Raw genomic sequence first — 144,179 nt, 5'->3', positions numbered from 1 at the left:
GGGAACCTTCCCGCCTTCCCGGTGTGGATGGGGGGTCCTGCCCTATGGCCAGAACCTGGGGTCCAGTTGGGCAGGTCTTCTCCAGAGTGGCTGTTGCCCAGGGCTGGGACCCAGGTGCAGGCCTCTCTGGGTGTGACCCCAGGCACTCACCTCTGGTCCAGATGCAAGTTCTGGGGCAGGATGGACACTAGGGGCTGGTTTCTACATCTCTGGAAGTAGCTGGTGTCTCTGGCAGATGGGTGTGGGGGCAGGGCATGCAGGTTTTAGGGTCCACCAGAGGGTCTTGGAGAGGGGGAACCTTCTGGGTGGGGATGGGGGTTCTGCCCTATGGCCAGAACCTGGGGTCCAGTTGGGCAGGTCTTCCCCAGAGTGGCTATTGCCCAGGGCTGGGACCCAGGTGCGGGCCTTTCTGGGTGTGACCCCCGGGACTCACCTCTGGTCCAGATGGGAGCTCCGGGGCAGATGGGAGCTGGGGCTTGGTCTCTGGAAGTGGCTGGAGTCCCAGGCAGATGGGTGTGGGGGCAGGGTGTGTAGATTGCAGTATCTGCCTGCAGTCGTGGAAAAGGGGAGCCTTGCCGCAGGGCCCACCAAATAGCCAGAAACAGGGGCCAAGTTGGGCAGGTCTTTCTGGGATGGCTGGTGCCCAGGGGTGGGACCTAGGGCGGGAGCCTCTCTGACTATAACCACAGGCACTCACCTCTGGTCCAGATGGGAGTTCCAGGCAAAAAGTAAATTTCTAAAACAACCAAAACGAGACTAAAGCTTAAAGGGGAGGGAGAAAGCAGTGTAGTTATATCATAATTAATATTCTATTTAAATTTTTAAGTAAATAAACAGAAAGTAAAGTTTTATGAACTTAAAAATAATAACAATAAATATATTTTTTAAAAAAATAAAAGAAAAAGTAATCAAATACTATATCTATATAAGTGAATATATTTAGGAAAAGAGGAACAAAAGCACTAGAAAGCTGAACAAAAGAGATGAAGCCATACAATTGTCACCCACATTCAGAGGATCTACTTCAGTCTCATGCAGGCTCCCCATCTATCAGTTGAGAGTCTATAAGCTCCCACTAGCTTGGATCAGCTGTCTCTTTGGGTTTCCTCATCATGATGTTGGTCCCCCTTGTTCATATAATCCCTCTTTTTTCTCTCTTCCACTGGACTCCCGGAGCTTAGCTGGTGCTAGGTTGTTGATCTTTGCATCTGTTTCTGTCTGTAACTGGATGAAGGCTCTATGATGAGAGTTAGGGTACTCACCAATCAGATTACCAGGGTAGGCCAACTCAGAAACACTCACCACATACCCAAACCTAGAAGCAACCTAGATGCCCCTCAACCGAAGAATGGATAAAGAAAATGTTGTGTGTTTATACAATGGAGTATTACTCAGCAGTAAAAACTAATGACATCATGAAATTCACAGGCAAATGGATGGAACTAGAAAAAGTAATCCTGAGTGAGGTAACCCAAATCCAGAAAGAGAAACATGATGTGTACTCACTTATAATTGGGGATTAGATGTAAATTAAGGAAAACCATTGAAATTATTTTTATGTTATCATGTGAAATTATAAAGGATAATTATATTTACATACCTATATATCTTTTTTGTTTGTTCCTTTTGAGACAATGTCTCATGATTTGTCCCTGGTTGGCCTGCAACTCACTGTGTAGAATGGGTTGCTTCAAACTCACAGAGTGATGCCTGCCTCTGCCTCCCATGTGGTGGGATTAAAGCTGAATACCATCAAACTCAGTCCATATATCAATATAACTTTTCCTACTCAACTCCCTCATATGCTATCTTAACTTTTGCCTATGGTCTCTCTTATTGGTTCCCTTATTCTTCCCAAATAGGCCCCCATGCTGCTTTCATATCACATATTTCCCATTCCTTTCTCATTTTCTCCCCTAAATTCTCTTTTATGATCCCACCTTTCCTCATTACGGTCTTTGTGTGTGTTTGTTTACACACATTCATACATACATAAACACACAAATTACTTTTAACATAAATGGATTACATTTACTAACTAAAAGATATAGAAAAACTGAATAGATAACAAAATAAAGCCAGATAGAATGCTGGCTATAAGAAATTGGCTACAAGTTTAAGAGCACATTAGCTGAAAGACTAAAACTTCCATGTAAATGATAATCACAAAACACAATTATCTTTATGTCAAAAACTGTAACAAGGAAGATGGGATGCTTTACTATGGTAAATTGTTAGCTCACAAAAGTGAAATCACAATTAGAAGCATGTACATTTCCTATATTCACCTAAATATGCACTACACTTTTAAAGAATTGACATTAATCCCCTAACACACCAAGAATGGAAAAACAGAAACCATTTCCAAAATTTGTTTAATAATTACTCTGATAACCACACCAGGATGCTGCAAGGAAAAAAATCAGACACCAGTATTCCTAGTGAGCATGGTTATAAAATTCTTCCATAACAAAATACCAAACTAAAGTCAGTATCATAGTAAGTAATTGTGCAGCACTATAAAGAATGATATATCTCTAATGAAAGGTAAATGCAATGTTAAGTAGGAATAAAACAGATATAAAAACATTACATGGTTGTCCCAAAAAGTGAACAAAATTGTTTCACAATCTTTAGCAACCTGTTGTTATAAAATGATTGTGTATATAGCTGTGGGATATAGTTTAGGGATAAAGAGCTTTCTTAGTATGTTGGAAGCCTTGAATTCAATCACCACTGTCACAAATTAAACAAATGTGTAAGTAAATAAATATTAACTAATGAGATATAGAAAGAATGTACTTAACATGAAAATGGTCTATATGGAACAAGCTTACACACAAAGTGATACTCCACAGTGAATAAATGAAAGCTTTACACTGAAATTCTAAAGTATCATAAGGATTCCTAATTTAACCACTGTTCAACATAGTGCTGTAAGACCTAGCTAAATAAATTAGGTAATTAAAAAAAATAAAAAAGAAGAGGTAAAGTCATTACTATTTTCAGATGATGTAATCCTATATGTAATAAAAAATAAAGAGTTACACAGAAGAAAATAGTACTAATAATAAAGAATTTCAATTTTGAGAATTTTTGAACATTAAAAAACTATTTTGTTGCAATAGTAATTAAAGTTTTAGGTACTCAAACAAATAAATAAATCAATGTGACAGAATAAATTCTAAAGAACAAACTTGAATTCATATGAGAATCCAATATATGATAATAAATACATTTCAGTCAAAAAAGAAAATAGCTTATTTGATAAATGTTATGTTGATAAATGGCTTGTTATTGACATAAAAATAAACTGAGACATTGAGCCATTATTCACTGTATCATAAATTTCAGACAGATTTAAGTGAAAAATTCAACAGCTTAAATGTACTGAAAAGTTTTATTCATAATGAATAATTTGTTTCAAAGTTTTACTTAGTTTTAAAATGACAGATAAAATTATACATATTTATCATTTATAACATAATACTTCCAAGTAACTATATTTTGTGGCATGGATGAATGTAAGTAATTAATGAATTGACTTGCCTTATATAGGTATAATTTTTAGTAAGAATATATACACTCTCAGCATGTTTAATAATAAAATGCCATTGAATACTAAAATAGACAACAAAAATATTCCTGTTGCCTAACTATAAATATGACTCATTTGACCAATTTATACTCCCTTTATCACTGTCCTATGACTTTTGGCAATCAACATTCTAGTCTCAAATTCTTATATCAGTTTTGTAGATTGTACATATGAATTGTGTACCATTTTATTTCATTGTTCTTGTGGTGTGTCCATATTGTCACAAAGAACCAAGAAGCACCCATTTTATGCATGGTTAATATTCAGTTTTGTGCACAAAATCATATTTTCTGTATGAATTCATCTATTGATAAAAATTTAAGTTGATTTCCATAGCTCAGAAATTCTGATCAGTGTTATAATAAGCAAGGGAGTGCTGGTGTGTCTTCCAGTTTCTGATTTCTTATTATTTAAGTTTATCTGAAAAATTAAGACTGCTGGACCATAAAGTTGTACATTTAGTTGCTATAAATAAATGTCACACTTTTTCATAATGGCTGTATTAATTTACTGATAGTATACAAAAGCTATTCTTTCTCCATACTTACCAGAAGTTTTTGTTCTTCTTGTGAATAGCTATCCCAGCTATAATGAAGTATCATCTTACTGTGGTTTACATAGGTAAATCTCCAACAATGACGGTTATTGGGTGTTTTTATCATTTCTGTAATTTAAAAATATTCTATTTGCATGTTCTCTATATTGAGCTATTTTTCTAGCTATTGAATAACTTCCCAAATATTTTTAATATTAACTGCTTGCCAGAACTATAGTTTCTTCTATTTACTAATTCTCCCTTCGTGTTATTGTTTTCTTTGAAATGTAGAAGATTTATACTTTCATTTAATCTCATGTATGTATCATGTTATTTTTCCAGACCAATGTCATGCTTTTCTCATGTTTTGTCATGGTACTGTTAGTTCTTCATGTTATCTTTAATCCATTTGGGTTGATTTTTATGTATAATGGGAGAGTGAATATAAAAGTTCAATTTTATTTTTCTGTCTACTAACATCCATATTTTCCAATATCATTGATTTATTTATTTAGGAAGGTTATCATAAACTCTGGGCTGGTTTCACATAACCCAGTGTGGTTTTGGTTCTGTGTAACATAAGATGGCGTTAGATTGGTCAATCTTCTGTCTCCACTTGCTGAATGCATTTTAGTTTTATGCCTCCATGACCAGTTTCCAACATTTATTGAAAAAAAATCTAACATTTTACCATTTTATTATGAATGTTTTTATTGCATTATTAATTTTCTTGCCCTTAGATTTCATTTAGGCTAAATATAAAATTTAATATAATTTGGATCTCTTCTATTTCTACTTCGTTCTGGGGCAAACATTTAACTTTGCTCCCTTATTTTGTTGGATTTTTTTTTTTTTAGTATTGTATGTTTTGTGATAATTTGGAACTTTATAATGAGGGTCATCTTAAAAGAGACAATTTTAGGGCTGGGGATTTAGCTCAGTGATAGAGCGCTTGCCTAGCAAGCACAAGGCCCAGGGTTCGATCCTCAGCTCAAGAAAAAAAATGAGACAATTTTGTTCCTCATAGTGACACCTCACATAATTTGAGGTTCAAGCAACTACTGTGATATATAAAATATAATAATTTCAGTCTATGTCACACAGCTTTTATGTGTTTTATTTTCTTTTTTTCTGGCATCATTTCTCATCAGTCATTCTTACATAATTGGCCTCAAGTAACCAATTTCCAGCATGATCTGAATATATTTCCCCTCATTTATATACCACATCTTGGATTTTGTTTGCTAATGTTTCTTGACTATGAATCTTGGATCAGCATATGTACTACCAAAGTGTGAGAATTAAACACTCAAAGATGAATTATTCATCAAAGGGAAATTCAAGCTTGCCCATATAAGTTTTTGTTTTTCTTTCTGAGATGGACTTTCCTTAAAAACAGAAGAAAATAGTCCTTAGCTTCTTGTAAGAAATTTTTAAGTAAGCATTTAAGTAACTTTGTTTTGCTCTGACTTCATATTCTGTTTTTACTCAGTGTCTTAGAGTGCATTCCTGTAATTAAAAGGAAAGAGCATGTGCCTCAGGATTTGTCTCCTGGGAAATACAGGCTTAGCCCCAGTCACTGCAATTTCTTTTGGCTATTCCAGATTTATTTTGTCAGTGACTTAAATAGTTTCCATCAATAATTTCAGCTAATAAACCATGTAAAATCTATTACCATTGACAATAGAGAAATTTCTAGGTTTTCATCATTGTAAGGAGAATAGCTTCAGCATTCACCCAGTGAGAATTTTATGTGTCACTCTGTGGCATGTTTTTAGCTTTTAAGCTCTTAAGCCCAGAGAGGCATAAAATCAATGGTTAATATTATTTTAAGCAACAATTCATTGCTGCATTTACCAGTCTTTGTGGTGAAATTGTGTCCCCCAGTATATTGTGCACCCTAATAAACTTATGTGGGGTCAGAGACCAGAAGAGCCCCTAGATAGACATAGAGGCCAGAAAATGGTGACACACACAATTTTAATCCTAGCAGAGATCCATGAAGATCTCTGTGAGTTCAAAGCCACACTGGAAACAACCAGGCATGGTGACACACACCTTTAATCCCAGCACTTGAAATCTCATGTCTTGCTTGGGAAAGACACATGCCTTTAATCCAAGGAAGTGATTGCAGGAAGTAGAAAGGTATATAAGGCTTGAGGACCAGGAACTAGAAACATTTTAACATGTTAGGCTTTTAGCAGAAGTTCAGCTGAGATCCATTTGGATGAGGACTCAGAGGCTTTCAATCTGAGGAAACAAGATGAGCTGAGAAATTGGTGAGATAAGGTTGTATGTAGCTTGTTCTCTTTCTCTGATCTTTCAGCATTCACTCCAATACCTGGCTCTGGGTTTGTTTTTATTAATAAGACCTTTTAAGATTTGAGCTACAAGTCTTCTTAATTCATAGTCCATAAGAAGGTATATTATGTTGCTAAAACACAAATAAAAGTTCAAAGTTTTCAATTTTGAACTGTGCAAAATAAAATTCAAACAAATATATGTTATTAAACAATGTCCAAATTGCATGTCCTCAGAACAAAATTAGCGGCATTTTTAGATGACTGTTAAAATAACACTCCATGTCTGTCCTGGGTGCTCTATTCTTTATTACGAAAGACTTACATCCCAGCCAAAATGGCTTTGGAGAAGTGAACACCCTCCCACACAAATAATTATATGTTCAAGAATTATTGACTCATAGGAAGTCATGCTATGCTAAGCTGAAATAGTGGCTCTTCTAAGGTGTACACAAGCTAATCTCCTGAAGCTCTGAATAGCTGCTGTAGGTGGCAAAAGAGGCTCTACATATAATTAAAGAAACTTGTAGTGATTATCCTGGACTCTTCTAAAGGGTTCAATGTAATCAAGAAGGGATTTAATGGAAGAGAAATTGGAGGAACAAAGTCAGAGAAGGAAAGACAACAACAAAAGCCAGAGGTTTGGGTTATGATAATAATGGAAAACAGGCCAATGACATTTTCTAAAAGATACAAATACAAGGAAATCAATGCTTCCTTCAGAGATTGCAAAAGGAACCATCCTTGTGTACTAGGTAGTATTAGCCTATTAGACTAAGGTTACATACCTGGTCTTCTTACATGTGAGAATAAATGTGATCTGTTCAGTAATTGATTTTCCACAAAATTGTTAAGATATACAAAAAAATTAGACATGTGTGATGGCTATTCTTGGTTGTCAACTTGACTATATCTGGAAGTAACTAAAAAGCCAAGCAACTGGGCACAGTGAGTGATTTTTAGTTAATTGTATCATTTTAGTAAGTAGACCTACCTTAAATCCAGGTCACCTAGGGTCAGAAGATCCACATCAAGTCTTCTTATATCTTCTTGTGGCAGTCTATACAAAGGATATAGAATAAAAAAGGTTTTTTGTTTTGTTTTGTTTTGTTTTTTTGCCTGCTGGTGTATACTCTCACTGGCAAGTCCATATATCCCTGCTACTGAAGTATTCCTTCCTTAGAGTGTACTTCAGGATTCTGAATTATACTAAAGATCAGCTGAGATATCCAGCCTCCTGGACTAAACACCTATTAGATTCTTGGACTTTTCCTTGGGAAACAGCCATTGCTGGACTAACTTTACCAAAGCTTGTAAGCTACTCTAAAAATTCCCATTTTTGTATATATAGATTCATTCTACCAGTTCTGTTCCTCTAGAGAACCCTGACTAATAAAACATGTGAATTTTCTTCCACCCAGTGACCAGTAATGGGGAAAATGATTATTTAGAAAGAGTAATAATATACTAATACATATTTCAAGATATTACACTGGGATTTTTATATGTAATAAAGAGCTTACTTAGATATGGGGAAAGAACATTAATTCACTGTTGGTGGAAATGCAAACTGGTACAGATCTCCTGGAAAACTAGTACAGAAAATTTTCAAAAAGTTAAAAATAAATATACCATATGATCCATCTATACCACTCCTTGGCATATGCCCAAGTGACCCAATGTCCTACTCTACAATTACTTGCTTAGTAACGTTCATTTTCTATTCATGCTATTCACACTAGCTAGAAAATAAAAAAAAATATTCAAATGTCCTTCAATAGATGGATGATATAAAAATGTGGCACATATACACAATGGAATTTTATAACGTTTCAAAGAAAAATAAAATCATGAAATGTTCAGGTATATTGATGGACCCAGAAAAAAGTACATTGAGGCAAATTATTCATGTTTTTTCTCATCTGTGTTTCCTAGCTCCAAACCTTCAGATGTGAGTAGATAATCTGAGGTAGGAATAGGAAAAAAGGAGGTGCAAACATCACCAAGGGTGTATGACAAACCTCAAGGAATCATTTTATTTTATATTTACCTAAAATTATAGAAGACAGATTGAGTGTACATTATATATATATATATATATAATCATGAGGTTCATCTTGCAAGTGACAATTTTGTTCCTCATAGTGACACCTCCCATAATTTGAGGCTTATGCAACTATTGTGATATATAAAATATATAATCATTTCAGTCTGTTTTGTTTTGAGGATATGCAATTTGTCTAATAACATAAATTTGTTAGAATTTTATTTTCCACAGTTCAAAATTGAAAACTTTGAACTTTTATTCATGTTTTAGCAACACAATATATCTTCTTGGGGTCTATGAATTAAGGAGACATCTTTATTTTCAGTTCACTCAGTCCCTTGTTTCTTAATACAGCAATGAAATGTTGCTTAAAATAATATTAACCATTGATTTTATGCCTCCCTGGGGGTATCTCTTTGTTATCTCTTAGAAGCCTGTTCTTTTCTAATGAGAGACAGAAAGGGATGGATCTGGATGGGAGGGGAGATGTAAGGGAGGACAAACTATAATCAGGATATATTGTGTGAGGAAACAATGTATTTTCAATAAAAGGGTAGAAAAGTTAAGGTAACAAACAAATAAACAAAGGGAACAATACATTTGCCTTACATGAATTTATACCACTTGAGCTGACCAATGTTCTGCATAAGAGCTACAGACTATCTACCAAAAGTCACGGTAACAGAAATGAGAAACTTTTGGTAAAGTTGTTGCTTAGGGTAGTCCAAGTAGGTCCCAAAACAATATAAGCTATTGTTGTTGCCTTTGGTTGCTTCTCAAAGATTGAAAATGTTTCTATTTTTAGTGTGTGTGTGTGTGTGTGTGTGTGTGTGTGTGTGTGTGTGTGTGCCATAAAATTTAGAGGCTGTGAGGGGTAGGGTTGGGAGAAGAGGCATAGGAGGGGTTGAAGGGAAGACAGGGAAGAGGGAAAGTGATAGAATTTTATTTGAATTTTAAATTTAAATAGAATAGGGGATAATTCACAGAAGCATAGAGGGGCTGGGGACATAGTTTAGTTGTAAAATGCTCAAGCTCCTCAGTTCTGTTCTTAGAAATTCAAGAAAAACTAAACACAAGTGAAAAAGCCAACTCAGCCTTAATATTGACTTTCTAGGATATTGGTAAGGTAGTATACTTCTAATAACCATCCAAAATGTGTTGAGAATTTATTTACTGTTGGTGAGAGTTCATAAAAATGGCCAGACTGTTTACTGTAGCTAGAGTTTTTCCGGTCCTGCCTGGCCCAATGTCAAAACAAATCTCTCACCGGCCAGTCCTGCAGCCACTCAGACACAACTAAGTAAATACATAGAGACATATTTAAACTGTTTGGCCTAATGGCTCAGGCTTCTAGCTATCTAGTTCTTACACCTTAAATTAACCCATTTCTATAACTCTACACCTTGCCACATGGCTCATGGCTTACCAGTATCTTACATGTTGGTACCCATGGCTGTGGCTAGCAGAGTCTCTCTGCCTCAACCTTCCACTTCCAGAATTCTCTTTTCTGCTTGTCCCCCTATACTTCCTGCCTGGTTACTGGCCAATCAGCATTTTATTTCTACAGAGCTATATCCACAGAACTTTACAGGGATAATTTTGTAATCCCTTAGAGGGTAGGTGCATGATTGAGGAATTTGGCAGTAACCTACCTAAGCAGCATGACAAGGACTGATATTTGGTCAATGGGTTAGTCATTCTGCCATTTTCATCAATTTTCCATCCTTTTCTGCCTTACAATGGAAGTACTAGGGCTACTCTAATTAAGAGTAATTGCTGTAGCTTAATTAGATACCAGCTGAATTTTTCACAAGAAATGGGAAAATCAAAGGAAAGGGACCTCGGGGTATTTTGTGTCATCCTGCCTGTCTTTAGATGGTTGTAGTCTGGCAAAGATTGCATCATTTCTATATCTATATTTCTTGTGTCACTACTCCTAGTAAATAAATTTTCTTTCAGAATTTTAGATTGTCAGCTAGGAATGGAGCTCAGTGGTAAAGTGCTTGACTAGCCTGTAGAACACTCTTGATTTCATCATAATAACATAAGAGATAAAGGGAGAAAGCAATGGAGAAGAGAAAAAGAAAAGAGAGAGACAGAGAGAAGAGAGATTTCAGATCTTTCCTGGATTCCACCACACTGTACTAACTTCTACCCACTCTGTATATGTGGATAAGTAGGCACATATTATTCCAGTATCAACTCTAGGTGTTTCTGTATGCATTCTTCTATTCCTTAGGCTCATACATACTTTTGTAGATATCCCTTCCTTAATTTCTCATTCACTAAGTCACTTCTTCAGTGTTCTTTTGCTTCTTGGTAGAAACAACCTTGACTGACATTGTTAGGAAAACTAAAATAATTCTTACATAAGGAACAAAAATAATTATTAAGCACATAAGAAATTTTAATCTAAGTATACCAATGTACCAATGTACATTGGTAAGCCTTCTAAAACCAAGAAAAGAAATTACATTGGCATTTGTGACCATTAAAAATACATTAAGCATTGGTAATTGAGAAATAACAGAAATTGATGAAGACTATAGAAAAATGGCTCATGCCCAACATAAAGGCCAGTATTTCAGTTATACAAGATCAGTAAATTATAGAAATCTTATCCCATAGCTTGAGTGACTACCATGTTAAACATTGTATTACATTCATGAAATTTCCTGAAAGAATGGATAACTAATTATGTGGTGTTTTGATTATTTGATAATTCCCTTGATTATGTTGATCATTTTGCAATATATACATATTATATCATCAATTTATACACCAAAAATTATACAATTTTTGTTTTCTGGGGGAATATATCTCAATTAGGCCAAATATCAAAATGCATAGTTTTGACAGTACATTTAATGTGTGTATTTGTTGATATGTGTATTCTCAAAACTATGGAACAATTAACAAAATAGCAAGAACATGTATTGTTCTAAATCACATAATTCTCCAAGGAAAGCAATCCTGTAAAACTTTAGAACTCAAAAGAAAAAAGGATTGTCTCCTAGAGACAAAAGAGGGAGAAAGAAAAGAGGTTATTGCAGATGGCACCATGGCAGGTGTTTCCCCTCAAGGACAGTGATGACATTTGATTGTACATTGAGAAACAGCTTCATGTGATCCTTGGCAAGTGTACCCAGATTCCCTTTTTTTAAGTAAGTCAAGTGTCTGCATATACAATAAACAAATCCAGACTTTAAAGAGTATTTCACAGCTTAACAACCTCAGTAGTCAGGCCAAAATAAAAGTTTATCAAGTTGGTAACACTCATTCTGTGCCAAGTAGGTTTAAATACTCAGGTGTGGTCAGATATCAGAAAAGATGGAAATGAGTCAGAGTCATTAAAAGAAGAGTCTTGGCAGATGCCAAGATTCATAAGCAGAAACTAGAAAATACCTTTGATGGTTGAATATTAATCATTACATGGTTGTTCTCTGGCAGGGTTAGAAAGTACAAACAGCCAGCCTAGGGAATCAGAGCACATGGTCTGGCCATCTGTTAATAGTGTCTGAGAATATGGGTTTGTTCCATGTCTTCCTTTATTCTTCATTGAAAATTATTCCAGTGTCTATGAATGAAGCATCAAAATTATTTAATTTTAAAATGGGAAGTACAAGATCTTTTTCTCATGTTGATAAGGTATCTTGGTATTTCTTTCTTCATAACAAAGCCCTTGAATGTAGGTAAATTAATCTTTTGAGTTTTCCTGGAATTACTTTTCAGGAAAGGAGATAACTATACTGATAAATCTTACAGTAATAAAATCTGGTTCAATGAAAGACTTTATGGTTATATTTAACACATCTTCCAAATATTAAATACTACTCTTATCAAATATTATGGATTAATGACATCTGATCACATAGCCTAAGTTTTAGTAATTATACTTATAGTGTTGTGACTGTTTTTACTAAGACATGTACAATATGTCAACAAAGAGATACAATATACAGTACTAGTTATGGTCTTGAAAAATCAAAACCAAAAACCAAGAAAAAATACCCAACCAAAAATCAATACCAGGTATGAACTGTGAAATGATATAGAGTTGATACAGTTGAAATTGTGAATTAGTTTAGATCGCTTGAGTATATATTGAGGGCATTTTGTGGGAATTCAATTGGACCTTATAAAATGAAAACATTATAATATGTTAAAGATGTTGATAGATGAATATCCAAATACATAACCATAGGTAAATGTATCATCATGATGTTAAAATACAATTATAAAAATAAATATTTGTCTGTTTTTTTCTAAAAATCTATCCTCAGACTGGAGATATGGCTCATTGTTAAGGTCACTGACTGCTTTTCCAGAGGACCAGGTCTCAATTACCAGCACCCTCATGGTGGCTCAGGACCATTTATAACTCCAGCTTCAGAAGAGCTTATACCTTATTGTAGCTTCTGTGGGTACTGACTAAGTTTGTGGTGGATAGATATACATGCAGGTGAAACATTCATACTCATAAAGTAAATTTTTAAAAACATCAATTTTGTGAAAATTTTCAGCTGAATTTGGATTACTTTTTAAAAATATGATCTATTCTTCTGTGTCTTCTGTACATTTTACTACTGAAAAATGGTTTTATGTAAAATTGAATGAAAGAAAATTTATGAAAAGTTAATTTTCAGCCTTAAGTACTTAGAGATATATCACTAGAACTTCCTGGATTGTACATTTGTCTTAGTTAGGACTTCTATTGCTGTGTCAAAACACCATGGCCATAAAGCAAGTTGAGGAGGAAAGGGTTTATTCAGCTTACACTTCCACAATGTTGTTCACCACTAAAAGAAGTCAGGACAGGAACTCAAACAGGGAAGGATCCTGGAGGCAGTAGCTGATGCAGAGTGCATGGAGGGGTGCTGATTCCTGGTTTGCTTCCCTTGACTTGCTCAGTCTGCTTCCTTATAGAACCAGGACCATCAGACCAGGGATGGCACCTCCTACCATGGGCTGTGCCCTCCCCCATTGATCATTAATTGAGAAAAGGTCTTACAGCTGTATCTCGTGGAGGCATTTCCTCAGCTAAGGTTCCTTCCTCTCTGTGACTCTAGCTTGTGTCAAGTTAACACACAAAAATTAGCCTATACAGCATTCCAAATCTTTAATACCAATACAGCTCAAGATACAAAGTATACCGACTAATTCAATGACTGAGACATTGAACTCAATTGAAGTTCATATATATATATATATGAAAGAGAGAGAGAGAGAGAGAGAGAGAGAGAGAGAGAGAGAGAGAATTGAATTGTGTCTTCTTTCTAAGAAAGTTGTCTGTTCAGAAAACGTACTTGTTGCTATGACAAAGAAAGTAGAAAACAGTATAGGTAGCTATATTTAGTAAATCAAACATAAGTGTAAGGTGAGATATGTCACAATAATGTCATCTTCATTTAGTATAATGAATTAGCAAAGAGGTTATAAAATTGAGGTCAGTTAGATGGCTCAGCAGATAAAAGTTCTAGTTGCCAAGCCTGAAGGCATGAATCCAATCCCCTAGAGACCCACATGGTGGAAGGAAAGAATTATTCCTGAAACTCTGGAGGAATCTCAAGAGGCATGCTATCACACACACACACACACACACACACACACACACACACACACTAAATTAAAAATATAACAAAATGAATTATGTACTTGTGAAATGTCTATGATGAAATATCAATGAAGTTATTTTCTTCAGGTTATGAAAAATGTACTCAAACATATTTAGGGAAATATGTTAACAATAAGAAAAAAAAACACTCTTCACTCTCTCCTGAACATGAGTAAAGTAGCAATAAAGAAGAAATGAAAAGTATTGTAACATTAGAGAAAGAAGGGAAATGGAAGATAGAGAGGAGGGAGAGAAAGAAATATGTAGGACAATGGATATTCCAGTGACATGTGTTCAGTGGAAGATAAAAATAAATAAATCAAAGCTTCAGAAACTTTCAGCAAGCTGAAAAATCGAAACCTTCAGAATTAGTGGTATATACTGCCTGAAAATGAACACGCTCAACAGTTATTTCTATGGAGCTCTTTCTTTAACAAAAACCATATTGGAGAAACTGAATCAGAGAAACTTGGGGCTTAGTGATTTTAGGAATAAATACATATACAGATGCAGTTTTTGATACTTTTATTAGCATTCATTAATTGTACAAAAAGTTTCATTATGACATTTCATACATGTACTTAGTATACTTCAGTCATCTTCAATACCCTGTTTTCATATCTTGTTTTCCCTTTTGAAGGACTGCTTCCTTTCTAAGAGCTCCTTCTAAAAAAGGGAAACGATAAATATAATATGGATGTCACTTTAAAAAGAGACTCATTGAAAGTCTGCACTATAGCTGCCAAACTGACACTGTTCAGGGACATACTGAAGGATTTCTTTGTTGAAAAAAGTAATTGTTGACAAAGAAATCTATTGTATGTAGGAGGAGCAAGGCCTATGGAAGAACTAAATGAACTAAATGTGAAAGGAGTGTAGATGTGAGTGGGAGGAAAGTGGTTCTTGGTATGTTAAATACACACACACATACACACACACACACACACACACACACACACACACACACACACACACACACACACACACACACACACACACACACACATTGTTAGCAAATGAATTTACTCTCGTATTGCCTAATGGGTACCAATATAAAGAAAAGTCAAGACTAATGCTGATTTCACAGCCCAAAATTTGAACTGATTTTCCCAAGCTTGCTATTACCAATGGAAGCAGGCTTGCCAGGAATTGGGAAAGTAAAAATTATCAAACATAAAAGGGAGAAAAATTGCTTGAGGAAATTATCTGAAACTCATTGTTTTGGTCCAACTCTAGTATACTTCAAATTAATGTGGTAAAAAGAAATATAAAAGGGATATACTAATTTGTAATCTATAAGATTGTAATTTAAATACATAGATCTAAATGAAGATATAATTCACAGTATGTTAAAAAGTAAAATTATGAATGCCATCTAACAAATTGTAATATTAGAACAAGACAGAAAGAGTTTTAATATAAAAAGGTAAATGTAAACAGGATACTAAATACTAAATATCTTTATGATTACTTTTCTCAAAAAAATTTGGAAGAGATAGGAAGTGCTGAAGATGGATAAAACTAAAATCAAATATTAAACTAACATCCTCAGAAATAAAAGAGAAGTATTTTTTTAATAAAAAAGGGATAGCAAAAGCAATAAAAAATCAAATTTTATTGTATTAAAATTTGAAATACTCTCAAAAATATGTATCTAAAATAAAGATACCATTTAACAGTTGGAGCATGATGTTATTGGAATTTCAGATGAGATACTATAAAGTGATCAAAACATTGATGCTAAAAGATGAAAGCCATGTATTCATTAGGGTACAATGTCATTTAACTCCAGAGTTTCCCTATTCAGATTTTTTTCCCAATGAACTCTATTGGTTAAAGTGGGATATGGAAACCACCTACTATCACTGTTTTGGAATTCACCTATTGTTTTTAATCTAACAGTCTGCCTTTTATGAAGCTGAGTCTTCTATGTTTGGTGCATACGTGTATAATGTATCCCTCCTTATCTCTTCAGATTTATCTTCATATGAAATCAATTTTCTCATATATTAGTGTAGTTACTCCTGCTTGTTTTTGGTCCCATTGCTTGGGATACCTTTCTCCATCCTTTTACCCTAAATTGGTGTCTATTGTTGGTCATGAAGCATATTTCTTGGAGGCAGCAAAACAATGGATTCTGTTTTCTTATCCAATCTGTTAAAGTGGGTCTTTTTATTAGAAAGTTGAGAACATGTATATTGAGTTATTGAACAATACATATTAATTCCTATTTACTTGCTGTGTTTGTAGTGCTTTATCATACCTTTTTAGTTTAGGGCTCTGCATTTGCTTATTTGTTCCTTATGCCTTCATGAGCACATTTAATCTTCTCTTAAAGCCTAAATATTCCTATCAATATCCTCTGTAGAATGCTCTTAGTGATCATGAATACCTTATATACCCTTTTTGTCAAATTTTCTAAGTACACATGATAATTTTGTTTTGTATTTTGTTTTATTTGAGACAGGGTTTCTCTGTGTAGTTTTGGTGCCTGTCCTGGATCTTGCTCTGTAGACCAGGCTGGCCTTGAATTCACAGAGATCCACAGGGCTCTGCCTCTGGAGTGCTGGGATTAAAGGTGTGTACCACCACCACATGGCTCAGATGTTAGTTTTGCTGGGAATAGTACTATAGATTGGCATCTGTGATAATTCATAATTTACAGAAAATCAATCTCTTCAAACAAAAAAGAAAATGGAGTGAGTCTCAGTATGGCTATAACCCTAAATAAAGACTAAGATTTGCTGCTATGTAACATAGGATCTCTGTGAGTTCAAGGCCAGCCTGGTCTACAGAGCAAGATCCAGGACAGGCACCAAAACTACACAGAGAAACCCTGTCTCAAATAAAACAAAATACAAAACAAAAAAGAAGGTTCCTTAGGAAAGGAAGAGGAAGTTAAAAACAGTAGAAGAGAGAAGGTATGCAAAGTAGCATATGGATTACTGAAAAAGCCACAAAGGAATCAAATGACTAGCTATTGACGTATCAAAAACCTATAATACACATACTTCACTGGATAAATATACATATATAGTTTTATTGAACTTTTCTCATTTGGGCTGATAGCACTGTCTCCAAGAGCCAAAGACCATCTTTAAAAACTTAAAAACAATCAATGCCAGTCATGCATGAGAAGCATTCTTTTGATGTTTTGCTTATGCTGTCTAAGCATTCAGCCTATTCCTACTGTCCTTAGTTACCTTCAAGATGAGGAAGATAATTCTCTATTGCTAAGGACAACATGTATTTCAGAAACAGGGCCCAGAGGCCTCAGAACTAGAACTGACCTGAATGTACTCTCCTTGAGGACTGGGTTCATGGTAGCAGAAGGCACAAGGAAAGCTTCCAAAGGAGAGAAGTTCCACACTGTGATGGTGCCTATTAACTACATCAACTACCAGCATGTCATGATAATCTTACACATACCTCAGAAGTAACCATTTGCTCTTTAATTGGACTTAAAACCCATTTATAGAGATGGATACCATGCCTAGTTCTAGAAAGCTAGGTAACTATTCAGTGCTAGTAAAATCATAGTTATTAGAGGATGCTGTATAACCATTAATTTACTAAACCAGCATAATCCCTAACAATAATCTATAGGCATTTGTCCGTATACACACAGAAATTTTTAGTTCCACCCCTCATCGCAGAAATTTCTCTTTGAAGCTAACAGAGACCACTACAAAAAGACAAACAACCCATAATCCATATGCAGAATATCAAGAGCCCAGTCCCAGTGAGTACATCTATGAACACTCTTACACCTATGGCTCAGGGAACATTGCCAAAAAGTGGGCATAAATATTGTAAAAGTCAAAGTGTCAGTGAATTTGCTATGAGATTGTGTTTCCTATTAATATCAGAAGCTATACCCATAATGTCTCACCAGCATAACTTCCGAAATGTGAACTGAACAAAGAGGACACCAACAATTCTTCCAAACTGTGTGGAGAAAAACCCATAAGCTCAACCCCACACAATGAACTACAGGCTCTGAATAATCTGTGAGTTGGAGAGGTGGCACTCCACAGAGAAGAGAACACTGATTGGTTGTTCAATGCCAAATGTTCAATCCTAAAACAAACAAACAAACAAGCAAAAAACAAAACACAAGTAATGTTATATGGAATCAATGGGTTATATTTGGAAATAAGTACACATGTATACACAAATGCATATATGCATGCAATAACAATTGATGAAAAGGGAAGCCATGAATTTGAAGAAGATAGAGAAGATGTATATGAAAGGGATTGGAGGGAAAAACGGAAAGGGATAAATGTTGTAATTAAAATAACATCTCAAAGATAAAGAGAAAAGATAAGATGGAGAGTGCTCAGGAAAGACATTAACACTTACCTCTGGCCTCCACTTGTATGTATAAATAAAGGCATGCCCACCTTCTGGGAAATAGCACAATGATACACATCACACACACACACACACACACACACACACACACACACACACACACACCCCACCCCACAAATATCACCTGGTAAATTGTAATACCATGATACAACAGGTGCTGAGTAATAGTTATTCAAGGATTCTAAGGGATAAAGAATAGAGTTTTTATTCTGAACACAGATTTTTTTATTTTTACAGTTCAAAAAAAAAGCACGTTGTCAATATTCAGAGAAATTGTAATCAAATAGATGCTATTTTCCTTTATCCTTTGTAAATGAATTCATGTGTATTTTTTAAAATTTATTTGAACATAGTGCTTGGACTGGAGTAGCTATTCAATACGGTATTGGATGATTACAGCAACTTTGGGGAGTAAATTATTATGTTCATTGTGCTCAATTACTAAATTCTAGGAGACTAATACTTTTGAGAACTTCAGCATCTCAGAATTTTTATCTAATGAAAGAAAGCAATAATGCCAAAATTAAGTACTTATTCTATATTTCATTTCCATCACAAAATCTCCTTCTCTTGTATCTCCTAACAACTTTTTTTGTCAGAGTCAAATATTTCAGTTGTTAAAACTGAATCCTCTTCTGTGAACCCTACAGTATTACTGATCTCAGTTTTTGTGTTAAATTTCCAGACTTTCCTACAATAGACCATTAATTGCACATTGTTGCAATGTCAAACTATTAATGTATATACCGTCTGTTGTTCCATCATTCATTATCTATTATTTGTTTCTCAATTTATATGAGATTTTATAGCATCACATCTTGATTGTTCTTCAAAGATGAAATGGAAATATATATCTGCATATATCCCTCATAAATTGTCACAACAGATAATCAAATAATATGTGGTTTAGGAATATTATAATATGACCTATATAATTAATGGATTGTTATTTACACATTAGAAAACTATATCCTAATTTTAATATCAGTTCTTGTTTTGACATATTTTGTTTCTATCACCAAGTGAATAATACCATGTGTCCAGCCAATTGTTATGAATGTATATTAATACTCATGCTAAAGATAAGCCAGGGATGAAGAGAACATACATTTTGAAATAATTCACAGAAGTAGGAAAGAAAATTTAATTATATACATAGACAAAATTTATACATTCTTCTTGTCTCCTAGGTAATTTTTCTTTTGATGTATATATAAATCAGGGTCAGAAATTGTGGGGTTCCCCTGACTCCACTAAAGAATTAGGGCCACCATCCTCAGCAGATCTTGACTGAGGAGGGGTAGTGTGCCACCGGCCTGTCACCCAGCCTCCTGGTACCCAGAGACAATCAGATGCAGTGGGGAGACATGTCAAGTAGGAACTTGTTTATTAAACATCAGCAAACCCTTTATAAAGAACCAAGCCACTAGCCAGCTTTCCTTCTACCAATCACAACAAAGGTCACATATCCATGAGCCTCTTCCAGCATAGCACAGCATGATGATCACAAGGAGGTCATGCACCTAGTCATCTCTCTTGATCCCAAGAGCCAATCATAATTTTTGGTAAACAAGTTAGGTCCCTGCCCTGCTCACTTCTTCTCAGCACCATCTTTGGCTTTTGCAGCCTGACATGCACTCAGCATACCCATAAGAAATTAAACCTGAGTCCGACGCTGGTGGCACATGCCTTTAATCCCAGCACTCGGGAGGTAGAGCCACCAGAATCTTTGTAAGTTCAAGTCCAGCCTGATCTACAAAGTGAGATCCAGGACAGGCACCAAAGCTACACAGAGAAGCCCTGTCTTGAAAAAACAAAAATCAAAAAACAAAACAAAACAAAACAAAACAAAAAACAGAAAAAAAGAAATTAAACCTGATGACAATTTCTTATGTATACAAAAATTAGTATGAAAACTATCCATATAATTATTTACACCCTGATTGGTATGAATTATTATTCATAAGGAAAATGTCTACACAAATGAATGAGTGAATCCAATAGCTGACTCTAACAAAATACTTGAGTCATTGAGAAATTAAGAATTGTACCAAGCTTTTTTCTTTTGGGCCACCAACCAGCTCACAAATCATGACAAAGTGACATATTGTTAGTTTTGAATGTTCTGCCTTAACTTAAGTTCATTTCTGGCTAGTTCTTTTAACTTAGATTAACCTGTTTATCTTTGTCTACCATTTGCCTCAGTGCTTTTCACTGTTCTTTCTTTCTGTATATTTTACTTTCACTGCTTCTCATGTCTGCTGGCTCCAGGCTGCTTAGCTTCTTGGCCTGGGCATCTCCCTCATTCTTTCCTTCTTGTCTTATCTTGTCTTGTTTTCTCTCTCCAGAGCTTAGATTTCTCCTCCTATTTACTCTTTCTGTCTGCCAGCCCTACCTAATCTTTATCCTGCCTAGCTATTGGCCATTTAGCTCTTAATTACACCAATCAGATGCCTTACAAAGGCAAGGTGAAACAAATGCAACACATCTTTACATCATTAAACAAAGGCAGCAGAAACAAGTTTAAAACACCTTCACATAGTTAAAGTAATATTTCACAGCATAAACAAATGTAACACAACTTTGCCTAGTTAAAATAATATTCTACAACAAAGATTGACTCTAATTTCTAAGTTTTTGTTTTATAATTTAATACATACATATAATGTGTTTTGTTCACATCCATGCCATATTCCTTCTACTCCAATTCCTGCTTTATCCCCACAATGTGGTTTTTGTTCCTCCAAATCTTGAAGCACTCTTGTTTTTTCACCCACTGAGTCCACTTACTGATTCCTATACTTTCGAGGATGAAGAACCATCCACAAGAATATGGGCAACCTATCTGAAGTTACATGGTTAAAGTAAATTGAGTTTTCATTCTGTAGCAGCTATCATTTGCCAATAACTCTTTGGTTAGGAGTGGAACCTCTTGGAGCTCTCCCTTTCTGCGTTGAGATTACAGTAAAGGTGATGCTGTGTAGGTCTTGTGCATCCATTCACAGCCACTAACTATAACATTTATATTACATATTTTTTATGTTAGAGCAAGTTATAATAAATAATTCATGGGGTTGGGGATTTAACTCAGTGGTAGAGCGCTTGCCTAGCAAGCATAAGGCCCTGGGTTCGATCCTCAGCTCAAAAAAAATTTCATGGTCCTCTAAGGTTACAATGCAAGAAAACATGTTTTAAACATTCTGAGGCAGCCCATACATAGGGGCTTGTTTGTTCTCCTAGAAATGAGTAGAGCATCCATCATTTCTGCACAATTATTGCCTTAGATTTTGTATGATACATATCTCTTACTTGTAAAATACATACTTTTCCCAATACAAATACATCTTGTAAAAAATATTCTAGTTAACATGTTTATTATTCCTTAAATAATTCTAGGCAGCACACAGTGTCACTTTTCCTAGTATTGTCTTTATGTGTGACTGAAGCGGGGTTACTGTTTGATATAAGAGAACTATAGAGTAGATAATTCCTTTAGATAGTTGAGCACAGAGCCAGCACAATGAGAAATTTTTTATTGTAAGATTCATTAAAAGAGGGATGTAGTACCTTGAAATACTCTCATCCTTTCTAAGATTTAACAGTGTATTTCTAGTAAATTGCAGGTCTTCTGAATGCTAATAACATTCAGTTCTATGAAGGCTGCTTCAAAAAGAGTTTCTTGCACAAAGAACTTGTACCTAAAAGCTTTACGCAGAGATTGTTAAAATCTAGGACTTTATATTGAAGAGATTTAACTCATATAATTTACATTAATTCTGAAATCATGAATGGGAAGAAATTACAAAAAAAAATTTAATAGTGAATGATATGTTCATGCACAGCAATGAAATAATACTATATATAAAATAAATGCATACATTTTATGGGTTATTTTAAAAATAAAGTTGAAAAATTAACAATAGACATTTTTAATTGATCTTAAATATTAAAAAAGCAAACTAGACGTATGTGTATATAAAGGAATGAATGGATAATGAAACTGTATTATGTATATACAGTGCAATTTTATTCAGCTCTAAATGAAAATGAAATTTTGATATTTTCAGTTAAATGGTTGGAATTGGAAAATTTTATAATGGGTTATGTGATACAAGCCCAGAATTGTAAATACCTCATATTCTCTGGAATATGTAAAACCTAGCATTGAATTCTCACATTTGTATATTTAATTTCTAGTATATGTAGACAGCAGAAAAGTAGACAAGGGACATTGTGATGGTGGAAATTTAAAGGTGGGAGATAGTAAGTGTGGGAATTTTAGATAGTGATAGGGTAAGGTGAATGAAACAGTTTTGTTAGATGATGGTTAACATTAAACATAGGTATATAAAAAAGCTATATGGATACCTACTACTTTGTTCACTCAGACACACAGACACACACAATATGGAGAAATAGAGATGGAAAGTTAGATAGATAGATAGATAGATAGATAGATAGATAGATAGATAGATAGATAGATAGATACAGAGAGACAGATGAAGTTAGAAGTGAGATATGGATAATGCTGATCCTAAAAACCACATTCCAGTGCCATGTGGGAAACATACCAGTGAGGGGCTCAGGGAGGCCCTAGAGGCTCCCAAACAATATAAGGTCTTTCCATTTTTCCTAGTTGTCCCCAAAACTTGTTGATAAGGTTCTTTGACTGAGGATACCATATTCCTTGATTGCAAGAACCAGGGAGATCATGCTGGAACAGAGTTAGAGGATTCTCACTAATGACTACTTTTCATAGTGCTTAAAGTTGCTATTCAGGCTTCTGATGAAGAAAAGACAATAATCTTACTCACATGCAAATGCTGCAAATTGCAACACTACAAGTGGCTGTTTCAGAGGAGTAGCAGGGGGCAATTGAAGTTCAAGGTGTCAGCCCACCAGAAGGAAACTGTCTGACAGAGATGGCTCAATCTCTGAGAGGCAAGGCACAGAGACCACAGACCCCAGAATGTCCTTTGCTTCTGCTGTGTATGTTCCTTTACATATTTGTTGCTGCTATCTTTCTTTGGTATCTGCCATGGTGTGATTGGATGTGGGGAGATTCCCACTGCCTGTAATGTAGTATGTTAATCTCATGGAAACATCCCCTTCTACTGGAAATTTTTACCTGTGTATTATTATGAAGATGATTTCTTCCTAAGCTATGCTGTCTAATTAATAATAACATTGTTAGTTTATACAGAATTTGGATGAATAAAAATAAATATTAGGAAGTGTCACATAGCTAGAACATATGAGTTTCTATTGAGGAACCATATAAACTGTAGCTTAGGTTAATGATTAAGAAAAACAATTGAGTCCTAGCAGCCCAGCTAGCTTTAATTCTGTAAAACATAATGTTGGGAGATGTGTTCACAGGTTTTGGAGTGCATAACAGCAGAAAAAAAGCCTTGAAAATAACTTAAAATTAGACTAAGATGTTTTCATCAAATAGCTTTGAGGTGAAGAACCAAAGGAGATATGTAGAAGCCCACAACTGACTCGGTTTCCCAGTTTGAATCTGAAGTCTATTCTGAGTCAATAGAGTTCAAGCTTGCTTGCTCTAAGGCTGTGAGAAAGTTCTGATTATCCCACAATGTCTCCTTGAAGGGCTATGAGAAAGTCCTGATTAGCCCACAAGAAGGAACACACTATCTAGATTCAGGCTGCTGAAGCCAGCCAGAGGTACATTGAGACAGAAAATGAAACTGCCTGTTCCTTGATGCAAAGCAGGATAGATAGTGGTTGTATGCCTGTGCTGTGCATTGTTCTACCTCTGTCCTTCAAGACTGTATATAAGCTGGCTGTGAAATAAACTTGAGGATGTCCAGCATTGACCGGCAGACCTCTCCACTCTTTTCTGTCTTCTTCATTGTGTCTTCAATCTGCACTCCTCTACCCAGCTAAACAGCTGACTGTCAACAGGCCCCGACAGAGAAAATCTAAAATTATAGAAAGGCACATAGTTGAATGTGTAACTTTTTAAGGTCAGGAAACCATAATAAAGCAGCCAATTATTACTTGCTGACCATTCTTGATAGGATTGGTTGGTGACCAAAGATGATGATTAATTCTTATACCCATTTTGCACTCAATCTTTTGATATAAAAAACTATTGATGAGTGGGTATGTACCTCAAAGATATAATGTAGAGGTGATTGATTCCTTTTCATATATAAAAGTTTAGGTTTGTGATTCCTTTAGGATTCCTTATAAGATAATTAATAAAGCAATCAACCCTTTCTTTGTAACTGCAAGATGTAGCCTGCCATTAAAGTACTTGACTGAAAAGAATACTTTGTTTGCCTACATGATTAATCTATAACAAGTTGCTTGGGCATGAATGTATGTGGGTTCTTGGGATAATTTTTCACCTGTAATATATAAAATGTTTACTCATGTAAGGAATAGGGAAAACATGCTGTTTTTTATTGTTTGTTTGGTATTCATTGTAATCATTCACTTGAAAAACAGAATGCAGCAACACTGTAATTTTTATATTGCCTGAAAGGTTTTGTTGTGGTACAAAAGATGTAAGGGAAAGAATAGAGATAGAGTTAAATAGAGTTAAAATGGACTAGAAGGAAAATATCAAGAATGAGGTTTAGAAAAAAAAAAACAAGAATAAGAGAGTTAAAATGAGTTAGAAGGAGAACATCAAGAATGAGAGGGCTAGAAGTAACTAGAAGGGAAACATCAAGAATAAAGATAGAATCAGAAGAAAAACTTCAAGAATGAGAGAAGGAAATCACCAAGAAAATAAAGAATAGAAAATGCAAAAGAAGAATAAAGAAAAGGTCTGAAGGAAACCATCAAGAGAGTATGTTAGTACTTTTTTGATAGAAGTGTTATAGTACACACCAATACTGTGGATTCCTTGGCTATCTGGAGGCTGGTCTCCCAGGCAGCACTACAATATCAATGTGTCAGGGAAGCTGTGTCCACTGGAGCAATAGTGACATAACTGTCAAGGAGGTAATCAACCACTCTTTAATTGGTGTGAGATCTACTTTACAGGAGGAAATACGTACATGGCAACATGAATTCAGTCAAAATGCTCATGGACAAGGCAGTAATGGGCCCTAAGGAAGTAGTTACTATTTGTCAGCTAAATTGTCATGAAAACAAGATAACTTTTAAGTATCTGCATTTATACCCATAAGCAAATGCAGCTCTCAGCCTTTATCAGAGAAGCTTCTCTACAGTGAATCATGGTGAATACAAAAATAGATGGCTGTTCAAACTTCTCAGAAAAGTGGTCTCATTGTTCAGTACTAAAAAGGACATTTACATTACCCCCCCTGAGGCTCTGGGAACTTCACAGAACAGGGAACTAAACGATATGAACAGGATTGTAAAGGTATTGAGGTATCAAATAGAAAGGGTTGACAGTAATTATAATGTACTATATACATGTAGGTAATTGTCAAAGAATAAATTCAATAATCTTTTTAAATTAATATCTGGCATGTGATTGATGGCAATCTTAACCTTTTTTATATTGCATCGAAAATGATCTTTTACTCTGGGCTGGAGACATGGCTCAGTGGTTTAGAGCAAACACTGCCCTTCCAGAGGTCCTGAGTTCAATTCCCAGCAACCACATGGTGGCTCACAACCACTTCTAATGACATATGGTGTCCCCTTCTGGTCTGCATGGACACATGCAGGCAGAGCATTGTATACATAATAAATAAATAAATATTTTTTAAAAAGCTAATCTCGGTTATAAAAATCTCTTAATTTAATAAGTCTCTTTTACTTTTTTGAAAATATAACAATTTCTTAATATTCTAACAGCTACTACCTACTTCATTAATGAAGATATTATTATTCTTTTTCTGGTTATTTTTATATTTCAAAAATAGTAAACTACTTAGGGTTCTTCTCTTGACCCATCTTATTTCATATTTCTCTGCCTTATATGTCCTGATAACCTCTTTCCTAACGTGGAAAATATCATACTACTTCTTTAAATTTAAGTGAAATGATCATATCAGGAACTATTGCATTTTCTTTTTTAATTGTATATGTGTTCTTTTGTATCATATACCATATTTAGGAGAAATCCCATTGTTTATCAAATTCTGTTATTTTTATTTGGAAGACAACAATTACTTCAGTCATTTTTGTATACATTTTTTCCAACTAGACCCTGGAACAAATTATAGTAAAGGTCAAATCAAACCACTCACCCAGAACTTCTGTAATAATAGTGTAAGGAATTAAATATACCCTTTTCTCTAACAAAGTCATAAGTTTAACTTAAATTAATTTTAAACTCTTTATTGTCTTAAGGGTATACAATAAAAGAGAAAGCATTTCTTCAAGAAAAATGTATTAAATCTTAATAAAAATAATAATATTCTTTGGGATTTTACCAAACTCCGACTCCCTGCCCACCACTCCATGTGAGAATTTTTCATTTAGTACTATGTTATTGCCAGGTATGACCAAAAACTACTGAATCTTTCTCCAACAAGTTCCTAATCTATCTCTACAGTTTCATGGCAGGACATTGAGGCCAAAAACTTCTCTTATGCTTTTCCCCAGGCCAATTACTGTGATAGTGTTATTTAGGGAAAATATGGACAAGAAGATTGGTGTTCCTTTCCCCATCTTAAGTTCTGCTCAGAAGGCAAGAACAACAGAATATACCATTTTGTCTAGTTCACATTCTACAGAATACTTCTTATGTTAAGCTGTACCAGTTTCAATAAATTCAGGAATATTGAATTTCCACAAAACATGCTACATAGCTACTGTGGAATAACATTTGAAAACAACACGAATGGAAAGCATTATAGAAGTTAAAAAATTAGAAACAAATTGATAAATTTAAATGACTAATGACATTTGAAAAGCCACAAAGGAAATTAGAGAAAAATATTAAGATGAATAGAATAAAATATAAAAATATATGAAATACAGATAAACTAAGAAATAACCCTTTAGTAATACCATTGGTTTTTGTTAACCCTTCGATTACTATCTCCTTTTTTCCAAAGTTCTTGACCTCTACCCTATAATATCTTTGTAAATATTTTCCCTAAATATTTCTACTCCCAGGGCACCATCTTCCACTGTAAGATCACATGCTTTCTATTATCCCCTCCTCACACTCTTAAATGATATTTTATGTCATCTCATGGAGCCTTTTCTTGTTTCCCATTTATGTGCACATATAAAAAAAAATAGAAGCCAGAATCCACATATGGGAAAGAACATGTGGTGTTTATATTTCTGAGCCTGAGTTACTTTATAATATAATATTCTCCAGTTTCATCCATTTCCCAAAAAAGTTCATTTTTCTTCATAGCCAAGTAAATTTTTTTTGTATTTGTACTGTACATTTGTTGTAGATGTACGTGTCAATTAATGAAAATATGTGCTGATTCTACTTCTTATAAAAAGAACAGCAAAAAAATCACAGATGTACAACTATCTATATAAAAACATAAAAATTTTGGGGTATATGCACAGGAATGATATACCTGCAACATATGTAAGTATTATTTATAGTTTTTGAGAGATATCCATATTGATTTCTACAGCTGCTATACCAATTTAAATTCCTACCAACAGTGACTAAGCATTCTGTTTTCTCCACATTCTTACCCAGTATTTGTTTCGTTGATGCTACCACTTCTAACTACAGCTAGATGTAATCTCAAATTACTTTTAATTTGCATTTGCATGATGGCTAAGGATTATGAGCATTTTAAAATGATTATCTGTCATTTTCATTTCTTCTTTAGAAAACTATTCACTTTCTCAACCCAGTTTTTCATTAGGCGATTTCTTTTCTTGTTACAAAATTTTACAAAGTCTTTGTATATTCTACATATTAATCTCATATGGATAGTTGACAAAAGATATTTCCTATTCTATAGGATTGTTGCAGGATATTTGTTAAACTATGTTAAGATGTGTTGCCTTTGTCCAATTACATAAATATGTGTTGCATTTATTTAATTATGTAAAGATGTATTGCTGTTTTACCTTGCTTGTCTAAGGCACCTAATAGATCTAATAAAGAGCTAATTGGACAATAGTGATGGAGTAGGTATAAGCAGGATTTCCAGGCAAGGAGATTACATAGTAGGAGAAATTCAGTCTCAGAGAAAAAATAGAAAAAGAGATGCCAGGGAGATGCCAGGGAGACATCAGGGAGATAGATTCCAGGGGCCAGACAGACAGACAAGGAGAAACCAGGAAAGTAGGACATACAGAATGAAAGAAAGGTTAAAAAAAAACCAGAGGCAAAACGTAGACAAATAGAAACAGACTAGCCTAAGCTAAGGGTGAGAATTCATAATTAATAATAAGTTTCTGTGTCTTAATTTGGGAGCTTTTTGGCAGTCCAAAGAAAATAATTCTAACTACATAGGCTGATGCTTCACTGGAGTGATACTTTCATTTGCTGTACAGATATTTTTAAAAGACTGATACATATTTATACATATTAGTGTGTGGTTGGAATCCTTGGTTCCATTTTTGTGATGTATTACATATATTTACTTACATAAATTGAGGCATCTTTGCACATTTAGAACAAAGCAGATTTGACAATGGTGAATGATCCATTTCATATGTTCCTCTTTTGATCAAAAAGTATATATATATATATATATATATATATATATATATATATATATATATATATGTTCTTGAAATACTCAAGAGCTGAGGAGGAGATGAACTCACTTGGTACTCCAAGTCTTTCTTTTAATTGAAAATAGAAATTTTCCATACAATACATACTGATTCTGATTTCCCTTCCCAGCTTCTCCCAGGCTCCTCCTTCACCACCTCACCCACCCAAACCCACATGCTTTCTTCTGTTCAGTTAGCAAATAGGCACCTAAAATAAAATAAAATAAAGCCAAACAAGAACATGACAAAGCAAAGAAACAGAACAACCTGCCAAAGAAATGCACAAGAAACACATATAGACTTAGTGATACAGTCACACACAGAAGTCCCATAAAAACAAGTATTTTATTGAGCTTTATCCCATCTATATTCAACAGGGAATATTGATCTTTAATTAATTAATTTTTAATTTTTTTCTTTTTGTTGTGTCTTTATCTTGTTTTTATATTAGTGTAATGCTCATCTTGTAAAAAAATGGAAGAATTTCTTCCTTTACTACTTATGGAATATCTGTGAATAGTATTTGTATTTGTTCTTTAAAGTTTGGTTTCAATTATTCAGTGAATTCATTTACACCTGGGTACTTTCAGTTGGTGGTTATTTTTATTATTTCTATCTATATATATGCTTAAGTTATTGATTTCATCTTAGTTTAACTTTGGTAGGTTAAGGGCATAAAGAAATTCATAACTTTATTTTATATTTTTGTAGTTGCATATATGTTTTTCTATCAATTTATTTTTTTTTTGGCCAGAGCTGAGGACTGAACCCATGGCCTTGCACTTGCTAAGTGAGAGCTCTACCATTGAGCTAAATCCTCAAACCCGCATATATGGGTTTTTTTCTCCCTTTTTAAAAAATTATATTTGTGTTTTAATTTTACACATCAGGCATGGGTTCCCCCGTCCTCCCCCCTCCCACTCCCACCCCCACCCTCCCCCTCCCCTCCATTCCTATCTCCTCCAGGGCCAAGAATCCCCTGGGGATTCATTCAAACTTGGTGGATTCAGTACAGTCAGGTCCAGGCCCCTCCTCCCAGGCTGAGCAAAGTGTCCCTGTGTAAGCCCCAGGTTCCAAACAGCCAGCTCATGGAATAAGGACAGGTCCAGGTCCCACAGCCTAGATGCCTCCCAAACAGTCCAAGCCACTCAACTGTCTCACTTATCCAGAGGGCCTGATCCAGCTGGGGGCTCCACAGCCTTTGGTTCACAATTCATGTGCTTCCATTTGTCTGGCCTTTCGTCCCCATGCCTTTTCCAATCCTGGGCTCAATGATTCATGTTCCCACAGTCCCTCCTCCTTCTCTACAACTGGACACACAGAGCTCCACCTGGGGCCTGGCTGAGGATCTCTGCATCCACTTCCATCAGTCACTGGATGAGAGTTCAAGCCCGACCTTCAGGGTGTTTGGCCATCTGATCACCAGATTCAGTCAGATCAGGCTTTCTCTCGACCACTGCCAGCAGTCTACAGAGGATGCATCACTGTGGACCTCAGGGGACCTCTCCAGCACTCTGCCCACTCCTGTTCTTATGTGGTCCTCATCCATCATGGTCTACCATTCCTTGTTCTCCCTTTCTGTTCCTGATCCAGCTGGGATCTCCTGCTCCTCCAAGCCTCCCTTCCCTCAAACCTTGCCCTTCATTTCTCCCACTCTCGTCCAGGTTGTTCAAGTAGATCTCATCCATTTCTTTGTCATTGGGTGATCCCTGTGTCTTTCCTAGGATCCTGTTTTCTAGGTAGCCTTCCTGGAGTTGTGTAGCAGTCTAGTCATCTTTGTTTTACATCTAGTATCCTCCTATGAGTGAGTACATACCATGTTTGTCCTTCTGAGTCTGGGTTACCTCACTCAGGATGATTTTTTCTAGAACCATCCATTTGACTGCAAACCTCATGATGTCATTGTTTTTCTCTTCTGAGTAGTACTACATTGTGTATATGTACCATATTTTCTTTATCCATTCTTCACCTGAAGGGCATCTAGGTTGTTTCCAGGTTCTGGCTATTACAAGCAATGCTGATATGAACATAGCTGAGCAAATGCACTTGTGGTATGATTGACCATTCCTTTGGTATATGCCCAAGAGTGATACAGCTACAGCTGGGTCTTGGGAGAGAAGGATTGCCAATTTTCTAAGGAAGCACCATATTGATTTCCAAAGTGGCTGTACAAGCTTGCATTCCCACCAGCAGTGGAGGAGAGTTCCCCTTACTCCATATCCTCTCCAGCTGTCTTCTGTGTTTTTGATCTTAGCCATTCTGACAGGTGTAAGGTGGTATCTCAGAGTCATTTTGATTTGCATTTCCTGGATAATTAGGGATGTTGACCAATTCCTTAAATGTCTTTCAGCCATTTGAACTTCCTCTGTGGAGAATTCTCTGTTTAGTTCTATAGCTGGATTTATGTTGAGGTCTTTGATCCACTTGGATTTAAGTTTTGTGCATGGTGACAGATATGGATCTATTTGCAGCCTTCTACACATTGACATCCAGTTATGCCAGCACCATTTGTTGAAGATGCTTTCTTTTTTCCACTGTACATTTTTGGCTTCTTTGTCAAAATTTATATGTTCATAGCTGTACAGGTTAATGTCAGGATCTTCAATTCGATTCCATTGGTCCACATCAAGCTGGTTTTTTGTTGTTTGTTTGTTTTTTGTTTTTTGCTTCATAGTAGCTCTATAGTAGAGCTTGAGGTCGGGGATTGCAATGCCTCCAGAAGTTGTTTTATTGTACAGGATTCCTTTGCCTATCCAGCATTTTTTGTTTTTCCATATGAAGTTGAGTATTATTCTTTCCAGGTCTTTGAAGAATTGTGTTAGTAATTTGACGGGGATTGCATTGAATCTGTAGATTGCTTTTGTTAAGATCGCATTTTTACTATGTTAATCCTGCCTATCCATGAGCATGGGAGATCTTTCCATTTTCTGACATCTTCTTCAAGTTCTTTTTTCAGGAACTTAAAGTTTTTGTCATATAGGTCCTTCACATGCTTAGTTAGAGTAAACCCAAGGTATTTTATATCATTTGTGGCTATTGTAAAGGATGATGTATCTCTGATTTCTTTCTCAGCCTGTTTGTCTATTGTATATAGGAGGGCTACTGATTTTTTTTAGTTGATCTTGTATCCTGCTATGTTGCTGAAGGTTTTTATTAGCTGTATCAGTTCCTTGGTTGAATTTTTGGTGTCACTCATGTATACTATCATGTCATCTGCAAATAGGGAAAGCTTTACTTCTTCCTTTCCAATTTGTATCCCCTTAATCTCCTTATGTTGTCTTAGAGCTCTGACTAGAAATTCAAATACTATATTGAATAAGTATGGGGAGAGGGAGCAGCCTTGCCTTGTTCCTGATTTTAGTGGTATTGCTTTGAGTTTCTCTTCATTTAATTTGATGTTGGCTGCTGTCTTGCTGTAGATTGCCTTTATTATGTTTAGGTATGTTCCCTGTTTTCCTGATCTAACTTGGATTTGCCTTGTTCATGGTTTTACAATATCCTGAGGTACACCATTAAGTTGTTGCTGTTTTTTTTTATTTATTTAAGATCCTTTATATTCTTTTAAACTTAGTTGTTTATATACATGAATTATCCTCTTAAGTTTGTTTTCATTGTATTCCAGAGGCATTGGTATAAATGTGTCTTCATTTTCACTCAAAGATTTCTTCTTTCTGTATTTCTTCAGTGATCCATTTACCATTCAGTGATGTGATGCTTAATCTTCATGAGTTTTGCTGTTGGTATAAAACTGTATCCTGTTTTGGGTAAGGTAGTATACAAGAAGTTGTTGTGTCCTAATACATTATCTATTTTATTGAAAATAACATTGGCTCCTGAGAATAATATATATTCTGCAGTGTTTTGATCTCTCATACCTGTGAAGTCCATTTTATCTGAGATGGCATTTAACTACAGTGTTTCTTCATTTATTTCTTGTCAGAGTGTCTTGTCTTTTCGTAGAGCGAAATATTGGAATTATCTAAACTGGAGTAGTATGTGACTTGCTTACAACTATTAGCATTTGATTTGCAAAATCTGATCAACTTATGATTATGGAATATTTCAAATTGTAATGTCATTTTCTAAAGCATTGATTGATTGATTGATTGATTGATTGATTGATTTGTTGTTGTGGTGTGTGTGTATGTGTGTTTGTGTGTGTGCTTGTGTATGTAAAATCACACACATGGAAATTTCAAGAGAATCTATGGAAATCAATTCATCCTATCTCTACTTCCAACAATGTAGTCATAGGACTAGAACTCACACTGTCAGGGCTGGCAGCAAGGCCATTTAACATTGAGACATCTGTTATATACTCTTGAACAACTGTTCCCTTGGTCAGTATGAGTGGAAAGTATGACTTTCTTGCTAACTTATTTTGAAGTCCATTTTTGTCAGTTAGGAGAATTGGTGTGACTGGTGTTTCCTAGTTCTATTTGCTTGGGATGACCTTTTCTATCATCTTACCCAAAGGTTCTATCTATATTTGTTGTTGAGGTTTGTTTCTTAAAGGCAGCAAATAATTGGATAATTTTTAACATATTCTGTTAGTCTATGTCTTTTGATTGAAGAATTGGGACCTTCTGTATTCAGAGTTATGGAAAGTGTGTTTTAATTCCTATCATTTTGTTGATTTTGCATTTATTCATGTTTTCACAATCTATATCTGTTAAACATTGTTCTACAATATTTTATTTCACCTGAATCCTCTTTGATGGGCATATCATTTTATTCAGCCTGAAATATTCTTTCCAATATCCTCTGCAAAGCTAGATTAACAGTTAAAATTTCTTCTAGTCAACTTCCTCATGAGAAGTTTTCATTGTAAATTTATTATTACAGATAGTTTAGGTGAGTCTTTTAGTCTAGCTTGGCAGCTGTGGGCTTTCAGGACTTGAAATACTCCATCCCATGCCATTCTGGTTTTGAAAGTTTTTATTGCAAAATCAATTATTATTATGATGGGCTTTAATTTATATGTGACTTGGAATTTCTCCCTTTATGTTTTCAATATACTTACTTTATAAAAATAAAGTAATTTTACCCAACAATGTGACACTGACAGCTTCTCTGCTCCTATTCATTTGGTGTTCCATGTCTATTGTAGTAGGATATATCTCTCTTTCTTTAAACTTGGGTAACTTTCTGATGTTCCTCGGCACTTGGGAGAGGGTCATAAGTTCAAGGTTATGCGTAGTGAGCCTGAGCTACATGAGACTCTGTCTCTAAAACTAAAGAAAGAAAGACAGAGTGCTGTTTACCCCATCTTTGATGTTATAATAATAAAGTAATGCATATTGCTATGAGCTGTGACACAGCCATGACAATTTAGAAATGATAGTTCTATAAATTTTTAATCAAGGTGTTAATTTTTCTGCTAACATATTACTCATTCTACAAGGATAGTCAGCCTCTCCATAAATCCTCTACATGTTCTCCAAATTTTGTTTGAATGTTTTCTTCCTTTACTATGTCTTTTTAAAAAATTGTAAGTTCCTTGGGAGTTTCATGAAGTTTACTATGTACATAGCTCCTGAAATGATGTTCATTATGTTGTCACATCCTTACATAATATTTGCTGAGTGTGTGATTGTGAGCTCAGTCAAGGGGACTGCTGTGCTCAAGGAAAACTTCCCCAAGGAAGTCAAAGCATTTCTGAATGTTTAATTATTCTTCTAGTTTCCATGAAGATCTACCCTCTACCATAGAAATCAATTCAGCTTTCTACGTAGTGTGATATGATAGAGCTAACAGGTTTTACTCTTGTCTTCAAGGCTATGAAATACCTTTTAAAAGGTGTAGTTATCAAATAATATTTCCACTTTAATAAGTGATAGTTATTCTTCTATGTTATGCATTAATTACTTTAAAATAATTTTATGTTCATTCCTCAGTGCTTACTGTACTATGTTAAGTTGGTCTGGGGATTTTTGAACATGGTTCTCCCCCCACACATAAGGAAACAGAGGCTAAAAAAGATTAACACATTTCTTATAGTCACATTGTAAAGAACAACTGGGGCATGTGAGTGCTCATCTACTTGTCTACATAAATCACCAGTAGTCTAAGCAGTTAGCAAATATATTTGAACTATAGTTAACTTTGTGTATATCTCATTTTCTCAGATCAGAATAGATTCATTCAAAGAGTTGTATTATGCTTAGGAGCCAGCAAAACATTCTTTTTAAAGTTGACAATTTTTAAAGTCTCCTATAGTGATATTTTCTTTGTGCTGAAATGTGATTTTATTTGTTAATCAGTAAAGGTGCCTGGGGGTCAGAAATAATAGCAAGCCATTTAACAGAAGTCTAGCAGTGGTAGCACACTCCCTTAATCCAATCACATGGCAGGCAGAATCTGTGTGTTCAAGGACACAGCCAGCTTGGTGACACAGGCCTTTAATCCAAACACCAACCATAGAGACCTAGAGGTCTGTAATGTAAAGACAGGTAGTCATGAAGAAGTCATGTGGTTGGTTTTAGAACCAATGAGAAGGCAGAACAGAAAGTCAATAAAAAATAGATACACAGGAAGTAGGTCTCTTTCTCAGGGGAAGGATGGCAGTGGCTGGTAAGCTAAAGGATATTCACTTGTGCTCTGACCTCTTGGGCCTTTAACTCTTTATTTGGCTCTGTGTTTCTTATTTAATAAGACTGTTTAGAATTACATCTACATTTTGTGCCCACATGGCAAGAATTCATTAAAAACTGCCCAGCTTAGCCTGGCTCCCCAGCTCCCTGGCTCCCTGGCTCCCTGGCTCCCCAGCTCCCTGGCTCCCTGGCTCCACAGCTTGGCCCAGCTAGGCCTAGGCCCCAGGCCTGACCAACCATAGCTACAAACAGTTACCCACAGCTGGAGCTACTTGCAGCCAGATTACTGACTCAAGCAGCTCAGGCTTAAAACAGCTGGTGCTAAAAAAATCTCAGGCCTGAATCATCTCAAGCAGGAGCACGTGGCATGTGGCTTCTTGGCTTCTCTCTCTCTCTCTCTCTCTCTCTCTCTCTCTCTCTCTCTCTCTCTCTCTGGATTCCCATCTTGGATGCTAGGTAGTTGTTTTGAAACTCCCTCACATTTCTACTGTTCTACACAGACTTGATAAGTCAATTGAGATAACAGATATTTTAAAAGGAAAACGTACTAAAAAGAGAAAAAAAATTCCACATTAAAAACAAATGGGTATTATCTGTAAAATAGAAGGTAACTGGTCTTTGTTTGATAAAACTTTAGGCAGTCTGAAAATGGAACAATTACATGAGAAGATTAATGTTGATGGCATGTATAACATTATTACTTTCCTTATCATTATTTTACTATTTAAAAAGATAGTCAATTTAAGTGTCAGGATAAAAGCTTTATAAAAACCTGTTAAAATGAATTATAGAGAAATTCAGACTCAGACAGAAGAATTCAATGGTGAAATTATTTCAGGATTGGGTTATAAGGTTACAGAAAGAAAGCCTGTTTTCAAACAATCAAACTTAATTTGTCTGGTAACTGTGTAGCAACTACCTGGTCAAGTGAATGCACAAAATAATTGGACTCCAGTTGACTTACAAAGGTTTAATGAGGCAATAGTATCTTATGGCATGCATTCCCCACTTGTAAAGCAAATGTTAAAATCCTGGTCAACTTGTAGTAAGATGAATCCATAGGATTGGTGAGAGCTGGTAAATGCTGTCCTGGAACCCGTGGCCCAGTTGCAGTGGCATATGTGGTTCAGAGATGAATCTAAAAGCATAGAAAATCAATGCAGGGCTAGAGTTGCGCAAATCTCCCAGGATCAGCTTGTTGGAGAAGGTCAATATGCTGAAATACAAAAACAATGTTTATATGATAACCAAACCCTAATTCTATGTTGAATGGCAGCCTTGAATGCATGGGACAGAGTTGAGGATGTAGGAAAGAAAACTGAGTCATTTACAAAAGTTATTCAGGGCCCAAAAGAGTTTTTCATGGATTTCTTACTAAGATTGACTTCATCAGTAAATAGAATGGTCCCAGAATTTTAATTTAATAACAAATACAGGAGAATCCCAAGGGCTGGTTGTTTCTTCACTATGCTGAGAATTTAACTGCTCTTGTACCAGCTCTTCTAAAGCCTGGAATTTCTCTGTTGTTAAAGGCCATTTCTAAACCCATATAGGCTTGTCTGTTAACCATTTTCAAGGCAGAGCTGTTGGTGTCTTTGGAAGATCATTAGATGTTGTGCCCTGTTCTTGTAAAATATGGATGGCTGATGAACACTCATTAGAATAATACCTTCTAACATTTTTCTCAGAAACGTGTTAGTTTACGATTTCTTTCTGAAGTTAGAAGGATGTTAATTTGAGTATTCCATTGTTGTAACAGGTCTCGACACCATAGGTTCATAGCTATATTAGCCACATATGGTTTTAATTTTCCTCTCTGTCCTTCTGGGCCTATACATTTGAGCTGTCTTTCACTCTGTTTCACTTGAGATAATGTTCCAATCCCTAACAGCTGAACATTTACCTCCTGAAGAGGCCAAGTTCGATGCCAATGTTCTGGTGCAATTATGGTCCCATCAACACTTGTGTCTACCAGACTAGACAACAAAACATCATGTATTCTTATTGTTAGTTTTGATCTTTGTTCATTTATAGACGTTTGCCAAAAAATTTTCTTTTTGGTTTCTCGAGAATTGTCTGTTCTCTCTGTCTCAGGTGTTCCACAACCCCAAGCAGTCTGGTTTATTCCAATAGGTATTTGGTTATTTAATTGCTCTAAAGAAAATCATGGCCAGGCCTAACATCAAATTTGAAGTCTCCAGGAAGAAGATGGGGACACACAACAACAACAATTCCATGTGGACAATAATAATACCACTAAGCTGACAAACATCATCTACAGATCAGCTTTGGATTACAAACTGCTCAGAGCAATTTTGAGATGGCTGGCTGAGATGATACAGTTTCACAGACTACTTGAAAAAGGACTTGAGGTAAGCCCTGAACTTTGGCATTATGCACAGACTAGACAACAAAGAATATAGATAGCTACCTTTCCTCAAATTTGACAATTAACCCAAATTTTTTCTTTTCTGAATAAAGAAACCTTTGCCCATATCTAGCAGTAATCAATTTTAAGAATACTATGCCCACATTCCCAAAGAGGGGGTGTGGAGAAGTTGGTTTTTTGGTCTTTTAATGGGTTTGGGGTTTGGGATAATTTTCATTATTTACAAGAGTTGATTATAAGTTGTTGTTAAGGGTTTGGAAAAGGGCTAAGCAAAGAAAATTAGACTTAACATTCTTGTTTAAAAATAAATAAATAAATAAATAAATAAATAAATAAATAAATAAATAATAAAATAAATAAAAAGATATATAAAATGATAGAACATAGGGTAGATTATTGAATCTCAGAAAAATGAAGAAACATATGCGATATAGATAAAAAGATAGATTGTTGAACCTGCTTTTAAAAGACAATTACTAGTTTTAGATACTTTACATTGATTGGAATTTTATATATTGTATATAAATTATCTATATTGAGATTGATATTGTTAGAAAATGCCATGCATATATTTATAATGTTGTTCAAGATATTGTACTTATACTGTTCATTTAACAATGTTATGCTAATCCTTGAATGTTATTATTACTACTAGGATATAAAGAAATGAAAGTTAGTAGTCAGACATTACAATCGAACTTCTAGTCATATTTGGTATGATTTCAAGACCGAGCAGATATATTTTAGATAGACAGGTCATCTTCAAACCCTTAAGAAATCCACAGAATATGGCATTGAAAATATTTTAATAACTTAGAAATTTTTTTCTTTTTTAAATGACTATGAAACCTGTCAGCTCTTGGTAGCACCAATCTACTTCAGAGAAGATATGGGCATTGAAGAAACTGCATATGGAGTTAACTTTCACTGTGGCAAAAGTTATCCATTGGACAACAAAATATCCTCGAATCAACCACTAACAAACAGGACAAAATGGACAGACAGGACACAAAACAAAGGACTACCAATTCTTGCCAAGACAAGTGTGGTTGTGTCTTTAACAAAAGGCATCTTCTGAGGCCAGAACAATATGGCACCATCCCTCAAGTGGCCTTTGCAATCTGGAAAAGGTACAGAGCCCTTTTCTTCAAAGGCAGCTGAACTGGCAGTGGACCAATGGCTTCTGATGTGCAGTGGAACAACATCTGAAACAGTTATTCTTCAAATAGTAACTAAGTTGACAGAGTCTAATTTCTCAATGGTAGACTGGCATTTAATAAAAGAGTTAAAGCCACCCACAAGCCGAGAAAAATGGGATGTGGATAAGAAAGGTGTGCTGAGATGAAGCCACAGACAAGCCAAGAAGAATGGACAGCTGAATTAAAAAATATATCAACAATTCCCAGAATTTAAAATCCTTAATCATGATACGACATTAGTGGAATTCACGTGTTTCTGGTACAAGGACTACTGTCACCAAATGTGAGGTTGAACTGTTGGCCTTGTATACATCCTACTTCACTAATGAATCTGTCAGATATGCTCAGCCTTTAGGCTGAAAATAATGCCCAAACATTGCAGAGAAATCTCAGGTGACTGTCCAGGCAGCTGGCTGTTTCTGTCAACTCACAGCTTTTTTGGAAGTTGCTTGTGTGCACTTCCTGTTTTTATTGTTTTAGGTGATATTTCCTTCTTGGGTCTCTGAGGGAGTTGAAGTTTAGATAGTTAGAGTTATAGTTAAAGATGGAGTAGACATTGTTTAGGTATTTATTGCTTATATATATTATATATAGTTATTGTACTTATTGTATATAACTTTTCTTATATTTACTATAACATTTTTCCTTTTATTAAAATAGAAGGGGGAAATATGGTGATATTTTATTTGTGCTGAGTTGTGATTTTATTTGTTTGTTAATGAAGTTGCCTGGGGATCAGAGCTAAGGGCAAGCCATTTAGTCAAAGTCTGGCCGTGGTGGCACATGCCCTTAATCAGATCACATGACAGTCAGAATCTCTGTGTGTTCAAGAACACAGCCAAGTAGTGACATAAACCTTTAATCTCAGTATGAACCATAGAAACCTGGAGGTCTGTATAGACAGGCAGTGATGAGGAAGTCATGCGGTTGGGTTTAGAACCAATGAGAAGGCATAGCAGAAAAGCAATAAAAAGACAGGACACAGGAAGAAGTTCTCCCTCTCAGGGGAAGGGCAGCAGCAAGTAGTAAGATAAGGTGGTCTTAGCTCTTGGCTACTGCTTGATCTCTGGCTTTTAACTCATTATTTGGCTCTTTGTTTTTTATTTAATAACACTATTTAGAATTATATCTACAATATCTTCCTACTGAACAAGCATGTTAACATTTAATTTCAATATTTCTCAAGACTGACATATTATAAAGAACTATGTGCCACTTCTTCAATTTCATATAAAATTTTAAAGAGGGTGTGAAAGAAGTTTCTTTCCATTTCAATATTACTATTGGGCATGTACCTTTCTGTGTGTATTTCATATTTTGTAGACACTTTAAACTAGAAACAACAAGACCACTGTATATAGCTTTGGAAATGGAAATGAATATCTAAACTTAGTTCAGGCTAATATCTAATCAACTTTGGCTTTGACATTCTTTTTACATTTTTATTGAGTTATAATTACATTTCATAAAATGCACAGATCTTAAATATATACTTTGATTAGTTTTGACAAATGTCTACACCTGAATCTAATATCTTAATCAAGATATAGAGCATTACTATCATCAAAAAAAATTCTCATGTGTCCCTGTCTTGTCTGTGCCATGAACCTCCCATAGTAACTACTTTTCTGATTTCTATCTCAATATACTTATTTCTTTTATAACAGAGTTTCAATAAATGGAATCACACACTGAAGCATATTTTAAGTCTGATTTTTAAAAAGAGTATAGTGAATATATATATATATATCAGTATAGTTGTAATATAAGTAGTACTTCCCTTTTGATTATGAAGTTATTAAGCTATAATCAATGTAAGAAATTTTCAAAGTATTTCTATTGTTATTAAAACATTATGGATATTTCAAATTTTTATTTATATGCATGTATTTTATGTTTCATGGGAAGTAGTCTCAAAGAGAAATTGCTGTATGACAAGAAAATAATATGACAGTATTATACACTTGTTGGGATGTAAAATAAAATATACCTCTGTGTAAACTTGTAAGATAATTCTAGATTGAATTAATTGAGGTTGGAAGAGCCTACTCTAAATATGGGTAATGACTGAGGCTAAGGAATCAGGCATGTGAACTTCCTCTTATCTTGCAATCCCAAACCACAAGTCTCATCCACAGCTTTGTAGTAGACCATCTGCTCTGGCCTCCCCTTCCTCTCTGCCCCATGGGTCACACAGATCTTCACCCAGAGCCTTCTGCAAACATCTTGATATTTTTTTCTCATCCATCAGCTCCAGGAAGCACTCTCTGGAAAGCTGCCCACCTTGCTAACCAGGAAATCATGTAAATGATTTTCATTCTCCCTGTACCTGCCCAATCTCAATCCTAAGGTTTTATCCCCAGCTTTGTAGTAGACCACATTCTGTGGCTTCTCCTTCCACAATGCCCCTTTTCCACAGTCAATGCAAATCCATGTACACACTCAGCTTTTCTCCCTCTTGTGGACTATCTTAGCCCTCTCCTAACCCATCCTCATTACTTAGTGTCAGCAACAAATACCTAGAAAAATGTTCTACCCGGGAACCCAAGTGGTCACACCTGTCAGGACCTTAGAAGAATTCCCTTCCATGTAATCCAGGGGCAGCACATGCTTCTAAGAACAAAAAAGGGCTAAAGACCACCAAAGATAAGACCACAAATCAACGCCTACAATTACAATCTTCCTAAACACAGATGCTTATACACCTATGTAAAATCACAATGAATAACATCCAGGACGTACATCTCTAACAAAGTCCAGCAATCCTACTACAGTAGATCCTGAGAAATGCAACAAAGGTACAGTAGAGGCAGGACTTCAAAATAGCTATTAGGAATATACTCAAGGGTATTAAAGAGGATATAAATAAATACATTAATGAAATCTATAAAAACACAAATAGTAGAAAGAAATTTCAAAAAGTATTTAAAACATAGAAGTACAAACAGAATCAATAAAAAACATAAACCAAAGGAAAACAGGAAATGAAAATTTTTAGGGACTCAAACAAGAACCTTAGAGGCAAGCCTTACCACCAGAATAAGAGAGACAGAAAAGAGAATCCTAAAAACTGAAGACAAAATAGAAGAAATGGATACTTTTGTCAAAGAAAATGATAAATCTCAAAAAAAAAATCCAGACAAAATAGAAAAAAAAAATGGATACTTTGGTCAAAGAAAATGATAAATCTCACAAAAATAAAATCCAGGCACAAAATATCCAGAGAATCTGGGATACCACAAATAGAGGAATAGAGGAAGAAGAAGAAACCCAGGTCAAAGGTACAGAAATTATTTTCAACAAAATCATAGAAAAGTATTTCCCTAATCTGATGGAGGAGGGGGATATCAACATAAAAGAAGCATATAGAACCCCAAATATACTGGACCATGAAATAAGTTCTCCATGATGCATAGCAATCAAAACACTGAATGTACAGAACAAAGAAAGAATATTAAAAGCTGCCGGGAAACAAGGCCAAATAATACAAAAAGGCAGATATTTGCAATAACACCTGACTTTTCAATGGAGACTCTGAAGTTATATGGGACTAGACACATAATTCTACAAAATCTAAAAGATAACACATGACAGCCCAGACTACTATACTCTGCAAAACTTTTAATCACAATAGATGGAGGAAGAAAGACATTCCATGATAAAACCCAATTTAAACCATATATATCTACAAATCTAACCCTTCATTCTACAATGATGTCCTGCCTGTAAGAAGTGCTAGTTCAACACTATCACAAAGCTTGTGAGAGTAACCAACCAATATCTGATTGGATCTAAGGCCCACTATAGGGGATGGAAACCATGCTCTACACTGCTTGGATGGCTAAGACACCTAAGACTAGATAGTGCATGGTAAATCAAAATACTAATGTTATGCTAAGGAAACACAACAATAAAATGACATTATGCTATACTCATGGATCAGTTACTTGCTCAGCCATCATCAGAGAAGCTTCCTCCAGCCATAATTGGGAACAAATAAAAAAACTCACAGTCAAACAATGTAAAGAGAGTGATAGAACATGGAACACTCAGCCCTAAATGGGGTGTCTCCACCAAATCTGTCCTGCCAGGGATCAGGGAATCCTGCAGAAAAGGCAAAAAGAGTATAAGAGCTAGAGGGGATAACCAGAGGATGCAAAGGAAACAAGGCCTTCTAAACACAGCAGTACTAATGCACACACAAACTCATAGAGACTGTGATACATACAAAGGTCCTACACAGGTCTGGGCCAGATAGGGACCCAGCACTGAAAGAAATGATGGACACAAACCCCAGAAGCTATCTCCAATTTATAAACACTTAAAATGAAAAATTTGTTTCTCTCAACAGAGTTGTGCAGAAACTATGCCCAGCAGCAGATTACCAAAACAGAGTAACTCAATGACATCTTTGGAGGTTTTTTGCCTCATAATATCTCATAATTTTTTTTTTACCTTATATGTCCTGTGTGTACATATTATCGCTCCTAGTACTGTGTTTTTATGAAATCTCTGTGTATGAGAACGTGTGTGTTTCTGCCTCTCAATGTGTTTCTTCTGCATTTTCTTTAGCTCTTTCTCTTCTGTTGAATTTTTCTATTCTGTTTTATCTTATTTAATTATTAGTTTTTAGATGACTGTTTTGTATCCTTAGGACATAAAAAAGGGATTGCATTCAGATGGTAGTGGAGTTAGAGAGGACCATGGAGGCGTTGTGCAAAGAGAAAACATAATCAGAATAGGTTGTATGAAAAAACTATTTTCAATAAATGAAAAATAGACAAAAAGTAAATATGGATAGCATCATTCCACGGGTTGGTGTCCTGGATTAAAAGAGAATAATGTGATCTATGCACTAACATTCATCTTTCTCTCCTTCCTGACTTTGTTTGACATGTGATTAACTGTATTGTGGTCCAAATAAGCTATTTCTTAAGTTGTTGTTGTCAGGTACTTTATTATAAAATTTAGAAGAATAACATGAAGTAATATAGCAATGCATAAAGTTGTATTATTTTATACTGCCACCAGAAATGCACAAGAGATATATAAAAGCTCCTCATCTGCTCAACATTTTATATCTACCTTTGATATTTTAGTGCATGTAGTGATATTTATCTTGAATGTTCCTATTAGTGTTTTGCCTATTTTAGTCTGTGTAGTGATATTTGTCTTGAATGTTCCTAATTAGTACTGTTTTAATAAAAATATGCATATATTTTCAATTTAAGTCTTTTGGCAACATTAATATGTGTTTAAATTTATTGTTTATTTGAATAAGTTCTTCGCATAATATGGAAAAGAATATATCATCCAATACATTGGCAAAGATATGTATTGGTAGAGAGAGAATTGTATCTGAATAGTATCTATTAGTATCTATCAGTATAATTGATTTCTAGTCTATATGTGGGATATAGAAATATCTTAGCTCATACAGTTTCTGAATAATATGGTACCATTTTATTAATTTTTCCCTAAACCTTGGAAAATTTTTATTAAGGATTTTTTTTCATTCATTTAACATACCAACCACAGATTCCTCTCTTCCCTCCTCTGGTCACTCCAGCCTTCCCCCAACCCATCCCCCATTCCCTCCTCTAACAAGGTATGGCTTCCCATGGCGAGTCAGCAGGGCCTAGTAGAGACAAGTCCAAGCCGCTCCTCGAGCATCAAGGCTGTGCAAGGTGTCCCACCAGATGTAGAAAACTCAAAAACAAAACAAAACAAACAAACAAAAAACACCAACCAACCAAACAAACAAACAAAAAACAACTCATGCACCAGGAATAGATTCTGATTCCACTGCTAGGGGGCCCCTTAAGCAGATCAAGGTGTCTTGCTTATGCATAAGAGGGCCTAGTCCTGTCCCATAGAGACTCCACAGCTCTTGGTCTAAAGTTCATGAGTTCCCACTTATTTGCTTTGATTGTCTCTATAGATATTCACACTGATCTTAAAGCTCCTTACTCATAGAATCTCTCTTCTCTTTCATCAACTGGACTCCTGGAGCTCAGCCTGGTGTTTGGCTGTGGATCTCTTCATCTGTTTCCATCATTTACTGGATGAAAGCACTATGATGACAGTTAGGGTACTCACCAATATGATTACTGGGGTAGGCCAGTTCAGGCACCATTTCCACTATTGCTAGTAGTCTAAGCTTGGGTCATCCTTGTCTATTCCTGCGAACCTCCCTATCACCTAGTTTTTCTCTATCCTCATGATGTTTCCCTCTATCATAGTATCTATTTCATTGTTCTCCAACCTTTTTCCTGTTCCAGCTCAACCATCCTGTTCCCTTATGTTCTCATCATCCATCTCCTACCATCCATTGCCCCCCTTCCCCAGTTAACTTAAGGAGATATCTATTTTCCATTCCCAGGGAAATCAATGCATCCCTCTTTGAACCTTCCTTGTTATCTAGCATCTTTGGAGCTTTGGGTTGTATTCTGGTTATCCTTTGTTTTACATATAGTATCTACTTATTAGTGAGTACATACCACCTATGAACACCTAATTTTTGACAAAGAACCCAAGCCTGTACAATAGAAAAAAGAAAGCATCTTCAAAAAATGGTTCTGGCATAACTAAATGTCAACATGTAGAAGACTGCAAATAGATTCATATCTATCACCATGCACAAAACTGAAGTCCAAATGGATCAAAGACCTCAACATAAATCCAGTTACACCAAACCTAATAGAAGAGAAAGTGGGAAGTAGTCTTGAACACTTTGGCACAGGAGACCATTTCTTAATTGTAACACTAATCACACAAACACAGAGACAAACAATAAATAGGATCTCTTGAAACTGAGATACTTCTGTAAGGCAAAGGACATGGTAAATAAGACAAAATGACAGCCTACAGAATGGGAAAAGATCTTCACCAACCCCACATCTGACAGATGGCTGATCTCCAAAATATATAAAGAAATCATGAAACTAGACATCAAAATAATGAAAAATCCAATTAAAAAATACGCTACAGTGCTAAAAAGAATTCTCAACAGAAGAATCTCAAATGGCCAAAGGACATGTAAGGATTGCTCAACATCCTTAGTCATCACGGAAATGGAAATGCAAACCAAAATGACTCTGAGATACCATCTTACACCTGTCAGAATGGCTAAGAACAAAAACACTGATAACAGCCTATGTTGCAGAGGATATGGAGCAAGGAGAACACTTCTCCACTGTTGGTGGAAGTGCGAACTTGTACAGCCACTTTGGAAATAAGTATGGTGTTTTCTCAGAAAATTGGGAATCACTCTTCATGAAGACCCAGCTGTACCACTCTTGAGTATATACCCAGGGAATGTGCAATCATACCACAAGGACATATGCCCAACTATGTTCATAGCAGCATTCTTGTAATAGCCAGAACTTGGAAACAAACTAGATGTCCCTCAAATGAAGAATGAATAAAGAAATTGTGGTACATATACACAATGGAGTACTACTCAGCAATAAGGAACAATGACATCATGAAATTTGCAGGTACATGGATTGAACTAGAAAATATCATCCTTAGTGAGGTAACCCAGAATCAAAAGTAAACACATTTTTTAATAGTAATGTAGGATATCTTGAAGGAAAAGGATCTTCTTAGATATTTGTATCTACTAATGCTTCTATAGTTTCCATATATAGACCCCAAAATAAAAAAGAAGACCAGTTTAGACATTCAAATTCACTTTATTCTATGGCTGAGCTACATTACTGAAATGGTGCATAAGCACAGAATTTAGTTCATACTAAGTGTTGTCTAGTATCTCTAATTCTGAAACTGGAAATTTTTGGGGGGAAATTCAAACTTAAAAAAATTAAATTGAAAATTGATTCTTCTCTCATGCAACACATCCAATTCACAGTTTCCCTTCCTCCACTCCTCCCTGCTCCCCCACCTCTCCTCTCCCTGAGATCCACTCCAGCTCACTTCTTTCTTCAGAAAAGAGCAGGTCTCCAAGAGATGACAGTCAACCAGAAGAAAACAAAATACAGTAAGGAAAGGGAAAAGCCTCATATTGAGGCTAGACAAGGCAATCCAAGAGGATAATAGTCCTAAGAGCAGGCAAAAGATTCAAAGATATATATAGCCACTTCCAATGTTAGGTGTCCAACAGCCATAATGTATACAAGATGTAGACCCATGCATGCCCTGTGATTGGTACCTCAGTATCTGTGGGCCAATGTGAACCCTGCTTTGTTAATTCAGTGGGCCATGTTCTCCTGGTGTCCTCCATCCCTACAGTATTTCCTCTCCCTCTTTCACCAGGTTACCCAATTCCTAGGGGAGGGTCCCAATGTAGACCACCAATTCAGACTCTTTGTCTGCATAATGTCTAGCTGTGGGTCTCTGCAAATCTTGAATATATAAGAAACTGATGACAGCAGTGCTAGCAAATAACAATTCATTCTTCGCCAAATCACAGAAGGGAGGAAGCCCAAGTGTGACAATTGGGTCATAATGGGTGTTTTCTGGGCAAAGGCTAAAAACAAACCACAGTAATAATTATCCAAGCAATTTTATATCTGCAGAGGGTCACTGGGTAGGAAGCTGCTTGAATATTCTCCTACTTCCCTTGAAAGATTTTTACTTGTAATTTCCATTTTCATTGAAGAATTATGATAAGGCTACAGAATGACATTTGTTTCATTATGTGGATTTTTATTGTCCTTCAAGGCAATTCTTACAGCAACTGAGGATTAAAAAGCCACCCATCTGACAAGGCACATATTGTTCTTGACTGTGGTGACACTGTGAACAATGATCAAATAAAAATTTTCAACAACTTTCAGATAATCAGCCTGTGGGGGAAAAAAGAGTGGTATTCACCTTTTCCTAACATCTTGAAGCATCTTTTGTGATCTTCATCTTACAGCTTTCTAATTGTTTTTCTTCCAGAAATGTGTTGCAATGTTTCTTAGAAATAAAATGGCCTTGATTTTTAGAAATGAAATTTGAATAGAAGGAAAAGTAAACCTTTTGAAATAAAACAAAACAAAACAAAACAAAAACAGAGAAACACGGATTAAGTCAAGGAAATCATCTTAAGAAAATCTATTTGTACTCTCACAAAATATATTTATGAAGTGAAAAGGAGCCACACACTCACGTGTCTATTAGTTTATGTGTAGAAATGTACAATGACAGGAAGTCAAATATTGCACAGACAAAAGTCAATAGCATTGAATGGAACACATTTCCAAAGCTCCTCAAAAGAGGTAATTTATTGCCAGGTTTGCAATACAAAATATATGAGGTGATGTTATTCTCCTTTCTAAATTATTATTTTCCACTAGACTGATAAAAATAAGTATCCCAAAATATTTCCTGGGAAAGAATAAGTGAACCAATGTATTTACAATCAGAGCATGAAGAAAACAAACAAAAATGGAGATGGTCTCATCTTTAGGCGACAGGACCAATTTCAATTTTACAAATCAAAGGAGGTCTAGATCAAAATTATTTAATTATTTTAACTGTCAATACATGAAATGTATCATATATATGGAGAAACTGAGCTAGAACTGATGTGGAAGGAGTCCTTCTAAGAACTAGCTCTCAGAGTATCCAAAGGTGCTATGAAAGATGCCAAGGAAGAAAATCAATCAACAGTACTACCCAGCTATGACATCTACAAAATATAACAATGATAAGCCAGCCAAGTAATCCCCAAGGGTTCAATATTGGCAGTTATATTGTGAGTAAAACCAACATCTGTCTACTTGGATTTAAAATCAACTCAATAGGAAGGAATCCATGTCTGGTGTGGTAAACTTAGCCAACTAACTACAGCTGGTAAGATGCTTGCGGAGAACATATTACTGCCACTTTCCTCTCAAGTACAATTTCTAACTACATTCTAAATACTCATTATTATACCCACATATAAATATAGCTGTCATTCCTTATCAAAGATGCTTATTTTTCACAGCAAGTAGAAACTACTACAGAAATACACAACTGCTCAAAATTCAGAGGACATGGTTGCCAATACCAACTGGTACATCTTTAGAAGAACCCCTGCACTTAATGTTCAGGAGACATTCTTTAAAAACGAGAAGAAATATTATAAGAGCAGGAGGACCAGATCACTTGTTACAAAATTGTGTCTTTTATATATAACATGGAAGGTGCAGCCATGAAATCTTAACTATGTTTTCCTAAACAAGGCCTAAAAATGACACCACCAGTAGAAATGGCAGCATGTGCAGGAAAATTTTGCTGAGCACCCAGTAGATTTTTCTATTCCCAAATTGTCATACACATACAAGAAATACTAAAGAGTCAGGATATACATAAAGACAATTAAATTGGGAAAGAGATTGGGTAGACATGAAAAGAGTTGGCAGGAAAGAGAGATGGATACAATTTATATTAATCTAGTACTTATTCATGAATTGAATTGTCAAAAATATAAAAAAGAAACATAATTTGAATTTAGTGAAATTGTTTAATTCAATACATTTTTTAATAAATAATTTTTTTCTTTATTATTATGTGTTTTAAATTTTACACATCAGCCATGGGTTCCCCTGCCCTCCCCACTCCTGCCCCATCCCCACCTTCCTCCCAGCCCCTCCCCTCCATTCCCAGGCCCCCAGGATAAAGGCACCCCTGGGGATTCATTTAAACCTGGTGGATTCAGTACAGGCAGGTCCTGTCACCTCCTTCCAGACTGAGCAAAGTGTCCCTGTGTAAGCCCAAGGTTTCAAAGAGCCAGCTCATGCACTAAGGACAGATCCTGGACCCACAGACTGTTTGCCTCCCAAACAGATCAAGCTATTCTATGGTCTCACTTATCCAGAGGGCCTGATCCAGATGGGGGCTCCACAGCCTTTGGTTCATAATTCATGTGCTTCCACTGAAGACCACATGAGACCAGGAATATGCAGAGTGCTCAAGAGGTCCCCAGAAATCCACTATGATATATCCTCTGTAGTCTGCTGGCAATGGTCGAGAGAAAGCCTGATCTGACCCAGTCTGGTGATCAGATGGCCAAACACCCTAACAGTCGTCTTGGAACTCTCATACAATAACTGATGGAAGTGGATGCAGAGATCCTCAGCCAGGCCCCAGGTGGAGCTCCAGGTGACCAACTGTCGAGAAAGAGGAGGGTCTGCAAGAGAGTGAATTGTTGAATCCAAGATTGCAAAAAGCACGGGGACAAAAAATTCAATACATTTTAATGTATATCCTTTCTATAATATCTTTAAAATTATAGAGAAAATAAGAAGACATCAAAGCAGAGAAAGGACATTGTAGCAGTGATGAAAAAGATGTGGGCTACAGATAACATTAAGTTTTTTGGCAGTGATAGAATTTAGCAGGTGAGGAATAGTCAGTGATAATAAAAGGAGTGATTTTTAATATATCACCAACCAGATAAAATTAGCATTTGATCAGTTGAGGTTTATGTCTAGATCTTAATAATTAGTTTTGAAGAATGATAATTTAGAGCAACTTTATACAATAGACAAGCAGGTCTTTTTAAATTATTGATCTCATTGTGGTTTATATTTGATAGGTCAGATGCTTCTACTTATTCATTCATATATTTTAATTTTTCTTGGTACAATATTGGATTTTAAAGTATGCCTTTATGCTTTGATGAATTTCTTTGCTCTCAAATATGATAGTTCTATGTTCATTTCTAATATTATGAATTTGGGGATTTTTTTCTTTTGATTTATTTAGCTAAATGTTTACAAATCTTGTTTATATTTTAAAAGAACTAACTCTTAATTTCAATGATTATCTCTGCTTGTTGTTGATTTAATTTAACTAGTTTCTGTCTTGGTTTTAGTTATTTCTTTCCCTCTTCTCCTTTTGGATTTTATTTGCTTACTTTCCCAAGTCCTTAAGATAAATCACTAAGGTATTTTAGTTCTCCAAGATTCTTTGACTGTAGGCACTTAGAACTACAAATTTTCTTCTTAAGACTACTTTCAGTATATCCCATAAGACATGGATGCTATCTTTTCATTTTCACTGAATTCCAGGAATTTATTATTTCCTTTTTATTTCTTTGGAAGAGACCCTGCAAGACTGCCTAGTGCTGCTTTAAAGGATGTGCGTTGTTAGAACTGTGATACTTCCTTATGAGTTGTAGACAGGAAATTCTAAGAGGCCCATCAAATAATGCAGGAGGCTGCCATTTTTCTTTGCTGCCTGCTATATTGGATAATACGAACATATTGCTGAAGACACTACATATCTGATGATACAATTTAGACATCACAGGCTGGAAATGAGTTGGAAGCTGTTTCCCTTCTGCCTAATTTTCACAGGTCCAGAGAATACTCTGCAGGCTGATGGGAAATAAAAACACATCAATAGTCATATCTAGCCATTAACTCTTAGCCACCAGCTAAGCAGGGATTACCCACGTGTACAATGATGGCAGAGCTGTGTATTTGAGGACTGTTCAGCAGGAGGAATCTATGCTTGTGCTGTTAATCTGGCTAGCAGCCCATGGCTGAGGAGGTCATGGGCCCTAGGGTAGAATAAGATACTGTTTTGAAGCTAAACCGGCATAATCAGGTTGTCTTTTGTCATTATACCCACAAACAAATTCTGCTCTCAGCTTTAATTAGAGCCCTTCTTTATGGTGAACAGTGAGTGATCTGTGCAGACTCATAGCTGCCCAAAGCATTGAGATGGTGAGTACTGAATGACTGGACTTAAAGCAGGCATTTAGAATACACCTTCTAGGGCTCAGAAAACTGCATGGAAGAGAGTCTAGAATTATGTAAGAGCTAGAATGTAGGAGAAATGATGGCTAATTTCTGGGCACTAAACAGGCATTGTAATCATGTTACTTGCATTTGACCTGCACAGAATTGAGTCTGTCAACTCTTAAGCATGGAAAGGGGAGGGGATAATGGGGCCCTATCTCTCCCCTGCTGAAATTTTGAATACTGATCTGTTATGGGTGAGGGGGAAATTTTCCTGGATTTGTAACCCATTGATAAGCTCAGTAAGTTTCAATGGATAGTTACAAATAAATAGCTACAAGAATAGTCCTCATTAAACTCAAAGGGTTACAGAATAAAATCAATGTAGTTGGAGAGCTTGTGGGAAGAATGTGTTTGATAGAGATGGGAAAGAAGTAAGAGAGGGTTTAGTGTGATGGGAATCAGAATTCTATGTAATCTTGTATGAAATTTTCAAAGAATAAATTCAATTGATGAAAAACTAAAAACAGAATAAAGGTGCATGATGATTTTAAACACAATTTTTATGATGGGTCTGAGAGGCACACTTACATGTGGGTATAAAGGTAAGTTTTTAGAATGGAGTTAAAATTCTACTGGTTTTGGTGACTGGCAGTATTAGGTTCTCCTCTAGTATACATGACCTTACCAACTGTTGTGGAATGTTAATTTAATTATGTAAAGATATGTTACATGTGTTTATGCTGTGTTTGTTTAATTATGTAAAGATGTGTTTCTGTTTCATTTTGCCTGCTGAAGGCACCTGACTGGTCTAATAAATAGCTGAATGGCCAAGATCTAGGCAATATAGGAAAATCCAGGGCTGACAGGCAAAGAGAAGAAGGTGGAGGAATCTAGGCTCAAGAGAACAAGAGAAAAGAGGATAAGGCAGAAAGAGAAGGCCACATCTGTGGCCAGGCAGCCAGGCAGTTGCCAGTCAGACAGACATGGAAGAAGCAGGAAAAGCAGGACATACAGAATAAAAGAAAAGTAAAGAACCCCGAGGCAAAACATAGATGCATAGAAACAGGTTAAATTAAATTATAAGAGCGAGTAGGACAAGTGTAAGATAAGACTGAGCATTTGATAACTAATAATTCTCCATGTCATGATTTGAGAGCAGATTGGTGGCCCAAAAGAAAGCCTGCTACATAAAAAGAAGTTAGCCAGAAATTAGCATAAACTAAGACCAAGCACTCATAACTAATAATAAGCCTTCCTATCTTGAGAAAACCTGCTATAACAAACCAAGAGTAGTTGAATAGGCTTACAATACCAGGAATGGTTTCCTTCATATTGAATGAGTTCAAGTAGACAGTTGTTATTATCCCCAAGATTTAATTGCCACTATAATACACATGGATAACTTTCTTGATAGGCTATTGCTATACATCATAAGATTTAAAGCAAGTAATGACTGTTAGTTTTTTTTTCTGATGGGTGATGTCATTCTGTATGCTGTGAATATATGTTGCTCTGATTGGTTGGTAAATAAAACTGTTTGGCTAATGATGAGTCAGAATAAGGTTAGGCAGGATATTCTAAATGGAGAGATAAAAGAAAAGAGCAAGGAGACGCTGCTAGCTGCAGCCACAAGAAGTAAGATGCAAGGTACTGGTAAGCCACAAGCCATGTGGCAAAATTTAGATTTATAGAAATGGGTTAATTTAAGTTGTAAGAGCTAGCCAGTGAGAAGCCTGAGCCATTAGGCTATCTATATAGTTAGTAAATAATATAAGCCTCTGTGTGTTCATTTGGGTCTGAGTGGATGTGGGACCACAGGAACATGGGAGCCGCATAAAACTATTAAAAAAAAAAAAAAACAACACTTCACCTACATACAGTTGGCATCCAACAGATTGGCTTGAGTTTCCACATAAAACCTGAAAATACTTAATAAGCGATTCTAAACAGAGCTAAAAACAGGTTCCTGCTTCATGTCTCATGTGGTCAGCAAGTTAATGCAGCATTTGGGCTTGTGCTCAACATGGCAGAGTCCCACCAAAGTACACAGTGGAATCTCCAAGTCACACAGCACACTGTGTGGCAGATACACGCTGCTTTAATGGAGTCAAAGACCCACTGCTTCTGAGAGTAGATTGTACACATGGCCCAAAGTTGGAGGTGAATTACCTCTGCCATGTTGAAAAGCTAAAATGGGCTGAGTCAGCAGCGAAGGCTGCTACTTATTGTCTTAGTCATGTAGTTTAGAACTTTAATGTCTCTCCTGGACAGAAAAGTATTATAGATTATAGATTCAGAATAAGACAAATGCAGATTGGATGAAACCTAAACAGTTTACAATGTGTGTAAAACTGTACGTAAGCTTGAAAGAGAGAGAAAAATATAGACAGTTATATAAAAAATAGATAGTTTTAAAAAAGTGTATTTAGATCCACCCTGGAACTACTATCTGGACCAGAGATTGCATCCTGCCCCGTAACTCCCATCTGGACAAAAGGAGCTCCAATCTGGACAAGATAAGGAAACCCCAGGGACTTCCTGAGAATCAGAGTCCAGCCCCCAGCTCCCATCCAGCCAACACTCTTATCTGGAACAGAGCTCCCATCCAGCACAGAGATTCCATCTGGACCAGAGAGAGGTTCCCTAAATATGTCAGCTCTGTCTGGACCAAGTGCACTGATAAGACCAAGAACAAATCCACAAGGAGATGGGAAAACATCAAAGCAGAAGAACATACAACAAAATAAAGAGCAATACAGCATCACCGGAACCTAGCCTTTCTCCAACAGCTAGACCTGAACATCACAGAATGGAAGAAGCAGAAGAAAACAACCTTATAAGTAACATCATGAAGAGGCTAGAGCATTATATAGAAGAAATTTTAAAAAAGGGGGAGGAACAGACAAATAAAAAAAATGGGAAGAAGACGATAAAAAAACTAGACGAAAGGACAAATAAAGCAGAAGAAAAAAATAAGTCCCTGAGAGAAAATCATGAAAAAGCAACAAAACAGATGAGGGAAACAGTCCAAGACCAGAAGAGGGAAATAGATAAAAATGAAGAAGACACTAGCAGAAGGAATGCTGGAAACAGAAAATCTGAGTAAACAAATAGGAACTTCAGATGCAAGTATAACAAACAGAATGCAAGAGAGGGAAGTGAAGATCTCTGGTGTTGAAGATACAGTAGAAGAAATAGATTCATCAGTCAAAGAAAACATTAAAACTAACAAAGTCATGACCCAAAATGTTCAAGAAATGTGGGACACCATGAGAAGACCAAACCTACAAATAATAGGGATAGAGAAAGGAGAAGAATACCAACGCAAAGGCACAGAAAATAAATATATTTAACAAGATCATAGAAGAAAACTTTCCCAACTTAAAGAAGGAAATACCTGTGAAGATACAAGAAGCCTATAGAACACCAAACAGACTAGACCCCCCCAAAAAAGTCCCCTTGCCACATAATAATTAAACAACTAAACATACAGAATAAAGAAAGAATATTAAGGGCAGCAAAGGAAAAAGGCCAAGTGACTTACAAAGGCAAACACATCAGAATAACACCCAATTTCTCGATGGAGACTTTGAAAGCCAGAAGGACCTGGACAGATATAATGCAGACACTAAGAGACCATGGATGCCAGCCCAGACTAATATAGACAGCAAAACTTTCAATCATCATTAATGGAGTGAACAAGACCTTCAAACACAAAATCAGATTTAAACAATACTCATCCACAAACCCAGCCCTACAGAAAGCACTAGAAGGAAACTTCCAACTTAAGGAAGGCAGATACACCCATGAAAACATAGGCAATAGATAACACCACAGCAATAAACCCCAAAGAAGAGAAGTACACACACACTGCCACCAAAAAATAAAAATAACTACAGGAACGAACAATCACTGGTCTTTAATATCCCTTAATATCAATGGACTTAATTCACCTATGAAAAGACACAGACTAACAGAATGGATATGAAAACAGGACCCATCTTTCTGTGGCATACAAGAAACACACCTCAAATTCAAAGATAGACACCTCCTGAGAATAAAAGGCTGGGAAAAGACTTTCCAATCAAATGGTCTTAAGAAGCAAGCTGGTATAGCCATCCTAATATCCAGCAAAATAGACTTCAAACTAAAATCAATCAAAAGAGATGATGAAGGACATTACATACTCATAGCAGGAAAGATCCACCAAGATGAAGTCTCAATTCTAAACATTTATGCCCCAAACCCCAGGGCACACACATATGTAAAAGAAACATTACTAAAGCTTAAATCACACATAAAACCCCACACATTAATAGTGGGAGACTTCAACACCCCACTTTCACCTCTGGACAGATATGTCAAATTGAAACTTAACAGAGACATAATGGACTTAACTGATGTTATGACTCAAATGGACTTAATCGATATCTATGGAACATTCCACCCAAACAAAAAAGAATATACATTCTTCTCAGCACCCCATGGAACCTTCTCTAAAATTGACAACATGGCCACAAAACAAATCTCAACAGATACAGAACAATTGGAATAACCTCCACTGTTCTATCTGACCACTATGGTTTAAAGTTAGATGTCTACAACAACAACAACAAAAACTACAGAAAACCTACAATCTCATGGAAACTGAATAATGCTCAACTGAATCACCAATGGGTTAAGGAAGAAATAAAGAAAGAAATTAAAGACTTCCTAGAGATCAATGAAAATGAATACACCACATACTCAGACTTACGGGACATATGATTTGGCATTGTGTTGTTTGCTGCATATACATTTATGATTGTTACCTTAATATGGGAGAAATTAGGAGTGATAAATTGATGTTATAAAAAGCAATGGTTCTCAACTTGTGGATAATAAGCCCTTTGGGGGGCCACATATCAGATATCTTGCATATCAGTTATTTACATTACAGTTCATAACAGTAGAAAAAATATAGTTATGCAATAGCAATGAAATAATTTTATGGTAGGGGGTCACCACAACATGAGTAACTGTACTAAAGGACTGCAGCATTAGGAAGGTTGAGAATCACTATCATGAACGATCTACTAATAAACTTGCTTGGAATATACTAAGTTACACACAGTAAAATTCAGGTAAAGGAGCACTGTCTGTAACATAACTCAAGACTGAGTAGTATACTGATTAGACTTGTGAAAAAGTGTAGGAAGGATTACCTCACTCAGAATGATTTTTTCTAGATCCATCCATTTGCCTGCAAACCTCATGATGTCATTGTTTTTCTCTGCTGAGTAGTATTCCATTGTGTATATATACCACATTTTCTTTATCCATTCTTCAGTTGAAGGGCATCTAGGTTGTTTCTATGTTCTGGCTATTACAAACAATGCTGATATGAACATAGCTGAGCAAATGCCCTTGTGGTATGATTGAGCATTCCTTGGGTATATGCCCAAGAATGCTCCAGCTGGGTCTTGGGGGAGATTGATTCCCAATTTTCTAAGGAAGCGCCATATTGATTTCCAAAGTGGCCATATAAGATTACATTCCCATCAGCAGTGGAGGAGAGTTCCCATTGCTGCACATCCTCTCCAGCATGTACTCACTCATAGAAGGATACTAGATGTAAAACTATAGTGATATTTTATTTGTATTGAAATTTGATTTTATTTGTATGTCAATAAAGTTGCCTTGAGGTCAGAGCAAGCCAGAGCAGAAGCTGAGCAGTAGTGGGGTACACCTTTAATCCCAGCACTTGGGAGGCAGAGCTAGTTGGATCTCTGTGTGTTCAAGGATACAGCCAGCATGGCAGACACACGCCTTTAATCTCAATACCAACCATAGAAGACCTGGAGGTCTGTACAAACAGGCAGTGATGAGGAGGTCATGTGGCTGGGTTTACAACCAATGAGAAAACAGAACAGAAAGTCTTTAAATAGACAGGACACACAGAAGTAGGTCTCTTGCAGAGAGGAAGAACAGCAGAAGCAGTGAAGAGTAAGGTTTTCCGCTCTTGCTCTGACCTTGTGGTTTTTAACTCTGCAATTGGTTCTGTGTTTCTTATTTAACAAGCTGGTTACAGCTACATAAAACAAAGATGACTAGACTGCTACACAACTCCAGGAAGGCTACCTAGAAAACAGGACCCTAGGAAACACACAGGGATCACCCAATGACAGAGAAATGGATGAGTCCTACATGAACAACCTGGATGACAGTGGGAGTAATGAAGGGCAAGTTTTGAGGGAAAGAAAGCTTAGGGGAGCAGGAAATCCCAGCTGGATCAAGAACAGAAAGGGAGAACAAGGAATAACAGACCATGATAAATGATAACCACATGAGAACAGGAATAGGCAGAGTGCTGGAGAGGTCCCCAGAAATCCACAATGATACATCCTCTTTAGACTGCTGGCAATGGTCGAGAGAAAGTCTTATATGACCTGGTCTGGCGATCAGATGGCCAAACACCCTAATGGTTGTGCTGGAACTCTCATCGAATAACTGATGGAAATGGATGCAGATATCCTCTGCTGGGCCCCAGGTGGAGCTCCAGGAGTCCAATTGTTGAGAAAGAGGAGGGACTGTAAGAGTGTGAATTGTTGAGACCAAGATTGTTTAAGGTATTTTTATGTAACTCAAATAAATTGTAATTGATAACTAAGAAATACATATTAATAATTAGTCTTCTGTCCTCCCCCCTCCTGCACCCACCCCTGCCTTGCCTCCAGCCCCTCCCCTCCAATCCTATCTCCTCCAGGGCCGAGACTCCCCTGGGGATTCATTTAAACCTGGTGGATTCAGTACAGGCAGTTCCAGCCCCCCCCTTCCAGGCCATGGCTGATGTGTAAAATTAAAACACAAATATAATAAATTAAAAAAATTAAAAAGTAAAAAAAATCTTTGAACGTATCTTAAAAAATAATTAGTCTTCTATGATAATCAGACTTATTTTCATGTTAAGTTTTCTAGGTATACATAGATATAATTCAATTAGGGAGATAATCTTCAAACACTTCAAAGACCTACATAATATTGCATTTAAAATGTTTTTTAATTATATTTGTGTTTTAATTCTACATATCAGCCATGGGTTCCCCTGTCCTCCACCCTGCCCAACTTAGACTTTCCTGGACAATGAGACACATCTACTCTTGGCAGTACTGATTTACTTTAGAGAGAAAGATGGGTGTCAAAGACACTCCATATGGACTTTATCTTCTTCTTGTTAAAAAGTTCCATTTGGGCAAGAAACTGCTCTTGCCTGGAATACTTGACAAAATATTGTACTGACTGGACATGCAGGACCCATAGAAGGTGACCAATGAACTTTGCAAGGCAAAATGGCCCTTCAGGTTCCTGCTTCACAAAAGAAACTGCCAGATATTCTACAGGACACAGATAGAAATGACTAAGAGACTCTAGACCTATGGCCTGAATATGGATGCCCCATCATTACAGAGGAACTTAGGATGACTGTCCATGCAGCCAGATGTCTCTGTCATTCTACATTTTTGAAATTTGCTTACAATGGTCTTCCCATTTATTTAGTTAATCTAATATCCTTTTGGGGTCTTTGGCATAGTTGAAGACTAGATAGTCATAATTATAGTTTCCCTTGGTTATGATAAAAGATAGGTAGATATGAAACCTTAGACTTACAAATATATGATAGATAAGATATTTTCTTTAATTTTGCCAAATACAAATAGACTAGATATTATAACTATAATTCTTGCTTGTTAACTGTTTTGTTATATGTAATTTTATTATGTTAAAGTTAAAATCTTGATCTCCAAGATTGGAAAAAGCACAGGGAAAAATAGCCAAATGAATGGAAGCACATGAGTTATGAACCAAAGGCTGTGGAGCCCCCAGCTGGATCAGGCCCTCTGGATAAGTGAGACAATTGAATAGCTTGAACTGTTTGGTAGGCATCCAGGCTGTGGGACCGGGACCTGTCCTTGGTGCATGAGCTGGCTGTTTGGAACCTTGGGCTTACACAGGGACACTTTGCTCAGTCTGGAAGGAGGGACTTGACCTGCCTGTACTGAATCCACCAGGTTTAAATGAATCCCCAGAGGAGTCTTGGCCCTGGAGGAGATGGGAATGGAGGGCAGGGGATGGAGGGAAGGTGGGTTGGGGGCGGGAGTAGAGAGAACAGGGGAACCCATGGCTGATGTGTAAAATTAAAACACAAATATAATAATAATAAAAAATAGTGAAAAAAGTTAAAACCTTCTTTTTGAATAAAAAGGAAGGGAAATGATGGGTGATGTCATTTTGTATGATGTGAATATGTGTTGCTCTGATTGGTTGATAAATAAAGCTGTTTAGCCAATGGTGAGGCAGAATAAAGTTAGGCAGGACATTCTAACTAGAGGAAGAGGAAGGAGAAAGAGCAGAGGAGATGCTGCCAGCCACCACCATGAGAAGTAAGATGTAAAAATACCAGTAAGCCACAAGCCACATGGCAAAATATAGATTTATAGAAATGTGTTAATTTAAGTTAAAAGTGCTAGCTAGCAAGAAGCCTACCATGGCCATAGTTTTAAAAAGTATAGGCCTCTGTGTGTTTATTGGATCTGAGTAGTTGTGGATCGGGCAGGACACAGGAAAACTTTCAGCTACATTTTTCTCCCTTGGAAGCTTACAGTGCACCTCTGGATTCTACGAGATCTTGTCCTAGAAAGATTTAAAACTTTGTGATGTTTCAAATTCAAGCACAAAATTCCTTGCTTGGTATTACATTGCAACTGTTAAAATTCATGTATTCCATGTGCTTTTACTACCATTGTTAAAAAATACAATCTGTTTTTAAATATATATTGCATTATTTTTAATTTTTATTCATTTTACATACCAACCACAGATCCCCCTCTCATTTCTCCTCACAATGCCCTCCTCCCTCCCTCCCCCCACCTCTCATTCCCTCCTCCAACAGTGTGAGGGAACAGCTAAGCCTGGTACATTCAGTTGAGGCAGGACCAAGCCCCTCCTCAGTGCATCAAGGGTGAGCAACATGTACAAACTTAGGTAATAGAATTCAGAAAGCTAGCTCATGCACCAGGGATAGACCATGATAACATTGCCAGGAGTCCCTCAAACAGACCCAGCTACATAACTGTCTCCTATATGCAGAGGGTCCAGTCTGGTCCCATGCAAATTCCACAGCTGTTGGTCCAAAGTTCATGAGTTCCTTTGAGCTTGGTTCATTTGCCTCTGTATGTTTCCCCATCATGATCTTTACTCCCCCTCCCTGGCTCATATAATCCCTTTTCCCTCTCTTTGGCTGGACTCCCAGAGCTCTGTCTGGTGCTTGGTTGTGGATCTCTGCATCTATTTCCATCTGTTATTGGATGAAGGCTCTCTGATGACAATTTGAGTACTCATTCATCTGATTACCAGGTTAAGTCAGTTCAGGCACCCTCACCACATAGCCAGAACCTGGAAACAACCTAGATGTCCCTCAACTGAATAATGAGTAAAGAAAATGTGGTACATATTCACAATGGAGTGTTACTCAGCTGTGAAAAACAACAGCATGAAATTTGCAGGCAAATGGATGGAATTAGAAAATATTACCCTGAGTGAGGTAACCCAGACTCAGAAAGACAACATGGTATGTACTCACTAACAAGTGGGTACTAGACACAAAGCATTTCTTTAAAAGGCACAGAATCTTAGAGAGTCACACTATTTGAAATAAACTAGAAACAAAAGCTTATGCTCATTTATAAATTATGAAGGATAGATCTAATGGGGAAGTAAGTGGTCTTAGGTGGTATAAGTGAGTTATAGTAATTGGTCTAAAACCTAAGATGCTTAACATATGGATCATGCATTATATGAGCAAGAGGGAGACTCACTGTTAGAGGATGGCTCTTTTAAGATACTGGGGATAGGAGACATAAACAATGAAATTACTATGGTAGAAATTTAAGGCAAGAAAAGTATACATACCTTAATAATACTTCAATATTCATAAAAATTGAATAGTGTCATAGGTTATCCAAAGTATGAGGGAATCATTAACCCAGTATATTATCCTGAGGGTGCATTGTTCAATATTATTAATAATTAATAGATGTAACTTTTAATATTTTTAACCTTATGCCAATTTCCTTAAATAGAACAAAGGCTTTCTTAATCTTACATTCAATTTTCTCCTAAAAACAATCTCAATAATAAATAACATTTTAATGACCTGCATTTGGCCATGGGTAAATGACAGTCATTTAAATAAAATAAAGATAATGAAATATCAACAAGTAATTTACCCCAAAATGTAATTAGTTTTCATTGTATATTCTGTTAGTCCCTTTCTGTACTCTGTGCAATAGTACAAAATCTTCTATAAGTAACTTGTCCTTGATCTTTCTTGGTCACTTTGCTTCCAAAGACATGGGAAATTATTGTGTGTGTGTGTGTGTGTGTGTGTGTGTGTGTGTATGTGTGTGTGTGTGTGTGTGTGTGTGTATGTGTGTGTGTGTGTGTGTGTATGACTTTCCACATGCGTGTATGTGAGTGTGTGCATGTGTGTGTGTTTGTGTGTACCTGTGGATGTGTGTGTGCATGTGTGTTCATGTGTGTGTGTGTGTGTGTGTGTGTGTGTGTGTGTGTGTGATTATGCAGGGTGATAATCAACAGTAGTTAGGCTTTGTGTGAATTTCTTCACATAGACTGACAGGGAAAAAATACTAGAAATTGGCCAGAGTACTTGATATTGCTCCTACTAATCCTTTGATGACAGTACCTTAAATACAAATGGGCCATTACCACACATTATTCTTATCAATGAATCTTTATTAATAACAGTATGATTATATAAGAAAAGCCACTACCCATTATCATCAAGCTAGATAGTCTTATTCAATTTAATTCAAAAAATATTTCTTTCAACATATGGCAAGAGAAAAGTTGCATGAGAATAATTCATTAAAAAATAGGTTGAGGAACTCCCATGTGGACCAGAGGTGAGTGCCTGGGTTATAGTCAAAGAGGCAACTGCACATGGGTCCCACTGCTGGACACAGGTCACCCTGGGAGGACCTGACCAAATTGGCACCAGTTTCCTGCCAATCAGCGAGCCCCTTTTCCAAGACTCCCCTTTTCCAAGACTGCAGGCAGACACTGCTGTCTCAACACCCTGCACCCACACCCATTTGCCCAAGACCTCAGCCACTTCCTGAGACTCAGAGACCAGCCCCCAGCTCCTATCCGGCCAGCACTCTCATCTGGACCAGCGCTCCCATCTGTCCCAGAACTTACATCTGGGCCAGAGAGAGACTCCCTAAATCTGTCAACTATCTCTGGACCAAGTACACTGATAAGACCAAGAACAAGCAAAAGAGGAGATGGGCAAACATCAAGGCATAAGTACATACAACAAAATAAAGAGCAATACAGCATGACCAGAACCTAGCCCTTCTCCAAAAGCTAGACATGAACATCACAGAATGGAAGAAGAAGAAGAAAACAACCTTATAAGTAACATCATGAAGAGGGTAGAGCATTATATAGAAGAAATCAAAAATAGAGAAACAGACAAACAAACAATGGGAAGAATGCTATAAAAAAAACTAGAGGAAAGGACAATAAAAGCAGAAGAAACCAATAAATGCTTGAATGAAAATCATGAAAAAGCACGGGAGACAATCCAAGACTTGAAGAAGGAAATAGAAAAAATGAAGAAGACATTAGCAGAAGGAATGCTGGAAATAGAAAATCTGAGCAAACAAACAAGAACTTCAGAGGCCAGTATAACCAACAGAATGCAAGAGATGGAAGAGATGATCTCTGGTGTTGAAGATACAGTAGAAGAAATAGATTCATCAGTCAAAGAAAACATTAAACCCAACAAAGTCATGGCCCAAAATGTCCAAGAAATTTTGGACACCATGAAAAGACCAGACCTACGAATAATAGGGAAAGAGGAAGGAGAGGAATACCAACTCAAAGGCATGGAAAATATATTTAACAAGATCATAGAAGAAAACTTTCCCAACTTAAAGAAGGAAATGCCTATGAAGATACAAGAAGTCTATAGAGCACCAAGCAGACTAGACCCCCCCAAAAAGTCCCCTCGCCACATAATAATTAAACAACTAAACATACAGAATAAAGAAAGAATATTAAGGGAAGCAAAGGAAAAAGGCCAAGTGACTTACAAAGGCAAACCCATCAGAATAACACCCAATTTCTCGATGGAGACTTTGAAAGCCAGAAGGACCTGAACAGATATAATGCAGAAACTAAGACACCATGGATGCCAGCCTAGACTAATATACCCAGCAAAACTTTCAATCATCATAGATGGAGTGAAAAAGACCTTCCAAAACAAAACCAGACTTAAACAATACTCATCCACAAACCCAGCCCTAGAAAGCACTAGAAGGAAAATTCCAACCTAAGGAAGGCAGATACACCCATGAAAACACAGGCAATAGATAACACCACAGCAGTAAACCCCAAAGAAGAGAAGTACACACACACTGCCACCAAAAAATAAAAATAACAACAGGAATGAACAATCACTGGTCATTAATATCCCTTAATATCAATGGATTTAATTCACCTATAAAAAGACACAGACTAACAGAATGGATACGAAAACAGGACACATCTTTCTGCTGCATACAAGAAACACACCTCAAATTCAGAGATAGACACCTCCTAAGAATGAAAGGCTGGGAAAAGACTTTCCAATCAAATGGTCTTAAGAAGCAAGCTGGTATAGCCATCCTAATATCCAGCAAAATAGACTTCAAACTAAAATCAATCAAAACAGATGATGAAGGACATTACATACTCATAGCAGGAAAGATCTACCAAGATGAAGTTTCAGTTCTGAACATTTATGCCCCAAACACAAGGGCAACCACATATGTAAAAGAAACATTACTAAAGCTTAAATCACATATAAAAGCCCACACATTAATAGTGGGAGACTTCAACACCCCACTTTCACCTCCGGACAGATCGGCCAAATTGAAACTTAACAGAGACATAATGGACTTAACTGATGTTACGGCTCAAATGGACTTAATCAATATCTACAAAACATTCCCCCCAAACAAAAAAGAATATACATTCTTCTCAGCACCACATGAAACCTTCTCTAAAATCGACCACATACTTGGCTACAAAGCAAATATCAACAGATACAAAACAATTGGAATAACCTCCTGTTTTCTATCAGACCACCATGGTTTAAAGTTACATTTCAACAACAGAAAAAAACTACAGAAATGCTACAATCTCATTGAAACTGAATAATGCTCAACTGAATCACCAATGGGTTAAGGAAGAAAGAAAGAAAGGAAGGAAGGAAGGAAGGAAGGAAGGAAGGAAGGAAGGAAGAAAAAAAGAAAGAAAGAAAGAAAGAAAGAAAGAAAGAAAGAAAGAAAGAAAGGAAAAAAGAAAGAAAGAAAGGAAGAAAGAAAAAGAAATTAAAGACTTCCTAGAGATCAATGAAAATGAATACACCACATACACAAACTTATGGGATACTATGAAAGCAGTGTTAAGAGGGAAATTCATAGCACTGAATGCCCACATAAAGAAGCTGGAGAAATCTCATGCTAGTGACTTGACAGCACACCAGAAAGCCCTTGAACAGGAGGAAGCAAAGTCTCCCAGGAGGAACAGACGCCAGGAAATTATCAAATTGAGAGCTGAAATCAATAAAATAGAAATAAAGAGAACAATACAAAGGATTAATGAAACAAAGAGTTGGTTCTTTGAGAAGATCAACAAGATAGACAAGCCCTTATCCAAACTAACCAAAAGACAGAGACAGGGCATCCAAATTAACAAAATCAGAAATGAAAAGAGGGACATAACAACAGACAATGAGGAAATTAAAAGAATCATCAGGTCATACTTCAAAACCTCTACTCCACAAAACTGCAAAATCTAAAAGAAATGGATAATTTTCTGGACAGGTACCACATACCTAAGTTAAATCAAGACCAGATAAACCATTTAAATAGTCCAATAACCCCTAAGGAAATAGAAACAGTCATTAAAAGTCTCCCAACCAAAAAAAGCTCTGGATCAGATGGTTTCACTGCAGAATTCTACCAGATCTTCAAAGTCGACTTAATACCAATACTCTTTAAATTGTTCCACACAATAGAAGCAGAAGGTATATTACCAAACTCTTTCTTTGAGGCTACAATTACCCTGATTCCTATATCAAACAAAGATGCAACAAAGAAGGAGAAGTACAGACCGATCTCCCTCATGAACATTGATGCAAAAATACTCAATAAAATTCTGGCAAACAGACTCCAAGAACACATCAAAATAATTATCCACCATGATCAAGTAGGCTTCATCCCAGGGATGCAAGTGTGGTTCAACATACAAAAGTCCGTCAATGTAATACACCATATAAACAAACTCAAAGAAAAAAACTACATGATCATCTCACTAGATGCAGAAAAGGCATTTGACAAAATCCAACACCCCTTCATGATAAAGGTCTTGGAGCTATCAGGAATACAGGGAACATACCTAAACATAATAAAGGCAATCTACAGCAAGCCAACAGCCAACATCAAATTAAATGGAGAGAAACTCAAAGCAATACCACTAAAATCAGGAACAAGGCAAGGCTGTCCCCTTTCCCCCTACTTATTCAATATAGTACTTGAAGTTCTAGCCACAGCTATAAGACAACATAAAGAGATTAACGGGATACAAATTGGAAAGGAAGAAGTCAAGCTGTCCCTATTTGCAGATGACATGATAGTATACATGAGTGACCCCAAAAATTCAACCAAGGAACTGATACAGCTAATAAAAACCTTCAGGAACATTGCAGGATACAAGATCAACTCAAAAAAAAAAACCAGTAGCCCTTCTATATACAGTAGACAAACAGGCTGAGAAGGAAATCACAGATATGTCACCCTTTACAATAGCCACAAATGATATAAAATACCTTGGGGTTACTCTAACTAAGCATGTGAAGGACCTATATGACAAGAACATTAAGTCCCTGAAAAAAGAAATTGAAGAAGATGTCAGAAAATGGAAAGATCTCCCATGATCATGGATAGGCAGGATTAACATAGTAAAAATGCAATCTTACCAAAAGCTATCTACAGATTCAACTCAATTCCCATCAAATTACCAACACAATTCTTCACAGATCTGCAAAGAATAATACTCTAATTTATATGGAAAAACAAAGAACCCAAAATAGCAAAAAGAATCCTGTACAATAAAACAACCTCTGGAGGCATCACAATCCCTGACCTCAAGCTCTACTATAGAGCTACTGTAATAAAAACAGCTTGGTACTGGCATAAAAACCGACATGTGGTCCAATGGAATCGAATCGAAGACCCTGACATTAACCCGCACACCTATGAACATATAATTTTTGACAAAGAAGCCAAAAATATACAATGGAAAAAAGAAAGCATCTTCAACAAATGGTGCTGGCATAACTGGATATCAATGTGTAGAAGGCTGCAAATAGATCCATATCTGTCACCATGCACAAAACTTAAGTCAAAATGGATCAAAGACCTCAACATAAATCCAGCTACTCTGAACCTGATAGTAGAGAAAGTAGGAAGTACTCTTGAACGCATTGGCACTGAAGATCACTTTCTAAATATAACACCAGTAGCACAGACACTGAGAGAACCAATCAATCAATGGGACCTCTTGAATCTGAGAAGCTTTTGTAGAGCAAAGCACACAGTCAACAAGAAAAAGTGACAGCCTACAGAATGGGAAAAGATCTTCACCAACCCTCCATCTGGCAGAAGGCTTATATCCAGAATATATAAAGAACTCAAGAAATTAGACATCAAAATGCCCAACAGTCCAATTAAGAAATGGGCTATAGAACTAAACAGAGAATTCTCCACAGATGAAGTTCAAATGGCTGCAAGACATTTAAGGAATTGCTCAATATCCCTAATTATACCATACCATGGCAAGTTACAAAATTCAGATCCTAATTTTCATCTTTGTATCTGTGAAATCAAAATCTCAATAAGAATGCTTAAATTCTAATCACATTTCTGCTCCACTATTGATGCCAGAAAACAATCCCCTTCTTTAAAAATGTATGTATCTGTATATTTGGTTCTACACACTATATATTTTATGCAGATCTATCTGGCTATGTACTAGACAATTTGTGGTAGTTTTTAGGCCAACACTAGCAATATTCTCAAAGGGCAGATGGTGGAGGCCATGTGTTTCAAAGGAAGTTGGACTCCCTGAGATTTAGCATAGGAATAGGAAACATCAAGGTATCAGTGGGGTCTAAGGAAAGTTACCCCATTGGAATTCTCAAAGCTTTATTTATAAACCTTAACTGTAACTTTGTTACCTCACCTTTCTTGAGATACACTTTCTACATATGTTATATATCACAGAAGAGATTACTGTAAAAGCACCAAGGAGTAAGTTTTGTCAACCTGTTTGTCAATCACATAAGCTTAGGAGAAGTTAGAAAAAAAAAAAAAAAACTGTGCGTTAGCCTCTGTTCCTGATGTTAGCCTTTTCTGAAATAGCTTGTTCTTTTTCCAACATTTTCCTCTCAACTGTTTCAGGCATACTAAGGGAGGAAGTGACAATGAGGGAGGAAGAATTCAATGGTTTATGCATGTTGATGAGATGACAGATGGAATGAACCTGGGTGTTTCTTTCTTGATTTTGCACATCAGGAAAATTTGTAAGTTATAGTTCTGGAAATGGCATTTGTGGACTCTCAGGGCAGGTCTGGTATTGAGACAATGGCATACTTGTGGTACCCAAAAGCAAAGCAGAAATTTGGGGTCTGTCTCATTATTCACACTTATTAGCTGGCATCTGTTAAGCTGTCATTTCCTGATTGTCTCATTTTAATTAATTGACATTTTGCTATCATCAATACAAAGATGCATTACAAAATAGGCAAATTCAATCATGAAGTAAATAGGGAAGCATTTTGATCACAATTTTCAAGGAATGTTTTTCAATTTTTGTCATGTGTCTTAGAATGGAAAACTAAGCTAACATTTGTCAATCAAAATGAAATTCTGAGGAACAAAAGAACATCCAGTGTTGGCAGGGAAGTAATCAGGATGCTTGCTAATACTGAGGGAAAGCTACCCTTGAAACCAGTGAGGGAGGGGCTAAAATTGTACATATTCAATTTCAGTGAGCAGATACAATTTTCAGCTTACACACAAAGAGAAACAGGAGAATATATTTAAAGAATATTCTCATAGCAATCACACCCTCCTCTCTCCCTCTCCTTTTCCCACATCCTTCCTCCTATTATTGAATTGGGTGGAGATTTTCACATATTTCTTCTGCACAGAATAAACAAAGAATTCAGTAGTGACAAAGTTATAGCCAGCATAATCTAAACATTATACATATGGCTAAACACAATTACCACAGTTCATATAAACAGATAATAAGTCCTCCTAATATGAAAGTATTCTTCCAGAATTTCACCCCTTGTAAATGCTAAAAATCTAGAGAGTGATTTCTACATTGCGTATTCTATCTTATATGCCATGGTTTGCAGTTTGATGTTGCCACCGAAATGAATTAAATAAGGAATGAGAAATTGATATTTGTATGTCTTTTTCTATTTCTCTTAGAGCAAATGATCCAGCTGAATTTCAACAAATATAATAAATAACAAAAAGAATATGAAAACAATTATTTATTTCCTATGGAATCATGCATCTTACTCATTGAACTTCATGATTTTGAGGGCAAGTATTAATATGCTTTCATTTTTTGCACTATTTTCATAATATAAAATATTTAAGTAAAGCAAATATACAAGTCAGTATTCCATGTAGCTTTGCAGACAATTATTTAATAAATTCCAAATGTCAGTTATGTTCAAGAAGCACTATTATACTTTAGTTTTATTTTTCACTTAACTGTAATATGTGAACAACCTTTGTAAATAAAATTTCCTGATTGAAATCGAAAGGAGTTGATGGATAGGTACACAGTCCCTAGGTTCGATCCTCAGCTCAAAAAAAAAATTCTTCATTTGATGTTGACAAATTGCAGTCATGCACCAGCACAAAATATTTTATTCAGTCCTGTAAGATTCTGGTTCTAGTAACACTCTACTGTCAATTCACCTAACAGTGCATATCTCAGAACGTAAGTCTATTGCTTATTGTTTATTCAAATAATTGACTTGTCATCTATATTTTCCAATTGAATTTTTTGTTACATCTCTGAAAAGCAAGTGAATCATTGGTGCAATATTTATGTATTAAAGCAAAAGCATTGCTAAATATACTAGTATAAATACAATCACTTAGAATAAAGTCATCAATGCTCAATATGATTTTATACATTTTTCAGAACAGCTTTCTGTCCAGTGGTATCTGAATTATACATATACCATGACTTTGTGGAAACAGAGCAAAATATGAGGAGATAGAGATGAATTTCTATCATTATAAACAGATTACCCTAGTTATACTTCAGTGGTGATCCATTATCATGAATTTCTTATGTTACCTGTCACTTCAGTGATAAGGTATTTTTGCACTGAATATAAGGTAGCAGAGTTGTTTCAGAGGACTCAAAGCTGGTGCAAATACCTTGATTATCAAGAGTCTGGATCTTTTGAAACCCTTGGTAATATCCATTATTCTTCAGGAAAACAAACCAATGGCATTTCTTCGGACATTTCAAAACACATTATCTAAATGTTGAAAAGAATATTAACCTTAAACAGATCAGAAAGAAACTGGAGAGCAGATTACCAATCCATTTCTATCTATCTATCAGGTAGTGTGAACATTCAAGCATCTAATTTTTGCATGTATGTTCATCAAATTAGCAACTGACAAAGTGCTGAAAGCAGTCTTAAATATGAACTATCTTTGAAAAGTATTTTTGGGTCTAGCTTTAAAACAAGTGTGTCTACCAACATTTCATAGTCTTTGCATGTAATTATATTTATAAGCAATAGCAGCAAGACTATTAACAGTTGAAGCTTAACAGAAACAAGACCTAAGAAAATAGAGCATAAAATGTGACCTATTGGTCAAACAAGTTTTACACTGAACAATTTGTAGGTGGATTTTGAAAAGTTTGTAACAATAAATTGAATTATTATGCTATTATTTCAGCATTAAGATCATAATTACTTTAAAAATTTACCAGCTGTTGGTAGTGATGTGTGAAAGAAATGCCTTTTGTTAACCATGTATAAATTTCAGGAAACAGGAAATAATGTGAATATCTTATTAAATCACACTCACTAATTTATTTGCCCCCACTCATTCTAGGCCTGTCAAGAAGGTGTATTATTTATTTGTTCCATATGAAAATTCTGCTTCTCTTGTTCTTTTTTCTGGACCCTTTTATTTTTGCACCATGGTAAGATATACCATTAATAACCTAATGCCAAAGTTCTATTCCAAATTCAAATGTTTTTTTTATAGAATCATTGCATACATGAGTGGAGACATTTGATACACAGAGTGAATATCACTTACATATACACACCATTGCAACCCATGACTGATTTCCATAGGGATGCACCAGTCATTCTTTTATATGTAGCTTCTCCAGTTTAAGGAGCAACATTTTTGAAGATGCTGTATTTTCTCCATTGTGCACTGTTGTCTTCTTGTCAAAATTCAGGTGGCTTCAGGAGTGTGGGTTTATATGTAGGTCCTCAATTCTTTTTCACTCATCAATGAGTCTGTATTGAATTTTAAAATCCTGATTTATTCTCCAACTTATTATAAGAAAGGATTAGAAGACATCAGCAGAAAGCATGTAAGTATACACAGAATACAATAAGGCAATTTTAAAAATTAGAATAAGTGGGTTGGGAAAAAAAGTCTTGGGACTAGGAATATAGTTCAGTTGGCAGAGTACTTGCCTAGCATCTGTGAAGCACCATGCTGGTTTTATTGTTATAGCTCTGTAGTACACCTAAAAATTGGTGATGATGATACATACCTGCAGAAGTATAAAACATAAAGTTTCTTTTTAATTATTCATGGTTGCTTGAGATATCTTGGGTATTTTCTAGTTTCTTATAAAATTTAATAATATGTTTCAATATCAGTGAAATATTTCATTGGAATTTAGATACTGTGTTCAATTTCTATATTGCCTTTGGTAAAATAGTCTATTTTCTAATATATAGTTAATGACATTTTCACTGCCATTTCTTATCTCTGTGCCTCTAGGACCACAACAAAACAATCATGCTATAAGTTTTATGATTACCCCTTTTATTTTCTTAAAATTAAAAAAAAACCTATCTCTCAAACAACTAAGGTCTATTCTGATGGCTTAGACTTTCTTTGTTTCTTTTTGGAATTGTGTAGGATCAACCTCTTGAAAACTATTGCTTGGCTTCTAGGGCAGTGCTTATCTTTGTGGTATATAAAACAAAAGAACATATACATAACGGGATTTTATGCAGCCAGAAAGAATGGCATTAGGAAATTTTCAGCAAAGTGGATAGAACTGGAAAAAATTATACTGAGTGGGATATTCTAGGCTCAGAAAAACAAACTTCACTTCGTTTCCCTCATATTAGATACTTTAGTTTTGTGTGCTTGCCTTGGAGTGTCTCTGAGGTTCAAGAAAGTAAAAGGCAGAAAACATTGTACTACATGGATTAAATGAATCTATAAAGGATGGAATAGTGGAAGTAGAAAGGTTTAAATAAGAAGAAATGGAGGAGGTAGAAGTTATGATGGAAGTGGTGGTGGGGTAAAGTAAAATGAAGGGCCTATGAAAAAAAAAAAGAACTTAGGAATCTACCATCAGATAATTCAACTAAAAACATAGAAGAGATTTTGAAGGCAAATACCCCTTTAGACAATATTGGTTCAAGAAGCAGTGGATCATTAAAGAAAAACCCCAGTGCCAAGTATGGGACACCTCCATATAAGTTGGTGGTGAGAGGGGCCCCACACATGTGACCTCTAAACAATATAGGCTCTTGCTATTCCTCTAGTTGTTAAAACTAGTTGATTAGACTCTACTGCTACAGACACTATACAAATCATTTGGAAGATGAAATTGAATTGTAACTGGAATAGATGATTGATTCCTGCTTGCTCTCATGATGCCTGAGAGTGGTATGCATGCTGCTGTGTGGTAAAGGCATTTAAGTTTAACTCTATGAGCCGTAGTGTCAACTTACCTGGCAAGAGGTGCCCAATGGTGTAATGGTAGCATGATTGTTATGAGGGTAACAAATTGCTCCATAATTAGATTTGAGAGTTGTTCTACATTAAAGATATCGTACCTAAAACTATGAACTTGGTCCAAAATGCCCTAGTACGATGCACATCCTCATTAGTATATATTAGATCCAGGTTAAGAAGGGATCTAAAATAGTTGTATACATAAAACTGACACCATAAGTCTTTCCCCTAAGTATCTTAAGTATATACTCACATATAAAGGCTACTTTAAGCCTTAAACAAACATCCATCTCCTTCCAAAGAATAGAGATAAATGGAAAACTTATGGTACTGAGAAGAAATAACTGTTCAGGGATTAGCCCTAAACAACAGACAAGGTGTTTACCACCTAACCTTAAGGGCCAAGTAACATTTTGGAAGATGGGGAGGAAAATATTCTAAGAATCACAATATGGGGAGACAGGCTCTAAAATACCATCTTCTAAGCAGTATGTGGTATGGGAACTACAAACCCACAGCAGCCATAAATATTCATACTGAGTCCACAGAAGTCACTCCATCTTTCTAGTCAGCTACTGATGGCAAAATGACCCAGGGACCATACCACGCATTGATGATCTCTCAGCAACACACAGACTCTGGAAGGTATGGTATCAAGTTGTATACCCACTGATAGGTCCACCAAGTTCTGATGGTTATTTACAAACTGGGGATCACATAGATGAGCCTGATTATTGGGATACTATATAAAATCTAAACTAATAAATAGGGCAGTAGATTTATTAGGAACAGCAGGAACTGGTAGGTATGGGAGAAACATTTCAGGGGGGGATGAAAATGTACAATGTACATATCTAAATGTATGAAAGAACAAAAGTACAAATGAAAGAATGTTCAGTATCATAACAATGCTAAATATTGACTAGATATAGTCTACCCTAATAATCACATATTTATTTCTCCTATTGACTCTTTCAAACAATATTTTTAAATATATTGTAATAGACATGAACATTTCTAATCTACACCTGTTCTTTCCTTTACAGACTATTCTTTCAGGCACATGTGAATTATAAAGTTATTTACTTATTTTTAATAAGTCAATGGATTCTCATTGTCCATAGAATTTATTATAATTTCTTAAGTATGGAAAAGAAAGCCTTTCATGAAATGTATCTGCCTCCTTGTATAACCTCATCTTCAATTATTCATCATATACATCATATGTTCTATAACTAATTGGCAGACCTGCATGCTTCAGACTTGCTTACTGTGACAAACATTGCAATTGCTATAAAGTGAGCTCCAGTGGTAGAAACTCACCATATTCACTAATTCACAGTATGGTAATACTTTCTCCACCTAAGAGCCATGTGTGATTTCTTTGCACTGCACAATAACAACATTTAAAAATCTAGCAATAAGTAAAAGATTTGTTGATTTGTTCCAGACTAAAGCTTTTTAACCAACATAAAAGAAAGTTTAGACAGACACTTAAGTTTCCTGGGAGCATTGGATAATTGCTCATCAAAATGACATTTCAGCTACACTCCGCATTTGATGTTAGGAAAATCTAGATACTTTAGCCACATACCAAGTATTATAACAAAATAAATAAGATAACTATTTTATCAATTGGATAAATAAAATATTTAATAAATAAGAAAATAGATTAGATATAGTAAGATAATCATTTCACAGATTTGGAGGAATTTTTTTCCTATGGTCAGTAGGCCAGTTTTTTAGGTCCATATTAAAGCAGTATGCTACTATGACAGAGTTTGTGGTAAAGAAAATCTGCTCACCTTACACACACACACACACACACACACACACACACACACACACACACAAAACACAGGAAAGGGAAATGGCTAGAATTCCTCTATGTCCTCTATGTCCTTAATATTTAAAGATACTCCACAATGTCTCACATTGTAAAATTTTCACATTAATGCATGGACCTTTGAGGGTATTTCATATTCACATTATAATGCTAGATTAACCCTTCTCTTTTGCCACCAGACTACTTCGAAATTCATTTTCCCCATCAGTAAAATGGGGAAAGCAATGTTAGGAATAATTCAGTGGTAGTCATAAAAAGTGATTTGCAAGACTATTGTTCGAAATCATAAGATATTTCTCAGTAGTACTTGGAATGCAGTAGGTATGTTTGAATTTACTGTATGTAACAACACTTTTGGAAATTTTGAAGTGAGATTTTGGAAAGTAAGAGAGACACTTAAATCCTTTTATTTTAGGAGATGATGCATTTTAATATTAAAAAGTTGTGTGTGCCTGACACTGGACTAGTAGGGTGCTTATATAAAAAGCCTGAATGGAGGAGAAGTTAAATCCTCAAGCAAATGCCCCGTATCCCTTGCTGCAAGCTTGCATGAAACACACGTTCCAAGTTCCTAATTCAGCATTTCACACTCTCAACACTTTTCTGTATACTCACCTCCAAAACAGAGTTGGTCAAAAGAGAAATGGTGTTTTCCAATTTCTGGTTACATCCCCTAAGCAATAATGTTGAGAAATGTTCTAGAAAGCTGACATAATTAATTAAAATGGCTGATAATAGATGGTTGTCTTTATAATGACCATCCTCTTGCTGAATATCACATGAATTTGGTGCTAACAGAAAATGCAAGACTGATGAGTTCACAAAGGTACACATTAGAAAATTGTGGGAATGTTCAATCTCTGCTACCTCTTCAAAACTCTCCAAGGTCCTCAAAGAGTAAAATCAGAACTGTTCCTAAAGTCATTAAATGATCACTCATAAGCCTGACAGAAATGTCTTCATTCACTTTTAAGCATAAAACTTCCATATTCTAAAGAAAGGAGTCCCGTATTTGAGGAAAGAAAAAATCATATATCCGCTGATGGAGCTGATGTGGCTGTGATTGCCATCAGCTTCAGAGAACAACCTCAGGAGTTGCATTTAACCATTTGTTCCTTTAACCAACCCAGTTGCTTTCAAAGGGGTATTGTTCTGTCCTAGGAAACTGCCTGGTAAGTGTCCTATTTTAGAAGTACACTTATTGCTCCTGAAATGCCATTTTGCCTTTGGAATCACTTATAGAAAGTAGCATTCACAAGGTGAAAAGATTTGTGAAAGCCTGAAAATGTCTCTGCAGGAACTCCAATTCTCAAAAATCCAAAAGGGAACACAGACTGGGCTATAGTTAATCCAACCACAGCAAAAGATTGGAAATGCCATTCAAACCATAATGTTGTGATATAATGACAAAAATGAGAAAATAATTATTATTAACATTAGATAGCATGCATTGCTTACTATTTTGTGTTAAATGCTTTAAAATAAGTATCTCTGTCTTTACCATAGCCTTTTTAAATGGACAAACGAAAGCTTGGAAAATGTACACAATGTAGTAATGATCACACAGGTAACATGTTATCTGAGGCGGATTTGAACCATATTAGCTGTTGTTCCAGTTATCCTTGAAATAAGTAAATTAAGTTATACAATTTTATTGTAAAAAAAGGAAGTCTGTCTTGATAATTTTTTCATGTGAAATATTTCATCCATAGATATTTATTGCTTTCAGGGTTTCATGGCAGAATAACGAGATGATGGAATTCTGAGAATACATTAATAATTGACCTATGCCAGCTAGTTATCATGTACTTTCCATTTTAGGACTGCCTGTCATGTTATCTGGTACCATAGTCATTTAGAATGTGAGAAAAGGAAAGGTGGGTGAGGGTCATGGATCTAGAATGTGATTTCTTATATTCCTAAGGATCTTCATGCATTCTGTGGTGTCTTAGCAACTTGTGACATTTTGATGCTGATGCTCTTATTAACCTAGCTTTCCTTATGAATTATGTTATCATAAATTAAGTCCAAGTTATAATAAAATAAAGACTACTATAAATTATTCAGAAAAATAGATAAGAGTAATTATTAAATATGGTTTTATATTAGTGTGACAATATACTTCTTACTGCACTAACTGATGTAATCAATTATTTTTAGTAATACCAAAGGAAATTTTATTTGTCAATATATAGTTGAAATGTACACATATAACATATAATAGTTTAAGAATAGTAGTTATAAACATCAATTTCCTATAGACACAAATGTCTTCCTCTTTCACACTCTTGAGTTTACAGTAACTTATTATAGAAATTACTTACTGACATGTTGGTTCTTTGTTAACAATGATCACAAAATTCAGGGGCTTTAACCTAGAGAGTTTATTTAATTTAGCAGGCTAAAGGGTGGAAACAGAGATGGGCTAATACATACTTGATTGTTCATTTACATTGTTCAGAGATAGATAAATGTGACAGGGCCAAATACCATTAGTCTAAACTAGTAAAACATTACTGGTTTACATTGAGTTGAAAGAAGAGTAGTGAGTGAAGAAACAGACATGTAAACAACATTTTAGAATATGTGCTTAGATGGAGCCTTCTCTTATCCCATCAGTCAAAGAATGACAAGTCCAAGAAGAGAATGTAGAGAGATCACAGAATATATCAGAAGGTTTGATACAGATCACCACAAATGTGAAATCTGTCTATCTGTCTGTCTGTCTGTCAACCTACCTATATACAGTCTTGTCATGATTATTCATATCATTCTATATGGAAAAATATTCTTTTCTCCAAACCTGTGTCTCCAAAGTTTTATGCAATTTTATTCATACTTCAGGATTTCATGTTCTCTTTCAGAAAGAAAGTTTAGGAAACAGGTAGCAATTCTGACTGCATGAATACAGCCTATTCCAAACAAATGTGTGGCAGATGTTGCTGAATTATAGCCAATTACACATAGTTTTACCCTCAATCTCTGAACCAGTATGGCTTTTCTATTTTTCTTGGCCAGTTCTGAAGAAAACATTTAGAAACCTCAGTTCTTAACAACTCTTATTTTTTTATTTTATATAGAAGATTTTCTAGTCGTTTTACATATAAGCCACTGATTCCCCTGTCCTCCCCAACCTTCCCTACCCTACCATACTCCCCCTATTCCCACCTCCTTCAAGGCATTAATTCCAAAACTTTAAAGGTCTGGAGACTCTTCTGAATGTCATAGTCCTATCTTTGTTTAAAAAAAAAAAAAAACTCAGCTGTTCCTTAGATGTTTCATATAGATACAAGTGATATCTTCTCAATTGGCTAATTAATGGCTGCAACTATTACTCTTCTGAAAATGGTCTCCTCTTTCTGGAGTCTTCATTGGTATTTCTTTGGACTGCCAACTCTCTAATATAATGCTCTGAGCCTTCATAGCAATACTTTTGTCTAGATGAAAAAGATGACATGGTTCTTGTTATAAAGATCTAAATAATCTTAAAAATATGCTTTTGTTTTAGTACTAAGAATACATCCCTATCAGCTCCCAACCTTTAAACTTTTACTAGCTCAAGAAGCAGATAGGAGAAAAATAATAATAATTCCTGATTGAATCCTGACAGTCTCTGAATGTTTCCAACCAGGTTGTTATTTCTGTCACTTATCTCCCAGTTGTACCTTATCACACACAGATAATAGGTGGTAGATAATATTTTCAATATTCTGTCTAGTGGCACCATTTTATACATGCTTCTTTGCATGCACATACAGGTTATATGTCTTCTATATCATAGTTCACTGCATATTACATCAGGGTTTCTCCCCACTACATGACATGTTCTCCTCATTCACAAACAGCTTAGCTGCAACTATTTCTATACTATTTATTTAGTCACTCACGCATATATTTATTTCATTAAAATATCACTTTGATTCTAAATTCAAATTCTTGTATTTGTTACCTACTACTCTAATATTACTATATAACAAAAACAATCTCTTCTCAGTAGTTTTAAATATTAGCCATTTGTTTAGCTCACAAAAACATTTAGTAATAATTTAGAAATGAATTGCTTTGGCCATTATTCAGACTTTAGTTGGCCTCACTAGCACATTTGGAGGCTGACTGGCTGCCATCCAGGGTATCATCCATGACTAAGCCATGTATCTCACCTTGTACAGCAGCTAGCTTGACATTTCTTTTATGAGGGCACAAAAAGCAGTATGAGAAATAGAAATCCCTACATTTCTGAGAATCTAACTGTTTTCTCTCTTCTTTCTTAATTTTTTAAATTTAGTTTTTTAAAATTTCAAACTATTTTGTAGTGTTTCATTGACAAAAATTACTTTCATAGCCAAGCCCAGAATTGACACAGGAAAGTACTGCCAAAAACTGTCAGCAGAAGAAAACAGGAAAAATTACAGTCATTAATTTAGTAAATATGGCATACTTGTAACTGTCTCAATTATGAATACTTATTTTCTTTCAAATAAAATTAAAGATGTTTTTAAAAATGAATTATGGTAATTTTAGTTTTGTTAGAAATGATTTAGCATTCATCTTCTAAAATGACTTATACAATGGTTTTAAGTATCCAAGAGAAAGATAATATAAGATAATATAAGAATTAAGGAAACTAGGGGGCCTAGAAGACAATAGGGTGGCATTGAAATTGACATAACTGTTTATTTAGTACATGGTCTAGTTAAAAGCAGAGCTGTTCTTCCATTCCAATAGATCACACAAATAAATTGTCAAACATTCAGTATTTTTTTTTTCAGATGAGGACTGAAATCTAGATTTTGATGCAAAGTGCTTTTAAAACTGGGGCAAAAAAATCAGTGAAAAGCAAATCTACTACTAAAAAGATCCCTACTGTATAGAAGTACAAAAGAAATATCTACAATTTAAGACTGGAGTGGTCGTTTGGTTTGTCAGATTATAATGTTGACTTTAGGCATTTGTACATAGATGTTTTGGAAGGATTTTTGTGTAGTTGTGGGAATCAAACACAGCATCACATACTTGCCAGGTAAATGTTTTACCGCTCATCTGTATGTACAGGCAAATAAATGGTTCCTAATTTGAAGTTCAATGTGTCACAAATTGTTCTAATATGGCAGTGAACTCCTAGGAATTAGCATATAATCAATGACTTTTTTACTTTCCAGTAATATTACATAGGTATTCAGATATTTACTTAATTTCATGATGGGCATACAAATTAATAGTATAAAATGGCAATTTTGTCAAAAGCCTGTTTCAAACTGGTTTAGGCTTAATGAAAAGCTCATAAATCTATCTAACACCAAATAGACAGTGGCAAATAACCAGTGACTGGGTGAAACTCCTAGGTACATTGTTCCTCATAATGTATGAAAACAAGATGTGTGAAAACAGTACAGAGTAGTAAAATGAAATTAAACAAAAGTAACCATCACTACTTAAACTTAAGAAAGCACTCTATGTTGCCATGCATTAACTAAATAAGGACAAATCTTTTCTTGGACCCAAAAATATCAAGGTGTTTTAGCAATTCATTGCACAAATGACACAAACACTGCAATTTTTGTCTTACGGTGAGTTGTGTTGTGTCTTCTTCTGAGACTTGCATTTGAAAAGGGATGCTCCATAGCTGAATATATTTAGGACAGAGTGAATAGGATAATAATATACAATGACTCAATGTCCCAGTTTTCTGGGAACAGAAGTGGTTCCCTTATAAGTGTAGCTTTCAGTGTCAAAACAAGCAGAGCAAACTAAAACAAGTTGGTCACTGTAGAGGAAATTTAAATCCACACTGAGGAAAAAACTGCTAGAAGAGGATGCCTGTGGTGGTATTTTATTTGTACTGAAATATGATTTTATTTGTATATTAATTAAGTTGCCTTGGGGTCAGAGCAAGCCATAGCAGAAGCTGGGCGGTGGTGGTGCGCACCTTTAATCCCAGCACTTGGTAGGCAGAGCTAGGTAGATCTCTGTGTGTTCAAGGATACAGCCAGCATGGAGACACACGCCTTTAATCTCAATAGCAACCATAAAAGACCTGGAGGTCTGTACAGACAGGCAGTAATGAGGAGGTCATGTGGTTGAGTTTACAACCAATGAGAAGGCAGAACAGAAAGTCTTTAAAAAAGAGAAAAGCAGAGGAAGTAGCTCTCTTGCGGAGAGGAAAGACAGAGCAGCAGTGAAGGTTAAGGTTTTCAGCTATTGCTCTGACCTCTTGGCTTTTAACTCTGCAATTGGCTCTGTGTTTCTTATTTAATAAGAGGGTTACATCTACAGATGCCAGCACACATATCCCAAAGAAGAGTTTAGAGAAGGCATTTTAAGTTTTTCTGTGTGCCATTAAAGGACATTGCCATTATTTATTTATATGACTGTGGGTTTATAAGGACAAGGTCATAGTTTGTTTTAATGTAAGAAAAAGTATCATTTCTACCTGAACATTGAATTGGCTAGAACAAGAAATAGTCTTTGATGAGAATCCTTGAGTAATGTGACAACTTCTTAATTATTATGATAATGCAAATATTGCTTCAGTAAATACTAGTAAATTTTCATATAAAGAGCACTTAAGCCAGGCAGTGGTGGCACAAGCCGTTAATCCCAGCACTCAGGAGGCAGAATCAGGCAAATCTCTGTGAGTTCAAGGCCAGCCTGATCTCCAAAGAGAGTTCCAGGAAAAGCACAAAGCTACACAGAGAAACCCTGTCTTGACAGCCAGCCAAACAAGTGGAAACACATGAACTGTGGACCAATAGCTGTGGAATCCCTATGGTACTGGACTAGGCCTTCTGGATAGGCAAGACAGTTGTTTACCTTGAACTGTTTAGGGGGCCCCCAGGCAGTGGGATCAGGATCTGTCCCTGGTGCTTGAGCTGGCTTTTTGGAGCCCAGTGCCTATGGTGGGACACTTTGCACAGTCTTGGTGCATGGAGGAGGGGATTGGACATGCCTCAGCTGAATGAACCAGGCTCTGCTGACTCACTTGCCTTGGAGGAGGTGGGAATTGAGAAGTGGGTTGGGAAGGAAAGCTGGGAGGCACAGGAAGAGTGAGGAGAGGGGGATGTGTGGTTGGTATGTAAAATGAATAGAAAATATCTTAATAAAAATTTTAAAAGATAAAAAATTTTTGATGTAGTAAAATAATATTATGCCTTTATTACCAATTGGTTTATGTATGATTCAATTAAGAGAAGAGAATATTTTGATTTAGCTCACCTAGCAAATACATATTTAAATATCTTATATTTACTGTCAAAAGGAATAGGACATTTTCCAAAGGGCAGTAGTGAAACTAATATTCATCTGAGGTTACCGTAACAAATGATGTAAGCTGTCAAGCCACATTTGAAGCAGCCTTTGATAAGAGAGCAGCCATGGATGAAAAAAGACCATTTTAGAAGAGAATGAGTAACAGTCACAGAGTATAGTGAAATAATTCAAGCATTAAATTAATTCTTACATGTTTACCAAAGAGATGACGAGAAATATGCCTCCTCTTCTACTTCTCAAGGACTGTTTAAGCTACTAGAGTGAATGAAATGTCAACTACGCAGATAACATCAGTGCCCTATTTAAACCTGAATTTTGCTTGAACCAATTTCTATGTCATTTACCTTAAGAAAAAAAGCTTAAGCTTTATCCTTAACCTCTTGCATTTGGGTCAAATAGCACTAGGAACTGGTAAGATGGAAGCCTTAGTCACATTTCAAAATATTGCCATCTGACAGAGACTACCAGTTTTATTACTCATGGGAAAGAACAGCTCTTCATGAGTTTGAATGAAAAAGAATTGGCTATACACTGGATCCTAAGGCAGCAATACAAACCTAGATTTTATTTTCAAAATCTTTGCTTACATAATACAGTCTACATGAGTTTGCTACAACATTTCCCCACCCTTATTTCATATTTGATGTAAGGGTAAGTTTTGTTTTCAGATTACTAATTGCATGAGAGTAAGCTGCAGTGTGATACAAATAAGGTTGCAAAGACCAACGGAAGCCATATTTACTGCATTCTTAATAGATGCAGTTCTGTACATAACTCTCATGGAGCTACAGAGAAAAAAAAGGTGGGCATCCTGAATTTCCAGAGCTTACATTTTCTGCAGCTAGAGAAGACAACAGATTCCAATTTAACAAAATCAATGCAACACACACTAAGTACTTAAAGTTCTTAAGTTTTCCTTAGAGTGGATATACATAATAGTTTATAGGTGAAAAAAGAGAAGTGTCCTCTTGGTTATGTTTATGTAATATTTTTGCTCTGCTCTGCATCTTCTTTCCTTGCATATTTTAAATAACATCTTGTTTTACTCCCCAAAGCTCCCCTGGTTTGATTATAAGTTCTCCCAATTGTTTATCCCAATTATTGTTATAATAGGTGTCAGAATCCTCATTTTATCTCTTCTTTTGAGCATGAACTTAAACGGGGAATTATAAGAACTGAGAGAAATAAACTGCTACCTTCTGAAAGTCCTTTGTTAGTTAATATTGTCATTTTCAGATCTTCATTCATCTTTATACATGCACTCTTATCTCTCTACATCCCATGCTATATGCTCTGCCATCCTTATCTGCTCTCTCCCACCATTATCACACTCACTCCCACAAATTTCAATTGTGGACATTAGAAATTTAATATTTGCATTGTTGATTCATCTATCAGCCTAATTTCAAAATTCTTTGACTCTGAACTAACAGGTGACTTGGTACATCCAATCTCATGGCTATTTATTACATGGATACAAACTGATTATAAGGCTGTTTTTTCACTTCTAAAAAATAAAAAAAATCCAGCATATTCATACAACAAAACTTCTTTTTATTGCTGAAGTAAAATCATAATATAATTCCTGCCTAACAAACTTGCTTTAAGCTCCTGGAAATTTTATATTTATTGACTCCAATGTTTCTGCCAAATAAACAACATACACCTGGCCTCGCTTTCTTTTTTACCTAAAGTAGAAGTGAAAATATCTTTTTCTATTATTGTTATTGTTTTATATATATTTTGACAACATGGAAACAAGGTAATATATTTATACCATATGGTTTCCCATAAAACCTGGATCATAACCATTACTCAGTAAATGTATTGTGAAAAAACATGAAGTAATTATTGCTGGGGATATTTCTGGCTCTTTGACAAATTTTCTCCTTTCAATTCTCAGCACTACAAATAGCACATCTGAAAGGACTCTCTGGTATAGCACTATTCTAATGACTCAGCTTCTCAGGTGAGCCAACTTGCTTTCAAATAATATATAAAATAATCTTTGTGCAGCTGTGCTATTTACTATTAATTTCATGTCTTGATTTGTAAGGTTCATACTTCTATAAGTGTTTATTGTTTATTCTTAGCCTTGGGATCCATGCTCTGAGCAGTTGTATTTCCTATAGCAATGCACACTGGATATGAGACACTATAATTTACTGATGGATGAGCATGTTTTCTTTCTTTTTGAAACAGGTAACTTGCAATTATATGAAATTCTTGAACAGATACATTAAAAGTAGTGTTTAAGAGAGAATGTCACATTCATCAACCAGTCTTTTTCAAAATATGAAGATGTTCAGGAAATGAAATTGCTTATGTTTAAATATTTAAGTGTTTTAAATTATTCTGCAATATAAGTAGGCCTTTATGAAGGACATCTTTTTTTTTAACTCACCATGAAATTGCTTTTCCAGGCAAGGTTGTTCATGGCTTGACAACCTCTAACCAGCATCCCTTCATTACTCTTTGGTAGAAAATCGTCTGGCAGTGTCAGCCTTGCCACTTTCAGAACAGTTGCTCTTCTGAGGACATACACAAAATCTGGACAAAACAAGAAATAACATTTAATTTCTATTAACAATTTCATAGTATATATATTATGTAACTACACGCAATAATGAAATAGTACATTGGAGATCACACTATAAAATGATTTATTGGAAAACACTGAGAAACAAAAAGGGATGAATATAAGTAAAGACTATCGGCCATGCAGTTTATCTGCTTCTACAAATGTGTGGGACTCTGTTTTGTTTGTTCCACGAGTCCATGTAGAAGGAGCTGTACAGTAGAGGAGCTGTGAGTTAATACATAGGACTTGATCCTATAAGAATAAAAAGTTTATTATTGACACAAAATTAAGTGCTATGATAATTTTATTTCAAAGAAATTTCATATATCTGGTCTCTTATCTCAAGCAGTTTTATTTGCCCCATATGAATGTCAGACAAATAGAACAACTATTACTTTGATGTCCATTCTCAACATGATGCCTATCTGGTGAATTATTTGTCTTTGAACCTGTATCAACTATTCTGGTGCAACCATAAAAATAAAGAGGGTAATAAAAGCAAAAATTTAGAAATTGTGAATACATGATCAGAGTGGGAAAAGAAAATTGGGCAGAGTGATACTGAGAGGCAATAACTAAAATTAAAAAAGCATGAAGCTATAGATTAAAAAACAATTGTGAGGGGTTGGGGTTTTAGCTCAGTGGTAGAGTGCTTGCTTAGCAAGTGCAAGTCCCTGGGTTTGGTCCTCAGCTCTGAATAAACAACAACAACAACAAAACAATTGTGAATTCCCAAATATGAGTTAAATAATACAGCACCTATAGATATCATAGAAATAGTTTAAAGTAAAATATATTGGATATTGACTCTAGCAGCACAAAAACATAATACCACCAAAGAAGCAAAAATATACATATAGATAACGTATATTAGTTTCATTTTGTTGCTATGAAAAAATGCCCTGACAACAGCTGTTTTAAGGGATAGAGGGCTTATATTGGTATACAATTCCAAAGTAGATTCCATCTGTCTTTGGAGCATGAGGCTGAACAGCTAAATTGTATCAACAATAGGAAGATAAAGTTGAAGAGACAGTGGGGCCAGGATACAATCTTAAAGGCACCTCAGGAAGGTATTTCCTCAAGTAATGCCCTACTTGCTAAAGGTTTCATAACTTTCCCAAATAAAATCTCCAAAACCACAGACCAGTGTCTCTGATGTGTACCGATATAAAAGTCAATAAAATAATTTTCTTCTCTATACTTAATTTGGGATCTTTTAAACTAATCTATCTTCCAGACAAGTATTTTTCTATTCCATTCTGTCTAATATGTTAATGAAAATATCTAGTTGCTAATTGCAGATATTTTATAATTTATTCCTAAGAATCTAATTTCTTTATTTTAATTGTGTATTCATCTGTGAAATTCATCAATTTTTCTTTATCTTAAGAAAAATACACCATAATTATTTATGTTTCTATTTTGTAACATTAATTAGTTGGTTATAGTCAAGGTTATTTCTGTTGTTGGACTTTTCTCTTGGGTTTAACAGCACTCTTGTGAATTTTTCCTTATCTAATTTTTTCTTGATACCTGTTATTCCATTTAAGTCAGAAGTAGAATAACAGCTCCCCATTCATAATATAAAAATTCTTTTTGCTTGTGTAGATCTCTAGGCTAACATTTTTTTATTTTATTATTTTTTGAACTCTCAATATCATTACATTCTTTCTCTAAATAAAGGTTGTGGTTTGTATAAGAACTACCTTATTTTTTTAGTGTTTATTTTCTATTATCTAATTTTAAAAATAAAGTTTGTGTACAATATTTTATAGTTCCTAGTTCTCACAATTTAAAAAAAGTTATTTAATAGTCATAATTCTATATCCATTGTCTGATAATTTAGTATATGAATACCCCATATATAGGTGATAGGGAAATTTTAGTTCATGACATGATTTCTTTGTGTACAGTTGGTTATGTTTATGGATTATTTCTAGACAAAGAATTACATATAAAATTGTAGAATAATTCAGGTTCTAGATGTTATTTTCCTGCAAAATGATCTATTTTTGACTCCTGCGCATTGTTCAATGAAAGTACTCACAATCTTATGTGTTTCTGGTCCAGTGAGTTTTTCTACTCAACTTTATCCTTTCTGTGACATTTAGCCTCTTCAGCTTCCCAGTTGAATATATGAGATTTCTAACAGAAATCCTCATCTTCTATAACTATAAACTCTTATTTATAGTCATTATAATACAAAGTTATATGTTACATAATAGTTACAACAGGGGAAAATATTCTGATAATTGACAAAGACAGCTGATAAGATCATGAAATGGATGTGACTTAGAGAAGGAAAAATGTAAATAAGACCAAGGTGACTGGACTCCAGTCAATCTTCTTGAAATAAGAAATGCAACTCCACAAAGAACAGATCTTCTGAGTCTAATGTATGTCTAATAACTATTCAGGAAAAATTCACAAGAGTGCTGTTAAACCCAAGAGAAAAGTCCAACAACAGAAATAACCTTGACTATAACCAACTAATTAATGTTACAAAATAGAAACATAAATAATTATGGTGTATTTTTTCTTAAGATAAAGAAAAATTGATGAATTTCACAGATGAATATACAATTAAAATAAAGAAATTAGATTCTTAGGAATAAATTATAAAATATCTGCAATTAGCAACTAGATCCATTTAGTCCTTGATTTTTTTTTTTTCCGAGACAAGGTTTCTCTGTGTAGCTTTGGTTCTTGTCCTGGAACTCACTCGGTGCCCAGGCTGGCCTCAAACGCACAGAGATCCACCTGCCTCTGCCTCCTGAGTGCTGGATTAAAGGCATGTGCCACCTCTGCCTGGCTATATTTTAAGCTTAGTAAATATTACATTATTCTAGGAACTGAGCTTTAGATTTGTTCTTCTTTTTCGAGACAAGGTTTCTCTGTGTAGCTTTATGCCTTTCCTGGAACTCACTTGATAGCCCAGGCTGACCTTGAACTCACAGAGATCCTCCTGGCTCTGCCTCTGGAGTGATGGGATTAAAGGCATGTGGTCCAGAATTTTTTTTTTTAAGCTAGAAAGACTTTTATTACTGTCTCAATCCCCTACTTTGTTATTAATCTATTTAGGATGTTGACTTTGTCTTTGTTTAAATTTAGTGGTTTGAGTGAATCAAATTCATCCATTTCATTTAGATTTTCCCATCTAACAGAATAAAAGTTTTTAAAAGTAACCCCTTATAATAGAAATAGTCTATTTTTGGGGGTTTCTGTTTTAAAGCTATCCTGTTCATATCTGATTGTGTTAATTTGTGCCTTTGCTTTTAGTTAGAGTCTGCCATGTTTATCTTCTCAAACAAATAGGTTTCAGATTTATTGATTCTGTGTATTATTTTTTGTTTCTATTTCATTAATTCCTTGTTTATTTTTTTATTATTTATTGCCATCTACTGGGTTTGGTTTGTTCTTAATTTTTCAAATTTTTGAGTTACATCATAGAATCTTTCATGTTATTTCTTGTTTTTAATGTAGGTACTAGAGGTATAAACTTCCTTCTTACAATTTATGTATTTAATATATTTATTCATTTAATGTACTGTATTTAATGTGCCATTATTAATTAATATGTACATTAATGTATTTTATGCATTTATGTATTTAATGTACTGTATTTAAGGTGTCATGGAGGTTTTGTTGTGTTTTTCTTTCCATTTAGTTTCAGAAATACTTAATTACTTTCTTGATTTCTTCTTTGACTCATTAGTCATTCAGTAATAAACTAGTTAATCTCCATGAGTTTAAATACTTATTAGACTTTTGTGGCTGTTGAATTCTTAATTACACAATGGTCAAAAAATAATACCTGGGATAATGATTCCTTGCAATATTTTGGACATCTGTTTATATTTTCCTCACTTCTTCTTCTGCATTCGTCTTTTCCCCTTCCCTAAAGACCCCTCCAACTTTCACATTTCTCCATTAGATCACTTCTTCCCACTTTCTTCTGTATTAACCTCCCTGTCTCTCCCTAAGGAGTCTCCCTTTTCCTATCCCCATGATCAGATTACTTATACCCTGTACTTTCCCTCTCTATTGTTCCCCAATTACCTCATCTTGGCAAATGTCACATTTTTTCCTGGTTTCTGTAGTTACTGTAGACTGTGTATTCACATCTGAAGATTTGGAGCTAGGTACCTGAAATATGAATGAATATATGATGTTTGTCTTTACTGTTCTGAGTTACCTCACTCTATATGATCAATTTACCTGTAGAGTTCTTGATTTCATTGTTCTTTTGTAGATGTAACAATCTCATTAAATAAGAAACACAGAGCCAAATGCAGAGTTAAAAGCCCAAAAGGTCAGAGCAGTAGCTAAGAGCTGAAACTAAAACCACCTTCTTACCACCAGCTGCAGCTTCCGTCCTTCCCCTGAGAAAGAGCACTACTTCCTGTGTGTCTGTCTTTTTATTGACTTTCTGTTCTGCCTTCTCATTGGTTGTAAACCCAACCACATGACCTCCTGTAACTGCCTGTCTATAGAGACCTCTAGGTCTCTATGGTTGGTATTGAGATTAAAGGCGAGTGTCTCCATGCTGGCTATATCCTTAAACACACAGGGATCTGCCTGTCATGTGATCTGGATTAAAGGTGTATACTACCACTGCTAGACTTCTGCTATGGCTTACTATTAGCTCTGACCCCCAGGCACTTTTGTTTATTAAAATACAAATAAAATCACATTTCAGCACAAATAAAATATCACCATATTCTTTACTGCTAGCTATTATACTAGAGTAAATATTTACAATATTCTCAGTCCCCCTTTGTTACTTCTAGGATATTTCCTGGCTACTGTGAATTGAGAAGCAATGAACATGGCTGAACAGGTATTGGTGGAGTGGGATATTGGCTCCTTTGTGCATACGCTATGGAGTGGGTCATGTGGTAGATTTATTTTTACTTTTTTGGAGAATTATCCACACTGATTAATATAGTGGCTGCACAAGTTCGCAATTCCACCAACAATGAATGAGGATTCCCTTTCCTAGTATTCCTTCCCATGCTGCAGTTGTTCTATTGAACTAAACTGGAATAATTAATTACCAAAAACTTCACATTACAACCATGTTGTAAAGGAAAAGTTTATGAAGATAATTATGCAAAGTACAAGTACAGTAATGCATTAATGATTAAATACGTGGTTTAATATATAAGTGGAAACATAATCCTTGGCAACAAGATGAAAATATTTGAAGAGAGTGAAATATTAAAGTAAAGAAGAAGGGGAAGTATTAGCAGGATATTGTATTATTTAAGAATTACCAAATGTACTCATTAGCATATTTCACATTAATGAGAAAAGAATTCATGCTATAATGTTTAGTGTTTATTAAAAACACAAAACCTATTTACTACTAGTTATAAAAATTAATAGACTAAAAGCATTTAATTAATCTAAAATATTTAAGAAAAGAGAGTAAGTAAAATGTTAACAATATAGGTATATTAAATAACTATGACTAAAGATTTTAGTTACAGACAAATACTGTCAGAACAAAAATGAAAATAAAATCTAAATGCTGCTCAGTAGAGATAGACTAACTATAAAGAAGTATAAAACTTAAAAGAGGGTGAAAATTCATCATTTATACAACTAGCCTAGAGCAAGTTCATTAAATTTTTTTTAATATCAGAAACATTGAAATAAGAAAATAAAAAAGGAAAATGATGTGACAAACTTCATCATGGCATAATTACAAGTCAATATGAAACAATAATTATAAGTATATATGGCCTCAATTATATAGTTTGTGTATATATACATATATATATATATATATATATATATATATATATATATATATATATATGCTATTCATTTTTAGAAGAGAAATATACAATCACACTGAGATATAAATTCATTTGAATGGAAAAGACAAAAAACTTCTTAATGAAAGACATTTAACTTTAGCTACTACTGTGTGCTGCTGTAAGAATGGAGGTTATTTTTGTGACCCATATGTGCAAAGGAATTCTAAACTATCACAATTTTCCAGACATGGTGATATGTGCCTTTAATCACAGTACTCAAGAGGCAGAGGGAGGTGGATTTCTGTGTGTATGAGGCCAGCTTGGTCTACATATGAATTTCTAGGACAGCTAAGGCTGGATATGGAGACCTTGTCTCAAAAACAACAACAAAAAGATTAAAACTTGGGGACTAAGGCAATGGTTCAGTGAATAAAGGCACTTGCCACCAATGCTGATGACCCAAGCCTGATCCCAGGAATGCACATGGTTGGAGGACACAATAAACTCCAAATTTTTCTGACCTCAACTTGTGTGCCACTATGTGCACCAGTTCTCACATGAACAAATGCAAATACAATAAAAATTTCCCCAGTATTATGTCAATCCAAAGGATAAAGGAGACTATACCTAGAGCAGTTATACAAGTACTTCCAAAGGGCATCAAGTAAGAACTGCTACTTACGGCTATAAATTTCCCAACCATTCTAGTCTGCCATGTGTATATGAACAGCATGACCTTTCATCATTCTGTAAATGCTATCAAATAAAGTATTACTTCAAATTGACAGTAAGGCAGAACACATGATAGTATCGTCTGGATATATATGAGACCTTGATGGCATCTGTTACAACAGTTAAGAAAATAACCTAATTGACATTTATAGACATTGAACTGAATTCTGTAGCACACACATTATTTCCAAGTGCAAAAAGAACATTTACTAAAGCAGACCATATGTTAGGCAATAAAGCAAGTCCCAACAAATTTTAAATAACCTAATGCATAATGAATATGTTAACTGACCAAAGTGAAATTCAACTATAATTTAGTAAGGACATTATAGAGAAATACAAAAATGTTTTATTATACTCCAAAATAACCGATACTCTAACTCTTAGAGAAGTAGATTATATTTTTCCTAAGGTAGAAAAATGTATTCATGAGACACAGAAATCTCTGTCAGAAAATAAGGGCAGTGATAAAGCATGGTTCATACAGAGAAAATAGTATGTGAGGTGGGTATAGAAGTCAAGAGATAGCTCCTGGAGGAGGCATATCAATGTGGACTACAAAGAATAAGAATTGACTGAGAAGATGGAAGGAAAATCAAGGGGATTTCAGGCAGAAGGCATCCATGTAGGTAAACAGAACTGGAAACAAAATATTGGTGACACTAAACCTGAATGAAATTAACACTGCTAGGTAGCTGTGAAGAATTAAGCTGAGGAACTAGCACAGGGCATGTTGATTGCACAGACTGCAAAGATTTTGGTTGTGATCCAATACGAAAGACATGATCATCTATATACTTGTGTTACGTGACTCTTTCCCAAGGAAGGTATAAAAAGATTGTTATTGAAAAATGTCAGTTTAGTGACATTGATATTAAAAGCTACTGCATGAATATATCCTTTAATAGTACATAAAAATACTGGTTGATCATCAATTATAGGAAACACATTATCCTGTTTAGTATATACTGTAACAACACATTGTTTTCTAGCTCAATGTTATTTAGTAACAGCTTATTACACTAGACTTATCTCATTCTGACCATCCTTGTAGTTCCAAGAGGCACCAGAATGGACTGTAGTAGTTAACTGAATATTCTGAACATTAGTCACACACAAATAGGGCTAAGAATCATTTACAAAATTTAGTCATAACTCAAGTCGTGTAAGTGCAAATCAAACATTCATAAAATATATACTAATATTCTCTTTCAAATGATTTCAGCTTACCCTTCTTTAATTAATGATTCATAAACCTCATTGGGGTATTACAGGTAGAATCTTGGCACAATCTATAGAAGCATCTCTTCTGTCTAGATTAAGTCTTCAGAAGCACATGTATATATAAGTATGTTGTCATCTTCTGCCAAAACATTTATAGCTTTAGAAAAGGAGAGCTTTGGGTGCTTGGTATGAAGGGTATAGGTAGGTTTGAGTTTCCTACAACATTCCCTGAGAATTACAGAGCTTCGAGAGCAATTCAGGAGATATATTCTATAATAATTATCATTTTCTATGAGTGCCCTCTATTTCAGTAACTTAACACCCCACTCCAAAATGCCATACAAGATTGCATCCTCACAAAAATTGTTGTGATAGTTATTCTTACTAATATTATACAATATATAAATTAGCCACATTTTATACAATTAGGAAATCCTTCCTGAAACAAAACCTAGACTTCTCTGTTCTGTGATATTTTTTCTAATTTTCACTTTCTTCTAAACATGTATTGGTAGCAACATTTTCATTCACACATTACAGCTGTTGAAGACTGGTATATCCTATAAGGATGAAGCAGAATAACCATTTAGATCAGTGATTCTCACACTTTAATATCCATGATAACTTCCTAGAGGTGTTCTTTTTTTATTAAGAGATTTTTCTATTCATTTTACATAACAACCAATATTGCCTTGTCCTCCCTACTCCTGCCCCCCAGCATTCCCTCCCAATATACCCCCCATTCCCACAGCCTTCAAGACAATGTCTCCCATGGGTAATGCCTGGTACATTAAGTTGAGGAAGGTCCAAGCCCCTCCTCCCTGCACCAAGGATGCACAAGGTGTCTCAGCATAGGCACTAGGCTTCAAAAAGCCAGCTCATGCACTAGGGACAGGTCCTGATCCCACTGCCTTGGGGCCCCCTAAACAGTTCAAGCTAAACAACTGTTTTGCTTATCCAGAGGGTCTAGTTCAGTATCATGGGGGCTCTTCAGCTATTGGTCTACATTTCATGTGTTTCCACTAGTTTGGCTAGTTGTCTCTGTACTTTTTCCAATCATGGTCTCGATGTCTCTTTCTCATAGAATTCCTCCTTTCTCTCATTGATTGGATGCCTGGAGCTCTGCCTGAGATCCAGCAGTGGATTTCTACATCTGCTTCCTTCAGTCACTGCATGAGGGTTTGATGATGACAAGGTATTCAGACATCCTATCACCAGAGTAGGCCAGCTCAGGCACCCCCTTGACTTTTGCCAGTCGTCTATGGTGGAGTCATCCTTGTGGATTCCTTGAAACCTCCTTATCACTTTTCTTTTCACTATTCCCATGGTGTCTTCATTTATCATGGTATCTCTTTCCTTGCTCTCCCACCCTCTTACCGTGCCAGCTCTAACCTCCCACTCATCTAAGCTCCTATCCCCCTTACCTTGCCCTCCACTATCCCCTCACTCCCAGTTTGCTCATGTAGATATCAACCATTTCTCCATCATTGGACAATCCATGTACCTTTCCTACCAACCAAAGGAAGTCTAGAAACAGATGGCTTCAGTGAAGAATTCTACCAGATCTTCAAAGAAGAGCTAATTTCAATATTCTTCAAATTGTTCCACACAATAGAAACAGAAGGAACATTACCAAACACTTTTTATGTGACTACAGTTACCCTGATACCCAAACCACACAAAAATACAACAAAGAAAGAGAATTACAGACAAATCTCACTCATGAACATTGATGCAAAAATACTCCATAAAACTATGGCAAACTGAATAGAAGAACACATCAAATAAATTATCCACCATAAATACATAGGCTTCTTCTCAGGGATGCAAGGATGGTTCAACAGATGAAAATCTGTCAATGTAATACACCATATAAACAAACTGAAAGAAAAAAAACCACAGGATCATCTCATTATGTTGAAAAGCCTTTGACAAAATCCAACACACCTTCATCACAAAGGCTCTAGAGAGATCAGGAAGACAAGGAACATAAATAAACATAATAAAGGCAATTTACAGCAAGCCAATAGCCAACATCGAATTAAATGGAGAGAAACTCAAAGCAATCCCACTAAAATCAGGAAAAAGACAAGACTGCACACTCACTGCATATTTATTCAATATAGTACTGGAAGCTCTAGCTAGAGCAGTAAGACAACAAAAGTAGATCAAAGGGCTAAAATTGGAAAGGAAGAAGTCATACTTTCATTATTTGCAGATGATATGATAGTGTACATAAATGACCCCAAAAATTCTACCAGGGAACACCTATAGCTGATAAACTCCTTCAGTAATGTGGCAGGATACAATATTAACTCAAAAATATCAGTAGTACTCCTATATGCATATGATAAAGGGGCTGAGAAAGAAATCAGACAAATATCACCCTTTACAATAGCCACAAATAACATAAAATAACTTGGAGTAACTCTTAACTAAGCGAGTGAAGGACCTATATGATAAGAACTTTAAGTCTCTGAAGAAAGAAATTGAAGAAGATATCAGAAAATGCAAAGATCTCCCATGATCATGGATAGGTAGGATTAACATAGTAAAAATGGCAATCTTACCAAAAGCAATCTACAGATTCAATGCAACCCCCATCAATATCCCAACATGATTCTTCACAGACCTGGAAAGAACAATACTCAACTCCATATGGAAAAACAAACAAACAAAAAACAACAACAACAACAACAAAACAGAATAGCATAAAGAATCTTGTACAACAAAGCAACCTCTGGAGGCATCATGATCCCTGACTTTAAATTCTATTACAGAACTACAGTAATAAAAACACCTTGGTACTGGCATAAAAATTGACATGTGGACCAATGGAATCAAATTGAAGACCCTGACATTAATCCACACAGGTATGAACAACTAATTTTTGACAAAGAAGCCAAAACTGTACAATGAAAAAAACAACAACAACAACAAAAAAAACCAAAAAACAAAGCATCTTCAACAAATGGTGCTGGCACAACTGGATGTCAACATGTAGAAGAATGCAAATAGATCCATATCTGTCACCATGCCAAAATTTAAGCCCAAATGGATCGAGGACCTCAACATAAATCCAGTTACAGTGAACTTGATTGAAGAGAAAGTAGGAAGTAGTCTGAAATGCATTAGCACTGGAGATCCCTTCCTAAATTTAATGTCAGTAGCACAGACACTGAGAGCAACAATTAATAAATGGGACCTCTTCAAATGGAGTAGGTTTTGTAGGGCAAAATACATGGTCAATAAGACAAAACGACAGCCTACAGAATGGGAAAAGACCTTCACCAACACCACATCAGACAGAGAGTGATATCCAAAATATATAAAGAACTCAAGAAACTAGACATCAAAATATCTACAGTCCAATTAAAAATGGGCTATAGAGCTAAACAGAGAGTTCTCAACAGAAGAATCTCAAATGGTTGAAAGACATTTAAGGAATTGCTCAACATCCTTAATCATCAGGTAAATGCAAATCAAAAGGATTTTGAGATACCATTTTACACCTGTCAGAATGGCTAAGATAAAAAACACTGATAACAGCTTATGTTTGATAGAATGTGGAGCAAGGGGAACACTCTTCCACTGTTGGTGGGAATGCAAACTTGTACAGCCACTATGGAAATAAGTATGTTGTTTTCTCAGAAAATTGGGAATCCATCTCCCCCAAGACCCAGCTATACCACTCTTGGGCATATACCCAAATAATGCTCATTCATACCACAAAGACACATGCTCAACTATGTTCATAGAAGCATCATTTGTAATAGCCAGAACCTGAATATAACCTAGACACCCTCAACTGAAGAAAGGATAAAGAAAATGTGGTACATATACACAACAGAGTACTACTCAGCAGAGAAAAACAATGATATTATGAGGTTTGCAGGCAAATGGATGGAACTAGAAAATATATTATCCTGAGTGAGGTAATCCAGACTCAGAAGAACAAACATGGTACGTACTCACTCATAACTGGATACTAGATATCAAGCAAAGGATAACCAGACTGCAACTCACAGCTCCAGGGAGGCTAACTAGTAAGGAGGACTCTAGAGGTGTTCTTAACGTGCAGAAAAGAGTAAAGAGTCCTCTTAACAATTCAGGTTCAATATTATTGTATTTAGCCATTGTTGTATTTCTTATAAGAGATATTTATTACCACCATTTATTTAGTCCTACTCAATAGGAATGTATTTAGAAATTGTTGCTTTCTGATAACAAATACATATTACTTGTATTGTTAAAGAAAGAATACAGTCAAATGTCTCTCAAATAATCATCTACGTATATGGTGAGCCCATATTTGAAAGTTAGACTTGGCTGCGAAACTAAAAAACATCCTCCTATTCTCTAACTGCACCCAAATTTAAAATAATTGTCCTCTACTAGAGGGTAGTCATGCTGTTGGTTCACATGAAAATATGAAAAGGAATAATAAAGCAATAGGTGAACATGCAGAAAGTCACTGGCAGGACTGTAGATTGCAAATATGTATAAGTCTACCTGGCCAAGAATAGAGCATCCCAAAGAGAAAATGGTAGAAAAGAGCTTCATAAGGACCTAGTTTTTCTTTTCAAAACATTTATCTTGTATTCCTGCTAAAGTATGATCTTTGTGTTGGAGTAGGTAGGAATTAAGAGACAAACCAAAATATTCTCTCCAAAATTCCTCTTTCCAGCAAAGGAAACTCTGAACACAATGCAGAGACAAGCCAAAGACTAGGAGGAGATATTTGTAAACTACACATCTTTCAGATAGTTGATATTCAGGATAGATGGAAACTCAACAACTTGACTATAAACCATGAAATCATTGTTTGACAAGTCCATATGGGCACTTACCATTTTTATTTTATTTTATTTTTATTTTTTTATTTATTTATTTTTCATTTTTCTTTATTAAGAAATTCCTCCTCACTCCACATAACATCCACAGATCCCCCTTCCTCCTTCCTGCCACACCCCAGCCCTCTTTCCCAAGCCACTCTGCATCCCAAAATCCCGCAATTCGAGGTCTCCCATGGAGAGTCAGCAGAGTCCAGCACACTGAGCCTAGGAAGGTCCAAGCCCCTTCCCACTGCACCAAGGCTGGGACACTTACCATTTTATAATATTTCATATATATATATATATATATATATATATATATATATATATATATATATATATATATATATATAAAGCTTAATTTAAATTATTCCACATGGCACAGGTCAATGCTCTTCATAGAAACCATAGACTACCAAGCAAAAAGCCCAGTCATAGATGTGAGGTACTTTCTTTTCCTTTGTTTGCCAGGAGGAATCTAAGAAACCTCAAAACTATATGGACTATTGCCATTATTTTGGTTGCCCATAGTAACTACATAGTAAGACCTTATTTCTAAAGACACTTCACATTTTGTTCAGTGGCCTTGGAGAAATAAAGTGAATACTAACATAGAAACCATCTCCTTACTGGCCAGCTTTCTTATTGCCCTAAGTTGCTAGTATATCTGCCTGGTGATAAGAGGAACCAATAGTTTAACCCAGATGTAAACTCTGGGAACCACAAAAAAGAGTTCATAACAAGCTATGCCCCTTTGTTCGATAGTGACATGAATGTTTGGGGTATGACCAAGAGCTCTATGATTCAATTAAAGGCTAGATGAAAAGTAAGAAACTCATGTGTGGTATTGTAAACCATGCAAAGAACCATGGTCAGAGAGGACATGATCCCTAGGAGAAAATACACTGCTATCATTTATCAATTTATAAAATATTCAACTGTCTTCTAAATACTTATATTTATACCCATTAATTAGTCCAGCTCTAAACCCTCTTCAAACAAGATTCTTTTAGCAGTAAACAGAGGTGAATAAAGAGAAACTCAATGAAAACACAGAGGATAAATAACTGAGGAATACTCATGTCCAAATGTGACATCTATATTATAACCTCTCCCCACAGAGCTCATGATATGTCATGGAATAGGGTATAGAAGGATGGTAAAAGCCAATGGTTATGGAATACTGCTACCAAAAACCTGGATATGACAGTCAGTTGCACTCATGAGCTTTCAATAACTATATTTAGCCACATAACAAATACACAAATCGATAAAGTCAATATTCCAGTATGGATCAAGGAGTGGCCCAACAGGGTATCACTCCTATTTGAGAAGTTATAGCAATGTGTGATAGGAAAAAGAAAGTCAAAAACATATATGTATATAATATATAATATACATATTAAAAAGATGTGAAGTTGGGAAAGGGCAGAAAGAGTAGGGGTGTCAAGTGTGAATATGATCAAAATAAAATGTCTTCATATATGAAGGTAAAATGAAATGAAATAATAATATTATACTATGAATTTCTAATAGACTTACACAGGAATTTCTTAAATGAAGATATATGAATGTCTGAGACATTTATGAAAAAACACTCAACATCACTACTCATCAAGGAAATGCAGTTCAATCCAACAATGGGATATTACCTCACTCTAGTAAGAATGGCTATTACTAAAAGTCAAAAGATAGCAAGTACTATTGAGGACATAGGGAAAGGGATTCATTGCACACTGTTGGTGAGCATATTACTTTTTATGCCTATTATTCAAAACAATAGGGAATAATACTCAAACTAAATTAAACTACCATGAAATTACATATTCTGATTAACTGATATGTATTTAAAGGAAACGAAATCAGTAGTCAAAGACATATATGGATTAACTTGTTCACTTTAGCATTATCTGTAATAGTAGAATGGAAACTTGTATCCAATAATGGTTAACTGATTTTTTTTAATGGAGCACATATACACAAGTGGAATACCATTTAACCTGAGAAGAAGAAAGTCCTGTCAATTGCAATAAATAAAATAAACACAAAGATGTATACTGTGTAATCTCACTCACAATAGGAATCTTAAAACAATTCATCTTACACACGTTAAGGATAGAGTGGTTGTTATCAGAAGATGCAGAATGTTGGTTTTGGTATCTACCAGTTGATCACTGAGAACTAAGCTATAGTTTGACATAGGTAGTTTGGATGTGATATTGTATGCTTGGGTCTTTAAATATTTGTTTTCTAGCTGGTGGCACTGTTCAGGCATGCTTAGATCATCTTAGATAAAGTAGCCTTGCTGGAGAAGGTGTATTACCTTCAGTTGACTTCTTCTAGGTGCTTTGGTCATGAAGTTTTATCACAGCCACTGCAAAGTAACTAATACAAATCTGATGATTAAAAAGCTAGAGGAAATAATGTTGAATGGGCTCACTAAAATTTATAAATATTCAAGGAAACATGTATTTGATATTTAAAAATCACATAATATATACACATATCAAAAATCATGTTATCTCATTCATATGCATACTTTATTGTAGATGTAACCGGCTTGTTAAATAAGAAACACAGAACCGATTGCAGAGTTAAAAACCACGAGGTCAGAGCAAGAGAGGAAAACCTTACCCTTTACTGCTTCTGCTGTTCTTCCTCTCCGCCAGAGACCTACCTCTCTGTGTCCTATCTTTTTTATAGATTTCCTGTTCTGTTTTCTCATTGGTTGTAAACCCAGCCACATGACCTCCTCGTCACTGCCTGTTTGTACAGACCTCCAGGTCTTCTATGGTTGCTATTGAGATTAAATGTGTGTGTCTGCCATGCTACCTAGCTCTGCCTCCCAAGTGCTGGGGTTAAAGGCGTGCACCACTACTGCCCAGTTTCTGCTCTGGCTTGCTCTGACCTCAAGGCAACTTTATTAACATATAAATAAAATCACATTTTAATACAAATAAAATATCACTATACTTTATGTCAGTTAATATATGTGAATACATATACAGAGGTGTATAAGTATTACCTCATATGATTTATGATGGGCATTATTGAGTCAAAATTAATTTTGATGAGGAGACAGAGAAAATGAATTCATTTTATACCACTGTTAGAAATACAAATTTGGTTTAAATGAAATATCCCAGTAACTCTTGGGCATTTGAATACTGGGTCCCCAGTTGGTGGCTGATTGGGAAGGATTAGGATGATGGGCTTATTGAAAAAGGTATATAACTTCGGAAGGCTTAAGTTTACAAAAGACAAAGGGTATCCCCAGTGTGTTCTTCTCTCTCTCTCTCTCTCTCTCTCTCTCTCTCTCTCTCTCTCTCTCTTTCCCACATTTTCCCTCCCTCCCTTCCTTCCCCCCTCTCTCTCTCACACACTCTTGCCCACTTTCCCTCTCTCCCTCCTGCTTCCCTTTTTTCAGATCCAGATGTTAGTTCTCAGCTAATTGCTCTAGCTCCATGCCTGCCTGCCTGCTGCCACGCTCCCAAACATGATGATGGTGATGATGAACTCCCATCCTTCTGGAACTGTAAGCACTAAATAAACCCTTCTTTTTATACGGTGACTGTGCTTGACACAAGTTATAGACATCTGAGGAGAGGGAACCAGAACTGAGAAAATTCCATTAGTTTAGGTTGTAGGAAAGACTGTAGAGCATTTTCTTAATTAGTGATTTATGGGAGATGGCCCAGCCCATTTTGGTTGGTTCCATCCATGGGCTGGTGGTCCTGGGTTCTATAAGAAAGCAGGCTGAGCAAGCTATGAGGAGCAAGCCAGTAAGCATCACCCCTTCATGGCTTCTGCATCAGCTCCTGCCTCCAGGTTCCTGCCCTGTTTGAGGACCTTTCCTGACTTTTTTGATAATGAACAGTGATGTGGAAGCATAAACCAAATAAACTCTTTCCTTTCCAACTTGATTTTTGTCATGTTTTGTTTTCATAACAACAGTAACCCTTGGATATTGCCTTGGTCATGGTTTTTTAATCATAGTAATGGAAAATTAACTAAGATAACATCCCTTATGAAATACTGCATAATAGACATTTCCCCCAAAAGTTTTCTTCTTTTTAATTAAAGCTATAACATGTTCTGACAATACCAATTCTAGATCTACATACAAATGAAATACATTTGATTTTTCACAAGGGAAATGCTATAATGTTTAGGTATTTCTAAGTAAGCCTATGAATACTTAGATAAAATAATGAAAGGAATGAAAGAATATAAATGTAAAAAAAATCTTAAATTAGAGATAAAATAGTAATTTCATTCTGGATAAGTTAATTGTAGTAATCTTCAATATAGGTATGACATAGCTACTAATTTAAATATACATAAAAATCCTTATATATTAAGCAAGTAAAGCCAAGTTATTTTTAGATGCATCAATTAGATTTTCTTTCTCCTTAAGATATTGATATTAGATATTGTTCAAATAATTGTCTATTAGGGTCTACAAAACAAATAGTGATAAACAGAAATATATAAAAATAAACATTTTGTGGAAGGTAAGTATACTTTTCATATGATACAACCAATCAGAAAATTCTTATTGAAATAAGCAAAGAACTTTTGGAAGTTGGAACATTTTTATCTATTCAAATTATTGTACTGAATAAAAAATGTACTGGAGAAACCACTAATACACATAATATTAAGATACAGATTTCAGTATATTGGAAGATGTATTATTTCAGTCTTTTTCCCCTTCCAGAATCTTACAAAAAGCAACTATTCCAAGAACTTGAAGTCACTTGCTGTCATTCTGACATAGCTACTTTTGATGTAGTATATACCTTCCTTAACTGAGAGAACTATTTCTATGAATATACTGCTTGGTTCAAATGCTTACTTTTATGCTGTTTTTAACTCAGCATTCCCAACAGTTCATAAAATTTTAAATGTTACCATAGACAATTTTTATCCTATCTTTTACTGTTACACTTCTTTGCAATTTGTATTAGTTCTTTGAGAATTTGGTACAATGTATTTTGATCATATTAACCCACCTCATGACTGCAAAATCCAAATTTCCTTTCCTATCCACATGACTTTGTGTCCTTTTCTTTTTATTAAAGCCCATCAAGTCCAATTTGGTTTGCCTATATATATGTGATTGGAGTATGGTAAACCCAACTGAGGCCACACACTTAACAATAACAAACTCTTCTCCAAGAAGTTGTCATTTGCCCAAAGCTCCTTATCCAGGATTGGGACACCATGCCTACCTACCCTTTATACACTGGGATTTTGTCTGCCTTGAGCTTTTGTTCACAAGTGAAATGACTTCCTCTGTGCAGCTCTGCTGCTGTGTTCAGAAACACTGTTTTCTTGTAGTAATCCACTACTTCTTCCTCTTACATTTCTGTCCCATCTTTCACAATGATCCTGAGCCTCTGAAGTAGGATTTCTGCAACAGATGTCACATTTTATAGTGGACTGAAACATGAATTGCTAAATGATTTTATTAATTTAAAAAACTTAGAGGCAGATATCGGGGTGAAAGATAGAGGGATAAAACAAGTCAGCCACAAGTTCTCACACCACTAAGGAATCCTCAGCCCAAGAAAGAGTGACTTCCTGTATACTCATGCCTATAGAACTTTCTATGCCCAGCTATATCATCACCTATTTCCACCCAGCTCTATCACTTCCTGTCTATCCTTTACAGACCTACAGACCTCTCTCCTAATTTGCACTTTAGGGGTTTAATTTTTATAGACCTACTTTATATTCTAAATAATCAATAGAATCTCCTCTTTGTATCTTTTCATGAGCAAATTGTAATCCCAAACAAGGCAAAATTTGCTTTACTTCTGGGAATCTATCAGGAAGAGGGAAACTGACCCTCCCCCACTTCTGACAGTGGCTAACTCAGGCAACTATTATTTTTCTGAAGAGGTGTCATATGCCATATGTCATATGCCAAATATTGTTTTAAACACTTCCTGAATATTCATGCATTTACCTTCAATCCAACAGAATCAACATCCTCAGCGATAAGAACTGAGGCGAATATTACATGTGGAATTTAATAGATTATAAAATTATTATAATATGATGTAATTATTTCTCAAGCAGATCATTTTTCTTTTGAGAAGAGTGAGTGTCTTTTGTTTGATTTTGGACAGTGCCATTAACTAGATTTGTATTCAAACCCAGTCCCAAGATCTTGATGTTGAACTTGAATAACAATGGCTAGCTAGCATTCAATGTACTAACAGGGACTCTTGAATGAGCAGCCACTAATCTGATATTGTCCACTCATTTCTAAGCCCGTTCTCTGAGCAGCAGTGGTAAGAGGAGGATGAGGTCCCCAGAAATTTTCTACATGTTCTTGCAAGGGTCCTACGGTCATTGTGTGTTCACACCTTTCTCCCATACTCTATTTCCCAATTATCTTGCAATGCTACACAATTCACCCTTCAGTGTCATCTCTACAACCGAGGAGGAACAGGCAGCATGCACATGTACTCAGATGCAAGCTAAAACTCATTCTGGATGCATGCCCTAGAAGCAAGTTTTAACTTCACATGGCCTTTCACACCCCTGTTGACAATGACTCCCTCAGTTCCTCATCTTTTGGTCCACACCCACCATTTGTGCAACAAAGCAAATACCACCTACCTCAGAAAGGGGTCAAAAAAACCAGAGCAGTCAGCCTATAGCGCCCATATGGAGAGGAGCATGTGGACATCAGCCGTGAGGAACCTGGAGAAGTGTGGAGCATGCGCAGAAGGGCGTGTTGACGTCACCTTTGCCTCAGACCTTCTCTTGGTGCTTCGTCAGCAGTAGAGACTGACCTCACAATAGGCCTCTAGGGCGGTCATTCCCGGGGCTTCACTTCTCTCTGTGGCTTTGGCCCACTACTAGTCATGGCCCGAAAGGTCCATTGGGAATATATATATGTTGTAAGGGATGAGAATGGTGAGGAGATAGCTGAGGTCTCCACCTTAGAGGCTGCCTTGGCGATGGTGGGTGGCAACCCTAGTGGAGGCGACGCAGGCTGCTCAATGGACCAAACAAACAAGGCCCACCAGGTCCCTGAGGGACAAAACAACTCTGAGGAGAGCAGTAGGGACCCGAACTCCTCTTCCTCAGAGCCACACCAGGAGGAGCCAGGGCCCTCAGCCGAGACTGTGATTCGGATTCCAAGGCGCCGTTCATCCCGAAGGCGGCGGCTAACCACAATCCAGTTAACACTGGGGCAGGTCAACGAAATGGAAAAATTGTTCAAAGAAACCCAGTACCCAGATGCGCTTGCCAGGTATGTGCCTTGCACCAGGAGCTATCCCCAACCTCCCTGTTGTTCTTCCAGGCCCTGGTTCCCTATCATCCCTCCTTAAGCCCCTGCTGTCTTCTCCCTGGGTGGTGGGTACAGGAGGGTGCCTTATGTAGAGGTCAAGGTCAGTACTAGCATGGACTGTTGACCTGAAACAAGTGTATTTAGTCAACACCACTCGTTTTGAGTCATATTTTAATTTCTGTAAAATATAGAGACATGAGTGTAGTGTGACAAAATACTCACTAGTGTGAAGTTCACCAGTGTTAAGGATTTACACTTTGTTGGGTGTCCTCCTCACCAGTAGTCTAGTCATCTTTTCAGGGACTGTGTACTTATCCATCAACTCCTTTCACTTTCCCTTTCCCTCCCCCTGGTGCTGTTTTTTTAAATTAGTATAATTTGCTTAGCATACACTTTGGCATTTATTTTTAATTTTTAATAGTCTGTTAAAATTATAAATCTCTATTCTTTGGAAACTTTCTTAAGAGGTGAAACCATTTCAAAAGCAAGACTAGTTCTGAAAATGAAAGTTACATGGGGGGTGTCAAGGAAGACATCAATATTAAAAAGTATAGAAATAATTTATGACTTTGAATTTATGTAAAACACTGCATGCTAAACATTCGTGGTTTTCTTTCCGTAGGAAAGAACTTGCAAAAGCTTTGAATGTGCCCGAAGTCAAAGTGAAGGTCAGTAAATCCAAGCAAAGCCATTGAACAGTCTTGGGTAGCCTTGTCCTAGGCACTTTTTATCAATTCAAGATTTTTTTCATTTACATACCAACCACAGTTCCCCCTCCCTCCATATCTACTGCTCTCATACCCACCCACCCCCTACTCCCGCATCCACTCCTCATAATGAGTAAGGTCTCCATTGTGAGTCAACAAAACCTGGTATATTCAGTTGGGGCAGGACAGAGCCCCTCCCCTCTGCATCAAGGCTGACCAAGGCATCCCAACATAGGGAATCAGCTCTAAAAAGTCAGTTCATGTACCCAGGATTAGTCCTGGTCCCACTGTCAGGGACCCCACAAACAGATCAAGCTTCACAGCTATCACCCACATTCAGAGGGCCTAGTTGCTTCCATGCAGGCTCCTCAGCTGTCAGTCCAGAATCTGTGACCTCCCACTAACTCAGGTCAGGTGTCTCCGTGGTTTTTCCCATCATAGTCTTGATGCCCCTTGCTTATATAATCCCTCCCCACTCTCTTCAACTGAACTCCAAAAGTTCGACCAAGTGCTTGGCTGTGGATCTCTGCATCTGCTTCCTTTAGTCACTGAATGTAGGTTCTATGATGACAATTAAGGTAGTCACCCTTCTGACACCAGGAGAAGGCTAGTTAAGGCACCCTCTCCACTATTGCTAGGAGTCATAGCTGGGGTCATCTTTGTGGTTTCTTGGGGATTTCCCTAGCACCAGGTTTCTCCCTAACCCCATAATGGCTCCCTCAAGATATCTCTTTCATTGCTCTCCCTTTCCATTCCTTTCCCAACCTGACCATCCAGATTTCTCATGCTCCCATCCCCCATCCCCTCACTTCTACCCCCTTCCCAGTTTACTATTTTTCTTTCCTGGGGCAATCCATGCATGTTCCTTTTAGGGTCGTCCTCTTTACCTAACTTCTCTTAGGTTGTGGATTGTAGCCTGGTTATCCTCTGCTAGAGAGGCTGATGCAATGAAGCTCTGGAGACTGATGCACTGCAGCTCTAGAAAGGCTGAAGCACCAAAGCTCTAGAGGCTGATGCACTGAAGATCTAGAGAGGCTGATGCACTGCAGCTCCAGAGAGGCTGATGCACTACAGCTACAGAGAAAAGGTGGACACAGGACAAAGAGAAAACACTCATGGTCTCCTGTTTGCACACTGTTCAGTGTGACTTTCCCAAAGCCTCATTTCAGATTTCCCCTTTTCTCTTACAGATGTAATAGGTAGGCTTTAGGAATCAAACACAGGGAACTCTGACTAAATGTGAGCCCATATGAGTCAGCCACTGGGGCTTTATTTGAGTTCATGGAGGCATCATCATGGTAGTAGAGCTTCTGGTTCTTTGGTTGGTCTTCTTTAGACTATACATCCACATTATAGGCAGGGAGAGAAAGTACATGGAGTTACAAATGTGCAGTTTGAGAACTTCCCAAACAATGGACCCTCATTCACTTGGAGCCTGAGAAGATGGTAACATCTAACAGGTAACTGTGACTGTATTTCCATAGCTAGACAACATATAGGAAGAGCTGATTTATGACTACTTTCCCCGCATGGTTGTGGCCATCTTACTCTTTGCCTTTTGAAGAAAGATGGGTTTTAGATGTCCTGGTGATGCAGTAGGGCCTAGTGTGCCCTCTGTGCTGGACAGGACTCTGGAAATGTAACTGAAGCAGAGATGGTATTCTTCGTCCTGATCCTGAAGAACTTTGTATAACATGAAAGAATATACTTTTCAGATTAACCATGGGTGGAAGTTACTGAATTCCTGCTGAATTCCTGGAGATGGCAAAGGTTCCAATGTCCTGTATGTCATTTAGTTTAAGTTAGTCAACTTTCACAAACCCTGGAGGCTGTGATGTCAAAACATTGTCCAGGCCTTCTCTGCCTACTATCTGTTTGCTCTCTAGAAATTTCAAGCGCCAATAATCCCATTGGCACCCTTGAGGACTATTTTGTTACTAAAAATCTCCCATGCTCACTTCTGTTGATTAATTATTTCATACTGAAAATTACTTTTACAAACAGAAAGCTGCTCCCTCCATAGGCCTTTAAAATGTGCTAACATTTTGTGATCTATAGTCTTTTCCTAAACAAGAGGGACATATCACTACTGAGGAGGGTATTCTACAGATGATTGTCAAATGTCAGAATGAAGACTTTCCTGTACCCAGTTACCATATATTGAATTAACATCAAGGACCTGGAACAAGTCATAAGCTAAGTGTTCCATCCAATAAAAAAGAACCCACTGAAGTGTTATACTGCTGGGAAAAGACAGAATCATGGCCTATTGCAGAAGTTGACACACAGTTGGTGTTTGCTTTTGTGAGCTGAATAGAGTTTCAGTGTTGTGTGCCTTAAAGTAGTTTTTATCTCTTGGCTCTGGGGTGGAAGCCAATACTAAATCCAATCCTGTCCTCCTCTGATTTTAGACATGGTTCGTCAATCGGAGAGCTGAAGAGAGGAAGAAAGAGAGGTCTGTAATATTACAGAACACACATCCTCGTATTGAAAAGATCCTTCTCATTATGGATAGGGATGACTATCCCTAGAGTGCAATCTTTGTTCAGGAGCTAGAGGGCAAATTGGTGACCCATGTAATCAATGTCCAGCTTCACTAAAATTCTGCACTCATGCTAACAATAAACACATGAATTTCCAAGTTATTTAATTTCATATGCTTTTCTGGGGTTTTGTAGTATATAGATGTACACTCTTCAGGAAATTCCATTTAAACAAAATGACAAGTTCTGGTTTTGGGGCATGACATTTCTAAGTCATGAGTATTGCTTGCCCAGATGATTGCTCCCTATACATGGTAACTATGAAACAGTGGATAACTTAAGCCTTCCTGATTCAGGCTCACTTGATCCTTTGAATAAGGGATTCAGTAGTAATCCTGCAAATGGGGAATCTAAGGAGAAGGTGGGCACAGAAAGCATTGATGGTGATGATTACTTTTTATTTGGGGGGGTCATACCAATTCTTTCTTTATTCTTTTAATGAAAACAGATTTTTTTGTCACATAATATATCCTGATTATGGTTTCCCTTCTCCTTATTCCTCCCAGTTCCTCCCCACTTACCATTTCATCTGGATATATCCACCTTTCTGTCTGTCACTAGAAAAAAGCTTAGGTGGGTGGTAGCCACCCACAGGCCAGCCTTGGTCCTCAAGGTCTGGACTGGCTAAAGACATTGATAGGTGGAAGGTGCCGTTATGATGAGCAAATGTGTGGTGAAGAAATGGGAGAAAAAGAGAAGCAGAATGTTCCATGTACTGTAGAAAGATGTGGAGCAGAAGAAGCAAAGGTGGTGAGGAGCCAGCTGAGGTGGGTGGCCTACTTGTCACCCAGGGAAATGATGATACCCCGGTCCATTATGTCTGGGTCATGTCTGGTACCATGGCCTTACTGCAGCCAGGGTCTGTGTTGACATCCATAGGCCATGTTGACAGAAAAGGCCACAGGATGCCCAGTGTCTGGGCTGCTACCTGTGGTCAAGTAGGTGTTAAAGGACCATGCCACCTCAGGGGCTATACTGATCTGAGTGCCCTATACTGCCACCCTGAGCCATGGTGACGTGAGGGACTGAACTGAAGCTGAGGGCCATATCCGTGTCCATGGCCTTACTGCAGCCAGGGTCTGTGTGTTGATATCTGTGGCTCCTGCTACCATTGAAAGCCATGCATATGTCTGGGATCTGTGCGGTCACCTGGGGCCATGTTGGTGTTCCTGGAGCATGCTGTCTCTGGGGCCATGACAATCTAAGTGTCTTGTCCTACCACTTGGAGCCTTGGTGACATCCAGGCCATGTCTACGTTCATGTCCTACTATAGCCGGGGACTGTGTTAAAGTCTGTGTCCTGTGTTGCCTGCCACCAAAGGCCACATGGATGCCCAGAGTCTGTGGTTCAACCTGTGGACTTGCTGGTGTCCAAGCCTCCAGAGCCATGCTGACCTGAGTAGCCTGTGCTACCACTCAGGGCCTAGGTTTCATCCAGGCCCAAGGAGCTGCTGAGAGCCATGTCTGGGTCTGTGTCTTACTGCTGCCAGGGTCTTAGTTGATGTCTATGGCATCTGTTACTAGCAAGGGGCATGAAGATGCCATAGGTCTGGTCTGCCATTTGAAACCATGTTGGTGTTGCACAGCCATGCTTCTGCCAGGGCCATACTGCTCTGGTTGGCCTGTACCACCACCAGGGGCTCAGGGCCCATGCTATAGTCTAGGGCCATGTCTGGGACTGTGTTCCTAAGACAGCCAGGGTCTGAGTTGATGTTCATGGCATCTGTTGCCACCAAGGGCCATGCAGACGTCCAGGGTCTGGTTAGCCACCTCAGACCATGTTGGTGTCTGAGAGCCATGCTGTTTGCTGCTGGGGGTGAACTGATCTGAGTGACCTGAGCTGCCCCAGGGGACACTGTGACATCTGGGCCTGAAATGATCTGGAGGGCCACATCTGGATCTGTGGTCCTACTGCAACTGGGGTCTAGGTTGATGTCTATGGCCCATGTTACCATAGGGGGCCATGCATGATGAAATCTAAGCGCAGTGCTGAGCCTGCCCTACCCTTCATTGGCCCTAGGAAAGCTGGTCCTGCCCTAAACTAGACACTACAACAAGAGGGCTAACCTGGACCCTCATAGGAGAGCTGGCCCCAATGAATCGGGCATGGAGAGCTGGCCCCTTGTACTTAGGAGAGTTGACTCATCACAGGCATGAGAGAGCTGGCCCTGATGCCATGAGCATAGAAGAGCTGGTTCCACCCCTCACCTGAGGGGGGCAGTCCCAGTATCCAGGACTGACCAGCTCCACTACCACCCAGGTCTATATCCAGGGGCTTGGACTGGCCCACCCTCACATCTACCCCATCTAGGACCTGCTGGAGCATATGAAGGAACTGGTTCTGTAGGGTCTCCATGACTAGGGGCTGCCATGGGATATCAGAGACGAGTTTCAGTGAGGGTGCAGTGATGATGGTGTACCAGAAACCAGAGGCCCTGCACCAGACCAATGACTCATTGCAATTTACATTTTCATGTGGGACTGCTTGAACAAAAGTTGATACTGCATGACACACTGAGGATCCCGTGCCAGTAAAATGAATGAAGAGATGTTAAAGAGGCAGGAAAGACAGAGGAGAGATGTGGGTTTTTTTGTTTGTTTGTTTGTTTAGTTAGTTTAGTTTTTTTTTTTAATTTTCTTTTTGGGGAGGGACTCTGCAAGAGTTAAAGGAGTATATGGAGGGACAGGGAAATGAGCAGAATTGGGGTGCATGATGTGAAATTCCCAAAGAATCAATAAGGAAATTGTATGTGTGTGTATGTGCATATATGTGTGTGTGCGCACGCACGTGTGTGTGTGTGTGTGTGTGTGTGTGCGTGCATGTGTGTGTGTGTGTGTGTGTGTGTTTGTGTGTGTGTGTGTGTGTGTGGTGTGTGTGTGTGTGTATGTGTGTATTAAACCACACAGGCTTCTAAGGAATAATAATAAAATAAATTATAGCTGATCTGTTCTGTTACACACCTTTAATGCCAGCACTCAGGAGGTAAAGTCTGGCAGATCTCTGTGAGTTTGAGGCTAGCCTGGTCTAAGGTGTGAGCTCAAAGACAGCAAAGGCTACACAGAGAATCCCTGTCTTGAAAACCCAAAAATAGATAAATAAATCCATAATAGGTAAAACATGAACTAGCAACTGAGATTGCTCCCAACTTGCAGCCCCTGGTCATATTCATCCAAGGCTTATACAGTCAAAACCACAAGATTACATGTATTCTGTCTACATGTAAGCATGGTCTAATTTTAGCATATCTGTTTTGCAGTTGTCCCAGTCTTTGAGCAGAGTAAGCAAGTTTGATTACAAAAACAGAAATAGTAGTTAGTTCTATGACCTATTGTCTGGCTAGGAAAGCAGATTTTACAGGATCAGTCAATTTAAGAACAGTCTTCAATGTCTTGGAAAAATGAGGGTAGAGGGTAAGCTGCTAGGGCACAGCTTGTACAAGCTCGGGGCTCGCATATTCAAGGTGTTTTTGGTCTCTCAAGCATACTATGTCTAAACTTTAAATGTAAAGTTAACCATTACATTTCCCCCTTGAGTTGTATGTTGAGTCCAATATCTGACTCTGTGATGGATACCTGTTATTTCTAAAGCCTTTTGGTAGAGGAAACCAGTTTCCTTTATTCCAATATTCCAGCCTTTGGTTGAGGACAAAGGGTGAGGAACTTATGTCTATAAGTGCTTCTCAGCTGAGATTAGGATGTTCTTGTCAGGACCCATGATGGCTGAAATGCAAACCAAAGGCCAAGGGTAGGTGTTCAGGCAGTGGGGGCATTCATCAGAAGCATCTGGTTTGCTGTGGGGACAGGGAGAAATCACATTGGATGGACTGGTTCACATAAGCTTTCAGCAAGTCCAGGGCTCATGGTCTATTGGTGCAGTTTGTTGTCTGCAGCCAACTCCTGATGTCTGTGGGCTGACAGGAAATCTGGTGGTACAGAGGTAGACTGGGGACAGAAGTCAGAGTTTGGGAACTTAAAGGAGAATCTTAGATTTAGAACTTTCCCCTCAGTAATAAGCAGTAGGTAGGGAAGCTTAGGCTATTAATTGACAGAAGTACCTATCTGGAGTCAATTTGACATGTGACAGGTAGATCTTCCAAAAAAGGCAAGCTTCCCAGGGATATCAATCAAACACAGTTGCAGTATGACAAGGCACATCCCCTCATATTGAGGATTAGTGAGACAACCCAGTAGGAGGAAAAGGCTCTCAAAATCCAGTAAGAGAGTCAGAGACAGCCCCTGCTCCCACTGTTCGGAATCCCAAAAGAACATCAAACTACACCACCATAACATACATGCAGAGGACCTAGATCAGATCCATGCAAGTTCTCTGGTTGTTGGTTCAGTCTCTGTGAGCTCCTATGTGCCTAGGTTAGTTGATTTGTAGATCTTCTTTTGACATCCCTAACCCTTCTAGTTCCCATAATCCTTCCTTCCTCTATTCAGCAGGATTCCCATGGTTCTGCCTAATGTTTGGCTGTGAGTCTCTGCATCCATTTCTATCAGTTGCTAGATGAACTCTATGATGACCATTATACAGTTAGGTTAGGCACCAATCTATGAGTATAGCAGAATATCATCAGGAATCATTTCATTGACTTTTTTCCCAGTCATGTTTGATTCTATCCTATGTCTCTGGGCTGTGAATCCTCTGGGTCCTGGTCCTCTAGGCAGTGTCAGTGGTGGGATCCCTCTGTGGCATAGATCTCAAGCTGGACCAATTATTGATTGTCCACTTCCACAATTTCTGCACCACTTTTTCTCCAGCTTATCTTGTAGGCAGGATAGACTGTGGGTTGAAGGTTATGTGGCTGGGTTGGTGTCACAGTCTCTCCACTAGAAGTCTTGTCTGGTCACAGGAGATGGCCAATTGAGAAGTGGCTTTCTTAACTACTGGTGCTGGATACTCACGGCACCAGGACTGGAATTGAGGGTACTCCCAAAATGTAGCATCTAGTCATATCAGCCCAAGAATAGAATAGCAGATTTTACAAAATCAGTCAGTTTCAGAAGTCTTCAATGTCTTGGAAAAATAGGGGGAGGGTGAGCTCTAAGGGCAAAACTTGTATAAGCTAGGGGCTTACATGTTTGAGGCACTTTTTGCTTTTTGGTCTCTCAAATATAGTAAGTCTAAACTTTAAATGTAATTTAACTTTCACAAAAATGAACAGGAGAAAAAGAACCCAAGAGAAGGTACAAGAATCAGAGACCCATTTGTTCACATACTCAGGAATTCCATAAAAATCACTAACCTGGAAGCAATAATATATATGCAGAAGACCTGGTCCAGACTCATGCAGGCCCTGTGCTTGCTGCTACAGTCTCTGAGAGCTCACAGGAGCTTTGCTCAGTTGATTTGGAGGGACTTGTTCTCCTGGTGTCCTCCATCCCCTCTGGCTCTTACACTCTTTCTGTCTCCTCTTCTCTGGGGTTCCCTGAGCCCAGAGGGGAGGGTTTTGATGGAGACATCCTGTTGAGAGCTGAGTATGACATGCACTGGATTGTTAAAGGCAGCCTGATTGGGCTATTTACAGTAATTCAGAAGTCAGAGGCTTCCATGCTGACAAAGGCTGTGGAAGCACTGTCCTAGTGCTGAGATTATGCTCTTCAGGGGAAGTAAACTGTAGGTACTGGTACACTGGTTAGTGAAGTTGAAGTAAAAGGATGTCAAACTCTGCAAGTAACTCAATGAATCCTGATGGTATGCCTGTCCTATGCCATTGGTGTTATCCCCATTTCATGGTTAAGGAAGCTGTGAACAAGGCATTTCATTCAAGGTCCCAAGATACACGGAGCTCAGGCTTTGGGTTTTAGCTAAATAGAGCTGACACTGCCCATCCCATTTTCTTTTTCCTTAGCTGCTTCTTTCTTTGCCTTCTGCTCTCTTCCTCCTCTGAAGTTAAAATGCAGAGGTCTCCTAGAAATTGTGTGGTAGTCAGTGAGAGGGAAAACTGTCCTCTGAGGCCCAAGTACAAATGTCAAGTGCCTTTCCATGGCTCCGAATCACCACAAAGACCCCAGTTTCCTGCCTTAACATGCTGCAGACTCGGGGTCGAGGTCTCTTTATCTACACTGACAAATCCATGGACGGCCAAGTAGTCAACTTTTATAAACACACAAAATACATTATAAGGCATATGACACTTTTTCTAAAAAAATAATAGGTGCCTGAGTTAACCACCATGGGAAGTAGGGAAGGGTCAGTATCCCTCTTCCTGACCAATTCCTTAGGGGTTTCCCTACACTTGGAAGTTTGGGGGGGAGAGGTTTTCAGTATTAAAAATTCAGTTCATTCTTTTTAGATTTCTTTTTCTTCATGTGTGTGTGTGTGTTCACGTGTTTTTATTTGTACATGTGTGTAGGTGTAGATGAATTTCTAAATAGAAAACACAGAGCTAGATATAGCAGTGAAATCCTAAGAGAGATCAGAAGAATAGGAACAACCACATGCGAACTTCACCTCACCAACGCTGCAGCTTCCAAAAGCAAGACTTCCTGTCTACCCATGCATATATATGCCTTTGCTGTTCTACTATCTGATTTGCTCTTTCTGTCCAGCTATATCATTTTCTCTACCTGCCCAGCTCTGTTACTTCCTGTCTGTCTGTACAGACCTCCAGAACTTTATGGTTAACTAGTGTTGGAATTTAAGGTATGTTCCACCATACCTGGCTCTGTTCCCAGTGTGGCCTTGAACTCACATAGATCCAGACAGATCCCTGCCTCCCAAGAGATAGGATTAAAGGCATGTGCTAACATTGCATGACTTTTGTGTTTACTTATAATGGCTGGCTTTTTCCTCTGATCCCCAGGCAAGCTTTATTTATTAGAGCACAAATAAAATATCACCACATTTTCCCCTTTTTGTCTAATAAAAATTTTAAAAAGTTATAAATAATATAAGAAAAACTATATACAATAAGTACAATAACTATATACAAAATATGCAAGCAATAAATACTTCAACAATGTCTAGTTCATTTGCATTTGAAAAATTCAGTGAAAATATTCCATTATCTATCCTATTTTGGTGAGTTCAAAATGTTGTACCTAATTGACTTTCTCTCCTAACTTATTTCACCAACACAAAATTATCTTATTATGTCTTTCAATCTTACATACTTAACACTACTTAGTGAGTTTCTTTTCTGAATTTCTTCACAAGGAAAACTGTAACTACCACTATCTAATCTTCAACTCCCTCAGAAACCCAAGAAGGAAATATTATTACCTAGTAAATCAGGAAGTACAAACAAGTGACTTCCAAAAAATGTGAGTTATGATAGAAACAGCCAGCTACCTGAACAGTCATCTGAAGTTTCTCTGAAATGTTGGGGCATCACCTTTGGCCTACTTACTTAGCAGATCTGACAGACTCATTTATGAAACAGGATGTATGCAAGGCCTCCACTTTTGGTGCAAGTATTCCATGTACCAGATAAACTTGAATTCTTCCAATGTCATGTCATGATTCTGGGTTTTTAATTCTGGAAATTGCTGGTATTTTTGGAATTCAGCTTCCCATTCTTCTCAGCTTGTAGGTGGCTTCATCTCCTTTATTTAATGCCAGTCTACCATTGAGAGTCCAGACTCCATCAGCCTAGTTATTACTCCAAGAATAACTGTTTCAGCTACTGTTCCATTGCACACCAGAAGCCATCGTCCATTGCATGTTCAGCTGCCTTTGAAAGAAAGGGCACTGTAAGTTTTCAAGATTGCAAAGATACTTCAGTGATGGTGCTATATTGTCCTGTCCTCAGAGGATGCCTGTTCCCAAAGCTGCAACCACACTTGTCTTACAAGGATCGGCAGTCCTTTGTTTTGTGTCCTGCTTGTCCATTGTGAGCAGCATACTGTCAGCAGTTGATGCAAGGGCACTTTCTTGCCCAGTGGCTACCTTTTGCCACAGTGAAAGTAAATTCCATGTGGAGATTCTTCAATGCCCATATCTTCACTGAAGTACATTGGTGCTGCCGGGAGTATACATCTCTCATAGTCATAAAAAAAGAAAAAAATCTGTTATTAAAACATCTTAAATGCCATATTCTGTAGATCTCTGAAGGGTTTGAAGATGGCCTGTCTACCTAAAATGTATCTGTGCTTGACTTTGAAAACATACCTAAAATGACTACAAGTTCAATTGTGATGATTAACTATTAACTTTCATTTCTTTATATCCTAATAGTTGGTAATAATAACTTTCAAGAATTACCAAATTGCATTACATTGTTAAATGAACTTTATAGGTAAAATATCTTGAACAAGATTAAAAATATATGTACAATATATCAATCTCAAATAGGTATCAAAATATATACTTTTATATGATATATAAAAATTCAATCCAATGTAAAATATTTAAAACTAGTAGTTGCTTTCTAAAAGTAGATTCAATAATCTACCTTTTATCTTTTCATATCTATATAAATCAATCTCAAATTTGTAGCAATATACATAATTTATGTAGAATATATAAAAATATAATCGAAGATAGAATATTTAAAAATAGTAGTTGCCTTTTAAAAGTAGATTCAATAATCTACCTTCTTTATTGACATCATAACTATATCCTCTCTTTTTTCCTTTTAGAGTTGATTCAATAATCTCCCTCTTATCTCTATCTTCTTTTTTCCCTTTTTCTTCCTTTTTTTTCAGACAAGAACCCTAAATCTAATTTCCTTTGTTTAACTTTTTTTCTTCACCATTAACAATTAACAACTTGTAACCATCCATCCTAAACAATGACAATTATCTAAAACCCAATGAAAGACCAAAACCCACCCACCCTGCCCCCTGGGAATGTGGGCGTCATGTACTGAACATTACTTCCTGCTGTTTGGGGGTAAAGGCATCTTTAGGGGATCCTGAAAATAAAAATGTTGAGTCAATTATCAAATTCTGGGAGAGGTAGCTGTATCATTTTTTGTCTAGTCTCTGTATAATGCAAAAGTGCAGGGCTTGTCTCAAGTCCTTGCTCAAATAGTCTGTGAGGCTAGATCATCTCAGCTAGCCGTCTTGAAATTGTCCTGAGCAGTTTATAGGCCAAAGCTGATATTTGGGTGATGTTTTTCAGCTTAGTGATATTATTATTGTTCATGTGGAATCATCATTGTGGGGCCCCATCATCTTTTTGGAGACTTCAAAGTCGCTGTTAGAAATGGTCATGATTTCCTGCAGAAAACTGATAGACACTCAAACTCAAAAACATGTACAGGCAGCTAGATGAAGCCTTTTCTTCTAGAATTAGTACTCTATATGACATTAATATCATAGCAAAAGTTTAATATATATAAATCTTATGAACTTTGATATAAAATTCATAGCTTAAGAAAAGTTTTAAAGAATCAAAATACAACCAAAGAATTGATATTAGTGCCAATAGAATATAGTTCCTTAGTTTTGGTTTTCCTCTGTCCTATATCAGATGGCTCTTCTGGCATGATATAGAGATATTGCATTTTCTTTTAACAAGAATGAATGGGTTTAGGGAAGAAGAGATCCATTCTCTAACTCCAAGGCCAGCTTTAATTTTTGATTGAACTGGGACTACATAAAGACCATTTGTGTTAAGAGTCTGTAGAAAACAGCAGAAACAAACATTTAGGAAGAATTATGAAATTTCATATGTGATATACCAATAGGATAATTTATTCTTTTTGTTGGGACATTTTTTTTCTGGACAGTTGGCCTTTTTCTTCAGATGTCTCATTGTTCTTCTGATTCATTAGCATTCATTCTCCTGGAAGACAAAAACCAAAACCCTTCCCCAAATCTAACTTTGGGGAGTTTCTAAAATCTAATTTTGATTTAAAATTTCTCCTGATTTTTTTGTCATCTCTTCTATAGCTGTTCTATTATCCATAGAGGTATGGTTTCTTACAATAGGCATTTGATTATTTAATTACTCAGAGAAGGGTTTTTTTTCTATGATAGCAGGAATAGGCTGAACTGAATTTGACAACAGGGCCTGCGGGAGGCCACTCAGGGAATTTCCTGATGGCAAAGGCCAAGGATTACCTTGTCTCTCTTTTGTTGATACATGTTCATTAGTCCAATGTTTGCATTTACTACACCATCTGCATAATCTAGAAGAGAGGGGCATTCTGTTGCCATTGATCCTTCAAAAACATTGGTTCTAGGGACACTCTATTTACAGTCCCTTTTTTGTGACTGTGTTTACCATATTTGAAACATCTGACACTACTGTTTTTCTTCAAACCTCTGGAAATCACCTCTCCTATCCAAGTATCATCATGGTCATGAAATTCAATATTAATTGTATCTCAGATTCATTCCTCCAAGGATGCTGATCTTACCTTTAATGGCCAATTATCCCTTTGCATGTTGCATTAGCATTTTCAAAAGCCAGATATTCAATTATTATCTCTCTAGCTTCTGAATCTGGTACTATTCTATTTACTGCTGAAGACAGCCTTTATAAGAAATCCATGAAGGTTTCTTTGGGGCCCTGTATAACTTTTCTAAATGATGCAATTTTCTTTCCTGTTTGTTCAATTCTGTCCCAAGCATTCAAGGATTCTATTTGGCATAAAATTAGGAAGTACTCCTCATATAAAGATTGTCTTTATATAAAAGCATAATTGTCTTCTCCAAGAAGTTGATCTTTGGAAATTTCCATACCTCTAACCCTACATCATTGTTCAATGGTCTTAGCCTCCTCTTTCCACTGGGTCTTCCATTGTAACTGGGTTTCAGACTCTAAAACAGCTTTAACCAAGTCTTGAAGGATAATTCTATTACAAGTTGACCAGAAGTTTAATACCTGCTTTACAAACAGAGAATGCATACTATATGGGACTATAGCTTCCATGAATCTCCTCAAATCTAACATTTGTACAGAAGTCCAGTCAGCTCATACACAGCCTTGAGCATTTGTCAGTTCTGGTAAGGTTACTGGATAGATTAAGGTTATCTATTTGAAAACCTTAGGCTGTTTCTCTGTAACTGTATAATGCAATGCTGAGATAGGTTTATCTTTAAATTCTTCTGTCTGAGTCTGAATATTTATATGATCTGTTTTAAAAGTTTTTCTAAAACTTTTATCTTTGCACTGATATTATCCAATCTTTTTAATGATAAAAATGATCAAACAAATAATATTCATAATTTAAATTATATAAATCCCATCAACATTAATAACCTTTCATTTAATTGTTCCATTTTCAGACCACCTAATGTGATATCAAACAGAGATCAAATTCTCTCCTTTGTAAAAATATTTTCAAATTTTTAATGAGGGAAAAATTCTCTTTTAACAAATTTCTCCCTTTAAGATACCTTAATTGACTCACCAAATCTGCTGGCTGGATAGAACATTAGAATCCCAAGAGAGTTTCAAGGCAGCTACCTAGTGTAGTAGCAGTCCATGATAGGGAGAGAGAGAGAGAGAGAGAGAGAGAGAGAGAGAGAGAGAGAGAGAGAGAATGAACAACCTACAAAGAGAGAAGAAGCCAGAGAGACTCTGGCCCAAGTGGGGTGGAGACTGCTGCATGCAGCTCAGGCCTCAGCCCCAAGCAAGCAGCTTTTTCGTGAATTTGTGCCATAAACATTGGGTCACCAGATGTAACACTAAATGTCAAACGGTCTTATTAATAAAAAACCCAGAGGCAGATATTGGGGTGAAACCTGAAAGATCAGAGGGATGAAACAAGCCAGCCACAAATCTTACTGCTAAGAAATTCTCAACCTGAGAGAGAGCTACTTCCTGTATACTAACACCTATATACTTTTCTGTGACCTGTCATCTTGCTTACTCTCTCTGCCCAGCTACATCACTTCCTTTTTCTGCCCAGCACTATCTCTTCCTGTCTGTCTCTATGGACCTCCAGACCTCTATGGTTAACTAGAGTTGGGATTGAAGGCATGTGCCACCATACCTGGCCCTGTTCGTAGTGTGGCCTTGAACTCACAGAGATCCAGATAAATCTCTGCCTTCTGAATACTAGGATTAAAGATGTGTGCTACCACTGCCTGACCTCTGTTATAATAGTAGCTGGCTTTTTCCTCAGATTCCCAGGCAAGCTTTATTTATTAGAGCACAAATAAAATATCCCTACAGTGGAGCATTGTGCATTCTCTAATTTTCTGTACCTTGGTCAGTTGCAAGTCTCTATGTTCATTATAATATGTTGAAGAAAGACTGACAGGACTGAAAAATGCACTAATCTATAAGTAGAAGGATAAGTCACTAGGAGTCATTTTAACATTGTTGCCATTTTTCAGAATAATGGTTGTAGATTCTCTAATAGGACCTATAGCCTGTCCTCTCATAAGTTCTTAAAGCTGATAATAGTACCAAGTATGGGCTTCATCTTGTGGAACTGGACAGAATTTGAACCAGGAAGTGGTTGTTTACTCCCATAACATTTGTGACTTTATTGTACCATATTGAATCCCTGGGGTAATCTAATCCTTCCCCCTACTAACCTTGGTGTTTATATGGATTATAGCCTGTGTATTAAAGACTTAAAAGCTGATACCCCATATAAGTGAATGCATACAACATCATCTTTTGGATCTGGGGTACTTCATTCAGAATAATTTTGTTCAGGTTCTAATCATTTACCTATGAATTTCATAATTTTGATTTTTGGTTGATTTTTTAAATTTTTTATAATATTTTTTCTCACATAATATATTTTGATTATGTTTTCCCCTACCTCTACTATTCCAAGTTCCTACCCACTTTCCCTCCCATCCGGACCCACCCCCTTTCATTCTCTCATTAGAAAACATACAAACTTCTAAGGGATAATGATAAAATAAAATAAAATAAAATAAAACAAATACATTGGAATTGGAATAAACAATGAAAAGACACTTAGAAAAATAGTCAGAAAAAATTCAGATCTAAGAGTGTTTCTGAATATCCTTTTCCATTCTGTAGGCTGTCGCTTTATCTGAATGATGGTGTCCTTTACCATATATGAGTTTTTCAGTTTCATGAGGTCCCATTTATTAAATGTTGTTCTTAATCCCTGTGCTAATGGTACTCTGTTCATAAAGTCCTTTTTTGTTCCAAAGAGTTCAAACCTAGTCCCTACTTTCTCTTCTATCATGTTCAGTGTATCTGGCCTTAAGTTGAAGTCTTTATTCCATTTCAAGTAGAGTTTTGTACAAAGTTCTAAGTATGGAGCTGTTTTAATTATTCTACAGGCAGGCATCCAGCTTGACCAGTACCAGGAATATAAACGGAGAGAAATTAAAATCATTTCCACTAAAATGGAACAAAACAAGGTTATACATTCTGTCCATGTCTTTATTTGTTATGAAATATAGAAGCAGCTTTCAATTTATAACAGGGATATGGCAGGGGTTTGCTTGGTTGTAATTTGATTCCTTAGAATGTTTTTTGGAAATGTGTTTACATCTTCATGATAGTAAGTATTTCAGTTAATGTCTCCTGATTAATTGCTTAGACTGACTGAGGAAGAAATAAAATAGGAATGTGCTGCAGTAGAATCAGGAATTTAAGACCAGGCCTTCCTAACCCCCCACTCTGGAAGCTTCCTAAATAAATATATAAATGAAAGTAATTTAAATGGAGTCAATATATAATGGATGAAACAATGATTCCATCTTTTAAAATCACTTCTTATTTTCACAAGAATCTCTTATTATTATTTTCATTTTATCCACTTTAAGATAATTTAATGTTTATGTTTATTTTCATTTACATATTCCTTTCCCAGTCCTTTGTCTTTCTTAAAGTTTACCTAAAAAAGAATCCAAAGAAAGATATGTTTTGTGGTATATTTAAATATATTCCTCTATAATCAATAATCCTCATAAATTGGCAAGTAGGCCTGAGGTACATTTTGGGTTAGAGATTAATTTGAATATTTTTGGTCAAACTATGAGATACAGTGTTCTTTAGTTATAAGACAAATATTTCTGTTGCAAATAGTTCATGACTGTTCCTTACATAATTTTTGTATCAGATTCAGTGTATTTGACCATATGGTGAGGTCCTTGATGTATCTGGAGTTGGGTTTTGTGCAGGGTGATAAGCATGAATCTACTTTGATTCTTCTACATGTAGCCATCCAGGATGAGCAGTACATCTATTGAAGATGCTGCTATTTTTTCCATTGTGTATTTCTGGGTTCTTTATCAAAAATATGACTTGTGTTGTTTTTATTGCTTTTTTTAAATTATGAACTGTTTGGCCATTAGCTCAAGCTTATTACTGACTAGCTCTTAAACTTAATTTAACCAGTAATTCTTTATTTACATGGCTTGGTACCTTTTTTCAGTTCTGCCTTTACATCTTGCTTCCTTTATGTCTGGCTGATGACTCCCTGTACTATCACTTGAATACTGGGATGGTGATACCTCCAACAGTGCTATGATTATTCAGGATCACTTTATGTTTCCATATGAACTTAAAGACTGTGTTTACTTCAATTTTTGCAAAAAATTGTGCTGAAATTTCATTGAGGATTGTACAGAATCTATAGACTGCTTTCAGTAGGATGGCCATTCTCACAATACAAATCCTACCAATCCATGAGCATGGGAGATCTTTCCATCTTCTGATTTCTTCAACTTCTTTTTTTTTAATGTTTTAAAGATTTTATTATGGAAGTCTTTTACTTGCTTGTTCAGAGTTAGTTCAAGGTATTTTTTGAGGCTAGTGTGAATAGTGCTATTTCCTTGATTTTTGATCACAGTATGTTTGTCATTTGTATATATTAAAGTAACTAAGCTGATGTGTTCATTTTATGTCCTGTTACTCTGCTGAATGACATAATATGTCATGAAGTAAAACCTGGAGTACCAGAAATGGGTTACATATTGTTGAGTTACTGGCCAAAGAACTACTATAGATACTTCCACCCCCACAAACAACACAGGTTATTGTTGTTGCTTGTTGGCATTTTATACAACCTGCTGGTAAGGCTGAATTTCTGAACACACCATTTACTTATATTATTAGACACAGAGAAATCAACCTTCTACCCAACTAGAAGATTTTCACATGATTTTGGATAGTATTCTCCATGATACTAGAGGAAAATTTTAATCACTATTATCATCCAAATATAAACATTGTGACCTAAAATTGTGTCCTGCCCAATACAAATGCTGGTACAATAGTGGTACAAATTTTATGGGATTAGTCACCCCATTTTTAGTTGTATTTAAGGCCTACCCCATGGTATGGATCCTATGCCTAATACTGCTTAAGTGGCAATGAACCTGAGACTAGATAGGTCATGAGCCTAATGAAAAACAGAATACTATTTTTTCTGTTAAAGGAACAAAGCAGTAAGATGACTCCTAACAATATTCTGTATTCATAGATGAGTGAATTGCTCAGTTGTTATCAGAGAAGCTTCCACTTAACAGTAGATGGGAAATAACACAAAGGCTTACAAGAGGAAAGTGGGAAGACTACTACAAACTTGGAAAAACTCAATCCTGAATGTACAGTCTTCATCAAACCTTTCCCTTCAGGACTCAGGTAGCTATGCAGAAGATGAGGAGGAAAGATTTTTAAGAGCCACAGGCTATAAAGGAAAGTATCTTCCAGACACAACGGGTTTGATACACATATGAAATTTTAGAGAATGTGATAACATACAAAAAGATCTTGCACAGGTTCAAATCAGAAAATTTTCTGCCTGAGAAGGGCAAGTGAACATAAAGCCCCATATCTATTAAAGAAGTCATTTGAGATGTATAACTGCCAGAAATAGGGAAAATTAGATTTCTCAAGTGGAGTGTAACTGTGTGACAGACTCTAAAGCTGGCCTCATGCTCAGAAGTAGTTGTCCAATAGGATATGGACTGCATATTATTGGCTTTGGTTTAGTGGGGCTGTGTAGGGACATTTGGTTTTGTTTCACTTTGCTTTAGTATTTTTGTTTTATTAGTTTTTTATTGTTTTTTATTATGTTTTAAAGAAAAGGGGCATGAAGTTTGGGGATAGAAAAACATGATAAAATATATTGTATACAAAAGTTATTTTAATAATTTTTTGAAGGAGAAGAAAAATATCTATCTTAGAACAAAATCTAAGGACTCTGAGTATAGCTGAATCTTAATGAATCTTGGGTATATGGCAAATTGCATTATAATAACTGATTTATGCTATATATTTCTTCAGTGAATTTTGTGACCTATATCCACTTTCACAATAAAAGTATTAAAAATAAATCATGTAATTAAATAAATAAATTCATAAAATTTAAGAGCAGAAACAATGATTGTATCAATCAGTAGGAATTAAGTGAAGGTCTGGGAGAGGGGTAGATATTAGTGGGAGATATTTTCTTAGAATACAAGTGGCAACAGGTTTGATCTTGACTACCACAAAAAAAGAAAGAAAATACAGAGAACAGGTGTTAAGAAAGAATATATAGCATTTCTAGCATTCTATCATTGTGGTACATATTGTTCTTTATCTCTAAAAAAGATTTCAATGTATATATTTTAATATTAATGTAACCATGTACATTACCTTATTATTATGAAAACTATATAGATAATACAGTTGCTATTTCCCAAAGGGATATATTTAGCTTTTGCATAAATATGTAGAGATTAACATTTTGATTTCACAATAATTCTATTGAGTAGAGAAATAAATACTTTTAAAATTAAGAATCAGTTGACTTTAGGCAAAGGACTTTACAATTTATGAACATAAAATTTTCTACATAATAAATATCTATTTCATTGAATCACATGAATTACAGCAGCTAGAATTATTATTATATTATTATAGCTAAAATACTTAGGAAAAATAACCTTTTGTGCTTACTTATTCCTCCATGAAGTGGGTATTAGTCTCTACTTCACAACATTATACTATGGATTAAAATAGTTAATCTTCACACAATTTCTGAGAAATGCCTAGAACCCAAAGCTCAAGGACTGGGCCATACATGAATCTGTTAGTGAAAATTTTTGAACTGCAGCTGATAGAAGTTGAGAAAGGCAAAGAATTATACATATAGGTTTACATTATTTATTATATTTCTTAATTTATTTCAGTGATGGTTACATATTCAAAAGTACCTTAAACCCTTCCCATCCTTGATAGAGCCCTTAAATATGTGTGCTGCTTGGTAATGTAATGGCATCTCTTTTCCTTATCCACAGGGGGCCTGACATGTGCAAAGTGGTTTCTTCTAGATGCAACTCAGATGTTAATAAGCCCAATAACACAATTCCAGTGGCTTTGTGCTCTTTCTTTGTGTTTCATTGGGTAAAATAGGTAACATTCTCATAATAATTAATTGTAATTAAAATGAAGAATTCTTGCTTCCTAGAATGGGAGTAGGGGGGCATTTTTCTCTGTAGACAAAATTGCTTATTTATATATTGTTCAAACTGCTTATGCCCAAAGAAAAATAATTGACTTACAAAACTGTAGAATCATGTAGACATTATATTTGGAAAACAAACACAGGCTAAGAGGTGTGTTTAGAAATAAATATCTGAGGCTCCAATTCCAATGCAATTTCAGAAGGCTGTTCTATTATCTGATTTTTTTTAATCTAGCATTGCACAGGCTATTGCCCTACATAATAATGCTCCAGGTTTTCTATGTGTGACAGTGAGAATAGTGCCTGTCCACAGATAGGTGCCAAAATAAAGGATTCTGATCAAGGGTTCTTCACTACCAACTGTGTGCTTTTGACTAAGTCACTCCCTATGGTGATACTTTATTTGTATTGAAAAATGATTTTATTTATATGTTAATAAATAAATTTGCCTGGGGGTCAGAGCTAATAGCAAGCCATAGCAGAAGCCAGGTGGTGGTGGCATACACCTTTAATCCAGATCACACGACAGGCAGATCTCTGTGTGTTCAAGGATATAGCCAGCATGGAGATACATGCCTTTAATTGGAATACCAACCATAGAAGACCTGAAGGTCTGTACAGACAGGCAGTGATGAGGAAGTCATGTGGTTGGGTTTATAACCAATGAGAAGGCAGAACATAAAGTCTATAAAAAAAAAAAAAGACAAACACACAGGAAGAAGGTCTCTTGCTGAGGGAAGGACAGGAGCAGCAGTGAAGGGTAAGGTTTTAACTCTTAGCTATTACTCTGACCTCTTGGGCTTTCATCTCTGCATTGGCTCTGTGTTTCTTATTTAACAAGATGGTTACATCTACAACTCCCAATCATCAGTATTAAATAGCTACATAAAGATTTATTGAACATCAACTGTGTTAAGTATTATGTCAAGAAAACAAGACAAGATTCTTTTTCTCATATTGCACAAGAAACACAATAGAAAATACTAAAGCCTATGATATCTTGGATCCTTTTCAAGAGAAAATCTTTGTTTCAACCATGGTGTATGCAGCAAGTGTTTTAATTACTGCACATTTCAAATTAAATATTTTGAGTTTGTAGCACTTTCATTTGGTTTTCCCGTTATCCCCAATGGCCTGTTACTTCTGTTATCCATTCCTGAAGGTATAAAACTGTTTCACCTCCCCTATTCTTTAATGTCCTATGTGAGACATAGGACAGCTGCCTGATCTTAGCTACAAATCTAAAAAGTAATCTTCCATACTAATATAGGCATTGTAGTTAGAAGAATTTACTACCTTCTTAAAACTTAAGGAACCTTATTAAGAGGACTTTTTGCTTAAGGGGTCAGTTGTGAAAGTGCTAGGTAGATTAGATTGTTATGAAATATTACTTAGGTGCTTCAATTTTCAAAGTACATACTGTGGGATCCTGCACTAAATAAAAAGGAGGGGGAAAAACTATTTTACACATACTCTGGATTTTGACAGTATGGAAAAAAGCAATAAGTAGACAGGTTCTATGTTACTAAAGGTGGAAATGAAATTCAAGTTTTGAGAATATATAATGGGAAATCACAGAAAACTTGTAATAGGCAAAATCATGCAATGTCAACTAATAGATGGATTTACTATCTCTCCTCTAGACTGAATATGCCCCTTTCCTAGAAGAGTCCTCAATGTGTCTTAAATATTTCAAAAGCTACACATGGCATATTGACTCATGTCTGTAATAACAGCACTCAGGCTGAGGCAGGAGGATTTTCATACTTAAACAATAGCTTCTACTACATAGTAAGTTCTAAGATAGCCTAGTCTACAGAGTGAGATATTGTCTTTAAAGTAAAACAAAAAAAAAATGAAGAAACAAAAAGTAATCCCAACTCATACTAGTTAGAACAGGCTGTAGATATGTGGAGTGACTCAGTGATAGAACTGCAGAAGTATATTTGATGCATCTCCAAAGATTATTAACACAAAATCACAACAATCAATGAAAGTACACAAAATGCAAAGAACATTTTAGTTAAAAATCAGAAATATGCTGGCAGTGGTCGAGGGAGGGCCTGATCTGACCTAGTCTGGTGATCAGATGACTAAACACCCTAGCAGTCGTCTTGGAACTCTCATTCAATAACTGATGGAAGTGGATGCAGAGATCCTTGCCCAGGCCCCAGGTGGAGCTCCAGGTGTCCAATTGTCGAGAAAGAGGAGGGACTGTAAGAGCATGAATTGTTGAATCCAAGATTACAAAAAGCACAGGGACAAATAGCCAATCGAATGGAAGCACATGAATTATGAACCAAAGGCTGTGGAGCCTCCAACTGGAGCACGCCCTCTGGATAAGTGAGACAATTGAATAGCTTGACCTGTTTGGGAGGCGCTCAGACTGTGGGACCGGGACCTGGTGTCCTTGGTGCATGAGCTGGCTGTTTGGAAGGCTTACACAGGGACACATGCTCAGCCTGGAAGGAAGGGACTGGACCTGCCTGTACTGAATCCACCAGGTTTAAATGAGTCCCCAGGGGTGTCTTGGTCCTGGAGGACATGAGAATGGAGGGGAGGGGCTGGGGGGAAGGTGAGGGTGGGGGTGAGAGGGGAGAGGACAGGGGAACTCATGGCTGATGTAAAAAATTAAAACACATAATAATAATATTAAAAAAATAGATATACCAATTTATCTTACAAGGTCAGTCTATATTAAACTCAAGATACTCTTTTAAAAAAAATCAGAAATATGGTTCCAAAATTGATGTTAAAATATATGTACTAAAATTAAAAACAATATCTAAATTATTTAATGTTTAATATAATTACATAATTCTTTGATATATTTAGTACACAAATCTTAAGCATTTATTTTTATAACCGTATATGAACACTAATATATACTATATACAATTAAAGAGTTTATTAAATATCAAAATTGATAAGGCCAATATAAATTTCTCTCCAATTATACGTCTCTTCCATTTTCCTTCCATTCTTTTTTTCCCTTCATCCTTTGCTCATTATCTGACCTCCTGCTATACAATGTGCATTTCTACAAGAAACATACTTTTTCTGTACTCAAGGAGCTGATATTCATGTGGCTACACAGCCACTCAGCACTTTTGTTAAGCTACTGTTAGGCAATCTGTTTACAGCAGCAGGCATAGATTGGTAAAGGTATCCAAGAAATGAAATAAAAACACACTTGGAAAAGCACAAAACACTTTGATATTTCTTTGTAATTCCATGTACCATTACTCACAGCTGAAATATGGTTTCAGTCCAATATAGTCAAGAATTTTATCCTGCTTAGTTTTCTGAAAATAGCATAAATTAAGTTGTATAACTGTGCTATTGCATTACACACAATAATCAGATATGAATTATTTTTACCTCTCTTCAGTCTAAGCAAGGGAGTTTATACTATGTTAAGTTCCCTTCAATCTCTGTATAACAATGTTGTTACATACTTAGGAATATATATTATATATATGTATGTATGTGTATTATGTAAAATCTATTAATGAGGAAAGAGTCACTAAATTTGAGAAGGAAGGAGGAGTTTGAAGGGAGGAAAGAGAAAGGGTAAATGACGTAACTATATTATACCCTCAAAACTTAAGAGAAGTAATTAAAAAAAATAACACTCAGGTTCCAGGTCATTGAATTTCTTAATATCTCATTCACTTCAAACACTGCACATGACTTTGAGTCAGGGCCAAGTGAATAAGTGTCAAGAAGTCTGAAGTGCTGTTATGTTTCCTCACCCACTGTAAGCTCAGTTCCAAAGTGAGTCTCCCTCATTACTTGTGGGTAAAACAGTGTTCAGACCCTTCTACATCTAAAATTTGATATCTGGCAAAGATCTTAGAGATTTGTTGTGGAATTAATCTACCATGAAAACAAAAGAGACTAAAACAAAATGATTGTACTACTTAATGTTATTTGGTCTTGATAGGAACTAATTAGAAAAATCAAAATGATTTGTGCAAGGTTATACATAATGCATTTGTTTCACTTGCAGAAAATATTTCTCAGAATCACAAATGCATAGTTTTCTATTTATTCAAGCATACCATTTACATTTTTTTTTTTTTTACTTTCTTGGCTTGTCATTGTTCTTTGGTGGTTTTATTTGTTTATTTTCTCTTTGGCAGCTTCTTTTTGTAACATCTAGTCAAAGGAATGCTTTGTCTGCAGAGTTTACAGTTTTACTTCCAGTGAAATAATTAAAGAAAAAAATGAGACTACATTCACTATGAAGACAGAAATACCACCTTATAACCACAAATAATTCAAAGGATAGGTAACACACACACACACACACACACACACACACACACACACACACACACACACACATACACAGACAAGATACAATGAAATTTAATAGATATAATCCCAAAGCTTTGGTTTCCATTGCATTATCCTTTGCACAATCCTCCTTTAGTAACTCATCTATCTTTATCATTTCAAGTATTACTGCACAAGATATACTCCATGTTATGCTTTCTATTCATATTACCAAATGCCATCAGAGCCTCTCCACTTAGATATTTCAAATGTCAATTTAATTGCATGGCTCCCTTCTTTGCTCTAGGGCTTTCTAATTCTTACTATTGAGGAGTAAAATCACTTTTAAAATCATTTAAGCTATAAATATTTTATTTGACTCTCCTTACCCATGATTTTCAGCTACTCACATATAATCAGTAATGACAATCTATTGACTGACTATTCCTTAATCAGTCATGACAATATATTGGCTGTTCCTTCAAAGTGACTGTTATTTTTCTTTACCCACCCTTCTACACTATTTTAGAGTCTTACCAGTTTTAATAATAAGCATTCCTGTAATACTCTGAATGGGTTCTCTCTCTTCCAATCTATTCTACATAACTACCAGACAAAAATCTTCTACCTTACCATTTTGACACTTCATATATGCTCAGAGTCCTTCAGTGACCTTGCAAATGAATTTTAGGACAATGTTTTAAATCAGTACCCCACCATTCAGGCTACTGATATTCAGCATAAGCTACTCTTCTTTTTGATCATTTCTATGTCAATTGAATAATTACACTGTTTAGTGTCTTTTATCCCACCCTAAAAAGACATACAAATAAGAAGAAGAACATACGATACAGTGAGAAAGAACACAGTTTGTGCCTCATAATATATGTTTTTGCTCAGCCTCTCCATCAGCAAAATACTTCCCAATCATTTATTTGTCCAAGATATGCCTATCCATTCTCAGCAAGAGCTCACATTCACAGTCATAACCCTATTTAATTCTTTCAAGCTATATTGTATGTCACTTGGAATTTGGCACCATTCCCCTATACTGCAATGAGCTACATATGTGTTTGTGTGTATATCTGTTCACATCTCATTAGATTGTCAGCTAAGGATAGTGTAAGCCCTAGCATTGCCTTTCTACCTCTCAAGAACATTTACTGGTGTTTGATTATTGAATGTATACTGAAAGTTTGCAGTTTGCCATTGCCCAATGAAGGGTTAAAAAATATTTGATTGGATTCAAATGTTTATTGTATTTATGTTATTTTTAAATATCTGCATGTAGACCTTGTTTGAATTAGCCTGATATTCCTATAAATTATAACCTGCCGAGCTACACACCTCTCATTTCTGCAGATGGAGTTTCAAACTGTGACTATTTCTTTTAAGCACATCAGTCAAAATTCTGGTTCAAAGTTATGTAAAGTGGTTTGTATTTTATGGTCCTATGAAGGCTTCACATTACAAATGCTGAGCTTTAAAAACACAGAAACCAGAAAGAGGGTACCAGGAACTGCCATCTGTCCCTGTAAACAATTATCTGCCGGCCATCTGCCCATAGACTGGATAATGATTTCAACGCTAGTAATATCTGACTGAACTACTTTCTCTCCATGGAACCAAAGAGAGGGGACCCATTAAAAAATGCTGATCCTTTTATTTGTTGTTTGTAAATAGGTGTGTGTTTTTCTCTTCCTCATAAAGGAAGTCATCATTTAATTGGGGTTCTACATCTTTCACTATGTATAAAAAAGTTATTCTTTCTGACCTACATACAAATACCTGCCCCCTCATAAATAAATTATTATCTACAAATTACCAAAATAAATTAGCTTTTCTGTAAACTGTTACTTAGACCTACCTAAGTGAACAAAAGTATCTAATAAATTGCAAACAGGAGCTAATAGTAAAAGGATTGACTATGAACCCCAGGCTCAAACGAAACTGAATAAATAAAATTGCAGGCAAATGAAAACAGCAATTCTTCTGTCATTTTTCAAAATCAGCTCAACAAAGAAGTTCACAGTCAGTCTAATAAGTTTATTGTTTTGTTAATTTGTCTGAGATGTAAATACTGAAGTAAATAAGCAATTGATAATTATTTTTTATTTTGGCCAGAACCCAATCTATTTTATTTTTTTGGGGGGGGCAGGATATGGCTATTTGACACTCCTTAGATTTTCACATGTGCACTATAAAACAAAATCAAATTTTTACTTTTGACTATGATCTTCATCAATGGTTCATTCATGGATATAGTGCTGCTATTTTATAGCCTTCATCAATGATATGTATACAAAAGGTGAAAAACAGCACAAAATAAATATAAAACTTTCAGCAAATGGCACTTCTTGGAGATAAGTTTTAATAATTATTTGTCCAAAAATAAATTGATTTTCAACTAGATTACATTTACAAATAGCTTCTGTTAAATTGGCCATTTTATAGTTTTTTATAAAATGGAAATTTTAGTCAACATGAACCTAGCTGTAATAACTTATATGGAAATAACTCAGCTATGTTAATCAAATATGTGCTTGCTTTGCCTTAAGTTATCTAGAGATCACTTTTTCTCTTTGCTAAACAGCATGGCATCTCAGAAATCTTATTAGAGTATTATGGGTAACCAGCTCTTTAAATACTTACTAGATCATAAAATACATGATAACAATTATAAAGTTTAATTCTCAAACATTTTGTGCAAGATAAACTCTGTTAATTCCAGGAAGCCAGAATTTGTTCTGTGATACTATGTATAAATAAGCATCAGTTCCACACATATTTCAGGGGTTGGAGTTTTAATATTTAATATTTACTAAAACCTCAAGGAAAGCCAGGAGTGGTATCACAAACTTAAAAATACAGTATTTGGAAGAATGAGGCAGAATTCCAAGGCTACCACCCTGTCTCAAAAAGCCAAAACAAAGAAAAATAAAACTCCTAAGATAAATCAATGAGCATCTATAAGATGGCCAGCTTCTTTGACTTAGCAAAAGACAACTTAGATCTAGCAACTATTAATGATGTAACATTTCATTTATAATTTAAGTTTAAAATTACTAAGGAAAAATCGGAAACAATTCTACTTACAAAAAATGAGAGATAATTTTATTTTTGTTGCTTTGAAATACATGAATTTACTTTTCCTCTGTCCTTGACATTTTTAAGTACATGGTTATGGATATTTCCATTTACACTCTAATAATTGTTGGATTGTTGTTTAATAATAAAAGGAAAGCATAAAATCTTCATGTCATCCTGACTTTTTACTTAAAAGTTTTTCTTTTTTTGTAAATCTTTTCTGGTATTGTGATGATTCTGACAGTTCAGGTGTGAAGAAATTAATATACCAAATATTACTGCCACACCCCACTATGGATATGGAGAAAATAGTGAACAAATTTGCTAAAAAAAAAAAAAAAGAGGCAGGGAGTGGGTCTATCAGCAGTAATTACTTTGTTCATCAATATCAATTGTTTACTCATCCCCAACAGCTAATTCTAATTTCAAAAGAGTGTCACTGGAGAGCCTTTTGGTTTTGCTTACTTACTACAGTGTGATTTGTTTGCTGCTGTTAAATTCTTGCAGCTGTTGGTTTTCCATACAAAGGGACAGTCTCTGTGAAAGCTGGGGTGATTTTGCACTGGGTGTAAGTTTGTATTAGACAGGAAGAAAACTTTTGTTAAGAAACTGGGGGCCGGGTGGTGGTTTTGCATGCCTTTAATCCCAGCACTCGGGAGGCAGAGGCAGGTGGATCTTTGTGAGTTTGAGGCCAGCCTGGTCTACAGAGCGAGATCCAGGAAAGGCGCAAAGTTATACAGAGAAACCCTGTCTCAAAAAAACCAAAAAGAAAAAAAAGAAAAAGAAAATGAAACTGAATGAAGTGCATAGTAGTCAAGAAGACCTGACCTCTGACCTCTTACATCAGATCTTTTGCAAATTAGTTGTGTGAGATTTAGGAAGCCATGTGGCCCCTCTAAGTGTATCCTCTTTCTTGTTTGTAAACTAAAGGACTTGGATTAAACTACAAGAATTCTACTTCTTTTTTACTTGGTGACTATGGGTTTCTTTTGTCTTTTTTGTGCTGTGGAATAATCCTTTTGTACACTGTAAAGATTTGTCACTCAAATTGGTTTAATAAAAAGCTGATTGGCCTATAGCCAGGCAGAAAATATAGGAGGGGCAACCATACTGGGAATGATGGGAAAGAGAAGGGCAGAGTCAGGAGTCACCAGCCAGATACAGAGGTAGCAGATGAATGTGCCATGCTAATACAGGCAAAGTGTAAATAAAGAATATGAGTAAACTTAAAATGTAAGAACTAGTTAGTAATAAGCCTGAGCTATTGGTTAATCATTTATAACTCAAAAAAGATAAAGGTTTGTAATAAACAAACAAACAAAAACCTCTTCTCATGAAGTTTATAATCATCATTCCTTTCCTTCCATAATCTCTACCATTATCCTAGTCTATACAATTATAGGGATACACACACACACACACACACACACACACACACACACACACACACACACACATATATATATATATATATATATACATATGCATGCACTGTCTTATTTATTCAATATATTTAGAAGACAGCTATAGTCGTTCTCTGTTGCTTACAGAAATTTCTATAACACTCAATAAGTATGAATATGGTAGGATTTGGATATTTTAGAACAGAAATTAGACAACTCACTGTTTTTTAAATATATTTATTTATTAATTAACTTTTTTCATTTTACATACCAACCCCAGTTCCCCCTCCCTCCCCTTCTCCCGCCTCCTCACCTCCCTCCCACTCTATCCCCATCCACTCCTCAGAGTGGGTAAGGCCTCTCATGGTAGTCAACAAAGTCTGGCATACCAAGTTGAAGGAGAGCCTAGCCCCTCCCCATTGTATCAAGGTTGAGCAAGGTATCCCACCACAGGGAATGGTTTCTAAAAAGTCAGTTCATGTACCTAGGATAAGTTTGCCAGGGACCGCACAAACAAATCAAGCCACACACAACTGTCACCTAGTTCAGTCCCATGCAGGTTCTGAGCTGTCAGTCCAGAGTCAGTGAGCTCCAACTAGCACCGGTCAGCTGTCTCTGTAGGTTTCCCCATCATGACCTTGATTGCTGCTGCTTCTGCTTCTTCTTCTTCTTCTTCTTCTTCTTCTTCTTCTTCTTCTTCTTCTTCTTCTTCTTCTTCTTCTCCTTTCTTCTTCTTCTTCTTCATTTCCTTTTAACGCCAAATGCTGTTTATTGTAGGAGGGAGGAGGTCTTAAATACAGGCTTACAGCACAATGGGAGAACCCTGGAGGGCAGAAGTTTGCTTCTGATATATATATATATATATATATTTTTTTTGAGCTGAGGATCGAAGCCCTGGCCTTGTGCTTGCTAGGCAAACACTCTACCATTGAGCAAAATCCCCCCCCTCCTGTTGGTTTACAATCTTGCATCTAAGCTGTTAATGCCCAATATGCTGGATACACAGACAAGGAGCTTCCCTTAAGCATTCAGGATGGTGGAATACCACAGGGAATTAGCATAGAGAGGATATCAAGGTCAAGGTATGCAAGCAAGGCAACAGTTACCCAAAATGGGGGCCAGGGACATACAGGTCCCCCCCACCTTTTACTAAAAAAAATGAGCTTCTGAGATGATCATGTGTTTTTTTTTTTGTTTTATTCACTCATAGGAGACTACTAGATGTAAAACAAAGATATCTAGACTGCTACACAATTCCAGGGAGGCTACCTAGAAAACGGGACCCTAGGAAAGACACAGGGATCACCCAATGACAGAGAAATGGATGAGATTTACATGAACAACCTGGACGACAGTGGGAGTAATGAAGGGCAAGGTTTGAGGGAAAGAAAGCTTAGGGGAGCAGGAGATCCCAGCTGGATCAAGAACAGAAAGGGAGAACAAGGAATAACAGACCATGATAAATGAAGACCACATGAGAACAGGAATAGGCAGAGTGCTGGAGAGGTCCCCAGAAATCCAAAATGATACATCCTCTGTAGACTGCTGGCAATGGGCAAGAGAAAGCCTGATCTGACCTAGTCTGGTGATCAGATGGCCAAACACCCTAACAGTTGTGATGGAACTCTCATCTAATAACTGATGAAAGTGGATGCAGAGATCCTCAGCCAGGCCCGGAGCTCCAGGTGTCCAATTGTCGAGAAAGAGGAGGGACTATAAGAGTGTGAATTGTTGAGCCCAAGATTGGAAAAAGCACAGGGACAAATAGCCAAACGAATGGAAGCACATGAATTATGAACCAAGGGCTGTGGATCCTCAAGCTGGATCAGGCCCTCTGGATAAGTGAGACAATTGAATAGCTTGAATTGTTTGGGAGGCATCCAGGCTGTGGGACCAGGACCTGTCCTTAGTTCATGAACTGGCTGTTTGAAACCTTGGGCTTACACAGGGACACTTTGCTGAATCTTGGATTCAACAATACATGCTCTACTGGTGTTATATTTAGAAAGTGATCTCTGGTGCTGATGCGTTCAATGATACTTCCTCCTTTCTCTACTATCAGGTTCAGAGTAACTGGATTTATGTTGAGGTCTTTGATCCACTTGGATTTAAGTTTTGTGCACAGTGACAGACAGACATGGATCTATTTGCAGCATTCTACACATTGACATCCAGTTATGCCAGCACCATTTGTTGAAGATGCTTTCTTTTTTCCATTGTACATTTTTGGCTTCTTTGTCAAAAATTATATGTTCATAGGTGTGCGGGTTAATGTCAGGGTCTTCAATTCCATTGGTCCACATGTCGGTTTTTATGCCAGTACCAAGCTGTTTTTATTACAGTAGCTCTATAGTAGAGCTTGAGGTTAGGGATTGTGATGCCTCCAGAGGTTGTTTTATTGTATAGGATTTTTTTTGCTATCCTGGGTTTTTTGTTTTTCCATATCAAGTTGAGTATTATTCTTTCCAGATCTGTGAAGAATTGTGTTGGTAATTTGATGGGAATTGTGTTGAATCTGTAGATTGCTTTTGGTAAGATCGCCATTTTTACTATGTTAATCCTGAAAAATGGAAAGATCTCCCATGCTCAGATTTTCCAATTTTGTGGAGTACTGGATTACCTGATGACTCTCTGAATTTCCTCATTGTCTGTTGTTATGTCTCCCTTTTCATTTCTGATTTTGTTAATTTGGGTGCTCTCTCTTTTCCTTTTGGTTAATTTGGCTAGCGATTTGTCTATCTTATTGATTTTTTCAAAGAAACAACTTTGTTTCATTGATTTTTTTGTATTTTTCTCTTGGTTTCCATTCCATTAATTTCAGCCTTCAATTTGATTATTTCCTGGCGTCTATTTCTCCTGGGTGACTTCGTTTCTTTTTTCTTCTAGCACTTTCCGTTGTGCTGTTAATTCATTTTTATGAGATTTCTCTATCTTCTTTATGTGTGCATTCAGAGCCATGAATTTTCCCCTTAGTACTGCTTTCATAGTGTCCCATAAGTTTGGGTATGTTGTACTTCTATTTTCATTGAATTTTAGGAAATCTTTAATTTCTTTCTTTATTTCTTCCTTGACCCATTGATGTTTCATGTGAGCATTATTCAGTTTCCATGAGATTGTAGGCTTTCTATAATTTTTGTTGTTGTTGAAGTGTAACTTTATGGCATAGTGGTCTGATAAGATACAGGGGGTAATGTTTTTGTATCTGTTGAAATTTGTTTTGTGACCAAGCATGTAGTCAGTTTTTGAGAAGGTTCCATGGGGTGCTGAGAAGAAGGTATATTCTTTTGTGTTAGGATGGAATGTTCTGTAGATATCTATTAAGTCCATTTGATTCATAACATCTGTTAGGTCCTTTATTTCTTTGTTAAGTTTCAGTCTGGTAGATCTGTCTTTTGGTGAGAGTGGTGTGTTGAAATCTCCCATTACTAATGTGTGAGGTTTGATGTGCATTTTAAGCTTTACTAATGTTTCTTTTTTTAATGTGGGTGCCTTTGTATTTGGGGCATAAATGTTCAGGACTGAGACTTCATCTTGGTGTATTTTTCCTGTGATAAATATGTAATGTCCATCTTAATCTCTTTTGATTGATTTTAGTTTGAAGTCTATTTTATTAGATATTAGGATAGCTATACCATCTTGTTTCTTAGGACCATTTACTTGGAAAGCCTTTTCCCAGCCCTTTACTCTGAAGTAGTGTCTGTCTTTGAAGTTAAGGTGTGTTTCTTGTATGCAGCAGAAGGATGGACCCTGTTTTCTTAACCATTCTGTTAGTCTGTGTCTTTTTATAGGTGAGTTGAGACCATTGATATTGATGGATATTAATGACCAGTGATTGTTGGTTCCTGTTATTTTTGTGGTCATGTTGTGTTGTCCTTCTTTGGTGTTTTTTGGTGCTACATTATCTATTGCCTGAGTTTTCATATGTATGTTTAGCTTCTTTAGGTTGGATTTTTCCTTCTAGTGCTTTCTGTAGGGCTGGGTTTGTGGACAGGTATTGTTTGAATCTGGTTTTATCATGGAATATTTTCTTTACTCCGTCTATGGTGATTGAGAGTTTTGCTGGGTATAATAGTCTAGGTTGGTGGTCTCTTAGTGTCTGCATAACATTTGTCCAGGACCTTCTAGCTTTCATAGTCACTATTGAGAAGTCTGGTGTTATTCTGATGGGTTTGCCTTTATATGTTACTTGGTCTTTTTCTTTTGCGGCTCTTAATATTTTTCCTTTGTTCTGTATGTTTAGTGTTTTGATTCTTATGTGGCAGGGGGAATTATTTATTTTATTTTTTTTGGATCTAGCTTATTTGGTGTTATGTAAGCTTCTTGTATCTTCATAGGTATTTCTTTCTTTAGGTTAGGAAACTTTTCTTCTATGATTTTGTTGAAAATGTTTTCTGTGTTTTTGAGTTGGTATTCTTCTCCTTCTATCGCTATTATTCTTAGCTTTGGTCTTTTCATTGTGTCCCAAATTTCTTGGATGCTTTGTGTTACGACTTTTTTTGTCTTTAGTGTTTCCTTTGACTGATACATCTATTTTCTCTATTGTGTCTTTATTATCCAAGATTCTCTGTTCCATCTCTTGCATCTGGTTGGTTATGCTTGTTTTTGCACTTCCTGTTCATTTAGTTAGGATTTCTATCCAGCATTTCCTCAGTTTGTGTTTTCTTTAATATCTCAATTTTATTTTTCAGATCTTGAATTGTTTCCTTCATCTGTTCAATTACTTTTTCTTGGCTTTCTTTGATTTCTTCCAATTTTTGTTTGTTTTTTCTTCCATTTCCTTAAGGCAATTTTTTTTTATTTCCTCGCTAAGGGAGTTTTTCACTTCCTCTTTAATGGAGTTTTTCATTTCCTCTTTAAGGGAAATTTTTATTTCCTCTTTAAGGGCCTCTATCACCTTCTTAAAGTCATTTTTAGGGTTTATTTCTTCTGTTTCTTCTGCCTTGGTATGTTTAGGTTTTGTAGGTATATAATCACTAGGTTGTGATTTTGTCATGTAGGTCTTCATGTTGTTGCCTATGTTTTTGCACTGGCATCTACTCATCTCTTCCTCTGTTCAGTGCAGGTAGTGTCTGTGCCTGTGTCTGTGTATGTGTCTGTGTCTGTGTCTGAATGTTCCTCTCTTGTTCTAATTGTTAGTCTTGGTTCACAAGGATTTCTTTGTTAAATTGGTGCTGTTGGGCTCTGTTTCTACAGGATCAGCTTAGTCAAATCAGTGTTGGTGGGTTCTGTCTCAGGGAGCAGTTGTTCCTGGTTGGTGTAGGGTGTACTTATAGTTTCAGTGGTTGTTAGGTTTGTAGGGGTTAGGTTTTTTTTGTTTGGTTTTGTTTTGTTTTAGGGGCGGGGTTGGTGGGGAGTAGGGAAAGGTAGCTGTCTGGTCACTGGGACTCCAATGTGTAGGGCCTAGGAGTTAGAGACCTAATCTGGAGATGGGAGCTTACCTGTTCTCAGTGAGGGAAGTGTATACTTACAATTCTGGTGATCTGGTTTGGTGGCTGTACGGTGTCTTCTTTTGTGTTCTCAGGTCATGTTTTGCTCATTCATCAACTTCTCGACTGTTCTTGTTTCCTCAGGCTGCAAACTGTAGGTTTCTGATTCCGCTCTGAGATGGATTTCAGCTGAGTAGGGTAGTCTCAGCAACACCTCCAAGTTGTTGGGTTTCTCAGGATCAGCAGCTGGGCCCTGGATTGGCCTCAGACAGTGTGCAGATCCATTCTGGTCTCATCCACAGAGAGAGTCCCTTCCCCAGGTGCTGGGATTAAAGGCGTCCCTGTTCCGAGCTCTTGATTGGGAGCTTGTTTTCACTAACTCCTCATCACGTGGTAGCTCAGTTTCTGGTTTTTCTTACAATTGGGTCTTGGCAGCAGCCCTGCCATTGGGCCTGCCTGCCTCTGTGGCTCCACCTGCCTGGCTCTCCCCTGTTTTGTTTTTAAAGATCTACTTATGGATCTATATGTATGAGTATTTGGCCTATATGTGTGTATTTGTACTATATGTATACCTATAGCTAGTCATGAGTCATTATATGGGTGCTGAGAACTGACCTCAGGTCTTCTGCAAAAATGGCAAGTGCTTTTAACTACTAAAATATCTCTCTAGTCCCTTGAAAACATATCTCTTGATGTCATAATGGAGGCCATTCAAAATCTTATCTAATTTTATACATTCAAAGGAGTTATTTTCAACGCTATTTCACAAATATCATAGCCCTAGCCTGGATGAGCTATTTGTCACTCTGAGAAATTGCCTGAAGTCTTTGTGATGTCCTAAACTCTAACTCAAACTGCTTTTACCCCCAGATCTATATTATACTGGCATTAAGATATTATATAAATATTTCTGAAATTGCTCAAATACACAGTTAGGGCCTTAAGCTTGAAGTAATAAAGATACTAGGACTCAGAATTGGTTTACAATGGAAGTTAAAAGTAATGCAGAAGGGGATTTTATTGATGCTAGGACAGACAATCAGTCTCTGAAAACTGATATCAGGGCCCCTTTGCAGAGGACAACATCCCCATAGCTCATGAACATAGAGATCTCAAACTGGTACCTGCATGGAGCCTTCACCCATACATTCTAATCTCTTCAGTGTGGGAAGGTACACTTCAGTCTACAGAAAAGAAACTTGGACATCAACCCACCCACAAAACCCTTGACCTAAAGTTTGTCCTCCTTGCAAGATTTGCTGGGGCAATGGTGGTTCATAACATGTGGGAGTGGCCAATCAATGTTTGCTTTTAACTTGAGGCCCACACCATCAGAGGGAGACCATGCCTTACACTGCCTGGATGGCCAGGAACTAGACTTGATAAGCTGGAGACCTTGAGTAGAACCAAACATGACTGGGGGAAAAATCAATAAAATGATTCCTAATAATATTCTGCTATACTCATTATATTCATAGATTGGTACCATTCTCCAGTTGTCATCAGCGAGGCTTCCTTGGCAGCAGATGGGAGCAGGTGCAGAGACCCACAGCCAAACAGAGAGGGTACAAATTGAAGGTATCCATCAGGTTCCTCCCTTAGAGAGCAGAGAATCCTATGGAAGATGGGAGGAAAGATTGTAGGAGTTGGTGGGGGGATGGAGGAAACCAGGAGAACATAGCCCATTGAATCAACTAAGCAAAGCTCACATGGGCTCAGAGACTAAAGTGCCAAGCTCAATCTTGCATAGGTTTGCACCAGATCCTCTGAGAATATGTTATGACTGCTAGCTTGGTGTTTTTATGGGACTCCTAACTATGGGAGAGGGTGGTACCTCTGATATTTTGCCTGCTTTGTGGAGTCTCTTCCTCCAATCAGGTTGCTTTGTCCAGCCTCAGAATAAGGGCTTTTACCTTGTCTCTTTGTATTTTGTTTTGTCCTGTTTGACTTTCACCTCTTGAAGGACTGTTCTTTTCTGAAGAGGAAGTGGGAGTGGAGTGAATCTGAGGGAGATTAGAGTTGGGGGGGATCTTGCAGAAGTGAAAGGAGGGTAATTTGTGGTTGAGATGTATTATATGAGAGAAGAAACTATTTTCAATAAAAAAGAAATGTAACAGGGAAAATTAGTCTTAAACTTTCAAATTATTTCATCCTTTTTCTCTTGTACCAATTCCACAGTGATTAATATGCATTTTCTTTAAGACATTTATCTTAATTATTTTTCTATTCATAATTTTTTAATATCTAACTCAGAAGAAAGATGAGTCCAGTTCAAATTAATTGTTATTGTTCAAGAAATTTGTAAGTTTTGTTTTGAGTGCAATACAAAATGTTATAATTCTGAGTTTTGAAGAGAAGATGAAAACTCACCATATTAATTAAAAATGAGAATCTTGTCCAAAGTTCAATACTGTTCTGGAGAAATTTCCTATATATTTCTTGTATTATGATTTACACCTTCCCTTAAAAGTTTAAAATCCTACAAATACAGTTAAGTAAAATATTGCATTATCTGTTTCCTGGGTATTTAAATTTTCACTGTCTTTATAAGGTCAATGTTAATCAGATATACCCAGAAAAAATAGTACTTCAGTCAATGGAAGTTGTAACTAACTATATTCTACCCAGCACTTCTGACCCATTTGTCTAAAGTGTTTCCTTTTGTTAATTCAAGGGTGTTTTGTTGTTTTTTTTTTTTTTTTTTTTTGGCCGTGGTTTAATTACTTCTTACGTTTTCCCACTTTTATAAGTGTTTTTAAAAGCCTTTATTCACCCTGAGACAGAGACTAGCTGAGTTGTGAAAGTAGGCCTTCACAAAATCCACAGTTGAGGAAATCCTTCTATCTTAACTTCTAGAAAAGCTGTGACTATAGGCAACTACCATTGTGTCTTGAACTCATAGTTTAATGTCAAAACAGAATGGCTGATGATGTTTACAAACTAAATGATGCTCCTTACCATTGGGAAATTGAAATAGAGAAACAGATTGAGCATACTGTTCAGTGGTAGAGTGCTTCTTAGCATATTGAGACTCTGGGATACATTCCCAGAATGGTTTATGCCATAGATTTCCTTTAGAGTACTAGACCTGAATGTTCTTCCTGACCTTATTAAAGCTGAAAACTATGGAAAATGTCAACATCAAATTTAATTCTATCTAATGTTTAAATGTAAAAGTTAAATGAAATTAGAAATAATCTTAGTCATCTCTATTTTTAAGCCTTCAGAAATACATGCAAAATCTGAATCTTGATTTTGCTTTATATGATCAGCAGCTCCTTGCATACTGAGGGATCTCTTGCAGAATCTACCTTTATCTCTTGCACAGATCCTTCTCTCAGACTTTCTTAAATTTCTCAAGGCAAGAGTTTGCAGTTCCTCTACACTGAATAGCTTGTCCTTACATTTTCACTCCTCCCCCACTAACAATTCTAATAAGCACCAGGAAGCACTTATGTAAATAGCTCTTCATCATATTCCATTTGAAGCAGAATTTGTATGATTCCAAATCCATTTCCCTGCCCACTTTCTAACATATGTCTTTAAATTCACTTATCTGAGAAAAGCATGAGTAAGCATGCTGTTTGGCAGATAAACTTGTGTAAGAGGATTAGTAAATTGTCACAATTTGACTCAGAGCAGTTAAAAGTCACAGGGAACATTGGCCTCAAATTTTCAACACCTTTACCAACTCATCAATAGTTAAACAATATGTATGGTATTTGTATCATTTCTTTTCATCTCATTTTCATATTAATGATTTCCTCAATATCTATCTCAGAATATAAAAACTCAGTCCTATATCACACATTTAAGTAATGCCTTATGTCTAATGTCTAATTTATTCTATTCTTGAACCAAAAACTTTTATTAAATTCAGAGACAGAATTCAGTCTGTTTTCATGTGACATCATTGTTAATTAGCAAATGTTAAAAAAACCTGAATTTTATTTTATATGTTTGATGCTAAAGAAATAGGAAATTGGTGACATAATCCACCAGTGTTTTAGGTAAAATCATGAAAAGAGTGAGATGTGTGATAGACAGCAGGTGAAACTTTAGAAAAATGGATAAAAGAAAAGCAGGTTTCTATGTTTTAAGTCAATCTGTTGTTTGTTTGTTTGTTTGTGTTTGGTTTGGTTTTGTTTTTCGAGACAGAGTTTCTCTGTGTAGCTTTGCACCTTTCCTGGGACTCTCTTTGTAGACCAGGCTGGCCTCGAACTCACAGAGATCCTCCTGACTCTGCCTTCTGAGTGTTGGGATTAAAGGCATGTGCCACCACCGCCCAGCATCCATCTGTTTTGTAAATGAGATTCTTAATTATAATATGAATCAGAAGAAAATGAGAGTGACTTATTCACTCTTGTCAAAAGAATGTGGTGTGTATAGAAATCTATGCAGAGACTTTTGAACATGCTGATTTATTGTGGTAGGTAGATCTCCAAATGATGGAAACTATCAAGTATTGTTTTATCCTATAGTCACATTACTGAAATGTAGTTACAGATTTGGTACTTACTAGAAAAACATGTTATTTGAGAAAATTATATGATGGTTAATTTCATGTTATTATGAAAAGTTTTTAAAAACATTTTATTAATCAGTCCTAATAGAGTGGCATTGTGCTTTCATTATAATTTAATTCATCTAAATCAAATTAACAAGAATGTAGTGAATTTTTATTTTGTAAAAATATGTACTAAGTACTGAGGATAATAGG

Source organism: Onychomys torridus, chromosome X, assembly GCF_903995425.1.
Source record: "Onychomys torridus chromosome X, mOncTor1.1, whole genome shotgun sequence".
Taxonomy (NCBI): Eukaryota; Metazoa; Chordata; class Mammalia; order Rodentia; family Cricetidae; genus Onychomys; species Onychomys torridus.
The sequence above is the reverse complement of the archived record's forward strand: the minus strand, read 5'-3'. Positions refer to the sequence as shown.